Here is a 121,148-nt window from a genome sequence, read left to right as displayed (position 1 = left end):
AGGATGAAATGGAAAATTTGATCTGGACCACCCTGCTGCGTTTAAAGCCCACCGTTTTGGCTTTGTAATAATAATAATAATGATAATAATAATAATAATAGCCAATTTAAAAGTGGCCCCATTTATATGGGTTACGATACAATATCTTTATTGTCATTGTCTCATACAGAACAATGAAATCAAAAAATCTACATAAGACATTCAAAAACCCCTAAAAACTCTGAAACCCCATTTTAAAATACAATATACTCCTATAGAGTATACTGTGTTTAAAACCAGAATTGCATTTGGGTAGAAACTGTTTCTCAGGCGGCTAGTCCTGGTCTTTATAACCTTGTACCTTCTTCCAGAAGGCAGAAGCTGAAAGAGATCATTTCCGGGGTGCGCACTATCCTGCGCTATCTCTGCAGCTTTCTTATGGCACCTGGAAGCATAGATTTGATCCAAGGTGGGAAGAGTGCACCCAATTATTCTCTCTACAGTCTTTACAACCCTGGACAGCATTGTTTTTTCCCTGGCCGTGCAGCTCTCAAACCACACACACAGACCATAAGTTAATACACCCTCCACAGTACAATGGTAAAATGCCATCAACAGGTCCTTTGAGAGATTGTTTTTCTGGAGGATTCTCAGAAAATATAACCTCTGCTGTGTTCTCTTCATCAGGTCTTTGCTGTTTTCTCCCCAGGTTAGGTATGCAAATGAGAGGTAGATACATTTTTATTTGGGGGGTAGGTGTGTTTGCAACCTAAAATGTTCGAACCTGTTAAATTCTGGAGTGCAGGAGGTCTTCTTGACAGTCCTTGTCACCTCGGAAACTTCAAGTTGTAGTTGCTGATCCATTCTCTGACAGGGACTGGTAGGGTGCTGAGGAATGGGTGGCAGAGGCCATGGGGCCAGAGGCTGACCTGTGGGAAGGGGGCAGTGATTTATGGGTTTTTGTGCCTCCTGCAAGGCAGGAGCCAGGTTTGGAAGGAGGAGGTGAACCTGAGGAGGCGAAGCCAGGGGAGGCGGGGCAGGAGGCAGGGCAGGAACCAGGGCTGAAGGAAGGGCAGGATGTGCCAGGAGCAGAAGAAGTGATGGTTCCTGAGAGGAGGAGTGGTAGAACCCCCTGTTCTGTGGTCCCCAGGACCAGGAGACAGGACAGGCACAGGACAGGCAAAGCAGCAATTTCTGTGTAGGAGAAGTCATGGGTTGCTTGTGCAAGCAAGCGTACTTACGTGTGGGTGGAGACATGGTTATGTTGTTGTTCTAAGAGTCCAGCTCAGAGCACAAGCCTGGGGAGGGGATGCCTCTTACTTTGTTGCCAGAAGCATGTGTGTGTGTTCTGTGTGCTTTGCCAGTAGACCATTAAACTACTAGTCGTATGTCCTCCTTGGCCTGGGTGCACTCAGGACATTAGATTAGATAAATTTATTGTCATTGTCCGTATATACACAGTATACACAACAACGAAAATCAAACACCCACCCAAAGACCGGGTTCACATACACATTCTCTCTCTCTCTCTCTCTCTCTCTCTCTCTCTCTCTCTCTCTCCTCTCTCTCTCTCCCACACACACACCCAAGAACAGCAGTATATGGCATAATACCCAAATAGTTTACCGGGTATTAACTCTGTTGAATTCAGTGATACTTGCTTCAGATTGGCTGCTTATATTCCATTTGTAAAATGCATCGAGGTTCATAGCCTCATTCTCAGGCTATGTACACGCATAACTTTTGAAATACACAGGGGGCATTTTTTTGTAGCATGCTTTTGTGCACAGCAGTTTGCAATTGTGCACACTTTCAGGCAATAACATAATATAAAGTGGCAGCTACTAGCTGTGTGATCTGTACATACAGTTTTCAAGCTAGTGTGGGACAGGGATGACTTGGGGGATGACATGATGTGTACAGCACCCCCAAAAAGTGCCTGCACCCAGCACTGAATGCACATTATCATGTAATGCATACATGCCTACAGTGCACATTAAAGATATTTTAAGCATGGCAATATTTTACACAGAAGTGTGCCCTCATTTAGATCATCACATTTGTGATATCACAGATGATTATGCTGCATGCACATACATGCATGTCCAATTGTCGCGTGTCAATATACACATGTTTCCCACCTGTTTCCTAAGCATGTCCTTTCATTGGATGATATATTCATTGGTCACATATTCATTGGATGATATATTCATTGGTCACATATGAAGAACCTAGATTTATTTGCTCCAGTTTCAGTCACTTCTTTCCATTAAATTTCTGTTTGTATGCAAATGAATTCAATGGGAGAAGGAATGTGGGCCCTGTGGTGTCTTCTGTTTGTGGTGACTAAAAAAGCACTCAAGTCTCTCACTTGGAAAATTATAATAATGGTTTTTGCTGTCTTTTCTGAACATATGGTTCAGCCTCAGCCGTAATGGATGAGGCCCAACGGCTGGGAAAATTCACAAGCTACCCACCCGAGACCTAGAAAACACTGCAATGTATCTCCAAGCAGTTCATTCCAAAATCCTCAGGTCAAATACTAAATAAACATCTGATGTTTTGCCATGTAATCACCATTTGCCCAGATAACTTTATGAAGAAGCATACAATTGACATAAGCATTTAGCCGTGTTAAACTCAGTGGGGCTTACTTCTGAGTAAACATGCTGAGGATTGCACTGTAAACACGGTTATCCAGAAGTTTCAGGATTATGATATCTAAACAGCAATACTGAGATAAGGAAGAAATAGATAGCTTATGATGAAAATCAAATAAAAAATTACAGGGCACTTTGCTGTGCTTTCACTTCCTGCTTGTTCTTCTCACACCCCAAACCTGGATTTACAAAAATAAATAGAAAGAATTCATATTTCCTCCCACCTATTTCCCCACCAATAAAGCATTGCCTTTTAGCGAATCATCGTTATTAATTGGTCTAGTATGCAATATTTTACTTATACCCCTCTTCTTATCATCCACCAAAGCTGGGATAAGTTTGCTCCATCCAATTTCAAACATTTTAAGCCCTTAAAGGTCAAATCAAAATAGTCTTTCTCTTTAAGCATTTTCTCTAGCTTGCTATTAAAGAGTCTCATTTTGGAAAATAGATGGAATAGCTGTTAGCTATTTTCAGAATATTACATGGGTTATATTGGCACAAACTAGCAAGCTGATTGCAGGAGGGGGGAAATTGCCCCCTCCCCCACTTCTTTAACCATTGGTAAGAATTGGTGTTAGTTACATTTGTGCCTTACTTGCTAAACGGCCTTTGATAACTGCTGCTTACTCCCAGCTGCTGGTATTTCCTGATTGTACCGACAGTTTGTGTGTGTGTAGGTGGAAGGAAGGATATGACAGCTTTATGAACCCAAAGAAAGGGGGAATCAGCAATAAGATCCCAGGAAAGGCATTGGAAAGTAACAATTTGGCAGTTTTGAAGAGTAAATCAGTAGTACGGCTACAGAAAAAGAGGCTGCCGTGTTCTCTCCTCCTACTTCCCTGTTTACCTGCAGAACCCACAAACCACATGTCTTCTTCCTCTGTGCTGCACAAGAGCTACACTGTAATCTGTTTAGAACAATGGCTTCTTGCCTATTGTCATAAGGAGATAAATGGGATGGTGCTGCTTTCCTCTCAGCTAAAGGTGCCTAGAGATTACTGTAATTCAAAATCTTCACAATGAAGCCACACTCTCAGCGCAGGTAAGAGGCATAATACTGCTACAGCAAGCAGCTCCGTGCAAGTTGTGTGAGCCTTCCCCAAATAGCACCACTGACTTAGAAGTAACTCACAGTGTTGCAAAAGTGTGAATGACGGCTGCTCTCGGAGTGATACATTTTTAGACAGAGTCTTGAAAAGTACAGGCTTCAAACTTCTAGGTGTGGCTCTTCTCCCTAATACCTTTAAGAAAAAGAAAAAAGACTCTGTTGTTCCAACAATAAGTAAGCAGCACTCAAGTGAACCTGAAGCCGCAGCAACCTTCTTAAATATCAGCAGACTTGGGAGCGCATGCTAATTAAAATGCAGTTAAGGACACATGTATTAAATTGCAGCATAGCACAAAATCCTTGCACACATTGTTTGGGGAGGTTGGGTGTGCAATAACTGAACAACTGCTAATTTCACTGTGGGTGCCAGACTCAAGAGAGCGTGAAACTGAATTGCACTGGCATGAATAAAAATATCACTCTGTGTGTAGAATAATGATATGTTAACTGTGTGGCTCAGAGATTTGCTGAAAATCTGACTGGCTGAATTTGTTTTGTGTCCACTGTCACTTAGAACAGCAGTGTTTTATTTCTTAAAAAAGAGGTTCTGAGCCTCAGCATGACATCTAAGACTAGGTTGCATTTTCAATTTATCTAGCTCACTGCTCTTGAACATTTTTTGTCTGGAACTCACCTTTAACTCACCTGCTTGCATTATGAGACATACTTTTGTGTGTACAGTGGTACCTCGGGTTAAGAACTTAATTCATTCTGGAGGTCTGTTCTTAACCTGAAACTGTTCTTAACCTGAAGCACCACTTTAGCTAATGGGGCCTCCCACTGCCGCCGCACCGCCACTGCGCGATTTCTGTTCTCATCCTGAAGCAAAGTTCTTAACCTGAGGTACTATTTCTGGGTTAGCGGAGTCTGTAACCTGAAGCGTATGTAACCTGAAGCGTATGTAACCCGATGTACCACTGTACATATATCAATCCCATCTTTTTTCTTAAAAAATGGGTTATTCTTTAAATTTTCCTTTATAATATTATGGAAACTTGTATTCCCATACATAAACCACAGCTTATGGCACTATATATCTGTAAAGCACGTTCTTATTAAGTGATCCACCAGTTAGTATAAAGCTTTGTAATGGACAGTTAATTTTCTGGATAATTTGTAAACGAAATAAAGCTCCACCATTTCCCTCCATTCTGGGTTTTGACTTTCCTTCCCTGCATTTCCCCCTGCCCCCCCCATCCCTCTCCCATGCTGGTCACATGACTGAACATGCATACCAGAAATGTGCCTTGGGAGAAATGTGCATGTGTTCATTCATCATAGATAGCTAGATGGATTAGAAACAGCATATGCATAGCTCAAATAAAGCCAAATTATCCACCAATAATTCCTGAGGTTTTCCCAGACGTGCAAATGAATGTACATCAGAGTCCACACTCTTACATGTGTTTCCTATTTGTCATGTGCATTTTTTGGATGCCTCTTCAGTTCGGTGAACAATGTTCTCTTGCCTCTCTCTTAGCTTAACAATGACATAAAGAGAAAATTTATACTAACATGACCCACGTAAGGCTGGGCCAAGAGGAATCAGTTGTGCATTGTGTGGCCCACCAGTTTAAACCACTGCAGATGTTGAAGGCTTATACGGTTCAACATTATTGGGGAAAATCTTGAGCAGTACTGGAAAGTAAAAGGAAAACCAGTAAGTTGAGGGTTTTTTTAAATAAAAATAATAAAGAGGAGTGTTCATTTAAAAAATAAGAAATAATTCTTCCATACCTCTTTTCCTGTTGCTACCTCCCCAAAAAGCAACTGTTGAGGGTTGAACAGTATCAGACAGAAGGCAGGAGTGGCTACTACGGGAAGGGTGAAATGCCCGAAATTGGATCCTAAAATAAGCTCAGTGAAGAGACATTATTCCCTGCCCCACCTTCTGCCCTGGCTAGCACAAATGGACGTGTTGTAGCTGCCCAGAGTGGCTTGGGCAACCCAGTCAGATGAGTATGGTACAAGTAATATAGTAGTACCCTGTTTCCCCGAAAATAAGACATCCCCTGAAAATAAGACCTACTTCCAGTTTTGCCTCTCGCTGTAATATAAGGCATCCCCTGAAAATAAGACCTCCCCGAACATAAGGCCTCCCCCGAACATAAGGCCTCCCCGAAATATAAGGCCCCCGAAGCTACCATAAGGCGTCTGACTCCTTTGGACCGTAGCAGAGGGCGACACCGCGCAGCTCACTGATTGGCCGCAGCACAACTGCAGCTGTTCAGGCAGTGCGAGGTCTCTTTAAATCAGAGAGCCCGTGCCGCAGCCAGGACAAGCCTGCTGCTCGCTCTGCCCTGACGGAGTCTGGCTCACTCACAATTAGACAATAAATGTGTACCGTATTCTTCTTCATGGAAAAATAAGACATCCCCTGAAAATAAGACCTAGTGTATCTTTGGGAGCAAGAATTAATATAAGACACTGTCTTATTTTCAGGGAAACAGGGTAGTAGTAGTACCTACAAGCCCTGGCAGTGCTAGCCTTGCATCTGGATTAGTAACGATCAGTAAATCCTGCAGTCTTACTTAAGGAAATTCATGGAAAGGAAGTTTCCTGTGCCTCATCACAGATTGGAGATTAAGACAAATGGTCTCCATTGCTCAGTATCATCTACCCTGGCAGGCAGTGGCTCTCCAGGGTTTCAGGCAGGAATCTCTTCTCCAGGTCTACCTGGAGATACTGGGGCCTTCTATATGCAAGGCACATGCTCTACTACTGAGCTACAGCCCATCTACATTGTTATGGAGAGACCCTCTGGAGATTGTGTGGGGAAGTGCAGGTTGCTTCAAGGGGGACGCTGTGGGGAACATTCCATCTATGAGTTTTCTCGAGTTTGCTTACCTTAGTCAAAGAAAGCCTAGTCCTTTTATTGATGCTCAACACTTCAACTTCATAAAGCAGTAGAGAAAAATGATACCTCATCCTTGAGTATGCTTCAAAGCGTCTCCAAGCAGAAGAAAGGTTATAACAATTAGGTGGCGTGGACTACAACACCAGGGAGAGCTGATGTTTGGGCAAGGCTTCTACTACCTCATATAATGTCAAGATTTTGTGTAATTTTTCAGAGTTCTGACAGCTCATAGTTCTGTTGAATAGCTTTTATAAAATTAAAATGATAATTTACCAAAATGATTTCTTCACCCATCTTCCCTGAGGAAAAAATCCATACAGCAATATAATAACAGTTATTTCTACCTTTTTAAAGTTGCACGTAGGAGTTCAGCCATGTTTCCCTCAACTATGACACACAGGAGAAATGACAGCTCCACTATCTCTCAAATTCTGAAATGGTTGCATTGTAACCCTGTTCCTCCACCCTGGCCCCTCCAGATGTTGCTGCACTACCATTCTGACCATTTGGCACATATTCCAAACCAAGTAAATAGAACTTTCAGTGATATCACAGGATGCAGTTCACAGCTTCCAGGCAAATCACATTAATTTCAGTGGGACTTTTCTGAGACCAAGAATTGGGGAATAATTAAGTTCTCAGTGGCTGCATTTTAGGCCCTTTAAAAATAATCTGACCTTGCATGAGCACTGTAGAAGACTATTCGTATCAATGACAGTTGCACAGGGCTTTTGATGAATGGCTTTGGATAATAGAATAATTCCAGGTCATAGGAAGAATTTGCTTTGGACCATGATCCATGTGTGCAAGTATCTGCTAGACATAATGTAACTATTAGTACAACTGCAGCTGCAAATGATATATGCAGTCTTCTTTAAATTTCTCCTTTAAATATTTATCTGGTGATTCTCTGTTATTTTAATTTAGTTTCTTGGACATAGTTCTGCCAACCTGGGCATTCAAAGTCTAAAGGTCACATATAATATAAAGGTTAAATATGCAATTTAGCACTTCGTTTGGAAAATGTTACAATTCTATTAAAGTGTGTTTTGATGTGATTCGCAAAACGCAAAATAGGTTGTCCTGGAGCCTTTCAAATGTTAAATACTCAGAAATGGTGACCTTAAGGAAACCTTTCGTGATGTTTTTGCAATTTATCTTCCCCTCCCCACTCTCTACCTTTCTTTGGATTATGTACTTCATAGAATGTCAACAGATGAATTGAGGCACGTTTAAAATGTACCCCTGTAACACAGCAACTCTTCTTATTCCAAGTCAGACCAGTGGTCCAACAGTTCAAAATTGTCGACACCAGGGTTAACCAACCATTTTGGACAGTAGGCACGTTTCTAATTTTGAGAAAGTGCTGTGGGTAGCAATCACAAATGGCTGCCATGGCATATAACAAAATGGCTACTGTGGGAAAATGGCATAATTGCTGACTTATTTGAATGAGTGGGAAAAGAGGGAGAGGCACAAAATGGTATAGGCATTGCTTCTCCATAAATTGGGGGGCGGGCACTATCATCAGTCACTGTCACACAGTTAAAGGGAAACTATTTGCGATGGAATCCAATGTTTAAGGCCCATTTGGGTTTCTCTAAGAGGATATTTTGGTGAGACCTTTCATGGATGCTATAGGAAGTACTGGTAAACACTCCTTTCATGAGCAGGCATATTTCTATATGTATAGAAGGTTCATTCTATGAAACTTGTGCTTCTGTGATAGATTCTACAAAATTTCCTGTAATTCTCCCTTCTGCTCTCCCTCCTTACACTCGTCCATATGTTGAGTTACCAATTGCTTTTTTTCTTTGAACAATAGTTTCATATCTCAGGAACAGAAGAAGAATATAACTACCAGTCATAAATTGGTTTTGGACCTGTTGGTGAATATGTCACATTTTACTACTTCCAAGCCGTGTCAGCAGTAAAATATTAATGTAAAAAAATTGATGTACTGAAACACATGGCCACGATGTGGTAAGAAAATATAATTGAAGTGGGATTTTTGTCTTGCAACTTGCAGGCTGGACACTGTGTTAAAATAAAACTCTGATAGAACAAGATATAATATTGGTATTCAGGCAGGCCCGTATGGTTCTCAGTTATCCTTTTGCACATGCCTTTATTTATTTATATGAAAGTTTTTTTAATTAAATATTGAAAAACAAAGAAAAAATGATATGCAAAAGTTAACATCAAGTATCAAGCGTTTTTTGAAAGAAAAACTGAAAGAAAAAATAAAGAAGAAAAGAAATGTAAAAAACCAAAACCTTCTGATTCTCTATCAGCAAGTATACACAGGTGTGCAAAACACTTGCTCCAGAATAACATCCAGATCTTCTACTTTCCATAGCCTTTTGCATACGTTGACCAGTGTTATGTTTTTCAGAGCTCCTCTCCCCAATGTATGGAGATATAGTCCTATTATTTCTGATGGCGATGGCTATTATATAATTTCAGAAATCAATCATTGGAACGTATATCTTCAGAGTAAAGTTCATCACTCAGTGAAAGCTGAGTAAGACTAACCATTACAGTGCATTCCATCACCTCCAATAATTTTTCACAAATGAAAATAGAGATGTGCTCATTGCCTGAGCTTCATTCTCTATTATGCGTTGCTGAAGGTTCTTATTTTGTCTCTTGAATTCAGAATTCAATTACCTCTGCCATAGCCTGTCCTTCTCCAGTGGTGCTATCAAGGCAGGACTCTGGTGCAGAAGTCCAGGGCCCACTCAGTAGAATGACCACAAGGGGTGTGTGGGTAAATGCAACAGAGCTAACTAGGGATTGCAAGTGGGAGAGTGCTACTGTGCTGATATCTTGCCTGCAGGCTTCCCATAGGCTTTTGGTTGCCCCTGTGAGAACTCAATGCTTGACTAGATAGGCTTTCAGTCTGATCCAGCAGGGCTTTTCTTATGTTTTTATGTATGCCATTAAAAAGATGGAGGAGGAGTCCGATAGTTTCAGGACAGGTATGTGCTATTCTGGTTAAGAGCTGGCAGTTCCTAATTGGGTAAATAGAATTCTAGGACCACTGAATGAGAGAAATAGTGGCAGAGTAAAGACTTTTAAATTAATAAGGCCCACATAGCTGCTACTTTTTGGTTTTCAAGATGTAGTCTCAGTTGTTGTTGTTGCTGTTCTTTAGTCGTTTAGTCGTGTCCCACTCTTCGTGACCCCATGGACCAGAACACGCCAGGCACTCCTGTCTTCCACTGCATCCCGCAGTTTGGTCAAACTCATGCTGGTAGCTTCGGGAACACTGTCCAGCCATCTCGTCCTCTGTCGTCCCCTTCTACTTGTGCCCTCCATCTTTCCCAACATCAGGGTCTTTTCCAGGGAGTCTTCTCTTCTCATGAGGTGGCCAAAGTATTGGAGCCTCAGCTTCAGGATCTGTCCTTCCAGTGAGCACTCAGGGCTGATTTCCTTCAGAATGGATAGGTTTGATCTTCTTGCAGTCCATGGGACTCTCAAGAGTCTCCTCCAGCACCAAAATTCAAGAGCATCAATTTTTGTGATTTTGTGACATCTACTTTGTGATTTTCAAGATGTAGTCTCAATTATCACACCATTAAAAACAACCATATACATCACATGATATTATTATTATTAGTAGTAGTAGTGTTGCCCCTGCATGTAATCCACCCCATTCTGTTCTAAAGGCTTCCCGAGGCTGTGAGGAAAGCTTCTGTGGGCATGGATGGCTGCAGTTGGTAGGAAAATAGGGAGGGAAAATTAAAGTGCATCTTGCCTGAGTAGCAGTGCTTTCTCACATGCAACTTTGTTTTGGGATCAAATCAACCAACACTGAATTTTTATTAGGGATTATTAACAGATGTATAACTGACAAGATGGTTTTATTTGCCTTAGCAGCACAGTGAGCATGCCAAAAGTCCTCCCCCCCTGCATATATATGTAATGGCAGATTGTTTTAATAACTGACTGCAAGTATTATTTCAAAATTTTTACCTCGCTTATCTAATCAGGGTTCTTGTCATGATCAATGATTCAAACCAATCTGCAAATGAAGTATACATGTAAAGCACTGGTGATGGATTATATTGCAGATTTATATTTTATCTTTGTTTTGTCCTCTGTCCAAGTAGATAAAAATTACTGTTACTCGTAACTGTGTTCTTATTTTCTAATTTTATTTTTTGTTAGTTTTGATGCAAAGTGTCTTGAGCATAATATATGGAAAGGTGACATGTAAAGAGCATTGACATTGACTTTAGGCTTGTCTACACATTACTTTTGTTCACACAGCTTTAAGCTGTCTCTACACATGTACCAGTGTTTGTGTGAAAGAGTGTACACAGGTACACATATTGTACACTTACTGAATGTAACATGTGAAAACCACTATAGTTATGCTGTACTAAATAAAAGCTGGGGGGGGGGGGAGAGAGAGATTAACTGAAGTATAAACCAGATTTACAGCTCAAGCCTATGCATATTTTTCCAGGTGAGTAGGTCTTACTAATAGGGCTGCCATACGTCCGGATTTTCCCAGACATTACTGGGATGTCAAAGGCGGAATTGACGTCCTGGGGTAATTTCCAAAGGTGGCGCTTTGTCCTGGCAAGTCAATTGAAAAATCACGTTTTTTTAAGTGTTTTTGGAGAAAAAGCTCAACAACATCCAGGTTTTCCTGGTTTTTACTTTTGAAGCATGGCAACCCTACTTACTAAGCTCAGTGGGTGTCATTTCCACAAACACAAACTGTTCAGCCCATTGAAGTCAATGCCTTAGGTAAGCCTAAATTTGCATAGGACTGATTTGTTAGCTATATTAAAATGTTCAGTGATCTATTCCACATGCTGCAATCAGCCAATCACTCACAATTCACTATTAGAAGAAGAAGAAGAGTTTGGATTTGATATCCCGCCTTTCACTCCCCTTCAGGAGTCCCAAAGCGGCTAACAATCTCCTTTCCCTTCCTCCCCCGCAACAAACACTCTGTGAGATGAGTGGGGCTGAGAGACTTCAAAGAAGTGTGACTTGCCCAAGGTCACCCAGCAGCTGCATGTGGAGGAGCGGAGACGCGAACCCGGTTCCCCAGATTACGTGACTACCGCTCTTAACCACTACACCACACTGGCTATTAATGTTATCTATTACCACAGCATACTCATGAACACTCCTTTTAAGGTTATGGGTTGTAGTCCATGTTAGCCCTACTCATGATGGGCATGACTAACTTAGGTCTTTTAATTTAAATGCATCTACTCTGAGCAGAAGTTAGTTGGGATATAACCCAGTGCAGTCTGCCTGGCTATACTTTGTTTCGTTAGCTGTCAGGAAATAAGTTGAAATTGGATGAATCAGAGTATCCTTTTCAAATGTCATCTTTCACATTGTACTTGGTCTATCCTGAAAAAGCTATCAAAAGTTTTGAAATTTCGTTATTGGATATGCTCTACTCTCTGCTATAGTCTCATCTCTTAATTTTAATGATGGAAAGGTCACATGTTCTGTGTCATTCTGACCAGAATCATTGCATCTGCCCTTTTCTTAAGTAGGGTTTTAAAAAAAAATCAACTGCACTGTAGGTCAATGGAAAATAATTTTAAAAACCACACACACACACACACACAGAGAGAGAGAGAGAGAGAATCTCTATACCTCTCATACAGCTTTTGAAGAGAAAATCTGCATCTAAGATTTAAGTATGAGGTTTGCTGTCCTTGATGAAAATTACTTCTTTTTGCTCTGGCAATCTCCACAGACACTGTGGTGATTCACTCTGGTGATTTAATAATGTGCCTCCCATTCTTTCTCTCTGCGCCCCTCCCCCACCCCACTCTTGAGGCATAATAGCACAACTATTGCTTGAACGGCTATGAAAGTACTCATAACTTGATTCAATTTTCCTAGCCAATCCAAATATATAGTCATAATAATTCTGAAGGAATCAGATCATGAATGTTTATGCGTGAGCCAGAGGGGACAGTTCTATTTTTAAGTAGAACTATGGTATATTTAGCAAAATATAGCTGCAAGGCTCTTGGCTGGAAATGTCTTAAGTGAACTTTTGGCTGGAGATATATATACCAACTGCTTTACACAGCAGTCTATAGCTCAGCTAATCTAAAATATTTTTTGCACCAAGCTACAGTTGCCTGCTTGAGGTGTCCCCAAAAATGCAAGTGGATTTGATGGCTTGGTATTAAAATTTAAGGCTAGAGTTTGATGTCATTGTATTGATTTCCATTGTATTGCAATGATTACAGGGTGAATTGATTGGTAACTCCCAATATCCCTCACCCCCAGCTTCCTATCTATCTTAATCTCCCTATCTTCCTATTTTAATCACAGGTATTTGGGTAGAGCTCCTGGAATCCTACGGATCTTCTGCATAGTGAATTCCCATGGAAGGTGATGGGACAAGTCATGGGCCCATAAATAATCTAGCTATTTGCCATGCCATTACTTGAGTACTGAGTAATTTGAGCAATACTATGAACAGCAGCTGCCCAGAGACAGTACCATTTTCCATGCTCCCATACCCTAAGTTCATGGCAGCTGAAGCATTTTTCATCTCTTTACATGTATACATTTAAAGAACTAGAAATTACTGATGGCGGGGAGTGGGAACTTAAATATAGATGATGCAAGAATCCAAAGTGTTCTACGCTGATACAGAAGAAACACGGCTGTGGAAAAGGCAAATTCCATGCTAGGGATCATTACGAAAGGAAGATGAGGCCAATGAGTGTAATCCAGAAACAAAGATAAGCCATTGACTTCATGGTGCAAGCAAATATACACCACCAATGTTTAGTGCAGAGAACCAGCGTGGTGGAATGGTTGGAGTGTTGGATTGATGAGACCTAAGCAAATCTCCACTCATCCACAAAACTCATGGTCTCAGGCCAGTCACTCTCTTTCAGTCTAACTTACTCCATATGTGTCATGAACTGGCAGCACAACAGGGAGGAGTACGAGGATCCTGGCGAGGGGTACAGCCATGGATGGGACCCATGGATGGGACCCACCAGGGCAGGCAGGGGATGGGAAAGTAGAGGTTGGGGTTGCAGAAAGTACAAACAGGTTGACAGAGGACAGCAAGGTGGTGGGGGTCGGTATGCAAGGACCAAAAGAGCAGGACCCTATCACAGCCAGAGAGGCCCCTGTCTCCCCAAACAAGGTGGGCTCTGAAGTGGTAGGTATGTTTTGGGAAGCTGAGGTAAGATTGTGCCCACAACCCTGGTGGGGCTTGTTAGCTTGGGGAAGAGGGTGGTTTTTTGTTTTACATTTTATAATATTTTAATTGAAATAATTACAAGTGGGGGGGGGTGATTCCTCAGCTGGAGCAGACTCTGAGCAGATGAGGGTCACATGCCTCATCAAGCCCAGATAATGCAATCAACATGCAAGGTATAATAGGGAAACAGAGCTGAAGTGCTGTGTCTGCTCAACTGCCCATGTTAATGAACCTTGGGTTGGATGTTCCGGGACTTCTATAGGACTATACTTTGGGTTTGACTCCGGATTGTGTTTCCTGACTGCTGGACTTGGGTTGATCACAGACTATGTTTCCTGATTGTTGAACTTTGGACTTGACATACTGTATATGCCAGTGGGAATTGCTGCCACGTAGGCCAGGGATTCAGGACAATATGGTTGCTGCAATGATAAAATGGGGTGAGGGGAGAACCATGTACACCACCTAGCACTCCTTGGAGGAAAGATGTGATAAAAATGTAATAGATAAATATTACTACTGGGTGGGATATAAGACTAAGTTAAAAAAGAAGAATGCATCCAGCGGTTGAATATTCTTGCATCTTGTTGCTTCAGTAAAGAGGGTTAATGTAGTTGTAGGACAACAGAAACCACTCTTTTAGTTGTTAGTCTAAGCTATATTTGGTTTCTCACTATAGGCAGCAGCATTTATATATAGAAAAAAAGCCCAGTGCACTTTTTACCAGCTGTAATCCTATGCACACTTAGGAGGCAATCCTACGTTCTCCGATGCCCCTTTATAGAGCAGCAGGGAACCACCACGGCAAGATCAGCCAGGGCAGAAGGTGTGTGTGCCAAGATAGGCAGACTGATCCCACTCAAATTGGGTCCACTGTTGTCCTATAACAGCAGGTCCATCTTAGAATTCCACCTCCCCACACATGGAAATCCCTGTTTCACTGGCTGCTGCTGGTGAAGGTCCTTCTGGCAGCACTTCTGCCATCCAACCACCCACTTGGCAGTGGAATGGGAATCTCCACACCAGCAGAGTGACAGCAGCAGCACTTTGCTGATAGTGGATGGTGGAAAGTCAAGGGTGGCTGGTAGGCTCTGTCTATCCACACCCCACACCCCAAGCTGGACACGAAGGGAGTTTGGATTGCACTTCCAGTTGGGAATATGTCTCATTGAACACAGTATGTATGAATGAACCTGCTTAGAACTGGGGTCTCAATGAACTGAAAAGTCTACATTATACTCAATCATTTCCTAAGGGAGTTCTTTTAGCATTTTCTCATGTATTCCCAGTTCAAATGTCATTATTTTTCTTCCCCCCCCCCACAACCCCTTCAGAGGATTCCAAGATTTGTGTAAAGGTAAATAATAGGATTATAGTGTGTTTCTGCAGAACCTGTATTTGCTCTTCATGTGATTAATATATATTTATATCTTCATCTGTGGGAAGTGATAATCCTCTAGATGCATTTTGGGGTCAGGGTCATCTTTTTTTAAGTGTGGATTATAGGAGCATACTTTTCATGCCATCAGGTTTCTGAAGGTAAAAAAGGGTAATTAATTTTCAACCTAAGCATTTTTAGTTTTTTGTTTTTTTAAAATAATCTTTGCTGGCTTGTATCTTAACCATAATGAAGGGTCCCTGCTAGGGATAGGTGAATCTGTCAGTTTCAATTTCTCTTAGTTGCTCATTTTCTCAGTCCTAAATTCAGTTTCCCACATTTCTGTTTTTCATTTTGAACCCTCCCCCAGTCCTCATGAAAAATCAATAACATTTTAGTGCATTTTTTCCCGTTTTTGCATTCAGTTTTACCTAATATACACAACTCAGCCAGATGGGCAGAATATAAATAATAAAAGCAATTATTTATTATTATTTTGCAATGCAATAGCCCCTAATATATGATATTCTCCTTCCAATGTGATCCAAACTGGATTTTTTTTCCATACATCCCTACCCACTGCAACAACCAATATTGGAAATGCTTTTTTTTTTTTTTTTTAAAGAAGTTTCATGGTTTGTTAATCCACATTGACATTTAAAATGACAAAGCATCTTACCCTAGAGTTGTTACAAGTCTGGCATGTTGAGGGTGGGTGTTTGGATTCCCTCCCCCCACCAGATTTTCCAGCTGCCACTCTGTAAACTATTTTAATTTCTTGAGAATAATATATAATTACATATACATATAATATAATTAGCAGAGATATTTTTAGCAGTCAGGCTACAGCTCTCTTGATGCAGCTGTACCTGCATTAATTTTTAAATTAAACCTATTTTCTAGCCATGTTCCTGCTAAGGTATTTAATCAGAGTAGCATCGTGGATAGCTGTAGAACAAATATTTGTAGTTCTTTTTTTTTTTAATGATTTTTATTAAGATTTCAGTAAAAGATTAAACAGAAAAACATAAAAAAGAAATACACAAATACACAGTACATAATCCAAAGAAGAAAAAAACACAGAAAACAAAAAACAAAAAAAGAAACAGAACAATTAAAAACAATATCACCTTTTCATTTCCGTTTTTAAATTTACTTATTTTCTAGACCTCCTCATACCTCCCTCTTTTGTATTCCAGTCCAAATTGTTTGTCCAGCAATTTCTTTTCCACTTTTTTAATCCCAATCTTTAATCTTAATATAATATAGCATTAAAGTTTTACCTCTTAAATACCAAATTTCCATTTCCTTAAACTTCTTTAATCCTAATCTTTAATCTTAGTCTATATAACTTTAAATCCTGTACAGCTGGAAACCACTTATTTTCAATCCAACATCACTCTAGCATTCTTTAATTTTGCAGTGTTTCTGTAGATAATCTTTGAATTTCTTCCAATCTTCCTCCACCGACTCTTCTCCCTGGTCACGGATTCTACCAGTCATTTCCGCCAGTTCCATATAGTCCATCAGTTTCATCTGCCATTCTTCCAGAGTGGGTAGATCTTGTGTCTTCCAGTACTTTGCAATGAGTATTCTTGCTGCTGTTGTTGCATACATAAAGAAAGTTCTATCCTTTTTTATCACCATTTGGCCGACCATGCCCAGGAGAAAGGCCTCTGGTTTCTTAGGGAAGGTATATTTGAATACCTTTTTAAATTCATTATATATCATTTCCCAGAAAGCCTTAATCTTTGGGCACATCCACCAAAGGTGAAAAAATGTACCTTCAGTTTCTTTACATTTCCAACATTTATTATCGGGCAAATGATAGATTTTTGCAAGCTTGACTGGGGTTATGTACCACCTGTATATCATTTTCATAATATTCTCTCTTAAGGCATTACATGCCGTAAATTTCATACCTGTGGTCCACAACTGTTCCCAGTCAGCGAACATAATGTTATGTCCAACGTCTTGTGCCCATTTAATCATAGCCGATTTTACCGTTTCATCCTGAGTGTTCCATTTCAGCAGCAAGTTATACATTCTTGACAAATTCTTAGTTTTGGGTTCTAACAGTTCAGTTTCTAATTTTGATTTTTCCACCTGGAAGCCAATTTTCTTGTCCAATTTAAATGCCTCCATTATCTGAAAATAATGAAGCCAGTCTCGCACTTTGTTTTTTAGTTTTTCAAAACTCTGCAATTTCAGTCTATCTCCATCTTGTTCCAAAATTTCCCAATATTTCGGCCCAAACATTTGTAGTTCTTTACTGACTGATTGTCTAAACTAGTGTTTCCCAACCTTTTTCTGACCATGACCCCCTTCCAACCTTGTTTCCTTCTCTGGCCCCCCATGGGTGTATAATAGGCTATCCTGGTCTCATGAAATCAATGGAGTCTTTACCAGACACACAATTCAGAGAGTAGCCTTAGCGTATGCCAAATGTAGGAGAAGGGTTGAATTTAGTGGAGGATTCAATAAATTTACAGAGACTTCTATACAGATGAGTAAAAGAATAGGAAGATTCAGTGTTTCTGTGCCAATGGTGCAGCAGGAAAAGAAACAGATGGGTTGTTGTTGTTTTTTGTCATGGCTGTTAACAGAGGCGAGAGCAACAGCAAAGACAGGGAGCAAGTACCAGGATGTCGAAGGAGGCAGGGATTATAGATGAAAGCTGAACTTTAGTCTCATTGCCTTAGGTAAGCTATATATCTCTCTGCCTAAACCTCAAAACGGATATGACATTGGCCACAGGCAAAGCATTGACTTACGCAAATGTAAGCATGCACCCCTCTAAATTTAAATTTGCTTATCACATGACCAGCCGCATAACCAGCCGCATAACCACCGCCCTACCCACCCCCCTTCCTGGGCTAACAGTCACCAGTATGCTCCATGTAACTAGGCCATGGAGGATGCTTAACCATGTGGGATGCTTAATTTAAAGTGCATTTGAAATTGATGGGACGTATAACATTGGTATGTGCTTATCTCGTGGTTACCAACACATCTGTTTCAGCCCAGATTCTGGCCCCATCTGCAGCATGGAAATAATACTGCCTGGCCTTACAGTCAGGATATATAATTGCGTGTTGAGGTCCCCAATCCACCCCCCAAAATAACTCACAACGGACACGTAATTTTTTGTTTAAGATTTTTGGCATGATTTTGGCCACAACTTTATTAAAATACAAACCGTGAGTGGTTGTTTAGGCATTGGTTAAGACTATCTGTCCCCCCGCCTGGGGACAGAACTGACTTCCGGGCACCACCGAAAGCCAGTGTGTGAAAACAAGTTGGGGAAGAATTGGAGCTGAGTCACAGACCCTCAATTCTCACCCGCCTGCTCCCCGAAGGCTTGCCGGCCCTAGTCCCATTCCAGGGATTGGATGAAAAGATGGCAAGCCCCAGGATTCCTTTAACAGAATTCCCTTTCCACAGCAACCATGGAGGGGCAGGCCCAGCCTATCCTAACCCCTCCTCCACCAGATTTATAACCAATGCCTAACCACAACCTTACAAGTTGTGACGATTTGCTACGCAGTAAGCAAAAACCACCCAGCCAGCCAATTTGCCAGGTGGAAAAATTCCTACCAGGCCCCTGCTCAAAGGCAGACGACCCCATGACAGGCATAGCAAGGTCAACGCAACAACCCCTTACTCTAGGGCGGGTGGACGGGTGATCCGTTGCACGCAGCAAAAGAGAAAGTACAAGGCTGCGTGCAGAGTATTTAAACCTTTTACCCCTCCCACCAAAATTGCAACATAACTTTCCCCCCAGCAACTCAGCAATCCAATCACTGCCCCCTGGCCATCTTGGAGAACTTACCCAGCAACAAAGGGGGTGGCTCAGTAGACCCCACCGCAACACGTGCTCTCCCTGAAGGAGAACATGCTTTGTCATGAAGTATTGGGCAGAGCATCCAAACTGGGACTGAGGCGGCACAGAGCAACAGGTTCGCTGTTACGTCTGCAGCCTAACTCTCTGCTCATCCTTCCATCCTTCATCCAGGAAGCTTCTTTCCAGCCAGGAGGTAAGGAGCAGTAATTCACCACTGTTTGCTGCACCAGTTCCAGGTTAGGCAAGTGGAAATTGTAGTAGTATCCGATGGAAGCGAAGCTATTTGAAAAGGGAAAATGCAAACTTCCTAAGGGCCTTAATCGTAATTGAAATAATAGCCATTTTCCACACTTGATGGACTATCAACAGAGCAATAAATATGTGAAATTTTAAAAGGAAGTATCTCTTTCATCCTTTTATATTATTGTTTTTTTCTTTGAAAATTCCACTTTTCATTGTGGGAAGATTGCAGGCAATTGAAGATCTAATCCAAAATGTACAGCTCCTCAGGCAGAGATGTACTCACAATGTTTCTTTTACTTGAAGAATCTTGAGTTTCACACCATAATCAAATACAAGCAAAGTAAACGCCAAACATTCTCTTTGATCTGTGGAAATCATGCTGAAGGATAGAGAACACAAGTGGTTTGGCTTTTTTAAAAAAGAAATTACTAAACTTGCCAGGCGGGGGGGGAGGGGGTTGGGGGAGAGAGGGTCCACTAAAGCCTGTCTGAAACAGGGATGAGGCACAAAGATTCCTGAAAACAGGGCAACTCATAGGATCCCTTCCGACCTAAGTGACCAGGTACTGCTGGAGGCAGGGGTGAGGGAATACCTCATTTCTCTCACTTCTCCACCTTATGAGGAAACTATTGCTGAAGAAAACCCGAACCAAGTCCAGCACCTTCGCCCACAGCAACAAGAGACGACACTTCCCAGCAAATCCTCCCTGTTAGTCCAAAAGAAACCTTTCAGGCTTGTGGTTGTGGGCTGTTGGCAGCACTAGGCCTTTGAAGTTGTTCACTAAAGTGTGAAACGAATGGAAGTCATAATGAATTAATAAAACATTTGGCTTTGGCTCTGACAGCAGGGAACTTCAATTCTTCTTAATTACTGCGAATAATTACATATATAATGTTTCAGTGTTCACTTTGGCACCCTAACGTTTAATTTCTAGAAGTATTTTGAACACATCTAGGTCAAATGACAGGGCTCAGCTACCAGAGTAGGTGTCTGACAGCATAATACTAGCTCTTCACAACTGGATAGCTCAGTTGGTTAGAGCATGGTGCTGATAAGACCAAGGTCACAGATTTGATCCCCATACAGGACCGATGTATAGGCTGTACTAGGTTGTCCTAAGGGTTCCTTCTAACTCTACAATTCTATGATTCTGTGTTTTACTCAAAAGGAGGTCCCACCAAACTCAATAAGACAGACCTATAAGAAATTAACCTGGCCACATTTTGACACAAATTTGAGTCTCTTAAGTGCGGGTGGGGAATTATATATATATATATCCTTCACACCAGTTGTTGGGAGTGGCCAGAGGCAGCAGTGGGTGGAGCAATGGATGTGATTCTAATCTTATTCAGTAGGCAATGTTCTAGGCACACAAAAGCCAGAGGTTTCTAAACACATACATATACACACATTTCTCCAGGAAGCAGGAGGAACCCTCAGTGTTCAAGGACTCAGTCCAGCTGCTTGCACTGACCCGGCCTTGTCACTGCTCTGCACCCTCCCCCTCCCCCTCCCAGTAAGCAACAGTGATCCACCTGCCAGGAAGCTAGCACAGGTGCTCCGCTCCACCCAGAGAGCTGCATATTTACAAAGACAATTGAAAATACTGTCTTTGAGAATGAATTTGATGCTACTTCCAGTAGCACCTTTAAGACCAACTAAGTTAGTTCTTGGTATGAGCTTTCGTGTGCAAGCACACTTCTTCAGATACACACTTCTTCAGATACTTCCGTGTATCTGAAGAAGTGTGCTTGCACACGAAAGCTCATACCAAGAACTAACTTAGTTGGTCTTAAAGGTGCTACTGGAAGGATTTTTTTTATTTTGACTATGGCAGACCAACACGGCTACCTATCTGTAATTTGATGCTACTGTTTACTTGTCATGGCCCTGGACCCTGAATACTCAGACTTGGAGTCCCTGATGAGTAGTAGCTGCAAGAGGGAGATGGCTCACCCTGACCATACTTCCTAGCACTGGCTTCTGTACCAGACTCTGAGGATGTTCATTTGCCTACAGACGATAGGAAATAACTACCAACTCTTCCAAGGATCAATAACAGTCTTGAGGAGCTTCCACCAACAGAGAACCCACAGCCCCCAAGCTTGCCACCCAGAAAAAGCCAAAAGCAGCCCCAAAGGAAGAAGACCCTGTCACTGGCATGTGGCACCTCTGAGAAAGCAGGCTTCAGTCTTGATCTTCCAGTGCAGACTGTGAGGCTCTGGCAGTTGCAGGAAGTCCGTGCTGAGGCAACTTGTTCCTCTGGCTCTCCATTGCAGAATTGTTGACCGTGGTCCTGAATCTCATGTTCCAACCCAACATCCTTGTTCCTGCCCAGTGTCCTGACTTCACTCTAGCATGAAGCCAACTTTGCAGTCCTGGGCCTCTCCCACATCTTACTTGGTCCGTTGCCTCTTCCCAGAGTTGGACACAACTAACATCAAGCTGCTTATCTGAGTTAATGAGAACCTTTAATGATCTGGTAAACTGCAGAAGATTTTCTGCTGGGCACTGGAAAGATACAATTGGCCATTATTATAAAATTGGTTCAGCTTGGATGGCGACGTCTTTGAAAAGGAACAAAGGGACTCATTCGAGGATTTTAATAATTTGACAAAACGAACAGTTCAAACGCTGCATAGTCATGTGTAACATGAATTAAAAGGTCAAGATTATTTTTTTTGCAAACTATGTTTCTAAAATGACACTGCATTAGAATCTTTTTTTAGTAGCAATGCACTTGACTGGTATATCAGTTCTGTGATGAAAAATCAGGTTCATAATGCCTGAAGAATGTCAAGGTATGCAGCTATTCATAGAGTGATATAAATACTGCTGACAGCTATACCAGTTTTTTAAGGACTCTCACCTGATGTTCTCAGAATACTTATTGGAAGAACACATTTAAAACTGTGCCCTTCCAGCTAGAGGACCTATGCCTATTAAGCAGGCTTCCATATGTGTATCACTAACTGCATGGAAATGGCATGCAACCATGTGCAAACTCAATGCTGCCTGCACACCTTCCTTTTCTGCTGGGGCTGTGCAAACAGAAGATAACATTACAGTGATCATTTGGGAAGGGAATCCTGTTTCATAGGAACATAGGAACTGCTCCATGCTAAATTTGACCATAGGGTCATCGAGCTCAGCATTGTCTACACTGCCCATCAGTAGCTCTGCAGGATTTGACAGGGTTCTCTTCCAAACTTATTTGGAGATGCTGGGGATTAAATCCGGGACCTTTTGCATGCAAAGTAGATGCTCTACCACTGAGCTATGGTTCTCCTTCAGTCCCACTGGTGCTTGTGTAGCATTTAGAAAGGTGTCAAGCCCTGCCAACAATCAGAGCTATGTAAATCTGAATGAGATATCCTTTTCTGAGGAGAACCCCTGCATGAACCAAGACCAGGGGAAACAACACCCAGAAGGAGCTCCTGAGATTGCAACCCAGAACAATTCGCCACTGAAGAAAACTGGGAAAATGTGACCTAGCTGGTTGCATCTCTGACCAATGGGCCCCCACAGTCACTACCATGTCATCATGAATGGAGTCAGCAATGAGCCTGAAACAAAGCATTGCCCTGATACCACAGCACTCACTTGGTAGAACAAGGGCTCCCATGTCTGAGTCTCACTCTAAGTATGGGCATACCATAGTATTCCAGTAGGCAGAGTACTTAATAAGTAGCCTCAGCTGCTGCCCAGAAATTGCTGGTACGATAACCTCCATATACCCACTCCTAGTCTAGCTGCAATATGGACAGTGTCTGTCTCTTATATTTCACAAGAAGCAGAGATTTCTGGTCCACACTACAACTGAACAAGGTAGGACAATTTCACTTTGTTTTCTCTATGAAGGTTGGAACGGAAGCCTATAGAGAACTGCTACGTTCCTCAACATGTTAAACCCCACTGAATGTGCTTGTTATGTTCAGCATACACTATGTGCTGCATGTGTTAGTCCACAACCCACATTCCAAGTAGGCTTCTCTACAAAAGGCATCGCTAGATGATTGTTCACAGTGTTGCATCATAGATACATAGGAGGCTGCCCTGCACAAGTCCAGCCATTGATTTATCTAGTTCAATGTTGTCTGCACTGACTTGCAGCAGCTCTCCAGGGCTTCAGATAGGGGATGTTCTCTGCTTTTACCTGGAGATGTCAGAAATTGAATCTAGCACCATCTACAAACAAAGCAGATGCTCGACCACTGAACAAATCCATTCCCCAACTTCCTTACTTTACATTTCCACTGTCAAAAACCAGTGTAGTGTAGTGGTTAAGAGCGGTAGTCTCGTAATCTGGGGAACTGGGTTCGTGTCTCCGCTCCTCCACATGCAGCTGCTGGGTGACCTTGGGCCAGTCACACTTCTTTGAAGTCTCTCAGCCCCACTCACCTCACAGAGTGTTTGTTGTGGGGGAGGAAGGGAAAGGAGAATGTTAGCCACTTTGAGACTCCTTCGGGTAGCGATAAAACGGGATATCAAATCCAAACTCTTCTTCTTCTTCTAATTCAAAACTTTGATTTCCCCAATCAGCTAACAGTTTCACTGCTATGTTTTGAGTAAAAAGATCCTTCTGTCAAGAATTTTCCAGATAATTAATTAACAATTTGACATAAAGACTTAAATAATTCATGCATTATTTGTGTGCAGGGCATTGCCTTGTTGGTACTTTTAGACCAATACCCAACATCCAGAAAATACTCCTATCTCCAACAACTGCCTGTTGTGTGAGGTTGTTCGCGGTGAAAAACCCAAAGCCATCCCTTAATTAAAAGCCACCCATTTGAAACATTTTTAAAAACCCATTTAAGTCTTCATAATGGACTAGAGCACACAGAGAAACAGGGAAATCTTTTCTCCCATAATGAGTCTGGGCTGCATTTATCAAATTAATTATACGATCCTATCAAGGTTTAATGTGAATCCCAGACAGGAATCTATGTTCCCCTCTACTCTAGGAGACAAATTTTCTAACTTAATGAAAGCTGAACTTTTTTTATTAAAAGCAGCAAAACACAACATTTGGTTATTAATAACTAGAAAATTCAACTAGAAAATTCAAGCTTGCTCCTCACTTTGTGAGGTCAAAGTACTGCAATCTTCAAAGTAAGAAAACAACACCCCCCGACTGCCACAGGTCCAAAATTAAGAACTCTTTACCTCTGCGGAGCAGCTGCATGGATATGACATTGATTGAATTAGAAACAATTAACTACACATTTCACAAAGTCCTTAATCGTCTGGCACAGTGAGGTGAAGTGAAACGGATATGTTGTTGGTTGTTCAGCAAATGATATAATTGTGCAGATATGGGGAAAGCTGATTATTTTCAAAACGGATGAGTCTGAATCCATGCTAACAGTTATGCTTCTTAGCTTCGCATAATTACTACATGGTGCTGTGTATCATGTTGTGCCAGGAAAAAAGGTGGAGCCCGTAATACGCTAATGGCTTTCTTCCTGGGCAAAATGTAATTAGGTGCAGTCTGCATAATGCACTGATAAATTTGAGAGTGCAAGGAGGTAGAATTGTTGCATGGAGCAAGGGTGAAAGGATAACTGAGACTGTGTACGCACCATACAAGCCAAGCACATTTAAAGTGCACACATACACACCAAGAATCCTGGGAACTGTAGTTCATGCCTCATAGAGCTGTCATGAGTTCGGCCTACACTCAAGTAGGACCCTGGCAGAGACACATGCCCGACTGGCATGTTCCCTCCCTCCTGGTCGATCGTTCGGGAGCTTCAAAAGCTTCCTTCAGCCTGAACATCACAGCGACCAATGCCAACTGACACCGGCACACTTAGGGATCCGCAGAGTTTGCGCAGTTGCGTAACAGACCTCAGCAACTCAGCATTTTGGCTAATCTACTTTATTTACATATAAACACACACGGAGCACTGCAACATGGCTCCCTCTCTCTCTAACATCAGACAGCAAAGAGAAAAAGAACAAAGGACAATAGTCCCACTTTATGGAACACAGTAACACAAACATCCTGTCTATGTCACTTCCCACTCTGTGGAGTCAAAACATATACCGTCATGTGAAAGACAACAATCCCATGACTGCAATCATGGAGCAGGAATTCTAACAAGAGCTACAATTCAAAGCATCCTTAAACTTCTGTTCCCAGGATTATTTGGAAGGGAGTATGCTTTAAACGTATGGTGTGTATGCAGTTTATTTCTGTCAGTGACTTAATACGTTCAGAAAAACCTGTGCATGAAATAAACTGCATACACACCATACGTGTGCCCAGCCTGGTGATAACAGAATATATGATGCAAGGCAGGAGCTGCAGCCCATGACAGGAAAAAAGGTGAGAAGGGAAGACCTAGCTACTTTAAATGAATTCAAATCTCCAGGGCCTGATGAGCTGCATCCAAGGGTACTAAAGGAGCTTATAGATGTAATCTCAGAGCCTCTGTCTATAATCTTTGAGAATTCTTGGAGAACAGGTGAGGTCCCTGCAGAGTGAAGGGAGGACTGAAGAGAGGCAAATGTTGGCCCCACCTTCAAAAAGGGGAAAAAAGAATACCCAGATAACTACCGGCCGTTCAGCTTGACATTGATAACAGGAACAGGTAATTAAGTGGTCTTAAGAAAGGATGCTGTGACTACTAGGACCCAGCAAAGGTTTCTCCAAATTAACGAAGTTAATTTTATTCTACACTTAGAATATTCTATTTTTATTCTTCTGCACTTAGGCAGAAATAACCAGCTGCACCACCTGGCTTGTCAGTAGTACACGCGGAAAGGATCTAGAGTTCTTAGCAGACCACAAGCTTAACACGAGTCAACAGTGTGGTGCGGCAGCAAAATAGGCTAATGCTCTTCTAGGCTGCATCAACAGAAGTACAGCATCCCAATCAAGAAAAGTAATAGTCCTGATCTATTCTGCCTTGGTCAGACCCCACTTGGAGTATTGTGTCCAGTTGTGGGCCCCACCATTTAAGAAGGAGGTTTATAAGCAGAGTTTGGCTGCCCATCTGCCACTGACGTTTTAGCTGAGATTGCTGCATAGCACGGGGCTGTCCTAGATGACCATCAGTGTCCATTCCAACTCTACAATTCTACGATTCTATGGAAATGTTACAGAATTTCAGTCCTTAGTTCATTTACACTCAGTTCAGTATATTCCTCCTTAATAATATTTTAACAGCAATTAATATTTTTTTTAAAAAAAATCTGCATAAGTTAAAAAAACACAACCAAGCCCAGATATTACTACACTAATCATTGGCATGTGGTAGTGCTGTATCTCTTCTATAGCTCTAACAATTCTAGTTCCAGTTCAGGCAACTGTGATTCATTTGTATGTCCAAGAAGCAGCTTGAGCCTAATTTTCTTTGACTTTGCCCAACAGCTTTTCTCTGTTTCAATCATTTAACATAGCTGTATATTTTGTGATTTTTTTTTTAAAAAAAGAGCACAATGGTGTGTTATTCACAGACAGGTGCACATATTGGCAAAATCTCTAGTGTGTGCAGACTGCCAAAGTAATAATAGAACCCCAGCTATTTATAATAGCTATAAATCAGATAGAGGGGCTATAATATTCGTTCTCATCAAATTAGATGGAATCTGCAACATTCTGTACGATGGAAATATGTGGGCAGGAAGCATGGCAGCCATTCAAAGGCAAGAAATAAAACTATAATCAGATCACTTCAGGGGCCAGTATATATATAAAAAATGAAGATCAACAACCATAATCAAGACCGAGAAATCACATAATAATCTGTGTTGCTTTGAAGGGTCAAATTATCTCATAAATTCTCAGAACTTGTTTTGTTCTCTGCAATCAGTTATTAAGGATAGGGTTAACTGTATTTAATTTACCACTGCTTTAGCAAGCTAAACGCATGTGGAAGTGATATACTAGGAAGACCCAAAGCAATTTCTTTTCAGCTGATTCGGTGTCTCCCCGTGGCCTAATATAGTTTTCACTATTATAAAATGCAAGGAAAGATAAAGAGAAGGGAGCTCTATGGGTAGGCTGACAATTGGGGGATGCAGTCTACATTTTAGGAGTTATTAGGCCAGAAATATGAGGGGTGTGTGCAGTGCTCTTTTTATGGCAGTACTGGGGCAAATTTAAGCTCCTTAATTGTTGGGTAGTGTTTTTTGGGAGGAGGGAGGAGATGAGGGAAGGAGGAGAGAGCCTCATCGTTGGGGGGATATGAGAAAGGAAGAATTGAAGGCCAGCAGCAGTTAGAAAATGGGGGGCTTATTTTGAAACCTGGCTACCACTGCTGCTGCCACCTTCCAGTCAGTGCTGCAAGGAGTAAACAGATTGAGATGAACAGAAAAGAGGCGATCTCTCCTCCCCCTCCCCCCCCGCTGCTGCCACACTCAGTGGGAGGGGCTGGGCCAGCAGCCAGCCAATAATGCCACACGCCAATCACAGAAACTGGGCATTCCACCCCATGGACACCAAGTCGCCCCACCAGATTGGGTGAAAAATGACACTGCAGCCTCCTGATTGGCCAATGGACAAGGAGGGAGTTGACAGAGGCTCTCCTCCCTTGCCCCACCAAGCCCACACACTCTTCCATGCTCCCCCCCCCTGCACTCTGTGCAGCATTGCCGTCATAGTGAGTACAGTGGTACCTCGGGTTACATACGCTTCAGGTTACAGACTCCGCTAACCCAGAAATATTACCTCAGGTTGGTTTAGGATGAGAACAGAAATTGTGCTTCGGTGGCACGGCAGCAGCAGGAGGCCCCATTAGCTAAAGTGGTGCTTTAGGTTAAGAACAGTTTCAGGTTAAGAACGGACCTCCAGAATGGATTAAGTTCTTAACCCAAGGTACCACTGTACTGGCACCTTTTTTTCTAGATAACATGTGCTGGGTGTTTGTATTAAGTAGTCTGGGCAGAATGTGGATGGTTGGCTTTGTGAATGTGTCGCAGCAGCTGACTAGATAGCAGAAGAGATGCTGGGAGTTGTAGTCCAAAAACAGCTGGAGACCTGGAAGAAGAGCTTTGTTTGCCTCAAATTGCTTTTTATTCAGTGTAGCCTACTTTGCTGATGAAGTTCCCCAGAATTCGCTAATTTACTTACTGGAAAAGCTTTAATTACTGGTCTCCTTTATTTATTTTTCTTCCTTTCTTTGTTCAATAGTGAAATAGTAAAGGTAAAGGGACCCCTGACCGTTAGGTCCAGTCACAGACGACTCTGGGGTTGCGGCGTTCATCTCGCTTTACTGGCCGAGGGTTGGCAGGAGCTGAGACCGAGCAACGGAAGCTCACCCCGTCGCAGGGATTCAAACCACCGACCTTCTGATCGGCAAGTCCTAGGCTCAGTGGTTTAGACCACAGCGCCACCCACGTCCCTAGTGAAATACTAGCCTTAGGTAAAATATCATAGTCAGTACAAAGGGTATGTTAACAGTCCAGACTATATAACTTAGTTATCCTTGAGAAAAGAATAATTATAGAATTACGGGAAGACAGATGTTAGAGAGCTGTTAGTTTATCTAGAGAAATTCCATGGTTATTATATGATTTCATGCAAGCACAGAAAACTCAAAGAATGTGGTAATGGTATAGAATCCAGATCACAAGAACTTAGATCTGTTTTTCAAAAACCTTATTGCTGCAGAAATAGGTATGAGATGGCTTGTGAAACTCACTAGGCAGAATATATGCTGAGGGAGAGTTTCAGGAGTTGAAGATGTCTTTAGTGGCCTTGCACAGGTACTATAGTCCTATACTATGTGAGGAATAGAAGCAGAATAAATTTTGGAATGTTGTCAAGCACAGGCCAAGTGCTATAGAATTCTGGCTCTTGTGTGTTCTCTTTAAATTGATTTCATGGCTGATACCAGCCAATCAAGGACCAAGTAAGGATAATGGTATCATGATGCTAAATAGTCAAACTAAATAGTCAAAGCCTTACTGATAGCCAAGTGAGAGCATTGCTTCCTATGTAGATTAGTCACACTGTTGATCTTAGCCAATTAGAGAACACACTGTGAATGAGATGAAGTCACTATATGGCAGATTTACCTTATCAATGACATCCTTGAGGGCAAATTAAGTCAACTGGGAGAAAAAGCAATAGAAGACAATGTGAAAAATGCAAACAGATCTGCAAAAATGAATTGAAAGGGAGGACATTTTTCACACTATAAAAAATTCTGGAACATCATGAATAGTTTCAGTTTAGTATATATAAAACAATTCAAGCCTATGGCAGCACAAGGTGATTAAAAACCAAAGCAGACTCTAGCAATTTCCTCTTCAGTTAGCAAACTAAGTAGACAGCACTTTTTTAAAAAAAAGAAAAGAAAAATTCTTAGATGTAATGGGGTATTATAATTTACTTTGGCAGTCTGTGTCAATATTATACTAGATTTTCTATTTTCAGGTTCCTTATATAAAGTAAACTAGGCCAGTCAGCTAAGCATATTTATAGGAAAGAAAACTAGGAGATGTCACAGTTATCTTTGCTGAGAGAGACAGAAACTTCATTCTTGAGCAGGGACTCGGGAGGTTTTGAAAACTAGAATAAACTAAGGGAAGGAAGGGCACAGGAATCCTACTGGGTCAGGGGATGGAGAACTGAGCAGATGAGCGGCTGATTCAAAGCCCTGCCCAGCTCATGCGACAGGGTGGAAGGTGATGGAGTACAGTTTTCGTTTTCCCCTTCTCCCCCTAGGATTGTACCTCAAATAAGCTGTCAAAGCTAAAAGCTTTTTCTAAAACACAAGTGATAGAAAAATGACACATTTCAAGACCCTATCAAACTTGCTTCTAGAAAACTTCCTTTTGGCATTTGCCAGGAGAGTGAGGAGAGAATTCGACTAATAATAATAATAATAATAAAAATAATAATTTATTTGTACCCCGCCCTCCCCGGCCGGAGCCAGGCTCAGAGTGGCTGACATAATATAAATAATACAATATGCATAAAAACAAGCAAGCAATCGATTAAAACACACCCCAAAATTAATTCAAATAAATTAAAAATAAAAATAAAACTGAACAAATGACAATCCTCAGGTTAAAATTGAAAGCGGTTAATATTCGCCAGGTCCAACTGTTTCCACTGATATTATAAGGACCTGTGAGCGGGCTGGGAAACCTCCTTTGTGCTTGTTCTTATAAAAAGAGAAAATGAGTCAGACTAAAGTTTGCTACCATAAGAGAAGGCATCTACATAATTTTATGAAGAAAGTTAAATACTGGTGGCTTTTGCACCATCCACAAGAACACCCCAGGAAACATGTTCAGGGAAGCTGCTGTACAGGAAGATAACCAGTGTAACACATGTTCAGTAGGTTCACACAACTTTACTACTCTGTGGCACCCCAACACCCACAGCTCAGTGTATTATTTTGACAATCATCACCCGCACGAAAAGTCTTTGTACTCAACTGAGGCATCCTTTCACAGAATCCCCTTCCAAGGAAAGTGAACTATAATTTCCTTCATGGATGAGGGATGTGAAAGTATTTCTTTTAAGAGCAGTTCTACATCCCCACCCCCCACTCTGCCAAGCTGAGAAGACACTGAAGTCTGCCTTGAGAAGTTCCTTTCAACATAATATTCTTCCTAGAAATTCGAGGCTCTTATAGGCATCCAATCCATGGTGTCACAACTGAGTGTGAAACAAGACAACTTCCTGTCTGGAGTCTCTGTTACTCTCTCAATATGCACACATTCCTGCCACTTCATATTATCAAAGTCTGCAAATACATGCACATCTGGTCAAACTCATGATAGACTCACAAGAGAAGACTCGGGGTGATTGTCCCATGAAGTGATACATTGCCTGTGTAAATGAGCAACCACAGACCAGCTATCATAGATTTAATATTCTGACTGAGGCAGAGCAGCAAATGTCACCCACCTCCAAGTCTAGGTGCCCAGTGCCCAAGGCTAGCCAAGTACCAGTAATTTGGAACCTGGAGCAAAAAACAACAACAACCCCACATGCACCTCTCTCTGGACAGAAACAAAACCACAATAATAATGAACAACTTGTCAAAGCTAGTGAGCAAGAGAGAGAGCAGAGGCAGTTAGAGGTCTCAAAATGACACATTTCAAGACCCCATCAGAACCTCACTTCTGGAAAACACTTCTTTGGCACTTGCCAGGAGAATGCTGAGAGGTTTTTAAAGACTTAAGAGTATTAATGTCAGAGAAGGAACTTAAATGATTTTTAAAAAATAATAATAATGATACACTGAGGGCTTTTGCACCATCCACAAGACTACCCCAGGAAACATGATCTGGCTTTGCAAGAAGATAGCCCGCATGGAAGAAAACACAATCCACATTTGATTACTTGTACACCAGATACCTTCAACTCAGGGGTCAGCAAACTTCTTCAGCAGGGAGCCGGTCCAATGTCCCTCAGACCTTGTGGGAGGCCGGACTATATTTTGAAAAAAATAATGAATGAATTCCTATGCCCCACAAATAACCCAGAGATGTGTTTTAAATAAAAGCACACGTTCTACTCATGTAAAAACACCAGGCAGCCCCCACAAATAACCCAGAGATGCATTTTAAATAAAAGGACACATTCTACTCATGTAAAAACACGCTGAATCCTGGACCATCTGTGGGCTGGATTTAGAAGGCGATCCGGCTGGATCCGGCCCCTGAGCCTTAGTTTGGCTACCCATGCTTCAACAGGTCAGTGTGACATCATAATTCATCACCACTCTTGACCACCCCAAGACCCAGTACTAAATAAAATATCTAAACCAAAGGCTGCCATTTCATGAAACCCCAAATTAGCTGCCCAAGGCAGTTGTCTCACTACCTAATGGCAGGCCCCGTACATGTAAATGTGAACAAGCCCTAATAAACCCATCTCTTTTAGCTGTGGAATGTATCCTGTTGGTTCTTAGCTGCTAAATGGTGCACAGTCAATATATATTACACAGCTCCAAATAAAACAATGATGCTGGTTCCAGGTTTTGGGGTGCTCTTGGGCTATTGTGTTCTCCTTTCCCTGAGTAGGACCAGCTGTTCCCCCTCCTTGCTACCGTTGCTGGTGGCTGTTTGCTCTCCTCTCCCTCTGGGCTGAAGTAGCACCATAATTAAGAGTGAGAGGACAGAGCATGTAGAGGAAGCTGCTCTTTCTCCTTCTGTATCTTACCAGGGGCAAGCGAATCTGCAGCACAGAGGAAGAAACAGCACGGCCAGAAGGCTCCCAGCAGTGGGCCCCGAGCTGGGGTGTGAGCCATGGCAGCTGCCTGACAATTTCAACTCCTGATGCCAGCCCTGGAATGATGCCCTGCTATGCTACATTTCTGGACAAACTCAGCAACATAATATTCGAGGCTAAATTTAGCACCTCCGTCAATATTTTTTTGTCCACATTTCACTCATTTACATGGTGACCAGTATTATTTGGTGTTGATAGATCATATTTAGTTTTAGGGGAAATAATCCTTGAAAATAAGTGCAGGGGTGATGTTTTCCCCCATCTCTATATTTCTACTTAATAAAGAGCAAGATGGAACTGTATCTTTGAAGATTGCTTAAAATATGGATCGACTCACATCAAAGTGATGCCTGCTTTAAACGCACACACGCTTCTAGGTTGGTTCCCCTCCTTGACATTTTTAGATTCCTGTAGACTGGATTCTTTAGAGTAAAAATCCTCGTTGAATTGATCAAGGGCAATAACATTCATTTGTTTAGGAAGTAAGATTTGAATGTTTTGTTGTTGTTTTTCTTATAAATTGCTAATGAATATAAGAGCATAAAAAGATCCTTGCTGGGTTAGACTAAAGGTCCATCTCGTGTTGTGATTCCATCACAGCAAGCAGCACATGAGGACCACTTCAAAGAGGTTTAAAGGGAAGGTGCCTCTAAATGCCACTGAGACAGTGAGTGGCATTCCACTAAATTTTACTCAGATTAGACCCATTGAAATTAATGGACCGGTTCTATAATTTCTGTGGGTATACTCTGAATAAAAACATAGCTGACTACCACCCAGCACATATAACCACCATTAGCCATTAGTAACCTATTCTCCATGATTGTGTCTAATAAGTATTAAAAGTCATCTAAAGTGGTACCCAACCACTACATCTTGTGGCAGGAAATTCCATAGGACAGTATTTGCCAGCTTTCTGTATGTTTTAGATTACAACTCCCATCAGCCCCAGCCATGGTCATGTGTGTGTGTGTGTGCGCGCGTGTGTGCAAAGAGGTAGTTCCTGTTGTTCTGGAATAAACAGTGTTGATAATGAGTTCTACGCAAACAGTTTTGATGACTTGAACATAAGTGCTTTTCAAAGGAAATAAGACTTTGATGATTATAATTTCCATGCATGGTTTTAAATCCCCCCCCCCCCCCATTGTGTGATGTCTGAGTCAGTTGATAATGCTTTCGTTTCTGCTTTATGCCATGAGGCTCAGATCACTTAATGTCTAATTGCTCCCTGTGCTGAGTTATGCAGAGCTTATGCAGAAGCAAATGAAAGTTAATTTGTTCAACGTTTCCCCCCCAAAATGTCTTCTGACAATATTGTTAGTTGCCACTAAAAACTCTTACAGCACAATCCTAGGCACACTTACCTGGGAGTAAGTCTCTTTGAATATAGTGGGACTTGCATCCAAGTAAATATGCATAGAATGATGCCTATAGGCTTAAATTGGGTCCCAATTTCATAAGGCATTGTGGCATCTTAATGCTTTTGGCTGAAAACACTTAGGAGTCTCTATCTGGGACACTGTGCACACAAAGCAAGCCCTCTTCTCTTAAGTGGTCCCTCCCCAAGGAGCATTGCTTCTGTGTCTGTACCAGGCATACCTATTTTCTTGAAGTTCTCTGTAGTGAATTTAAGCTTGCTCCCAAAGGTTATGGGTGGTTGGAAGATGTTCTTATGGCTGCGTTCTTGGCCCTTCATGGCCTGAAGGTCGATTGGGATTTAATGGAAGATCTCTGGGTGTCCAGAAAGATTGTAGACTTCTACGTTATCACTCTTGCTTACTTACTAACTGAGATCACTAGAGTTTAAATCAGGCATGGGGAACCTAGTCTAGCTGGTGGGCCAGATGCTTATCTATCCTTCCCTTCATGGGCCAAATTTGGCAGGTGGGCAGGGCTGCTTGTCCCTTGATAGGTGGTGACTTCAAGTCTGCTTTCAGCTGCATGGTAAAGTTCTCCATGGGGAACTCGGTTGAGCAGGTGATCCAGCTGCATCTCTACCTGCCCCACACCTGATGCTACATATAATGCCATGGGTGGGCTGGTTGGTGTGGTTTGGAAGAATAATAGACATATCATGTAGCAGTGTTTGTCACTTCTTATACTTAAGTTCCTTTATTAGTGTGCACATATGCAGGCTAACTGGTGGGCGTAGATATAATATTGGTTAATATAAGGATTTAAGTGGAATGTATGATGTTGGTTTTGAGCAAGCCCACCCCACCTGACCATGACCAGAAAACATAGTCAATGGAAACAAATATTCCTAGCATCTTTATGGTACTGGTCTCTATGTATTATTAAGGCATGGAAGGAAGGTGTATTAGGCTGCAGGGGTGAAATTGTTCTTTTATATGGCCTATTAATTTATTTTCTCTCACATTTTTACCATTTGAAAAAAGAGAGTAAACAATGGCAATAGCTACTGCAACTTTCAGGAAGAGTACAATTTAATTTAAACATGTTTGGCTACCTTGAGGTAATATAGCAAACGCCAGCAAACTAGAACTTATTGGAAATCCAGTATTATTATGGTTTCTATCAATGCTATTTTCTACATCTCATTACGGTTGTATGAATGTGCACAATAACACTCATTTCTCAAGTAGTCATTTATGTGGATTTATATTATGGCAAATGTATATTAACCTCAGAAGAAATGGATGGTGGGAAGTCTGATTAGTTGGGTTAGTTGATTATTGATCTTGACCATTCTGGTTTTCTTACTATTGCATAACTAACTACTCAGTCTGAATTCAGGAAGGCCCTGTGCACACATAAGCAGGCTATTGCAGGCATATCTCTTGCTTGATAGGTAAACACATATATAATTTGGAGCTGTGTTAAAGGATTCCACTTAGGAGTGGGAAAATTTGTCAGTTTCGGTTTCTCTTGCTTTCACATTTTTCCAGTCTTAAATTCAACTCTCCTTTTTTAAAAAATTGTTATGAAAATTAATCAGCATTTAATGCGATTTCCTTCTAATATACACTTCTTCACTTGCAATTTTCCATAACATATACACTTTGGCAGAACAATTTTACCTAATATACTGCATTTTTGCATGACATTCTCACTAAAATAAGTATATTTTTATGCACACTTTACCCTAGTAGATGCACTTTTGTACACATTTCTTGCCTGGAGAACTGCATTGCAAAAATCAGAGAAATGTGAATTTTGAATGGTGGCTATGTTTCAGTTTGTGTATTGTTTTGGGAAGTGCAGATTTGGTAGGTTCACCTTTAAATGTGAACTGAATCAACTTTCTCCTCCATCCTTACCCTTCCCCATTGCAGAGTGACAGTCAGTTCCATAACATATGATGGTGGCACCACTGTCATTGTGATTAAACACAGCAGCTGTAACCACTGTCATGTTTCAGTGTGCGCGTACTTCTGTAAAGGTCCTGATGCTCCTTCTGGAAGTTCGGTTATAATTGGCATCAAAATGTGAATATTACAAAAGAGAGAGAAGAGACAACTAGCAAACAACAGGAAAGGGCTTGTTCTCAGTTCACCAATACATTTGTAAACAATTTTGAGGTTTTTCCCTTGTGGGACTAGTGCTTGTGCTAGCACCTTGTGTCCTGACCAGATCTTATTTCAGACATAAGGCTGCCTTGATTTGTCCAGTGTTACAAGAATTATTTAATTTATTCAGTTTCTGTTCCAAATGTATAGACCCATGCTTTGTCAAATTCAAACCTTAGGACTGAAATTTTTGGCTTCTAGAAAACATTTTGGGATGCTTTTGAAATTTATTTCTGCTTAGAATATATGAGTTGGAGGGGCTCTTCTAGGCCATGTAGTTTAAGCCCCCTGATCAATGCAGGGAATCCTCAAAGTAGAGCGTTGTCCAGCCTCTGCTTGAAAACTTCCATCAGGGCAGCGGCCACCAGCTTTTTACATTAGTGGTAGGCAACCTGGTACCCACCAGATGTTGTTGTGCTACAACTCCCACCATCCCTGACCACTGGCCAGGCTGCTGAGGCTGCTGGGAGCTGTAGTCCAACAACTTCGGGAGAGCACAATATTAGCTTCCCCTGCTCTGGGTGAAATAGAATTGTGCCTCTTCCTCCTGCTGCCATCTAGATTCCATGAAATTTTAGGAAATGCTGGATAGTGCCATTTGAGTGTGGCCATCTGTGGCGTTTACCTCCTAGGTGGGTCATAAGGAAAGGGTTAAAATGAGTGTGGTGTGATTGGCCAGTGGAAACTGATAGGAGGAGTTAGGGTTAGAGGGAGAGTTGTGTGAAAGTCAGTTGAGAGTTGAGAGTTGGGAGTTGAAGAAGGAAGAGGGAGGAATAGTCTGTGGGTTGGTCGAGTTGTGTCGTGAGAGGAAGTGTTAGGTGGAGTCAGATAGATAGTTAGTTGGGATAATCAGTTTGAAGTTGTTAGGAACGAATAGGACAGTTAAGCAACTAAGATTAAGAAACTGCCAAGAAAAATTAACTGTAACCATAAGCTTGTTCATGCCTATAAAAATAAACTTGATTATTTGTTAATGTTACCAACTGACTGGACTCTGTGTGTACCCGTGAGAAACGGGTTGGTGGCAGCGAAGAAAGCAATCACAGTGGTGGCACAGGGTCAATAGACCGTCAAACGTCCGGGGGCCCTGTGTGATCTCCACACCATCAACTACATGATCGTTTTATATAGACTCAGACAAAGTAATTGTGAAAAGCAGGAGGAGAAACTGTGTTCAGAATACTTACAATAAGTAGAAAGATACCTGGAAGGTTTCTCAAAGACAGCTTTGCTAGCCACCTGCTGTTTTCTTCCCACTTTGTGGAAGTAGGTCACAGCAGATCTAATGGACATAACATATGTGCTAGTCACTTCTTATTTTTAGTTGCATTTATCCTCTCTTGCTGAATGTGTTTGCATTTCAGCGGTGTTGAAAGGTGGTCAAAAGCTTTGCCTAAACTCCTTCATATGTGGTTGCTCCTGAAAGAAGAGTGCAAAGTTCAGAGTGAATAACCATTTGCTTATTTTGAAACCATTTTCTCTTTCAACAATTGTATAAAACCTGAAAACATGAAAATGAAAAGTCACAACAATAAGTAGTCATCTTTGTGGATTTATTATATTATGGCAAATGCATACTGACCTCAGAAGAACTGGGTGGTGGGACTAGGATCCAGCTAAACAGTGTTGCAAAAGAGAAATAAAAAGTTAATTATGAGGGAAAGGGGCATTGTGTTCATAGCGGGCATTCCAGCCACTAGGGGCAGGGAGGGAGAATGGCAGGGGAGAACAGGAGAATTTTGAGCAGTTGCAAGTGATCTAAGTGAGCTTGAGGAGTTAAAGGCATGGGCTTTAATAAAATGGGAAATACTGTAAGAACAAAAATGCAGGTGAGGCAGTCTGTGGAAAGCTTTAAAGCAGAATTATGACAGAAGCTCTGAAGTATATGGAAAATCAAAGCTGTTTTGAAGAATCACATGTTCTGGCAAAAAAAAGGAGAAGGAAGGTTTTCTCAGCTTGAACATGGCATTTTCACTAAGGAATTATGCCAGGTACATTTGTTTACTTCCTCTAGCCAGATGGCTTGATATCCTAGGTTGCACTACAGGCTGTCAAGGTAAGTATGTGTGATCTTTTGTGAGTAGAAAAACAATCTTTTGATGTCACATATTGCAGAAGTCACACTTAACAATGTATACAATAAGATCTTCAAATGAATTATAAATTCCTGACCTAACTGATCTATGCTATTAATTGATGTGTGAAACTCTGCCCAAGTTAAATCTAGTTGTTTACTGTGCATTTCTGTACAGTTTTCTCACACCGTTTTCTCACACCGTTTTCTCACAAGGCATTACAGTGAGAGGAGGACATCATTCCGAGGAGCAAACATACATTTAAGGTCTATTGCTCTTGCAGATGATGGCTGGACTGAACATTTATCTTGATTTGCTTGCACGAAGCTTACATGGAAGTTACACAATGTCCCCTCGTTACTTCATAATGTCCAGTCTTTGTTTCAAGGGATGACAGTGAGGACTCAATCAGATTTCATGAGTTGTTGTTGCTGTTAATTTTGTATACTACCGAATACCCATAGATCTCAGGACATTTCACAACACAAAATTACAATACAAAAAGCACAAAATACACAATAAAAATAAGAACAAAACCAATAATCCCCCTGCTACACCCCCTAAGAACAGTCCTAACAACATAAAATCATCCCATAAATCATTCATTGACATTTAAATAAAATCATGGCTTAACTGAATACAATCCCCCCTCCCCCAATTGCACTATGAGTTGCATGTATTTTATGGAAGTCTTTTTGCATAATTCTTTAAATTTTTCCATTTTCCCCATTCTGTCCAAGAAGCAGTACACAAACTATCCTAAACTTACATAATTTAATAAATAGAATTCACTAAATGCATAAGCAGGTAAACAACCAAAATGACTGGCATGATAACTTCCTTTTAGATGTGGTGTTTTTTTTTTTACTGCTGGTATAAATCTGAAATAATGTAAGATGAATTAGAGACACATATGGTCTAAGTGAAAGATGTTTTTAGATGACATGCTATTTCATTGTAAGTATGTAAATTATTTTGTTGCATTCATTTAAAAAAGAACAAAACATACTAGTTGGGATTAAATGTATTTAGATTCATTCCTTGCCTTTAAACTCAATCAATATCAGTAATAGTCTAAGTAGGAACAACCTGTCTTTTAAAGAAGGCTTACAGAAATTTTGCCAAATAACTTTTCATTTTTGAAAAGAAAGTTTGAATATGAATGAACTATTTGAAATGCACCACTTTTATGTGTGGTACTGTAGTGCATAAATGGTAACCTATCACTACAGAATGAGGGGCTGAAAATTATGTTTCTTTGGGGGAAACATGCTTCAAAAGGAGAACTAATAAACAGAATGCAGTCGCTACAAAGTAAGACTCACTGAAATAACCCCTCTCCCCTTTTCAAGATTTATCGATTTACGTGGGTGGGCAAAGCATATCAGGTAAGCTAGATGAAAGAAATCGATTTGTGCTCTATTAACTTGAATACTATCCATTTCACTCCAATACCTTATTATGTAACTGCAGAGATCATGTTGATAAATAGGATGACGGTACTACAGATACATGTATATATATATTTAAATTAAGCACAGGTTACCCTTCCATCTTCTTTATTCCCACTGTTAGAAGGTTTTGCAATGAGTTTTCTTCATATCAATAAAACTACCCTTGCCGCTTGCTCAAAGCACAGCAAGCTTAACAAATGGCTGCTTAGCAGGATCTATGCAACTGCAAATAAGGTTCAAATTAGACAGGACATTTGTCTTGCGGTTTGCTCTTGTGGATCTGGTTTTTCTTCAGCACATAGCCAGCCCAGAGAAGCCATCCTGAAAATTTCAGACTTTTCAGAACACACCTTTGTCACACGCAGAGTGCATCAGCATTATTGTTTATGGCATTTACCGTATTTTTCGCACCATTGGACGCACCGGACCATAGGACGCACCAGATCATAGGAGGGGGAGAACAGGGAAAAAAATTTTTTTCTTGTTCTCTCCCTCTAAAACAAGGTGCGTTCAAGGTACCTAATTTTTTTTGGGGGGGGGGGAATAAAGAAAAAGAAATTCCCTCCCCAGGCACGGGGCAGGCGCGGGGGAAGCCCGAGCTTCCCCCGACCCTAGCCCCCAGAACAGCCTGCTATCCGCAAGCCTAGGGACCCGAGCCGGTCTCCCCAGGCTTGTGGAGAGGTGCGCGAAGCCCGGGCGCGCTCTTCAGTGTGCACCAGGCTTCGGAATGCAGGCAGCTCCGTGCCACCCTCCCGAGCCCCGCGCGGCTTCGCGCCGGGACCGGGAGGGTGGCGCGGAGCTGCAGGAAGCCCTGGAGCACAGGCAGCTCCGCGCCACCCTCCGGAGCCCTGTGCAGCTTCGCGCCGGGATCGGGAGGGTGGCGCGGAGCTGCAAGAAGCCCTGGGGCGCAGGCAGCTCCGCGCCACCCTCCGGAGCCCCGCGCGGCTTCGCGCCGGGACCGGGAGGGTGGCGCGGAGCTGCAAGAAGCCCTGGGGCGCAGGCAGCTCCGCGCCACCCTCCGGAGCCCCGCGCGGCTTCGCGCGGGGGTCTGGAGAGTGGCGCGGAGCTGCAAGAAGCCCTGGAGCGCAGGCAGCTCCGCGCCACCCTCCGGAGCCCCGCGCAGCTTCGCGCCGGGATCGGGAGGGTGGCGCGGAGCTGCAAGAAGCCCTGGGGCGCAGGCAGCTCCGCGCCACCCTCCGGAGCCCCGCGCGGCTTCGCGCCGGGACCGGGAGGGTGGCGCGGAGCTGCAAGAAGCCCTGGGGCGCAGGCAGCTCCGCGCCACCCTCCGGAGCCCCGCGCGGCTTCGCGCGGGGGTCTGGAGGGTGGCGCGGAGCTGCAAGAAGCCCTGGAGCGCAGGCAGCTCCGCGCCACCCTCCGGAGCCCCGCGCAGCTTCGTGCCGGGATCGGGAGGGTGGCGCGGAGCTGCAAGAAGCCCTGGGGCGCAGGCAGCTCCGCGCCACCCTCCGGAGCCCCGCGCGGCTTCGCGCCGGGACCGGGAGGGTGGCGCGGAGCTGCAAGAAGCCCTGGGGCGCAGGCAGCTCCGCGCCACCCTCCGGAGCCCCGCGCAACTTTGCGCCGGGACCGGGAGGGTGGCGCGGAGCTGCAGGAAGCCCTGGGGCGCAGGCAGCTCCGCGCCACACTCCGGAGCCCCGCGCGGCTTCGCGCCGGGACCGGGAGGGTGGCGCGGAGCTGCAGGAAGCCCTGGGGCGCAGGCAGCTCCGCGCCACCCTCCGGAGCCCCGCGCGGCTTCGCGCCGGGACCGGGAGGGTGGCGCGGAGCTGCAGGAAGCCCTGGGGCGCAGGCAGCTCCGCGCCACCCTCCGGAGCCCCGCGCGGCTTCGCGCCGGGACCGGGAGGGTGGCGTGGAGCTGCAGGAAGCCCTGGGGCGCAGGCAGCTCCGCGCCACCCTCCGGAGCCCCGCGCGGCTTCGCGCCGGGACCGGGAGGGTGGCGCGGAGCTGCAGGAAGCCCTGGGGCGCAGGCAGCTCCGCGCCACCCTCTGGAGCCCCGCGCGGCTTCGCGCCGGGACCGGGAGGGTGGCGCGGAGCTGCAGGAAGCCCTGGGGCGCAGGCAGCTCCGCGCCACCCTCCGGAGCCCCGCGCGGCTTCGCGCCGGGACCGGGAGGGTGGCGCGGAGCTGCAAGAAGCCCTGGGGCGCAGGCAGCTCCGCGCCACCCTCCGGAGCCCCGCGCGGCTTCGCGCGGGGGTCTGGAGGGTGGCGCGGAGCTGCAAGAAGCCCTGGGGCGCAGGCAGCTCCGCGCCACCCTCCGGAGCCCCGCGCGGCTTCGCGCCGGGACCGGGAGGGTGGCGCGGAGCTGCAAGAAGCCCTGGGGCGCAGGCAGCTCCGCGCCACCCTCCGGAGCCCCGCGCAACTTTGTGCCGGGACCGGGAGGGTGGCGCGGAGCTGCAGGAAGCCCTGGGGCGCAGGCAGCTCCGCGCCACCCTCCGGAGCCCCGCGCGGCTTCGCGCCGGGACCGGGAGGGTGGCGCGGAGCTGCAGGAAGCCCTGGGGCGCAGGCAGCTCCGCGCCACCCTCCGGAGCCCCGCGCGGCTTCGCGCCGGGACCGGGAGGGTGGCGCGGAGCTGCAGGAAGCCCTGGGGCGCAGGCAGCTCCGCGCCACCCTCCGGAGCCCCGCGCGGCTTCGCGCCGGGACCGGGAGGGTGGCGCGGAGCTGCAGGAAGCCCTGGGGCGCAGGCAGCTCCGCGCCACCCTCCGGAGCCCCGCGCGGGGGTCTGGAGGGTGGCGTGGAGCTGCAAGAAGCCCTGGAGCTCAGGCAGCTCCGCGCTACCCTCCGGAGCCCCGCGCGGCTTCGCGCCGGGATCCGGAGGGTGGCGCGGAGCTGCAGGAAGCCCGGGAAAGCCTGCATTCGCTCCATAGGACGCACACACATTTCCCCTTCATTTTTGGAGGGGAAAAAGTGCGTCCTATAGAGCGAAAAATACGGTATTTGTAGCTTACTATGTAAATTGTCTCAAGGCAACTTAGAATTGCAAAAAAAAAATACAATTGCAAATATTTAAAACACCAGAAGAATAAAGCCAAATCTTCATTGCTCATCCTGTTATATTATAAAAGGAGAAATCCTATCCCACTCTACTTCAAGATCACAGTGTGCTCTGCATGAGATTACCTTTGCAGAGTCTTTGGAAGCTTCAACTGGTCCAGAATGTGGCAGGGAGGATCTTAGTGGGCTTGTTAAATCTATTCTGCAACTTATTTCTGAGCATAATTCAAAGCACTGACTATTATCTTTACAATTCTGAAATGGCTTGGATCTGGGATACTGGAGAACTCTCCCTAAAATGCCTGCTCCCTAAAATCTGGTATAGATTCCTTTTTCTGTGTCCCAGCTGTAGAGTGGCTTCTGAGAGGACACTTTTCTGTTTGAATGAATCCTCTATTACAATCCGGTCCATGGTCAGTTCAAATACACAGAACCAGAATGGAGAGCAGAGGCCTTGAAGTTGTTCCTCACAAGTTTGAACCTGTGCAGCAGACTGAGCAACACAGGCCACCTGGTCATAGTCTTCCCCAATATGGTGTGATGTATTGCATTTCAGTTTAAATTATAGTCAAAATATATTGTATTTCTATTTTAATTATAGCCATTATTTCGAAATTTGCTTCTATAAATATCAATAAATATGAATTAGCATTTGAAAATGCTGTGACGAGCTGACAGCAGCCCAAACGCTGTGCATGGGGAAGTCAAGATTGACTAACTACCACATTTCATGAGACTAGAAGAACAAAGACAAGATAATTTCATGGTTAATTGGATTAGGTTTACTGAAGAGTGTAAGAAAAATTACCACCAAGTGTAAACCATGGGTTTGCAATATTTTGTTAATGCATCTCAGGATGGCCATCAACGTACAAAAATAAACTTGTTAGTAGCTGTAAGAAAGTAAATGAACTGCAGCTATATTAGCATAGGTACTGATGTTTTTATGGCTGATATGTGCATTAATCAGAATACTTACAGGAGTTAGCCTTCACGGTTTTCTCATTGCAAGCCATGTAAAATGAGAAGTGATTCTTCTACATTCCATGTATGTAATTTTAAGAGCTATGCGTTTTCTCATTTACTGCACACAGGAAATGGAACGTCTTTATCCCTTGAGGTTTGTTTGGCTCATCTGCTTTCTGATGTTTAGTCCTAATTGTGGAATGATCTCCACAAAGGGGTTTGCATGAAGCCGACGTTATGAGTATTTTGATGCTGGGTCAGGACATTTTGTTCTCCAGTCTTCTTAAACTGATGTGATGTTTAGTCTCTCTTAGTGTTCATCTTTTAGTAGGGTAGGGAGGCCTACTAGATTAGGCCAAAAGCCATGTAGTTCAGCATTCTGTACTCACATAAGCCAAAGAGATTCACAGCAATTAGTATTCAGAGGCATACTGTGTTTAACAATGGAGGAAAAACACAACCATCATGAACAGTAGCCATTGCTTTATCAATGGACTCATCCTCCATGAATTTGCTTATTCTTCTTTTAAAGCCACTTTTTAAACCATGGGTAGGCAAACTAAGACCTGGGGGCCGGTTCTGGCCCAATCGCCTTCTAAATCCGGCCCGCGGACAGTCCAGGAAACAGCGTGTTTTTACATGAGTAGAATGTGTGCTTTTATTTTATTATTATTTTTTAAAATAAATTTTATTCAAAATTATAACAAAACATATTTTCCAAAAACATATCCTTATTTTACCCCCGCGTTCCGAACGGAAATAGAGTACGCTTTGGAACTGCAGCAGAAGGATTTTGCTGATGATGGGGAGAGGGTGGCCTATATTGTCGGGCATCTACAGGATGGGGCCAGGGAATGGATCAGGCCCCTAATAGCAACGCAAAATGCCGCCTTGAAAGACCTTAGGAAATTCTTCCAGGCGATGGATGTGATGTATTCCAGTGATGTGCAGCAAAGTGTGACTCGGCGGGAACTGATGGGATGTAAACAGGGGAACCAGTCAGTGAGAGACTACTGGTCGCGCTTTGCGATGTTAATCCACCGGCTTGGGTGGGAATTGGACTCTGAACCCATTCAAATGTTGTTTGAGGAGGGGTTGAGGAGGGGGTGAAGGACGAGCTTTCCTGCGCACCATGCCCGCAGTCGATGGATCAGCTGACCAAGGCTGTGATTGTGATTGGCGTAAGGCAGGAAGCGCGGGCTCAGGAGAAGCGGGAAGGGAGAGGGGAATGTTGCCATGACTACCGCATTCCTGAAATACCGAGGCAGCCTTCCCCTCCGGCTGAGCCAATGGAAATAGGTGGCGCGCGCACGCGCGCGAGGTTTCAAACTCCAGTGAAGGTCGCAAGAGGGAGGGAAAGGATTGGAAAACCACCAAGAAGTGTTTCCTCTGCCAACGGCCAGGACATTTTGCCAGGGTCTGCCCTCAAAGAAAGGCCTGGCAAGGGACGGTGGGAGCTGCTGGCGGTGAGGAGGAGGGGGAAAAGGGGCAGGAGCAGGGAAACGCCAACGCTTGGCTGCCGATCAGTGGGCACAGCAGCCAGGCCAGCAACCAATAGAAGTGCCCCAGCCAGACCCCCCCAGGGCGGCTATAGCCATAGAAGTGGTGCTAGAACTCCCGAATGGGCACCCAGTCATGGTGAAGGGGCTGCTGGATTCAGGCAGCTCCTGCAATTTCTTCAGCAAGGACTTCGCCCTAGAGCACCAGCTCCACCTGCTGCCCCTGGATTTTCCCTTGCAAGTGACCACCATTGATGGCAGGGAGCTTCTGGGAGGGGAGGTGATGCACCAGACCCCGCCAATGAGAATGAGGGTTTCCAGGCACACAGAGACCAATGCCTTTCACGTAGCCACACTGGCAGGACCCCCAATAATATTAGGGATGAGCTGGCTTGCACTACATGATCCAGTAGTGGCATGGCATCAGCGGACGGTCACCTTTGGGTCAGCTTACTGCTTGGAACACTGTCTAGGGGGGGAAACCCCAAGGATGACCGTGGCCAGGGTGGCTGGGATAGCGGTGGAGCCAAAAGGGGAGGTGCCGCCACAATATGCTGACCTGCAGGAGGTCTTCAGTGAGAAGGAGGCGGATAGACTACCCCCCCATAGACCCTTTGACTGCCAAATCAACTTACTCCCAGGGGCTCAGCTGCCGGTGGGTAAACTGTATGCCATGTCCGACAGGGAGATGAAGGAGTTGCGGGAGTTTATTGACAAGAACCTGAAGAGGGGGCTCATAAGGGAATCAAAGGCGGTGGGGGGCAGTCCGGTTTTCTTTGTGGACAAAAAAGGGACTAACCAGCCCAGATTAATCGTAGATTATAGGGCGTTAAATTTGGTATCAGAACCCGTGACCTTCCCAATGCCCAGGATTGATGACATTTTAACACGGGTGAGGCAGGGGAAAATTTTTACCAAGCTGGACCTCAGGGGAGCATACAATTTGATTAGGATGAGGGAGGGGGACGAATGGAAGACCACAATGTTCATCCCCCTGGGGGCCTTTGAGTACTTAGTTATGCCATTTGGATTACAGTCGGGCTCCGCCTGTTTTCAAGCTTTCATGCACCACGTGTTGGGGTCCCTGCTGTACAAGAACTGTGTAGCCTTCTTGGACGATGTCTTAATCTATTCGGACAATGAGAAGCAACATGTCAGAGACATCAGGGAAGTGCTAAAGAGACTGCAGAAGCACCAGTTGTGGGTCAAGCTGGAAAAATGTCAGTTTCACGCCAGAGAAGTCGAGTTTCTGGGGTACAAGTTGTCAGACAAAGGCCTAGCTATGGACCCAAGCAAGGTGCAGGCGGTGCTGGAATGGAAGGCCCCCCAAACCCGGAAGGACATGCAGAGGTTCATAGGGTTCAGCAACTTCTACAGGAAGTTCATCAAGAACTTTGCCCACTTGACAGCGCCCATCACAGATTGTCTCAGTAGCAAAAAGAAGTTTGTCTGGACAGAAAGTGCCCAGCAGTCCTTTGAAAGACTGAAGAAGGCGTTCGCTTCGGAAGAGCAGCTCCTACACGTGGATTTGCAGAAGCCAATGAGACTGGAGACCGATGCGTCAGACCGAGCCATCGGAGCGGTACTGTTGCAGCCAGGGCCCAGCAGCACTGGAGGCCGTGCGCATTTTTCTCGAGGAAGCTAAGCAAGTCGGAGCAAAACTACACGGTGTATGACCGCGAATTGCTAGCAATTTATGCAGCATTTCGACGATGGAGACATCTGCTGATAGGGGCGCAGCACAAGATCCAGGTGTGTACGGATCATAAGAACTTGGAATACTGGAGGACTGCACGAGTACTCAACCAGAGACAGATTCGATGGGCACAGGAGTTCTCCAAGTTTTCCTTCGAGATCCGGTACGTACCGGGAGAGGAAAACGTAAGAGCAGATGCTCTCTCCCGGAAGCCGGAGTACATGGAAGGAGAGGGACCGCCGGAAGTTAGACACGTGTTCCCCGAGAAACGATGGGTGTTGGTGGAGTGTTGGTTGGGAAACGAGAACTGGCCGGGCTTACTAGAAACGACGAATTCGCTCAAACTAAAATCAGGGAGATCCGGGACGGAAGGGAAAACCATGGAGGGTTTGAGGAAAAGGAAGGGCTCCTGTACTACAAGGGGGGGCTGTACGTACCAGGGGAGACCTTGAGGGGAAGGGTACTCAAACAACTCCACGACAGCCCAACAGCGGGGCACTTTGGTCAACACAAAACCATGTTGCTTGTCACCCGGCAGTTCTGGTGGCCAAGGGTAAGGGAAGATGTACGGGAGTATGTACGGGGGTGCGACCACTGCCAGAGGGCAAAGGGGGAGAGGGCTGCCCCCGCAGGGTTACTAGAACCCTTACCCACGCCGGGAAGACCCTGGGAGGTGGTATCCATCGATTTTATGACAGATTTGCCCAAATCAAGGGGGAAGACAGCAGTCATGGTAGTGGTCGATCTACTGACAAAAATGTGCTATTTTATAGCTTGCTCACATGCGGTCACGGCAGAGGAAACAGCCAGGTTGTTTGTGGATCACATCTTCAGGCTGCATGGGGCTCCCTCGAGGGTTATCTCCGACCGCGGGAAACAATTTACTTCCCGGTTCTGGAGGAAGCTCATGAGCTTGCTGCAGGTCGAAGTGGGCTTCTCGACGGCGAGACACCCGGAAACGAACGGGCAAGCAGAAAGAGCGAACAGTATACTCCAGCAATACTTACGCTGCTACGTCAGCGAGAGGCAGAACGATTGGATAGAGAAACTAGCGCTGGCTGAATTTGCGTACAATAACGCTGAACATGTGTCCACGGGAATGAGCCCGTTCATGGCCAATTATGGGTGTCACCCCAGGGCCTTCCCGGGGAGTGGGGAGGAAGGGTGGAGCGTACCTGCGGCAGAGCAGTTTGTGGAAGAAATGGAGGCTCTGCACCAGCAACTTAAGATGAACTTAGAATGGGCCAAGGAAATTTACAAGAGGCAGGCAGACAAGCACCGTAGGGAAGGGGAGACCATACGGGTGGGGGACCGGGTGTGGTTGTCGACCCAAGGGTTACCCTTTAAGGGGGGGTGCAAGAAGTTGCAGCCAAGGCGGCTGGGACCGTTTGAGGTAACACAGCAGGTTAACCCCGTGGCATTCAAGCTCAAGTTGCCTGACAGCATGAAAATACACCCAGTGTTCCATAGGTCCCTACTCTCACCGTACAGGGAGGGGCGGGAATTCCCGGGGTGAGAGGGAGAAGTCACCACACACCCGCAGATAGAGGAGAGGGAACACCACAACTGGGCCACGGAAATACTCGATTCAAGGTGGCGAGGACGCCAGGTCGAGTACTTGGTAGCTTGGGAGGGAGAACCCGGGTCGGAAAATACGTGGGTTCCCACAGAGGCAATCAATGACGGGTATCTTGTGGAGGAATTCCACAGCCTGTTCCCGGACAAACCCAAACCACTAGCGAGATTCTGGGAGGAGCAATTTGGAACCACAGACGATGAAGAGGATTTTGTGGGTTTTTCTGCCTCCGAAGAGGAGGGAGGAGAGGCTTCGGAGGAAGAAGAATCAGACTGGGAGGCCCACCCCGCGGGAAGGGATCGGAGCGGGTGGGAAGCGGGTTTTGAATCCTCAGAGGATGGTGACACCTCCTTCCGGGGGTTCCCCGCATCGTCGGCTGAGGAAAGGGACGAAGTTGGATCAAAAGGTCGGGCGGAGGGGGTCCTGGGGGGGAGGTGGATGTCAGGGAACTGACATCGGAGCCAGAGGCGGAGGCTAGGCTCCCAAGTGATGCTGGAGAAGGGCCCAGCAGGGAGAGAGGCAGCTCATCAGCTGGGGAAGGAAATCAGCGTAACACCAGGGATAAAGGGGGGGCAGATGGGGGAATCGGCGAGGGGGCTCCAGGACTCCTCGCCGGAGACCAGCGGGGAGAGCACGGGTCCTCCGCTACCCACACCCTCCCTGCGCAGAAGACTTCCGCGCAGGGAGAGTAGGAGGAGAATTGGCGTCAAACAGCTTTTATGCTGGAAAAGGTTTAAGAGACGCCCACTGACGGATTCTGCTAGCGACTGAAACAGCCACGAAGTGAAGGGCTGTCCAGACAGGAAAGGTCTAACCAGGCAACCTAGCCAGGAGTGGCGGCAACTTACGCACGAGCAACCCCTATTATTATTACAGTATGCTATATGCTTTTATTTAAAGTGCATCTCTGGGTTATTTGTGGGGCCTGCCTGGTGTTTTTACATGAGTAGAATGTGTGCTTTTATTTAAAATGTATCTCTGGGTTATTTGTAGGGCATAGGAATTCGTTCATTATTTTTTTCTAAACATAGTCCGGCCCCCCCGACAAGGTCTGAGGGACAGTAGACCGGCCCCCTGCTGAAAAAGTTTGCTGACCCCTGCAAAATTTAAACTTGTTTAAAGGTTAGTGGCCATCACTACATCTCGTAGAAATGTCGCCTTGTGCCAGAAAAACTTGACCACATAATCCACCCAAATCTCATTACAGCGAAAGGAACTACACACAGAAATATTTAGCACAATGGTGCATTAGATCTTATTTTGAAGTGTGGACCATTAATTTTTCATCTTCCTGCAGGGAAGATATTCAGTATAAGATTTTATTATTTATTTATTTCAACAGTTTGCACTTCACTTAATTGCAGTCATCTCAGTACAATAAGACTAAAAACAAACCTGAGTTAAAGCTATAAAATTCAGAATTCAGTTAAAAAGCCTGCTGCAATAATAATTTTAAAAGTCCCACAAAACTGGGCTCAAAATACTGAAGGCTATTTGTTGTTAATCTGTCAAGGGAGATGTTTTTGCAGCTTCAAAGCAATGATAGGAATGGACAAAACTGAAAACCTCATATGGGAAGGATTAAAATAATGACAACTCATCTCAAGCATCTGGTGATATCGGCGATGAGTCACGAGTCAATGAGGTGCACTACCTTGGGTCAACAGCAGAACTACCATCTCTGCAGATTTTAAAGTTCAGGTTATAAAGGCGTATATAGTGATGTGTATGAGTGAGGTGTATAGTGGGTGTATAGTGAGGTGTATGAGGAGTCCTTAAAGTTATTTATTTACACCAGTGGCACCAAATACAGATTTAGATGATCCTTGGGAAACCTGAAAATGAGGAATGGGGTCATTCTGCCTGCGGTTGTTAAAGCAGAAGTATCAGTGTGGGGCTGCCTTTGAAAAGTGTTCAGAAACTTCAAAAAGCTTTTGGTTAAATCTACACAAGCATCTTTGCCATGCCTTTTAGCTACTTTGGGTTCATATTTAACAGTCAATGAGGTTTTTTTTAATAGGTTCCTCTCCTTTCCTTTCTACAGGATAAGTTACTTGTGCCAAAAATAAAATAAAAAATTCCAAGTAATGTTTATTATTATGATATGCAGCATGTATGTAGATTTTTGATCACTGTCCAAAGGCACACAATACCACTGCCCCAGATGAAAGATCCCATGACGATCCTGTGTCTGCCAACTTGAATTTCATGTGTGGTATAAATTAAATAAATAAATAAATGGTCATGTTGAATTTTTGCCAGTTTAAAACAGAACACAGGATGCTGCAATTTGCCATACAAAGATGTCAAGGACTAAGTCTCCAGTTGAAGAAAGGAAGGAGTATATTACACACACACACACACACACACACACACACACACGATCTCTCTCTTCACTCAACACCTTATCATATCAGGGAGAACCTAATACCTTTTCAAGGGCAGTGCAAAGTCTTTAAAGAGCAGATGGCCCCAGAAAAAATTATCTTTGTAAACACGGAAGCAGGTTGAGAGAGAGAGAGAGAGAGAGAGAGAGAGAGAGAGAGAGGAATCACATCAGCCCAGAGATACAGTTGAGCATTCTGAAAGGTTGTTAAACAAATTATCACAAGCTGAGAGCATAACCAAGAAACAGATGCAACCACTAATTGCTCATTTGAACTTTGCCTATAGGACTATTCCTGTAGGAACATAATTCCCCCCCCCCCTGTAAATTAAACTGATGCTGAGCTCTCAACAAGTTACATGAGGACGTCAAAGGCAATTATGTCTGATGCTACTGATACTGTGCACTGGCAGAGCAAATGCACAACTCTGTTATATTATGGATCAATTTGAGTTTGAATGAGGTACAAATAAAATCGCTGATTTATGTTAAAATGGACACACAAGCAAAGCAAATTAACCCCACATGCTTTGTTTATTCTAATGGCATTTCTCTGGTTTAGTCTAAGGCCAGTCCCAGTAGAGGCAAGGGGAGTGGTGTGAGGATGCCCATACATTTCTTGAACATCAAATGCAAATCCTGCAAAACTTCCAAAAAGTTGGAAATTAGGAGTAAAATTTAACTAATCACTCACCACATCTACTGTATTCCCAATTCCATCAATTATAAAGGAACAACCTTCCGCAATCAACTGGTATATAGAATCTCTTAAAAGACTTTTTCCTGTTATCACTACCAAGCTGTCATCCACAGCTTTGCCAGTTGTATTAATGTTAGAAAGATCTAAGACATATACAGTGATAAAATATAAAGAAATACACACCAACAGAGAAGTAACATGGCATCTAAACATACAATGCCTTGGACAGCATTATCACAAGTAAAAGTTAATAGTCCTGGAAAGGGGAGGAATGTACAATGTTTTTAATGTTTGATGTTTTGCCGCTTTTTTATTATTATTAATAATATTCTGTTGGGAACTGCCCAGAGTGGCTGGGAAATGAGATACGTATCTTTGCTCTCCCACTAATGTTACGCCAACCATTAATGAGCTCCATCTATTAACGATAGGCATTTCAATACCTTAATCTTACCATAATTTTCTTAATGTTCTTGATGGAGTTAGCATTGGTCTGCTGGAACACTCTGTGACAGGAGTGAAATGCCACATAAGAGTTGTCATGTGCTGCTGTTGACAGATACAGTGATCTCCAAAAAGATAATATTAATGATAAACACCACAAGGCAGGGTGAATAATTGTACTTTATGCTATTTCTTTATTGCCTTCAACTGTCTGTAAATGTGAGCGTAGAGCCTGATAATGGCTGGCAACCGTGACTCATAATGGTTCATAAATTCAAGTACCTCTGAGGATTAGTCAAGAGAAGAAATCATATTTAGGACTAAGAAGTAGAGCTAGGCAAACTCTGTCAGTTCTGGTATGAAAATAATCTGGACCTACCAGATTATGTTGCCAGATGTCAAGTGGATGTTCCAGAAGAATCTAGGAGTGTCTTGATTATTCTGATTGATCTTGGGTTACTTGGGAGATGTGAAAATCCCCTCTTCACATATTACTCAGATGGGCAGTTCATACATTCAAATGAATTTTACTGGCCTGTATGTCTTTCGGCCAAAGGTGGATAATCACAGGCAATGAATAAAACCGAACACTCTCAGTTTAGATATAGCAGGGGGAGAAGTGGAGGGGAAGTCCCACTGAGGTAGCAGGAATCCTTATGATGGGTTCTGCTAGTGCAACAGGGTAGTTGAATATGGCCCTGCATATTTTGTTCATTTCATTCTGCTGCCCTTCTGTTTTCTCCATCATTTCTTTATCCTTTATTGTTAATTTTAGTAATGCTTCCAAAATGGAGTCAGAGGTTTGACTGCTCGCTTTAGATATGTCTCAGAGCACCAGTTCATGCTACATGCCTTGTGATTCAAGGACCTGCCACCCACTTGGGGATAAGAAAGACACATGGACACAGTATATTAGGTTAATGGGCTAAAAAAGGCCACAACTTTAATTGATGTGAGAGGTATTGGCTTAGGCACTGGATAAAACAACAGAGCATGACTCCACCCCCTCAGGTTGGGGTGAGTCTACCAAGGGTTAACCACCAGTGGGAGGAGCCTGTTGATGCAAATACAACTGAAAGCTCCCCCTGATGTCACCGGGGGTCGTGCCATTGCCCTAGCCACCAGCAACGGCGTCAGAGAGAATCCACGACCGCTGGATTCCTTTACCGAAATACCCATAAAATGGAGGGATTGGCGATGGCCACACCCTGCCCTCCAATACACAAACATATTCCAGTGCCTAACCGCCAATACCTAAAAGTTGTGACGATTTGCTACGAGGTAGGCGAAAAACAGGGGAAACTGGCTGAACTGCCCAGTGGTCACGGGGGATTTTGGTTGATAATTTCCCTTTCCCAGATTAAAAGAAAACCCAGAATAGCCTTCCCTTGCTTAAATTCTGAAGAGGGCAGAGAGCTGGTGGCAGCTGTCAGTGAGGGCAAAGCACTGCAGTGAATCCTACCCTGGAGGGTTGGTGAACATTTTGTTTCCCCACGGAGATCTCTGACTGAAATCTTGAAGAACCACTTCCAGCATCCTGGAGAAGATGGACCAAACACCTGGCAGAACAAGGCAGGTCCATATGCTTATTCATTACAATTTAACCCTATATTGCCTCTAAGAAACACAAAATGGGCATACATGGCTCTCTTCTCTCCCATCTTTACCTCACAATAAACCTGTGAGGGAAACTGAACTGAACATATTCCATTGGGCTAGTGTGAGGCCAAAATGGTGCCTAGTCGCAGGTTACCCAGTGACCTTCTCAGATTACCTACTGAGCTTCATTTGAATCTTCATCTCCCTTATCCTGGTCTGATACTTTAGATACCACACTGGGTGATATGCACATTTCTAAGCAGCAGCCCCCATCCCCAACATCAAGCAAAAAGGCACCCAATTTTTATTTGCATTTGCTTTTCACCATCTTTTAACTGAAGGACAATTTTTATGTAAAGATGAATTTAAAAGAAAGCATCATCAAACCCCACATTCCTGCTTTGAACAAATGCAGCTTCAAGCTCCAACAAGAGACCAAAACCAATTATGTGCTAAAGACAGCATAATTCTTTGATTTTTCTCAGCATTTTGTATATCCAGGTGGAAGGAAAATCAATAGTTTTTCCTTTGTAATTCCCACAGTCAGAAATCCACTGAGGTAATGCACTTCTAATTTAAATTTAACATTATGGGTTTGTGAAAAATCACTGCAAATAGATGTCTGCCTATGATAATTGCTCTCTCCCTTCTATCTGAAAGTAATGAAAATGCCTACGATGACAATCTCCACCAAGGTGAAATCCCTTTTATTAGTTTTGATTGGCCTTGGTAGGCTCTGATTAGGGGATTCAGAAGATTGAAATAAGGGAACTATTGCTTGGATGGCAATCTGTGTTTGAATTCCAGTAGCTGGGAATGGTCTCAAATTTCATGTGACAAAACACTGCATTTTCCAATAGACGTTTATGGATCTGGTATGAGGGAAATGTCAAGGTGAGTCATTTATAAATCTTGGATGATTCTTTTTAAACTATAAATATAAAAACTATTTAAAACAACAACACATCCATAATCTGTTTTATCTGTTTTAAATTATTAATTCTAAATTGTTGCAACCCACCCTGGGAAGACAGCTTGCAAAAATGTACACATTAAACAATTTTGCATACACAATATGTATATTAGGAGAAGTGTGCACTAAAATGCTGATTAAGGCTTTTAAAAAAAATCACAAATTAATGTGGAAATCTGGAGAACTGACCTTAAGAGTGAAAAAATGAGAAACAGAGAGAAACTAGAATGGACAGATTTTCCCATCCCTGCCTGCCCAGCTTTTGTGACCAAGTCTGCATCCCAAAGAGGGCAATAATATTGAATAATTTCCCACCTACTTAACAGCTTTACACGGGGCTCAAAGAAGCCTCCTTTTGGAGGAACAAAGTGTTTCGAAATGTAATTTAGTTTCTTAAAAGGTTTCCAAAACTTACGGAGGTTGCACAGCAAGCCAATATCACAGTCTGTAATTTGTTAGGGTTTGAGTTGCCCCTTTGTTGCGTTAATGGATTTTGACCTGTGTGACAATTGATTGTTGTGGGAATTGAAGAACAACAGATAACCCGTTCATAAAAGTCCTAGCACACAAACTCAAATTTAAAAACTTAAAAGCCTGTCATCACAGGAGGCTTTAAGAATGAAACCTTCATTTCTGATGTTTATTTTAAATTATAACAATTGGCCCAGGTGCAGCAATAAAAGTTGTGTTTCGAAAATATTTTTTAAAGGGCAGAAAGAGAAACATCCTAATACAACCAATCCAAGAGCAGTAATGCAAAGAGCATTAAAAAATAATAATCATAATTTCTACTTACCAGAACCTCTTAAAGGCCATAGACCAACATAACTTCCTTATTGCTTTATTAGTTACATGCATGGAAAAACACCCATCAGACTTTCATGCTCCAATGTGCAAAGGTCTGAGAGAAGCCTCCATATACCTGGGCATTGTGTGAGTATTCACAGCTCCTCCAAGTGTCCCTCTTTTTCCAGGACATCCCTGCTTTAGAGAAGCCATTCCAGTTTATGATTTGATCCCAGAATGCCCCATTTTTTGTTAAGGTGTCCCTATTTTCATCAGGGAAATGTTGGAGGGTATGGAGTTATCCAACCCCCAAGACATCTGAAGGCAATCCTGTATAGCAAAATATTTTTAATGTTTAATGTTTTATTATGTTTTATATATGTTGGAAGCTGTCCAGAGTGGCTGGGGGAACCCAGTAAAATGTGTGGGGTATAAACAGTACAATTATCATTATGGAATAGGATGTCCTGATTTTCTTCGGAGAAATGTTGGAGGGTTTATATTCAGGTGAGCATATGAAGATAGTTTAGGTGGCAGCCTGAGAATATTAACCCTACTCCATTCCTTCAGCATTTTGCTTTCCTCACCCTGGTCGTTGGAGCCTGAAGCTCAGCATCAGAAATCAATTAATAAAATTGCAAGTGATGTCAGCCTCCAATTGGCCATAATGGATATACCTTAAGAAGCCTGAGCTTCAAAAAGGTGTGGTTATCCCCACTTGTTTACCCCAAACCTTCTAAACCGAGCAATATTGCCTGAGCCACCTGCCCCTAAAACTGTCCCTGGCTAGGTGGATACAACTTACATTCAGCCAGAATTGTAAAATGCTGTGATACATTTTGAGAATTTGGGCACATGTTCATAGCTGTCAAGTGTCCCTTATTTGAAGGGACAGTCCCTTATTCCAGCGCCATGTCCCGCTGCTGTCCCTTATTGATAGATGTCCCTTAAATGTCCCTTAAATAATGTCCCTTAAATTTCAAAGGAAGCAGCTCCTCTCCCTCCCTCCCTGCCGGCCACGGAGGAGGGAGGTTCCAACTATGTTGCTTGGCTGTGTTGCTCACCCAATAAGAAGTCTAAGAATGACTGGGGGGGTGGAGCTTGCATGCCTTGTGTGTTAATGCAAGCTGAGGGGGGTTTTGAATGCTGGACGCCATTTTGTTGCACGTGCTGCTGCAAACTTTGCAGTGCAAAGCCAGACCGGGGAGCCATCTTAAGTTGAGGCTGCATAGGCCTTGTGGTGCATGTGATTCAGATTCTATTCAGTTGAACCTCTGGTTACAAAGTTGGTTGGACAGTGTTCTCGAAGCTACCAGCATGAGTTTGACCAGACTGCAGGAGGACAGGAAGACTAGAGTGCCTGGAGCAGGTGAGGCTGCAGGTCCCTTATTTTGGCTGCTGGTCCCTTATTTTCAAGGCTGCTGGTCCCTTATTTTCAAATCTGTAAGTTGACAGCTATGCATGTTTTGCAAGGGCATGCGCCATGAGTAAAGACTTCCCAGGAATCCTCTTGCATTATTGCTGTTTCACTGTCAATTTTACATCGAATGTTCTAGTGTCTTGCCACACCTTCTGGAAGTACTGGACAACTGAAGGAATGACACATGACACGAATGTCACCAAAACTTACCTTAAGTGACTGAGAAGCAGTTTTGAATGAAAGACGAGAACAGATACATAAACGAGCTAGTAACATCTTCACTACTGTTAAGGGAGGCTGAAGCTGCTGTGTTCAGCAGAATAATTAAGAGCGTACATCCTGTGCTGGCTACATTAAACAGATGTTTTATTCAGAATGTAGCTGGATTCTGGTTCTTTGGATGCCTCTCAGTAGACTTGATTTGGAAGGAAGTTCAAAGCTTTTACAGGAACTCAAAGCACCGGAAGGAAAGATGAGAATTGCTATGAGTCTTATGGTTTATTGCCTCTCAGATCCAAATCAAGTTCTGCCTCTCATTATACTATGCTGTTTATAAATACAAAAGGCAGTACCACAAGGACATTTCAATTAAATTATATATTAGAATAGGTGGACATTTGGTTTTGTTGATTGCTGCTGTTCTCTACTTTTTTATTGATATTATTATTTTAAAATTGAATTTGTAAGATGCCTTGAATGCTTTTAAAGTGAAAAACTAAATTAAAAAGAGAGAGAGAGATGAATAATCCAGAGTATCAAATTAATGTATAGGACATGTTGATTTCTAGGAAAATAGGGAGGTTGCTTTTTTCAATAAGACGCTGAAACTAAAGGAAAGGCCTGTGGCATGCATGCCGCAGTGCTGAAAGTATTCTAGCCATTGGCAGAATAGCAGAAGTCTGGATGTCAAGGCTAATTACGGTGTTGAAATGAACCCATAGCCATTGGTTGAGCTGTTGTGATGTCATGGAATATTCACAACCATTTGAATTTTTCAAGAAGTAATCTAATGCCTGGGGGGGGGGGACTTAAGTAAACATCTATTCTCCACACCCTTCCTTTGCAATGTTGGATTAAGGTGAGTGGATAGTTCGTTACCATCTTGCCTGAGACAGAGGAGGAGCTGGACTTCCGGGTTGGCGCCGTCGGCAATGGCGGAATTCCTCTGACCGGGAGGAATTTGCCCCGTGGGAAATTGGGTCTGGCCGCCATGGCGAAGGCGGAGACCCGTAAAAATCACAGGCGGGAGAAGCCTGTGAACATGGGATTCGGCGGGCACCTTCTGCGCCTCCCCTACTCGCGGGGAAACCCGTTTCCGGGGCTCCGGAGCGACGTGGGGTGAGTGGCGTGGTGCTTCGAATCGTCTGCTTCTTCCACGGAGCAAAGCCACACAGCCGTTGCCGGAGAGCGCTGACTTTTTCCTGTGGACAATTTGATTTTAAAGTAATTACCCGTGAGTAGAGCTGAAACGGGAGAATTGGATTTCTAAAAGTATAATTTGGTATCGAAGCGGGGAGGTTCAAAACAGGAAGTCCGCCTTCCCCTTTTGTAAATAGACTGAGGCAATGAAGTTGCAAGCTGGAGTCCTGGAAAGTCTTTTGTAAAAGATTAAATTTCCATCAGCAAAGAACAAAACCCCCCTTTGGAGGCAGGAGAAGGGGGGGGAGTTGTGGACTGAATATGCCTGTAGGAGAGAGCGAAGAGATCTAAAACACCGCCGCTCTGACCCTGGAAACGGGCTGCTAGTAGGACTGACGTATTTTGGAATGTTCATTGACAGCGTTTAGAACGTTCATTGACAGCTAGTTAAACAAGAGAAATACATTGTTTCTACTGTTTCCGGCGGCTTCAAAAAGGAGTAAAAGTAACTGAAAATGGAAACTAACTTGAAACTAATTTTCGGATTGTTTAAAAGAGGATACTATTGACTATTACAAATAGAAACTGTTTCCCCCTAGTGGAAGCCTTTGAAACCGGTTGCTTTACAAGAGTTGGGTTAGGGAAATTTCCAGCTGCAAGTTAAAAGCCGTGAGACTCTGGGACTGACCTTGAATCTTTTAAGTGTTATGGTTAATGGAAGAGGAAAAACAGACCAGTCAACTGCTGACAAAACATTAAGGTCTGGGAGGACTTGGCAACAATCCAGGAGAGGTCCACCATCAGGCCCCCCTGCTTTTTTTTGTTGCAGCCTTTGTACCAGTATATGTAAAACCAAGAGAAATGTTGACAGAAGAGGCTCTAGTGGCGGCATTATTTAAGATAAACGATTCATTGGATCAGCTTCATAGGAAAATGGACACGATAAATGCGAAAGTGGATGTTTCAATCATTAAAACTAACTTAAATATAGAAAGTATAAATAATACTAATATAGAAACTACCCAGAAATTGACACAGGAACCTATTTTGATACGGCAAACTGCGGAGGAGGCCAGGGAAAAAGCTGTTGTTGCTGAATGTAAAGAAACACAACTGGAGAGAAAGAGCAAGAGAGCCCCAGCCCTACAGAAGCAACTTGATGAATATAAGTTGACGCTTGCTATGACTGAACTTAAAGAAAAACAGACGAATTTGAGGATTAGAGTTCACCTTTGGTGGACATGCCCAAGGATTAAGACACTGTGGGAGATCATAGAATCATAGAATCATAGAGTTGGAAGAGACCACAAGGGCCATCGAGTCCAACCCCCTGCCAAGCAGGAAACACCATCAGAGCACTCCTGACATATGGTTGTCAAGCCTCTGCTTAAAGACCTCCAAAGAAGGAGACTCCACCACACTCCTTGGCAGCAAATTCCACTGTCGAACAGCTCTTACTGTCAGGAAGTTCTTCCTAATGTTTAGGTGGAATCTTCTTTCTTGTAGTTTGGATCCATTGCTCTGTGTCCGCTTCTCTGGAGCAGCAGAAAAAAACCTTTCTCCTTCCTGTATGTGACATCCTTTTATATATTTGAACATGGCTATCATATCACCCCTTAACCTCCTCTTCTCCAGGCTAAACATGCCCAGCTCCCTTAGCCGTTCCTCATAAGGCATCGTTTCCAGGCCTTTGACCATTTTGGTTGCCCTCCTCTGGGCACGTTCCAGTTTGTCAGTGTCCTTCTTGAACTGTGGTGCCCAGAACTGGACACAGTACTCCAGGTGAGGTCTGACCAGAGCAGAATACAGTGGCACTATTACTTCCCTTGATCTAGATGCTATACTCCTATTGATGCAGCCCAGAATTGCATTGGCTTTTTTAGCTGCCGCGTCACACTGTTGGCTCATGTCAAGTTTGTGGTCAACCAAGACTCCTAGATCCTTTTCACATGTACTGCTCTCAAGCCAGATGATTCATAATGAAATGAAAAAGGTATTTAAATATACCTTTTTGAAGAAACCAGAGGCCTTTCTCCTGGGCATGGTCGACCAATTGGTGTTAAAGAAGGACAGAACTCTTTTCACGTATGTAACAATAGCAGCAAGAATACTCATTGTGAAGTACTGGAAGACACAAGATTTATCTATCTGGGAAGAATGGCAGATGAAGTTGATGGACTATATGGAATTGGCGGAAACGACTGGCAGAAATCCGAGACCAGGGAGAAGAGTCGGTGGAAGAAGACTGAAAAAAGTTTAAGACTACTTATAGAAATATTGTAAAAATAATGAATGTTAGAAAAATGTTGGAATGAAGTTACATGGCTTTAGTAGAAATGCTATAAAGAATTAAGTATAAATAGACTAATAGAGTATTAAAGGGAAAAATAAGATTAGAATATGTTAAGATAATTATAGGATAGAAAACAGAGGAAGAGGGAAAGGAATTGCTGAAACAATTAATAGAAGTGGAATACAAAAAGGGAGGTGTGAGGAGGTCGTGGAAATAAGGGAATGAAAGTTAAGATATTGAAATTGTTTTGTGTTTTAAATGGTTTGCGTCTTGTTTTGTTAATCTTATGTTTTTTCTTTTCTTTTTTTTGCTTTTTCTTTTCTTTTTTTCTGTTTTATTGTGTTTAAATTGTTGGAAAATCAATAAATATTTTTTTTTTTAAAAAAAAAGAGAGACAGAGGAGGAGCCATTTCCCCCCAAATATCTTCTTCTGCACATAGCAAATAAGACGAGTTGGGGCACAACACAAGAGCTATGAATGTACCACAGGCACCCACTTTCTATTCCAATGTAATGTTCCTATTCTGTGGCCTATTCTGCAGTTCTCCATTAATCTTTCCAGCATTATAGTAAATTGTCTGTTGGAGATTAAAATCATGCATCATAGGAATACAGCTTTTCAAATATGTTATTGTAGAACAATAGCAAGTGTAATTATGAAACTATTTGCTGAATGTTTAAGATGATTTTTAAAGCAATCATACTCCATATCTAGTCTATATTTTGCTGCAAAAGTGCTTACCTCAACAATGCTACTAGGAGTCAAAGGATACAAATGGAATGAGATTCTAGAAGAAGCTGTGGGTTTTTATTTATTTATGTATTGAAAATATTTTTCTGTCATTCGGGGGGAGAAGGTAAAAATTCTCTAAAGGTGGCTTACATACAACACCGTCCTCAATAAAAATACAATATTCCATTCCAGTAAAATGGGATCTAGCAACATATTCTGTATGTAACTAGTTTAAGAAATCTAAACAATCCCAAGGCAGCAGCAAAACAAACTATTAAAACTCAACTTAGCATATCAGTTAAAAACACTTTGTTATAAATGGTCAGTGCTTAAGTTTTGTTCCATCCCTCCTGGCTTTTAATCACACGGAGGGAAAATTCACAGATATGGGAGCACTACTGAAAAAGGATGGCTTTGAGATAGCCTCTTTTATCGTACAAGACTTGACATTAAAATGTGTTATGCAAGCTTTAAGGAACATGTTATTCTTTAAGCATAGGTATCCAGAACAAAAATATAATGAAAGTACCTGCTATCACAAGCTGTTCTTAAAGTGGTTGTCTTGGTGAGCTATATTAAAAAAACCCCAAAGTGAACAATAAACCTGCAGCAGACAGTGCTAATAAATTTACAAGTAGGCATAACCCAGAGCTTTATAAGTGAGGCTTCTGCCCCCTAACCAAGCATTCAGAAGAATGTATGAAAAGAGCTGTAAGCATATTCACCAATACATACATTTGATTAGGATTCCTGTGTGATCGTGGTCTCCGTTTACATCTTCCAACGAATATTCATAGGGGTGGGGCAGAATTCATTTCGTGAAAATATTTTGAAGATGTGAATGAGCTATGGGGTCACCCTACATGGCTATGCGGCTGGACAGGAATTTAAACCTGAATCTCCTAGATCCATGTCCAATATTCTAACCACTACAGAACATGGAATCTCTGTTTGATTTTGCCTAAGTCGAAATTCTGGTTACTAGGTGTCAGGGAACTGACATCGGAGCGAGAGGCAAAGGGGAGGCTCCTAGATGATGCTGGCGAAGGACCCAGCAGGGGGAGAAACAGCTCAGTAGAGGGGGAAGCATTTAAGCGCAACACCAGGGATAAAGGGGGGCAGATGGGGGAATCGGAGAGAGGGCTCCAGGACTCTTCACTGGACCTCAGTGAGGAGGGCACAGGTCCTCCGCTACCCACGCCCTCCCTGCGCAGAAGACTCCCGCGCAGTGAGAGGAGGAGGAGACTGGGTGTCAAACAACTTTTATGTTGGAAGAGGTTCAAGAAACACCCACTGACGGATTCTGCCAGCGACTGAGGCAGCCACGATGAGAAAGGGCTGTGCAGTCAGAAAGGTTTAACAAGGCTAATTAGCCTAGAGAGGCACCAGTTTACGCACGAGTAACTCATACCCATTACACTAGGTGAAGCTATTTGTAGGGTTTGTCCATGCTACATTTTCCCAGATGGATGGTTCTGCTGTAACTTTCAAGAGCAGGAAACAGTATCACGAAAATACCACAGGGATTTTCTGGAAGAGTCAGTTTTCTGTGCCACAGAGCCTCGGTGCCTTCTTGAATCTTGAAAAGATCGGGATTCACATAGACGTTTCAAAGGGATTCCAGAGACTACAGGGTTAAAGACTTATGGTAAAGAGCAGTCGTACCCTCTCCCACATCTTTCCTGGTGGAGGGGCTTAGCCTCCTTTACTTGGGGAGGGGGCATCATTGTAGAGGCTCTTGTTGTACCTACGTGGTTGGGAGATTACTGCCAACAGTTTGCCTGCTGGTGGTAACCTCTAGAAACACCCAAAAATGAGTGTTATGGAATTAGGTGCCTGGAGCTTTGGATCTGCTGGACCCAAAGCCCCTCTGTGTCCAGACTGGAGCTGGTACAGCTTTAGTTAAAAAGCTTTAAAGCCTCTAAATTTCAGAAAATCATGTGAATTATAATGAATTTTTTAAAAAATCACTCTTTAAATTATAGTGCTGGACCTTGAAAAGCACACTATTATAATTATTTATATTAAAAAATACATTAAAACAAGCATTTACATGTAGATTGGCTTGCTGGTGCAGAACCAGTGAATTGAAAACCAAGTTAATCACCTATTATAGTCATAAAAATTGCCGTTGGTAAGAGGTTTGATTAACAACAAAAAGGGTTCTCTGGTTAACCTTTACTGACAATTTATTGGCTTGAAAAGTGCTAAAGAATTTAGTGAATAACTTTCAGGTCTGTTTTGATGTGCAACACTCCTTTTGCCTTTTTCATCTTCTGATTAAAGGCATCCTTCTAGGTATACAGTGCTGGAGAGCAAAACAGTAATGACAGGAGGCAAAATGGAGCTAGCAACCTCTGTTACACATGCTAGATGCCAGAATCATAGGAAGCTGCTTTATACTGGATCAGTCATTCGGACCTCCAAGTTCAGCTTCTGTCATTCTCACTGGCTCAACAAGGAATCTTTGCAGTCCAGCCTGAAGATATCAAGGATTGAACCTTGAGGCAATAGTGAAAAATGCCCATTTTGGGGGTCATCGCCCTACAATGTTCTGTAGGGTGTTGTACCATGAATAGAATTTCCTCAAATGATCTAAATGATCTTACAGGTCTACATAGGGGCAAAAAATAGAGAAAACCACAACCATGAACTGATGCAAGTCTCCCTTTGTTCTAATTTAATCATCACACTTATTGGGGACTAACATTCTAATTAAAAATGCCAGTCCCCCCCCCCCCCCATGTTACACATATAAGTAAACCATATTTACAAATTAATTCTGCACCTCAGTTAAGAAAGCAGGATTCTGTTCTCCACCCCTGTTTCGCAAACCAGATTCAAACAAATTGCCCTCTTGTTTCCTAGCTGTTATCCATGGCTGTTTGTCTTATATATGAACAGGTAGCATTATTTATAGTTGTGCTTTGCCCAGAATGTCAGTCTACATAACATTAAAGGGAATCTATGATCAACCTCAGGTTATTCTCTAGCACACAGCAGAGAGACTTGACAGTGCTGTGATAACGATAAATAAGGGTGAACCTGGGAGGAAACCCCCAGTGATGATAACATAGTTCTACCTGAAATCCCACCATAAAAATGACAGAGGGAGATATTCCTCTATCAAAACAGGTTTCCGATATGCCAGTCAAACATGGCTCTACAACCAATGCGATTTTAAAGTCTCTCCATAATATCTGAATCTGGTGTGGCTGTTCAGGAACTCGACTGGTGTCTGGTCACAGTGGTGGGCTGAGTGAAGGCCAACAAACTGAGGTTGAATCCTAGTAAGATGGAGGTGCTGTTGGTGAGTGGTTCCTGGGTGTAGGAAATTATTGTTGTTCTTGCAATTATTATTTATTAAATGTATATATTGCCCTTCATTCAAAGATCACAAGGTGGTTTACAGCATAAAAACACAAAATGCATAGCACAATCATCATCATCATCATCATCATCATCATCATAAAAGACAATATCCCGCTTACGCAAACATTTAGCAGGCCACAGATTGTTTAGCAGCCAAACAGGTCAATTGATTGCTTGGGATGGGGTTAGAGCAGGTATCCTGGATAAGGATAACTTAGCTACTGTGGTTCCAGCAGTAGTAACTTCTGACTGGATTGGTGCATTGTGAGGCTTTCCTAAAGGTTGATCTGGGAGCTGCAACTTGTGTAGAATGCTGCAGTGAGGCTTGTGAAAGGGGTGCCCCACTAACAGCACATGGCACTTGGGCTGAAAGAACTGCGCTGGCTTCTTTCCTACCAGGTCAAGTTTAAGGTCTTACTATTAGCTTATGAAGCCCTGCACAACTTGAGAACAGATTATCTTTGAAATGCCTTATCTTGTAAACTCCTGCTCGATTACTTCAGTCCTTGACAGATATACACTCTTGGTAAAAGGTAAAGGACCCCTGGACGGTTAAGTCCAGTCGAGGGGCGACTATGGGGTTGTGGCACTCATCTCACTTTCAGGCCCAGGGAGCTGGTGTTTGTCCACAGACAGCTTTCTGAGTCATGTGGCCAGCATGACTAAATTGCTTCTGGTGCAAAGGAAGCCAGAGTGCACGGAAACGCTGTTTACCTTCCCACTGCAGCAGTACCTATTTATCTACTTGCACTGGCATGCTTTTGAACTGCTAGGTTGGCAGGAGCTGGGACAGAGCAACGGGAGCTCACCCTGTTGCAGGGATTCAAACCGCCGACCTTCTGATCAGCAAACCCAAGAGGCTAGGTGGTTTAGACCACAGCGCCACCCGCATCCCCTTTACACTCCTAGTAGTGCTGTATGCTCCTGAGGGTTGTCTAACATACACTAAAACCAGGGCCTTGAGTGTGGTGGCACCTGCTCTAGGGAGCAGGCTCCAAATGAACATAAGGAAGCACCTACAGAACTGGTGTTTAGATGTCTTCTTAAAACTCCCCTGTTCACCCAGTTCTTCCTGGATGGGTGGTGCAGCTGTGTTGAATTATCAGTCTGATCTATCTGTGATGTATTTGCTTCATTGAATAAATTTTGTTGTCGGTTTTATATTGTTCAGTGCCATGATGTCTTTCTTAATGTCGGAGACCTAGAAATGTTTGCAAATAAATAAAGGAAACCAGCGTTGGCATGCCTGTCCTCTGCACCCCTCCAGCCTTGTGTTGCCTGCAACAGGTCTTTTTAATTAGAAGTGATGCTGTGAGGTTCATCAATGCCACACACGTTCAAGGGATAAGTGACAAAGCTACCCAATAATTTGCTTTGTGTCTTCTGCTAAATGAATGTAGGCACCCTTTTTCTGAGTCCCGTTTTGTGTCTTCTGCTAAATAAATGTGGACATTCTTTTCTAATCAATCTTTGCTGATTGATTGCTGCGCGGCATATTTGTACACTTGTGAAAAAATCCTTTAAACAAACTGCCATTGGTTTTGTTGTGGCTCTCGTTTTGAAACAGTCAAAATAGCATTTAAGCAGAGCACAATAAGGATTGCTGAGCGTATTTTTGTCACTTGTTTTAAGAAAAAGAGATCAGGCTAGTCAACAGCTTTGGTGTGCTTCAAAGGAGGATGGAGATAAGGGCAAAGTGATCCTTGTGGCAATCCTGTCCATTTTTACCTGGGAATAAGTCCCCTTAATCACAGTGGGACCCTCGGAGATCAGGGTGCTAAATGATAGAGGGAGCCTCCACAAATATAGGAGATTCCCAGTTAAAAAAATTCACAATTCAAGTCATGGTGGGCAAAAGGGATGGGGATAGGCAAAACGGATTAAGATTGCTTCACAGTTTTCAATCTTAAATTCAGTCACTAGATTTCTACATCAATATTCTATATATATATATATATATATATATATATATATATATATATCTCGAGAGAGAGAGAGTCCTCATGAAAATTCATCAGCATGTAGTGCACATTTCTTCTAATGCACACATTTTGTATGCAGTGTTGTCTAATCTTGCAGGCAATTTACCCTAATGCAATGCATTTGTTTACAGCATCCCCCCCCCATATTTGCATTTTAATGCACACTCCCTCCTTTTGTACATTTTTTAAGAAATAAATTTGAGAACTGCACCGCAAAATTCAGAGAAGTGTGAATCCAAAATATATCTCTGTTTCAGTTTGCATATGATTTTGGAAAGTGGAAATCGGGTAGATGCAGATTGAAATCTGGGCTCCTTTTGAGGATGGTGTGGGGTGTAAATTTAATAAATAAATAATAAAGGCAAAGGCAAGCTGTATTTCTCCACATCTCTAATGCACTTGCCCCTGCTCTCCCCACATGATGCTACTTTTGTAGAAGATTATAATGCCTGAAGTCGGGTCTGCAGTTCACCCCAGTTAGCCATCTGGGCATCACATTATGTAGTATCAGATGGAGTTTTCAAACACTCTTCAATGACAGCACTGCTTGCAATTTGTTACCATAGGAACACGCTTACTATATTGGACAGGTTAGCAATCTTTGCTAGCAGTTTTGAACATGTCGTTTGTAACCTAGCCGAGTTGGGTTGTACACAATAACCGGCTGGACATGTCCATTATCCACATTGACCGTGAATGGCAGTACAAGTGAAATCAGTTAGAAAGCCACAAAAACAGTACCGTGGTACCTCAGTTTTCGAATGCCTCTGTAGTCGAACGTTTCAGAACTCAAACACCAAAAACCCAGAAGTAAATGCCTCAGTTTTCGAATGCACCTCGGAAGTCAAACAGGAAACACAGCTTCTGTTTTGAGTTTTTCATATTGAGGCTTCCGTTTTGAGGCTTCCGCTTTCGGTTTTCAGTTTATGAACATTTCAGAACTCGAATAGACTTCCGGAATGGATTACATTCAAGAACCAAGGTACCACTGTATATGTAAAATGCATGGCTTATTATTTTGTCAGTGTGTGTGTTGTTGTTTACATGAACTGTTTTGCTTAAATAATCTTTCAATTTTTGGGTGCGTAAGCCTGCAAAATGTGCTTGATTTATTTGTATGCAAAACACATCTACCTCAAATAGGTTTTAGGAATTTACTTAAGAGTAACAACGAACACTTTCTAGTTGAAAGAGAATTTTTGGGTTTGGGGGGTAGAATTCAACAAATTTCTCAAGAAGATAAATCTCCAGCTGCTTATTTAAGGTGGAGCTGGCCATTAGCAGTGGGGCATAGCTCAGATTTTCCCCTCTGGTTTTATTTTATTTTTGCTACAGTTGCTGTTTCAAGCAGCAACTATGCTGGCAGCCTAGCTACCATTTTACACCCACCCCCAGAGATTGTATCTTCCTGGACCATTGTGGAGGGCAAATGGCTGTCACTACAAAACACGATGGAGAAAATTCTGCAAAGTGTCCTTTTTTGCTTACGGATGTGGTGCGGGGGCTGGTGAAAAGAAAAACCCTAACAGTTTTCTTAGGAAAAAAATGTCTTCTCAGAAATTTTGGCTCGCCTCTACTTTTAAATACATGGAGGACAAGCTGTATCAGGATAGGTTGATGCAGCATCCAGCCAGGCACTAAACAACATCCAACAACGTGTGCTAGTGGAGACAGTTTGGCTCACAAAGCAATCCTTGGGACAAAAATAGCTGTGTTAGGTACGTGTCCCTGTTTTGTTCTGTGAAATGTTGCAGCCCAGCTTGTGAAATCCCAGTTTTAAAGTGGGATACACGTCTGCTCAGAAGTAGGCTCCTTGGGGGAAGAAGGGTGGGATGTGAATTCAATAAATAAAAATTCTTCTTCTTCTTCTTCTTCTTCTTCTTCTTCTTCTTCTTCTTCTTCTTCTTCTTCTTCCCATTGAGTTCAATAGTAAAGATAAAGGTAAAGGGACCCCTGACCATTAGGTCCAGTCGTGGCTGACTCTGGGGTTGCGGCGCTCATCTCGCTTTATTGGCCAAGGGAGCCAGCGTACAGCTTCCGGGTCATGTGGCCAGCATAACTAAGCTGCTTCTGGCGAACCAGAGCAGTGCACGGAAACGCCGTTTACCTTCCCGCCGGAGCAGTACTTATTTATCTACTTACACTTTGACGTGCTTTTGAACTGCTAGGTTGGCAGGAGCAGGGACCAATCAACGGGAGCTCACCCCGTCGCGGGGATTCAAACCGCCGACCTTTTGATTGGCATAGTCCTAGGCTCTGTGGTTTAACCCACAGTGCCACCCGTGTCCCATTGAGTTGAGTTCAATAGGGCCTATTTCATTCCAGATAAGTACAGTCTTACCTTGGTAGTCAAACAGCTTAGTTCCTGAATGTTTTGGCTCCTGAACGTCGCAAACCAGGAAGTGACTGTTCTGGTTTGCAAACTATTTTTGGAAGGCGAACATCCAATGGGACTTCCATGGCTTCTGATTGGTTGCAGGAGCTTCCAAGGTACGACTGTAATATAGAACTGGAGCCAAGATGTTCTTTTCTCCATACATCAACTCTGAAGTGATCGCCTTTGAGTTCAATGGGATTTACACCAAGGGAAGTACATACAGGATGTGATGTGCAGTTTCAAACTGGCTTATGAATGGAGATGAAATTTTAAAAGGATAACTCCTGTTTTCTTAGGTTCTTTCATCATAGTTTCTGCTGCGACAGGTGCAGATGTTCACAATGAGGAAAAAATGTCATTTAAAAGACTGCATTAGTCAGGCCCAGAATATCTTGCATAATGTTACTGCTAAAACAATTTGCATTTTATTCCTTCAATAAAAAGGCGGATACCACTGTGTTATGGCAAGGCATTTACAACACACTTTGTCGTTTTCACATCTTATTGCCTGCTTGTCTCAACGGAGGCCTTTATACCACGTCAGGGCAGCAACAGAAAATGCTATATTGATATCTAGAGGGCAGCCTCCTCTGACATGTTCTCCATCAGCCCCATATTTGTACCATCCTTAGGCCGACATCAATATTTATCTGCTACATTGGGTCAAAATTAAATAGATGTTGTCCCTGCACTAGCAAGATGAATTCAACAAACAGAACAGAATGTGACAGTTTGGGGTGGCACTTCAGTTTTATTTCTTGTATTCATAAGGACAGTAAAAGGCAGTACCTTGACCACTGTAATTTTCCACAGAGAACACCAAGCTATCAAGATGTTTAGCAGCCTAGTCAAGCAAAAAACATTATGCCAGTGCTGCCCAGTTTTATTTTTCTCTTCTCTCTTTAACTCCACCACCCCACCCCCTGTTATTTCCTTCCAGCCTATCCCACCATCTTAAAAATTATACAACAAAGAGAGTGGACTGGAAGCAGATGTTGCTAGAGCAGACCCGGTGAGACTCAAGTTAGTCATATCCAGGTTGACCTATTAATTTCAAGGGGACAGATTCAACTAACCTGGTGCACTAACTGAACCTGGTGCACTAACAGGAACTCCTGTCAGCTCAGTGGGGCTTCCCCCAGTCTCCACCCCCTGTGCACCTCCTGATCTGCTCTGAGGGAAGGTCAGGAAACTCTACAAGCAGGGCATGCTGGGAGGGGGGAGATTGTTCTGTTTTGAAAGCAGAAATGCTTGTACAGTCATACATCGTGTTGCGTTCCGCTCTTGTTACGGACTTTCAGCTTATGAATGTGGCAAATCCGGAAGAGTTTACTTCCGGGTTCGCTGCCCGCGCATGGGCAGAAGTGATCTGTGCGCTTCACGCACGCGCAGAAACGATCTGCGCACTTCGTGCATGCGCAGAAGCGCTCGATCACACCGCACACATGCACAGAAGAGGCGCTCTAGTTACAGACTTTTTGGGGTGCAAACAGCACCCCGAAACGGATTAAGTCTGCAACTTAATTCTTTCCAGAGGTCCGTTCTTAACCTGAAACTGTTCTTAAGCTGAAGCACCACTTTAGCTAATGGGGCCTCCCGCTGCTGCCACGATTTCTGTTCTCATCCTGAAGCAAAGTTCTTAACCCGAGGTACTATTTCTGGGTTAGCGGAGTCTGTAACCTGAAGTGTCTGTAACCCGAGGTACCACTGTATGGGGAAATCAGCAGAAATGGTAGACCTCATCTGAGCAAATGAAAGCACCTTCCACTCATACAAAAAGAGATAATCTCTCTGGATCCCAGCCTATACCCAAGATAATACGTACCGTAATACATTTCTAGAAGGAGTAAATCCTTAGGGTACAATTATCTAGTGTTGCCTGAACCAAATTGCATTTGTTTAAATGGAAGCTCTCTGTCAATTAAAATGCAAGGAGGGAGATGCTTCACTGTGACACATGTATTTGTTCAGAGCAAGCACACAAAATGAGGTGTTATATACTGATAGTCTCCCAGTGGTCTTTCATCAATATCTGTGATGGCTCTAATCCCTTTGTTAAATGGACTCAATTACCATCAGCTGTGGGGGGGTTGGCGGTTGGGGTGGGGAAACAAACCTTGCCGATGAGGAAAGTTCTCATGCTGCAACTCACCCACCCCACTTCTTCCATTGTTTGCATTTTGGCAGGAACATCTTATACATAAGATCAATTTGCTAAGCTGGAGGAGCATTATTTGCTTGCAGAAGACTTTACATCTTCCTCTGGGAATGAAATTCAGATGAGTTAAATTGCTCAGGGGAGACATAATATAGCAGCAACGTCAGGTGTTTCTGCACGGCATGTATACTCCTAATGTGTGCATGTGAGTGTCAATTTTTTATATCGGTGACTTTAAAATAAGTCAAAGTATTGTTAAAATCTCCTAGCCAAAAAGAATATTTTGGGATAGATTTTATTAACAAAATAAAAAAGTGAAAGCACTAATCTCATCCACATTTGAGTCAGGCTTGGTAATGAATATGACAAACTGACAAAAAGGCACAGATGCAATTAAGGATTGGCAGATCTGTTTGTTTCTGGTCCATACACCAAAGAAAATCCCGTGTTGCAAAACAGAACACTCTGAACAACAACAAGCAACACGTCGGCTAATAATATGCTGACAATATTTTTATAACACTATACTGTTATAACTTACATACTGTGCCTGCATGACTTGATTCCTAATGTGGGATTAGCCTCTCACTTTCTGCAAGGGACTAATCCTGCATGAGGAATCAAGTCATGGAGGCACCTCTAGTTGAGCACTTTGTAGAACACCATTATGCAGACACAGATCTACTCTACACAGTCATGGGTTAATCAGAAAAAAGTTGGGATGAGGAGAGATTATGTCAAATTACTGCACCAACAAGAAACCAGACTAATCTATCTGTTTAAATCTCTGCACCCCAGGGATCTAAATACTGAATTAGGTTTTAATTGTTTAAGTTTTCTGTCAAGATGGCTACTGTTTGTATGTTCTTTGCTATATTTTGGATACTGTACCTTTTAATTTCCTGTAATTCTATGTGATTCATTGTACCTGTTGAGAGCCTTTATAATGCCACTAGGGTTTTGCCAACAGCATTAGCTTACTACACTTTTTAGTGATAGCTGATCCATGGCCATTTGATGTACCTTTGGGGACTATTAATTTGGTATGTATTTACTATTGGTTGGTTAACATGCAGGCCTGTCATTTCTTTCACTGGACTGTATTTGAATGTAATGGTTTTCATTTCATATTATTGCTAGCTGATGAAGATTTATCATTGAAACAGTTCATTATCCTGGAAGAACTGTACTGTCTGCTGTGCTCGGAGCACAATATTGCGACGTTTGGAGCACCCATCATCTCATGCTTGTAGGATATTGTCTGTGGAAAGGCATTCTGCCTCCATTTCAGTGATCTTTGACAGTGTCTTACCACTCCTACCATTCCTGTTCATGGAACATTTATTTGATTCTTATTAGTTTGTGACTCCATGCACATATTATATGTCTTCTGTTTATGAATTTTGAAACAGTGTACAGTGGTACCTCGGGATGCGAACGGGATCCGTCCCAGAGCCCCATTCGCATCCCGAATGGAACGCAAGACGCGGTGGCGGTGAAATGCGACCCGCGCATGCGCGTGACATCATTTTGAGCATCTGCGCATGCACGAGCGGTGAGCAGCGAAACCCAGAAGTAACGTTCTCCGTTACTTCTGGGTTGCCGCGGAGCACAACTCGAACGCGCTCAACCCAAAGTGCATTCAACTCGAGGTATGACTGTAGTGTTATAAAAATATTGTCAGTATATTATTAGCCAACGTGTTGCTTGTTATTTCTGGTCCGTGGCATTTTTCATGTCCATTCTGTGACATTTCCATAGTAATATGTGAATCTAAAAACCCCAAACAAGAATCCATATTAATATTTGTTATGCATTAGTAATACATTGATAATGTATTATTTAATAAAAATCATATGGATTTTTGTATTGATTTTGTATGAACTTTTGTACAGAGTTTGTAGGCTTCCACAGGCATCTGGTTGGCTGCTGTGAGAGCAGGATGCTGGATTAGATTTGCCATTGGTCTGATCCTGCAGGGTTCTCATATTTAAAATGTGTTTATTACAAAATAAATATTCAATAGTAAAAGGTAAAGGACCCCTGAACGGTTAAGTCCAGTCAAAGGCGACTATGGGGTTGCGGCGTTCATCTCACTTTCAGGCCGAGGAAGCCGGTGTTTGTCCACAGACAGCTTTCCAGGTCATGTGGCCAACATGACTAAACCGCTTCTGGTGCAACGGAACACCATGACGGAAACCAGAGCGCACGGAAACACTGTTTACCTTCCTGCCACAGCAGTACCTATTTATCTACTTGCACTGGCATGCTTTCGAACTGCTAGGTTGGCAGGAGCTGGGACAGAGAAACAGGAGCTCACTCCATGGCGGGGATTCAACCGCCGACCTTCCGATCGTCAAGCCCAAGAGGCTTAGTGGTTTAGACCACAGCACCACCTGCGTCCCTATCCAAATAGTAGTTTACCTCAGTGTACGCATTTCTAAACATAGCTTATCCTTAAATGCACATTTAAAGAAGTGCAAAATCTGAAGGATAATAGCATTCTAATCTGCCTATTGGTCTGAAAAGCCAATTTGCTTTTAAAAAAGCATAACAAAAATGCATATCAAATACCTCCATCCGTAGGTTTCATTTCACCATGTCCCCACTGAAGAAGGGGCTGGTGTGACAGGATCAAACTATGGAGCTGTCCTCCCAACATCTGTACTGCAGTTTACCTGGCTGGGGCAAGGCAGCATTAAGGTCAGATGCACCATTGAATGTATGGGTTTGTTCTGCAGACCTGACCTCACTGCCCCTGCTCCAGCCAGGTAAGCTGCTCAACTCCGTATCTCCTCCTAGACTGCCACTCTCCATGCCATTACACATGTGCTGTGCGCTTTTGACCATCTAGCCAACTGATAAGACAATTCCAGGATCTGTTGGGGCTATGTAGTCTGTCCTGCTAGCATCTCACTTTCTACAAGGGACTGCCTCAGGGGTGAAGTACAAGCCTTTGGAAGAGACTGTTTTTGCACTCACAACAGCATCTGTCAGCACTGGACCAGGAACACTGGAAGCTGTGCCCTTGGCCCTTGCAACTGATATCATCAGCTGAAACAAGTTGATCACACAAATCAGCTCACAGGAGTAATTATTTCCAGTGGTGATGTTGTCATAGTTCACAGTTATCAGCTTTGCAATACAACTTTGCCTAGCTCAAATTTATTAAACATCAAATATCATTTACCTGAGAAATTCAGCAGCACAAAATGTGAGATGGGATCCTTCACATGGGTCAAATGCACATTGCTTTTAAAAATTTTTAACATCCAATTTCATCCAAGTCCTTGATACTAATCACAGCTCAGTAGAGCTTGTGGAACCAGTTTCATGGTACTTTGGATCCTGGCCAATGCCTTTATTTTCCAGATTGCTGATTAAAATCTAAATAAGCTCATTCAGTTGTAAGGTAGCTAATGAGGTGCAAATTGTCACTGTTTTATCGAGCTCCAAAGAATGAATTTGACAGATCATTGCGTATCATTAGCTAAATATTCACAATGGTAATAAGAGTAACGTGAATTTTTCAAATGGCATTTTAAAATATTTATGCAATACTGCAATCTAAATCATCCTCAGATGGCAGATTTAGTGCCTGACGGATTTACTGTCTACTTTCCATATTTGGAAGAGCTTTTCCCTTCTCTTCTTTATGATTCAAAATTGGCTTATTAATTGCACCATGTGGATTTTCCTTCCAGTTGCCTATATGAGTGATCTGTTTATATATTTTTTAATTAAGCAGCATTCTCAATGGGAATTGTATTTAATTTTGGGATAATAGTGTCCCACAGAAAGGTAGGCAATGAAATGTTAGCGAAGCCTTTAATTAAGATTAAATGCTGAGATAGCCCAAGCAATTAGAATGATCTCCAACACAATTATTTCTGAATAAATTATCTCATGTCAACAGGAAAGATATAGCAACTCTTGTGAAATGCGAGGGGAAATAAATTTGTCTGCCTATACATAATTCAGAAATTACTACTTCTCCACACTGATGGCTATTTCTGATTTTCAACAATGATCAAATAGGAAAGCATTGAATTAGCACTGAAATGCTTTAAGAGAGGGCTTTAAGATCAAACTTTGTTGCTCATCTATGGTAACTCGGTTCCTTTAGTGCCAAACTCCATGTCTGAGCATGTTTACTACTTGTGGGTGATAGAACGTTCTCATTTAGAAAAAACTTCTAAATATGCAAATTGTAGCCCTTGTCTCTTTCATCCTTCCTCAGCAGGGAGTTCCAGAGTCAAGGAACAGCCAACGTTCCAGCGATCAACCAGCTGGCAGGTACAGATGTCTTTTTCTGGAGAGCACAAAGTTGGGAAAGGCTGTCCTAGAACATTCTGAAACCCAAAAGATGCTAAATATCTCAAGTTCTTTCAGCCTTTTATCATATGACTTCCTAACTTATATTGAGTACTGCTCAATGCTCAAAGCCTGCCACAAATGATTACAGAGTTAACTTAATTTTGGCATTGAGCTGTCCAAACTGGATAATGTTAGTAGTAGTACACGGAGAGTGGCCTAAAAACATTATTTGCTATTCACAGCACTGTTACGGACTGAACACCTTCTAGTTTTCTGCTTTCTCAGATCATGTGTACCTTGTGCACATGCTCATAATTAATCACTATTATAAACTGAAGTGTAGTAGATGAAACCAACACCCCTTGGAACTTGACTTACTCCGACTAGGCAGAGAATAATAATTTCAGTTCTAAAAAGCACAGAAATTCACTAAACATAAAGGAACGATTGATTTTTACTGAGGTGAGAATGAAGATTTATTGAGCAGAATCTGTGAGACCAAATAGATGTCAGTGCCCTTGAGGAACAAAAAGGTATTAATTCAAAACAAGGAAGAGAGATGGGAAGTTTGAAAACAAAATTACTCCCCACTGACTAAATTGTATTAGCTTATTAGTGGCACAATTCAGTAAAACAAAATAGAAAATTAAAATTATTTCTTCATGAGCAGCTACATCTCTTCTCCACTGATGTGGATAGGACTCCATGAGGAAGCTAGGGACATGTCTTAGGCTTTGGGCTCCTCTAGGGTAAATATTAGAGTGACACTCTTTCTCAGAGTTCCCACATTTCCAAACCCTCATCTTAGGGGCAGTTTGTCTTCCAAAATTCCAGCTGGGCTTCTGTATAGAATCAGTGGTGTCCAAACTATTTTCAAAGAGGGCCAGATTTGATGAGGTGAAGGAGCCGTGAGCTTTTTTTAGGATTGACGTTGTTGGGCTTTTTTTAGGATTTTACCCAGGAAATAAACTGCCACAGGGGCCAGATTAAACCAACCAGCAGGCCGGATTAGGCCCCCGAAACGGACTTTGGACATGCCTGGTATAGATGATCACTTCTGCAGTTATGTCACACTGCCAGCTAGACGCCAAGAAGGGACCAAATTCAAAGTGGTGTACAGCACCTGCTGAGATATCACAGTTGCCTTCCCCTGTAAGTGGTGGTGGAGGACCTCATCCATTTCCCAGTAGGCTACTGCTACAAATCTCTCAGTCTAGGACAGGTGTGAGGAACCTTTGGTCATCTAGATCATAGCTGTCAACTTTTCCCTTTTCTTGCGAAGAATCCTGTTCAGAATAAGGGAATTTCCCTTTTAAAAAGGGAAACGTTGACAACTATGATCTAGATATTGGTGAACTACAACTCCTATCAGCCCCAGCAAGCAGGGTCCAAGGCCAGGAGTGAAGTGAATGGTAATTTAGCAACATCTGGAGAGTCATAGTTTCCCCCTACCTGGTCTAGAGGATTCCTTGTCTACAAATAACTGATGCCTATGAGACTTCTTGCTTACCCACGTACTGCCTGGACAACAGGAGCAGGCACCCGTTTACAAGGAAAGGGGGTATCTCACTTAAGTGCAAATTATTTGAATGCTCTTCCCCATGTCACAAAGCACAGATGAAGCAGCTACCTAGAATTAGCAAGCAGCCATGTAATAAATGGCTTTTCTTTTTCATTGCTCTTTTCATTATGAATAGTCTGCTTACATGGATGGGTAACTCTGTACTCCCCCCCCCAACCAATAAATGTTAATGCAGAAATGCAGAATCAGTACTGATTCCTCCTACTGATTTATGTATCTCCTCTGCCTCATTTCAATACATTTGAGTTTTGTAAGACACCTGCTAAAAGAATTAAAATTTTAAGAGGTAGATTTGGTTTTGGTGCCCATGATGACCTGATTATATATTTAAACATATTTGTCATCTTAATTAAAAATGGCCAACTTTCAATTTAATGTGACTCTGATTTCATCTGTGGTCAAGCCTCTTGACACAGCCTCTTGAATTGCAGGCATTCCTCTTCAAATTAAATGATGAACTTTCTTTTCAATTATTTTGTGCATGGTACACATGCACAATGCAAGGTCAGTGTTTTTTTTCTGAACTAACATCTTTTGCAGATGACAGTTTCTATATGGACAACTAATATGTGAAATATGTATTATCTCAGGCTACTCTGAGGTCATTTACATTACATTTACATATTAACCCATGACACCAGAATGGAAACATTTTAAAAAGCTACTGGGAATCAAAATTAATTTTCTTTATTGACACATCAATGTACATATCAGTGAAAAATATTCAGAAAAGCAGGTAACTTACTTATACTGGCATATATATCTTGGGCTAAAGATCTATCTGGTACAGCATCATACAAGAGGCTTAATTTAATTTCTGTTGCCACAGAAACTGATTGTTGGGTATTCAGAAGAATGCAGCAGCTATGAAGGATCACATAATGAACCTTTGCAGTGCAGCTGGAGCACAGTCATAGAACTACATAGTTGAAGCTGCTTTTCACGGAGTCACCAACCGAATGCCCTTAAGAGATATATAGATATAGATATAGATATAGATATAGATATAGATATAGATATAGATATAGATATAGATATAGATATAAATGCACACTATATCACCCCTTACCATCTGCCAGCCTGTCTGTGATGACACCTCTAGCTACTAGGCCTTCAATGGCAGAGGGAATGTTTAGGGAAGCTTTTAATGTTTACTAGACTATTGTATTTTAATATTCTGTTGAAAGCCGCCCAGAGTGGCTGGGGTTGTTTTTGTTTAGTCGTTTAGTCGTGTCCGACTCTTCGTGACCCCATGGACCAGAGCATGCCTGGCACTCCTGTCTTCCACTGCCTCCCGCAGTTTGGTCAAACTCATGTTCGCAGCTTCGAGAACACTGTCCAACCATCTCGTCCTCTGTCGTCCCCTTCTCCTTGTGCCCTCGATCTTTCCCAACATCAGGGTCTTATCCAGGGAGTCTTCTCTTCTCATGAGGTGGCCAAAGTATTGGAGCCTCAGCTTCATGATCTGTCCTTCCAGTGAGCACTCAGGGCTGATAAATTATTATTATTATTATTATTATTATTATTATTATTATTAATTTATAGCTAGATCCAGAAGAACTCCAAAACTGCATACCTGCTCTCTCAAGGAGAGTACAACCCTGTCCAAGGCAGGCCATTGGCCAATTTCTTGGACCTGGGAACTCCTCACACACAGTGCCTCTGTCTTGCCAAGATTCAAGCTCAGCTATTTTCTCTCATCAGTCCCACTACTGCATCCAGGCACCAGTCCAGGGCTCGCATGGCCTCTCTTGATTCAGATGTTATGGAGAAATAGAGCTGAGTATCGTATGCTGGCTGTTTGGCCATAATAATAAACATTCATTCATTCATTCATTCATTCAGAGTTGAGTGTCATTCATGTACTGATGGCATCCCCCCCATGACAGTTTCCACTGGCTTCATGTAGCCATTGCATTGGGAATAGAATAATACTCTGCAGCACCCCATAGCATAACTGTTCAGAGCTGGAAAGCACTCCACCAGTGCTGTTTTGCGGACTCTTGTAGGCAGGACCAGAATAACTGTAACAAAGTGTACCCAATACTCATTCCATGAGGATATCAGGGTCAATGGTATTGAAAATCATAAAAAGATTATAGGGCTTCCATATGTCTGTAATTTCCTGGACATAGCTGAGATTTGTCCGTTGAAAATGGCGTCTGGGTGGGATTATTGGAAAGTGGCAAAAATGGCAGCCCATATCAGTGTTGGAGATTCCATTCTACCTTTTGGTTCAGACATGGAACTGTTGCGTGTCACATGTCTGTTTACATTCCAGCACAGTTTGCTGGAGCAAGCGGAACTTCCACTGTATTGCTTTTGCTTTTCTGTCTCTCTTGGATGAGACATGACAAGGAGAGACAACATGTTTTTTTGTCTTGATTTATGTTTAATAAATCCGTAGTATAAAGTATGTCTCCACATGCCTCAAGCCTCTTTCATTGCACGGTTTTGCTCTGCTAAAGTGTGCCCATGTCAGCAGACTTGGGTCACTGATTTATGTCGCACCAGAGATTGGAGGATCTTCACAGCATGACAGCTGGAAGGAGATGATCCAGCTGGGGGCTAGCCAGCTGGCCGTTCAACCCCCGGATGCTGACAGTCAGAAGCATTGATTTGGGGCAATTTCCCTTAAAATTAAGTAAAGAACTTTTTTAAAAAAAAATGGGAGATTTTGCAAAAGAAGCTAAACAACTTTGGCCACACACACAAAAAAAGCTCCACAACTTTTGTGTCCGGATTTTCACTTTTTGAAATATGGCAACCCTAACTGAGAAGCAGGAGCGATGTCACATTCCCCTTGTTCCACTCTCTGTAAAGGTCATCCATCAGGTATGTTGGCATATTTAAGGCTACAAAGACCTTCAAGAAGAAAAGAAAATTATAACCACAAATGATAAATCAGGGAGTATGTGGAGTCCATTGAGACAGTCTTAATATTGCAATTACAAAGTTATTCAAACCACAGCAGGATGAGTCTTCTGAAAGCTGGGTCAGAAAGCCTGTTTCCAGAAAAGTTGCAGATTCCAGGTACAAGGTTTAAGATGAGGGTGACACGTAAGATCAAGGTGGTTCAGGGCTTTTCTTTGTTGTACATTCCATTCTTTATACTTGGCAACTGTCCTTGGCAACTATTTTGCTGTTTATATATTACCAAATCCAAACAGATGGGGCAACGAGTGGTTTCATTTCTGGATATCAATAAGAACCTGGTTTTAATTGAATTGGGGTTTTTTTTTGCAGTTGTTTTGCTACAGTCGGTCACAAGCTTTAGTATGCTTCAGGCTTCAACATGGGGGTAAGCACTGGGTTTAATATGCAACACAAATTATTTAGCTAGAGGAACTTAAAGAAATTGAATGAGAGCAAGTCTTAACATTGGGATCCTGTTTTCTGCACCTACCAAGATGGCAGTGGATCAAATATTAGTGTTTTCCTATGCCCCATTTTACTGAGATTCATTGGCTTTTCAATGCACATTTTAATGCACGCACAGGAATTTGCAACATAGTTGCGTGGCAAGACCCTCAAGCCAACCCCCCATTAGCATAAAGAAATTCACACAGACACAGAATTTTTGTTTAAGGTTATTGGGCAAATTTTTTGGCCACAACTTTATTGATTACAGGAAATGAGAGTGGTAATGGCTTAGGCATTGGCAAAAGACTACATCTGACTACTGCCCCCTTTGCAGGAAGTCTGTAAGGGTAAACCACCCAAAGGGAAACTGCCTCGAGGGAACCCGCCTGCATCTTCCCTGGTGTTCCCAGAGGCCTGGCGTGGCCCTAGCCCCTCAAGCGGACTTCGGACAAGATCCAGGTCCTGGATTCCTTTAACGGAATACCCTTGAACAATGGAGGGGCAGGCGATGGCCGACCTCCCCTCCCCCACTCAAGAATAAGCCAATGCCTAACCGCCAAACCTTACAAAGTTATGATGATTGCTAAGAGGTAGGCAAAACCAAGTGGCCCGTGCCAATTCGCCAAATGGAAAAATTCCTATCCGGTCCCCAACCCAAGCCGGGCAACGAACCAAAGTCCAAAGCAAGGCCAAAGGACACTTAAAGTAAAGGGAGGGTGGGTGGGTGTTCGGCAGCGCAAAGCAAGTGCTTGGCCAACGTCGCGCTGCCGCTTTTATACATTCCCCCATGATCACCCATTCAAATTGATTGGGCAATAGCCCTGGGTGATCATGGTGCCACCCTGGTGTGAGTGTGATGGCTCCACCCATGCCAGGGTGGGGGGGACCGGGTTGAGGGCCTACCCGCAACCAGGACCATCTATTAAGACCATCCCATGAAGCTGCATTACACTGAGTCAGGCCATTGGCCCATCTAGGTTCAGTATTGCCTTCACTGACTGACAACAGCTCTCTGAGGTTTCAGATGGGACATTCTCAGTCCTACCTAGAGATGATACTGTAGTAGCCAACACCATGGCTCATGTTAGCAGATCCCATAAATGATTTATGCCTTGTGTGACCAAGTACTTTTGTCCGATCTCAATTTGCTTTAAATATGCGGCAGAAAGCTTGAGTGTTAAAGTGAGAGAGAAATTACTTGATTACGCTACGTACATAATTGTATGAACAGCTACCATGTGTTTTCCCACCGCCTCTGGTTTCCTTGTCTCTAAACTTAGAAGCTCTCTTGTGCCATGACTATCAAGTTTATTCAAGAGTCCTTCAGGAGTGGTCAGTACTGTGTTCTCACAGACTCCACCATTGCTGCAGGGGGTGTGGTGGAAGGAGCTGAGGTGGGTAGGGTTGGGCTCAGTGCCTGCAGTTTACTCTTGTTGCTAAACTACAATTCCCATCAGCCCAAGTAAGCATGGCCAATGGCCAGGGATAACAGGAATTGTAGTTCAGCAGCAGTTGGAGGGTCAAAGGTTCCCCACACCTCTTTTACAATTTGCATGTTAGGAACTTCTGTAGATCTCCCATTTCATATATTTCTATGCTTATTTGAATACTTTCTTTTGCATAGTGTGTTCTCAAATACATAAAAGGAAAGGAAAACGTGAGTCAAAAAGAAAAGCAGGCTTTTTGTTTGCTGTGAATTGCAAAGCACTTGAAAATCAGTTTAACAATGACAATTTTCTTCAGATACACTGGATCAAGTTTATCCCTGGTGCAGTTCTTTTCTTTCTACCAATTTACCAAAGTGAGGAATTTATCCCCTTATTTTCTGTTATATTCCGTAGATTGCTATGTTTAGTAAAATTAGTGCAAATTTCTCTTACAGAGTAATCCAGGAGAAAATAAAAAAATACTATTTAAACCTCTTAGTCACAAACTCCATTGGCTTATGAACCTAACACCTTTTGTCATAAATACAAATTTGCAAGGGAGTTAGAGCCTTCATTCTGATAACTGAATTTTGAAGGTGCACCAAATCCCACAAAGGCACACAGCTATCTGTCAAAAAAGAAAAGATGGAAAGAACAGTTAATTTCTTCTCGTATTTAAGAATACTTAATGACTTTTCACTCCCATGTTTAATAATTACAATAAACAACCTGAAGTTTCTTGTCAGGGTTTTTTCCTTGCCTTCCCTGGAGCAAGTACCAAGCTCCAACACATTCAGCCAAATCCAGCAAGAACTTTCAAGGCCTATATGGAAAGAAATAGATTCTAGAGATGTAATTTCTATTCAGTCAGTGTGTAATACAGTTTTAAGATTCACTGAGGTTGATAGCATGTTTTTTTACTTAGTTGTTCATGAATTATATAACAGAACTAATACCTGTAAATCTAGAGGTACAATTTTGACGTGAGCATAAAATCAATTATTTTTCCTCCATGTAGAATGTACCTAGGAGATGAGAAGAAATTACATAATATATAATTCAGGCATTATGACAGGAAACATATGCTTCAGCTGAGTACCTCTAAATCAAGGCTGTGTTATTTGAAATCTAGTATTTTTTTATTATTTCATTGTTTGGGACCATTTGCCATTTGAGGTATGTACAATAATTAGTAAGCTGCAGTAAATTATGACTCCAAGGGAGGGTAATAAATCATGAAAATGGAATGATAAATTGGGCTCTTCTTTTTTAAAAAACCACCTGTTCAGTTTTAAAGTTTCAGTCTAACTTTTTTCCCCCAGCTGATGGAACAAGCTGCAAATTAAAGAAGGAACATTTTGACTCTCCCCACTAATCAGCCGCCCACTTTAAGTTATTGATGTTCTCAGTCCATTTCAACACACATTTCCAAGGTAATAAAGGAGACTAGTAATGCATTTATGTGACTGAATAGCAAATTATTTTTAAAGTTTCTTGATGTAGATAGGGAAGTACTACATGCTACACAGCTTCACTATGGCAGAATATATTTCTAATAACTAGATCCAGAATATTTGAACATAAACTATAATAGGGTCTCAGACTTGCAGATGAAGATGACAAACCCTTCAAGTGTCCCTGTCTTCCAGAGATGTCACAGATTTAGAGAAACCATCCTGGTTTTTGATTTGATCCTGGAATGTCCTGCTTTTCCTTAGGACATCCCTATTTTCATTGGAGAAATGTAGGAGTTATCCGACCCCCGAGCTATCTGAAGGCAATCCTGTATAGGGAAGGTTTTTTTAAATATTTTATTATGTTGTTAAGCTGCCCAGAGTGGCTTGGGCAACCCATTAAGATGTGTGGGGTATAAATAGTAAAATTATCATTATGGAATGGGATGTCCCTATTTTCATTGGAGAAATATTGGAGGGTATGAAATGGTCCGTATAGTTAAAGCTATGGTTTTTCCAGTAGTGATGTATGGAAGTGAGAGCTGGACCATAAAAAAGGCTGATCACAGAATTGATGCTTTTGAATTATGGTGCTGGAGGAGACTCTTGAGAGTCCCATGGACTGCAAGAAGATCAAACCTGTCAGGGCTGCCTCAAGTCTCAGCTCACAAAAGACCAACGCCTATCTCTTCTTATATACAAAAGTGTTTATTGCAGTTCATTGTTTGCTTCACATCCGAGGCGCGCAGCCCTACGTCTACTACGCTTAGACCGCTGAAGTCCCCTCTGAATCAGTCCCTCCCCTGCACCAGTTTAAGAGGCTTGCGCTGCTCCACCTCTTTCTCTCTTTCCTTTTCCGCGGGGTCTTCCTGCCCGCTGGGGTTTCGCCCCTCCTGGATTCCTCTGACGCGGAATCCCCAGACTGCTCTTGCCCCCTCCTGCGGGCTTTGGGACCTGGCCCCTCCTCCGGGCTCCCTGTACTTCCGCGCGCCTCTACATTTGAACTTGGCACGCGCCCCCAACCTCTAACCTTCCTTTTAACAGCTACACTACTCCCTTCACTACTCCCCTCCCCTTCCAGGAGGGTGGCTTGCTCCGACCTCCCTCCCTTCTCTGCTGCCGGAGCTGCTTCCCCTGATACACTGAAACCTCCACCCCCTTCGCTGCACTCTGGCGGGGAGGCTGGTCCTGACGCCCAGCTGCCACTTTGGGATCCCCCGCTGGCCCCCTGCTCCTGACACGTCCCCCCTGGGGCTCCCCTGGCCTTGACCACCGACGCCCCCTTCTGGGAATCCTCTGATTCGCTGGAAAGACTCATGGAATCTCTTGAGTCATTGTCATCCTCTTCCTCGCTGTCCTGGGATTCATCCCCATCGCTCTCCATCTCCTGCCTACCCTGTGCCTCCGTCCCTGAACCCCTGACATCCATCCCCCCCTCGAAGCCCCCCCTTCCCCCCTCCCGCTGCTCGGGCGCAGGTTCCGGGAGCTCCGTTGTAGCGGGGGTAGATGCTGGATACAGTTCGTCGACGTCGATCTCCTCTGCTTCCAGTTCAGTGTATGAGTGCTCGAAACCGGGGTCCTCCCCAACACATCCAAACCCTTCCCTCCCCCTGTTACTTCAGGCGATGCTGCTTGCCAAGGCCCCCTTCGCCACCCCACTTCTGGTTGATCGTCCCACCAATAAGAGCGGTCCGTGTCCACCCCCGAGCACGATCCCCTTGGAGGGCTCGATTCCGGCGTGGTCTCCTCTGCGGAGAACCCCCGGAAGGTGCTGCCTGAAAGCGTGGGCGTAAAAAGCCAGTCGTCAAAATACTCCGCTGGCATGGGCCTGTGTGGGAAGAGTGCATGGAACTCGTCTTTAAGAAGAGGTTGCTCCAGAGCATAATCTGGCACCCAACTGTTGGCGCTGGCCGGGGTACCTTCCCTGGCGAGGAGGTATTCCACTCCCTCCTCCCCCCATCTCGAGTCCAGAATTTCCGTGACCTCGTTGAGTGTCGGGGTCCTCGGTGACTCCCCCCCCCCGGTGACTTTCTACGTGGGTCTGGTGCCGTCCCTGGCTCCTGAAATCTGTGTGGGGCCTTGTAGGGTGTAAGCACCGACCTATGAAAGACCGGGTGCATTCTGGAACCTTCTGGGAGGGTCAACCGAAAAGCTACGGGATTGATCCTGCCCTCAACTTGGTATGGCCCTAGCTGTTTGTGTCCTAGCTTCTTCTTAGCTAACGACTTGGCCGGCACCGCCTGGGCTGCTAACCATACCCAGTCCCCCACCTGGATGTCTTCTCCTGCCCTCCTGTGCCTGTCTGCCTGCACTTTGTAGGCGTGTTTAGCTAGTTCCAAGTGCCGTCGTAGCTCCTCGTGGACCTCCTGCAATTCTGCTGCTAAATGCTCAGCTCCCTGCGACTCCCCCTGCGTCGTTGTCTCCAACGCCGGGAAGGTTCTGGGATGTCGCCCATTGTTGGCGAAGAACGGTGTCACCCCCGTTGACGCGTGCTTCGTGTTGTTGTAGGCAAACTCGGCCATCGGTAAGTAGTCCACCCAAGTTGCAGGCTTTTGATTGGCGTAACATCGCAGGTACTGCTGCATGATGGCGTTGACCCTCTCCGCTTGGCCATTGGTTTGCGGGTGTCTCGCCGACGCTAAGTTGATCTTGACATTCAGGATGCCCAGGAGCTTCTGCCAGAAACTGGAAATGAATTGGCGACCCCGGTCGGACAGGATGGACCGCGGTAAGCCGTGCACCCGGAACACGTGATCTATGAACAGCTTGGCGGTCTGTTCCGCTGTTGCCACCTTCGCGCAAGGAATGAAGTGCGCCATCTTGGTGAACAGATCTACCACCACAAGCACCGCCGTCTTGCCCCGCGAACTGGGCAGATCAGTAACAAAGTCCAGCGCCACCCTTTCCCACGGCTGCAGTGGCGTCTCCAGCGGTTCCAGCAATCCCGCTGGCTTCTTGTGCACTGGCTTGGACCTCTGACAAGTGTCACACCTGGCGACGTAATCCGCGACCTCTCCCCGCATCTGGGGCCACCAAAAGTCTCTGGCTACTAAGTCCGCCGTCTTTTCTTTGCCGAAGTGACCCGCGCTGGGTGCGTCGTGTAACTGCTGTAAAACCTTCGTGCGGAGATCGTCTCCCGGCACGTAGAGAGCACCTTTGCGGGTCAGCAGGCCGTCGCGTATCTGGAATTCGCCGTCCTTTGCTGTCCCGCTTCGCACCTCCTCCATCTTGGATTGTGCGAACGGATCCGTCTGTAGCGCGCGTCGTACCGCGTCCAGGTCCACGGCGGCGGAAGCGCACGCCCACGCTTGCGGTGCGAAAATGTGCCTGGCTGCCACTGGTGCCGCTTCCTCGAGATACTGCGGTTTCCTGGAGAGCGCATCCGCTATGACGTTGTTGTCTCCCGGGATATACTCTATCCGGAAATCGAAATCCGCAAAGAACTCCGCCCATCGCATGTGCCTCTGGCTCTGGAGCTTCGCCGTGCGCCAATACTCTAGGTTCTTGTGGTCCATGCGGACCTGCACGGTGTGCTTGGCTCCGATGAGGAAGTGCCGCCACGCCTTGAAAGCCACGTGGATGGCCAACAACTCCCTGTCCCAGATGGTGTAGTTCTGTTCCGACTTGCTGAGCTGCCGGGAATAGAAAGCGCAGGGCCTCCAGTTCCCTTGCGGATCTTCCTGCAAGAGGACGGCCCCCACTGCTCTGTCAGATGCGTCAGTCTCAACCCGCATGGGCCTGCCGGGATTCACGTGTAGCAGCTGTTCTTCGGACGCGAAGAGGCTCTTAAGTCTCCTGAAGGACTGCTCCGCCTGGTCCGTCCAGGTGAACTTTTTCTTCTTGGAACTGAGGGTGTCCGTGATAGCTGCCGTCTCTTTCGCAAAACCCCTGATGAACTTGCGGTAAAAGTTGGCAAAGCCGACGAACCTCTGGACCTCCTTCCGATTGCGCGGGCTATTCCAGTCCAACACCGCGCGGACTTTGGCGCTGTCCATGGCTAGTCCCTTGTCGGACAGCCGGTAGCCCAGGAAATCCACCTCCGTCACGTCGAACTGGCACTTTTCCAGTTTGGCGTAGAGTCTGTGCTCCCGTAGCCTCTGCAGGACCTCCTTTACGTCTCTCTCGTGAGTCTCCTGCGATTCTGAGAAGATCAGAATGTCGTTGAGGAAGCATATGCACTTCTTGTAGAGGAGTCCTGCTAGCACGTGGTGCATGAATGCTTGGAAACAGTGGGAGCCATTTTGGAGACCAAACGGCATAACTCTGTATTCATAGGTGCCCAGCGGCGTGAACATGGCCGTCTTCCACTCGTCACCTTCCCTCATGCGTATTAGATTGTATGCTCCGCGTAGATCCAACTTGGTGAAGATCCTCCCCTTCCTCACCGTCGCGAGCAGGTCGTCAATCTTGGGCATGGGGAAGGCCTTGGGCTTTGTCATCGAGTTTATGGCCCTATAGTCCACAATGAGCCGTTTTTGGGGCGTGTCCTTCTTCTTCACGAAAAACACAGGACTGCCCCCCACTGCCTTGGATTCTCGGATGAATCCCCGCTTCAAATTGTGATCTATGAACTCCCTGAGTTCCTGCATCTCATCTTCAGACATGGAATACAGCTTCGCAGTCGGTAGCGTCGCCCCTGGTAAGAGGTCAATTGCACAGTCGTAGGGCCGGTGGGGTGGTAATTGGTCAGCTTCCTTTTTGCAGAAGACCTCCAAAAACCCCTTGTACTTGTGGGGCACTGCCTGCACCATGCCTAGATGCAACTGTTGCCCTTCCTCCTGGCCCTCCTCTTCCTGGCCGGTCTGGATGCAATGTTGTGCGCAGTAGGACGAGCCAAAGGTGAGCTGCCGCTGGTACCACGCTAATGATGGGCTGTGTCTATCCAGCCAACTCATGCCTAACACTATAGGCGTGTCTGACAGTTGGGTGACATTGAAACTGATGACCTCGCGATGATTCCCAATTTTCAGCAGCATGGGTGGCGTCTGTTGTACCACTTGCCCACCCAGCAACTTCCTGCCATCTACCGTGACGACGTTCAGAGGCAGCGTGGCTGGTAGTAGCGCTATGCGATGCTGCTTGATGAACCGCATCCCCACGAAGTCTGCGTTGCTCCCTGAGTCAATCGTAATGGGGACTTCCAGGGTGAGTCCATTAGGTAGCTGGAGAGTAGCAGTGAGCTGCACCACTGGCTTGGGTGGTAAGGGGTCTGTAGGCTGCAAAAGCGCTGGGGACTGCTTCACTGACTTGCCTGGCGGAGCCCCAGCATCTCTGCTTCCAGCCAGGCATTCTCGTTTCCCTGAAACTGTTCTCCTTGGAACGCTTCCCCTGTTACTGTTGCTAAGGCTGCAGTGTGCTTCTGGAGCCTCTGGGGACACTCTTTAGCCATGTGCTGTGCACTGTCACAGATGTAACACTTCCTGGTCCCTCTAGGAGGCTTCGCCTTGACTGCTCCGGACGCTGAGGCTCCGGCAGCTGTCTGAGCCTTTGCACCACCCAGTTCCATTGGTTCCTCCCCCCCCTTCAGCATAGGCGAGGGATTTGTACGTCCCAGGTCCCTGGGAAGAAAAGGAGGCGCTCTAGCTGGTGGGCGGACGTGACGCCCCTCCTCACTGTGCCAAGGGCGTTCTTCGTGGCGCACCCCTATCGTGAGTGCCCTCTGCACAACGTCTGCTAGGGTTTGAGGTCTGTCTCCCCTAGCCAGCTCATCTTTTACTGAGCCATGAAGCCCCTCCCAGAACAAGTCTCTCACTGCCAGGGAGTCCTTTTCCCAGCCCAGCACATTCAGCAATGCAAAAAAGCGAGAATGGTACTGACGTACTGTAGCCTTGCCCTGCCGCAATCCATGCATCTCCTGGCGCGCCACATCAACGTCAACGGTAGATTGGAAGCAAGCGTCCATGGCTTTGATAAATTCGTCAGAGTCCCTGCGGGCAAGACCATCTTCGCGCCACAAATTGCGTAACCAGGTTCTAGCTTCCCCATGCAAATGGGACACAATAAAGCCTACTTTCTCCTCCTCATCTTTGAAGTCTTTTCGAAGCAAATGCAGCGTGTATACGACGTCTGCTCTGAAATTGGGATAATGCTTCAGGTTCCCATCGAAGTGGGCTACTAAATTGCCCCCCCTCCGTCCGAGTCCGATTCCCTCTGATCTGGACCCCGGGAACCCCTCTTTGCACGCCTGATCCCACCTGGCTTGCAGATCCTGGCATCGCGGTTCTGCTTCGGCAACTGTCTTCTGAGAGACCCGTACTGCAACGGAGAGTTCAGCGACTGCGTTTTGCAGGGTCGTTATCTGCTCCTCAGTAGTCATGTTTGCCAAACTTCGTGAGCTTTGCAAAAAAAAATTTTGCGGTTTCAGTGAGAGGGGACTTACTGTCAGGGCTGCCTCAAGTCTCAGCTCACAAAAGACCAACGCCTATCTCTTCTTATATACAAAAGTGTTTATTGCAGTTCATTGTTTGCTTCACATCCGAGGCGCGCAGCCCTACGTCTACTACGCTTAGACCGCTGAAGTCCCCTCTGAATCAGTCCCTCCCCTGCACCAGTTTAAGAGGCTTGCGCTGCTCCACCTCTTTCTCTCTTTCCTTTTCCGCAGGGTCTTCCTGCCCGCTGGGGTTTCGCCCCTCCTGGATTCCTCTGACGCGGAATCCCCAGACTGCTCTTGCCCCCTCCTGCGGGCTTTGGGACCTGGCCCCTCCTCCGGGCTCCCTGTACTTCCGCGCGCCTCTACATTTGAACTTGGCGCGCGCCCCCAACCTCTAACCTTCCTTTTAACAGCTACACTACTCCCTTCACTACTCCCCTCCCCTTCCGGGAGGGTGGCTTGCTCCGACCTCCCTCCCTTCTCTGCTGCCGGAGCTGCTTCCCCTGATACACTGAAACCTCCACCCCCTTCGCTGCACTCTGGCGGGGAGGCTGGTCCTGACGCCCAGCTGCCACTTTGGGATCCCCCGCTGGCCCCCTGCTCCTGACAAAACCTATCCATCTGAAGGAAATCAGCCCTGAGTGCTCACTGGAAGGACAGATCCTGAAGCTTAGGCTCCAATACTTTGGCCATCTTATGAGAAGAGAAGACTTCCTGGAAAAGCCCCTGATGTTGGGAAAGATTGAGGGCACAAGGAGAAGGGGACGACAGAGGACGAGATGGTTGGACAGTGTTCTCGAAGCTACTCACATGAGTTTGACAAATCTGCAGGAGGCAGTGGTAGATAGGAGTGCCTGGGGTGCTCTGGTCCATGGGGTCACGAAGAGTCGGACACGACTAAACGACTAAACAACCAGAACAACAACATGAAATGGAAAGAGGAAGGAGGGAAAGAGGGTGAGAAGGCACCCTTTTCCAGGACAGGGAAAAGGGTAAAGATGGGAATGGAAGGAAAATGTGTATGGAAACCCTGGCCCTTCCTCATATACTTACAGGAAGACAAAAAGCTGCCCTGTACTGATTAAGATTATAAATCTATCTAATTCAGTATTCTCTCTATTGACTGGCAGTGGCTCTTATCAGACAGGGTATCAGACAGGGGTCTCCCTCAGCCTTACCTAAAGATGCTGTGGATTGAAGGTGGGCCCTTTTAGATACAAAGCAGTTGCTCTGCCACTGAGGCATGTCCCCTTTCCCTTTCCAGGGAGAAGGCAAACCCTTTTATGGAAGCTGGAAACCGACATACTATGTATCACGAACTGGGTGGACGCAGAGGAATGGTAGGAGGAACCAGCTAAGGAACCCCCAAGGGACAAAGGCTCAGAGCCTGGGAATTGGTGGTGGGATAACAATGAGTGGGCACAGCCAGAAGACTGGGAAGAGGTGTCGGAAACTGAAGGGGTGACAGGGCTTAGTGAGCTGGGAGAGTCTGTGGCAGAGAGAAGGGAAAAATCAGAAGCTGAAGCTGGTGAGTAGGAGAAGGGAGGTCAAGAGGCAGAGATGAGTCAGGCTGGTGAAGAGTCATGGGTGTCTCCCTCTCCTGCTGCAACAAGCTCCCTCCCCTCCGTCTCCCAGAACCAAAAGAGGCATGAAAAGGGTAGAGGAGAGATTGGTGGCACACAGGCATAGTCTCTGATTGCTTGGGGAAAGCCCTGGAGAAAAGGAGACATAGACAGCTGTGGGAAGGTGAGGACCATCAGTCTTGGCAGCTGATTTCATCGAGTAAGAGCCACCGGGAATGAGCTGCTGTGCTCATTAGGCTTGACACTCAACCAAGTCTGTGGAGATTGTGTTTGTGCTAATAAAAAGTTAACTCCAACTTTGGACTGTATGATTACTGATCGAACGCTATGCTTCCTTCATGGACTTTCCATTCATGGCTTCTCTTAAAGCTCCTGTTGGGGTCCTCAGACTGAAGAACTTTGTGGCCCTCAACCAAAACTTACCATTTGCCCTGGTTCAGATGTAGTTCACCCTCCCCTCCACACATAAAACTCAGACATGAATGAGTGTTCCACACAAATGTCCAATGACACCAATTTGCGCATCTTGCAACCCAGTAATGTGTCATGCCTGAATTCTTTGGGAGCCATTACAGCTGAAAAGCAGTCTATAAATATAGAAAAGTAAATAGAATATACACAATAAAAGAAGCTTATCCGAACAGCAAATATGTCAGGAGTGCGTGCAGGAGCCAGGCCCTATGACCAGTAGGGCTTCGCAGGACTGGGGCTTTCCTAAGTTTGTTCTGAAGAGACAAGGTGCGGCCGCACAGGTGAGGCCAATTGGTAACTCATAGCACCTGGTGACAAGAGCCGGGAAGGGATATAAGGTCAGTATTTCCCTTTGGCTCTTTGCCACAGCAACACACTTCCTGCCTTGCTGCGTTTGGCTTCTTGACTCCTTGCTTCCTGATCCTCAGCCCCTTGGCTCCTAGTTCCTGACCCTCGGACACTTGCCTTCCGGACTCCTGGCTTCCGGACTCCCATTGCTGCTCCCACCCCGCCGTCTTGCCCACGTCCTCAGCTGGGACTTTGATCACCCGTACACTGGACCGTGACAAAATATTTGCTACATTGTGTGATTTGGGGGGTGTGTGTGCTTAAAATCATGTTTTAAAACAAACAGGGTTTCCTGATGATGCCTCCTGTGACCACATGGATTGCGTAGCTTGCAGTGTGACAAGTCAACCCCTCTTTCTTGTTAATTTCACCACTGCCACCAAGTGGAAATTTTTATTTTTCTCTGATTTCATCTACTAAAAAGACTTTTAATCTTCTGGACTTTAACTGGCCCAAGCTTATGGAGTGGCAACTAATACAGAAATGTCTGTATTAGGTAGCATTGTATACAAAAAAGTGCATGTTAGAAAAAATTCACAACTTAATGAATTTTCACAAGGGTTTTATATCTGCACCACTTAGCCAATCTCAGTTCAAAAGTATTGCTATGTGATAGGAAATCCGTGTGTTAATGAAGTTACTCATTCTTAAGCCTGCCTGTGCAGACCCAGGAATCAACCTCCAGTTCAGACTCCATGAGTGTATATGTGGAATTAATATTTTTTGTCCCAGCCTCAGTGCTAGCAATACGTATTTAATTATTATTATTTAGGGAAGTCCGTATCTTGAGCAAAGTCTCACACCATCCCTAGATGCAACATGGTTCCTGCTTTCATTAGTACTACTTCCTGATTTGGAGAAGTTACTGTGTCCTAATTTTCACCAGCTACTGTGGATACAACATGATCACTTAATTATCAATGTCTGTAATGAAATTCAGTCACTTTGGTTGCTGAAAGATGAAAGTGATAAAGTAACTATTGAAAGGGATAGAGCACCATCTTATGTATCCAGTTGTGCTACAATTCTTTAAGAACTTGTTCCAGTAATGGAAACAAGAAAATGGGATATCATACTTTGCAGAAGAATAGGGCATAATTTTGCTATTTTAATGAAGAACATAGAAACTTGGCTTCGTTAGTGTTCTGCCACTTGAAACAAATTTGATTGCATGGAGCATGCAGGATAAAATTAGGATAATTTCCAAAGATTTCAGCCATCATAATAGCAGAGGAAATTTTGAAAACAAGTCCATAGACTCAAAACCCTAAAATATGTAATCAGTACAATAGATATCTTACCAAGGCACTCAGCAGGACCATTAAAGTATATTCTATTTGTAAGAACACAATAACAGCTATGCTGGATTCAGACAGGGCCCACCTTTCTAGTGGTCTCTAGTGATCAACCAGATGCCTATGGGAAGCCAGCAAGGAAAATATGAGTGGAACAACACTCTCCCCACCTGTGATTCCCAAAAACTGGTATTCAGAGACAAACTGTGGAGGTAGGACATAACAGTTGTGGCTAGTGGCCACTGAGAGCCTTAATGTCCATGAATCTGTCTTATTCATTGTGTCCCACTTCTTATGAAATGCCACATTTTTTCAACATGAGGGACAAAACATGTCTGAAACAATGAAAAGTGGAGTGTGATGTAACCAGCAAAACATGTGGGACTCAAGCTACTTAAATCTCTAAAGTCTTTAGACCTGAGCCAGTAGTACATGAGAACAGGATCTAGGGGTCTTAGTAGACCACAAACTTAACATGAGCCAACACTGCGATGCAGCTGCAAAAATGGCTAATGTTATTCTAGGCTGCATCAACAGAAGTATATCGTTTAGATCAAGGGGAGTAATAGTACTGTTCTATTTTTGGCCTCTTGGTAGTGGGCCAGAGTACCTGGAGCTTGGTACACAAGAAGTTTCTGCTGCCCAGTGTCATCTGGGATGACGAGCAGAAGACCCACTTCTTCGAGGAGCACCCACTCCACAAGGGAATCCTGCAGGGCCATTATCCCATCCCCAGCAAAAAAATGTGAACTGGCTCAGGCCACCAGATTCAACGCCATGCAAGTGGGCAACTGGTTCAAAATTCCATGGCAAAGGGACAGGGCCACTGCCAAGAATAGGTTGGTAGCACAGATCAGAGGAGGAAGAAGATCTTGAAGGAGTGTAACTGGGGGGAGGTTTCTGCCAGTATAGATACACATTAGGAAAGTGCAATGTTCCTCCTGTCCCTTTGTTTTATCTGATTGCAGCAATGGGTACTATGCCCCCCTTCTATTGCAAAAGTAAAATACAATACAGTGGTATCTTGGTTCTCGAATGGCTTAGTTGTCAAACAAATCAGCTTCTGAACTCCGCAAACCCAGAAGTAAGTATTTCGGTTTGCAAATATTTTTCAGAAGCCGAACATCCAACGCGGCTTATGCATGAGTGCAGGAAGTTCCTGCAGCCAATTGGAAGCTGTGCCTTGGTTTTCAAATGGTTTTGGGAGTCAAAAGGACTCCTGGAATGGATTAAGTTTGAGAACCAAGGTACCACTGTATTAAAGAAAGCCATTATTGCAGGTCCTGTTGTTCAGATATCTGAATCATACGTTTCTATAGCGAGATACGGGTACAAATTACTAATGTTTGGATAAGTGGAATTCTGTATAATGAGTGTTCAGATAGTGGGACCTGGGTGTATACCCATTTTTGTATGCAATGTTGCCTAATGTATTGCACATATTCATGTCATCTTTACTAGCATATGCATTTTTATGCATACTTTAGCATATACATTATTTGTACAGATTACTTGGCTGGAGAACTGCATTGAAAAATTCAGAGAAGTGTGAATTTCAAAGCATAGCCATGTTTCAATTCATCTATTGTTTCAGAAAGTGGAATTAAGTAGGTTTGCCTTTAAATGTGAACTTGGATCCCTAGACATGGAAGCGTACTTTAACCAGAAAGTTATTTCCTATTTTACTCTGCCACTGTGTGGACAGAGTGAGAAATGCATAACTGAGTAAGAAATGTTCCCCCACCCAGATGTTCCATCCCAATTCTGCCTCTGATCTTAGATGGTAAGTATGGAGTGATCATCATCACCTGTTGTGATGGCTTCATGCTGCCCCCAGGTAGTATATGGTCACTTGAGACTATACTAGTCATTGTGGAACAACAGCAGAAGAGTGAAATGGTCATTATGGCCTGCTTGTGGATTTTTCCTTAGGCATCTGATTGGTCCCAGTGGGATACAGGATGCTGAACTAGATATGCCTTTGGTCTGATCCAACAACAGGGTCTTGTTTTTTTACCTAGCTGCACAGATATTGATGGACTGGGACTCTGAAAGAATCCATTAACAAATGGATAATTGGTGGAATCACTGCTTGTGAAAATGAATAATATACAATCATGGCAGCTTTTAGGACCTAATTAGGCATAGTGCTACATTTGTAGACATTAGCCATACCTATTTTACCATAAGCCTCGTCCACCTGTTGAAGAAATATTAATAATAATAATAATAATAATAATAATATAACATTGTTTTTTCTGAAGTTACATGTAAGCCAATGTGATTTGTCCAATATTTTATGATGCTGAGATATTTCCCTCTCCTCTTTAATCAATAATGCAGACCTTTTACATCACTGGACTGTGTCCTGGTTTTGCTCTGTCTGCTGATTTGTCTGAGGTTGAGAAAAAACATGGATTTGTAATAAATCAACTGCAAGTAATGAAAGGCAGTAATATATGAGATTTTATAAATGGAAGTAAAAGCAACTCAGATAAGTAGAAGTACTTTATATTTAAATCAGACTAGAAGGCAAAATACAGTAACCCATTAAAGAAATAAAAATGAAAAATGCAATGCAGTTCTTCATTTGTGTGCAAGTATAGTTCAAGGCAGACTAGTCTGATACCCTTGTACCAGCTTTTCCAGACAAGGAAAGCAAGCAGAGTATTAATGTCGAGTATGAAATGCTTCCCCAGTTTGCTGACAAGTGGTGAACTGGGAGGCAGGAGCAGCCAATTGGACACTGCCAGTGGTGGCCAAAGAAAAAAATTAGGGGGGGCACAGAAGAGCAAAGTATATTTCTAGGTGGCTGAGCTGTGCATCTCACATGTTAAGATCTCTGAAAGAAAAATGACAGTGTATGTTAAGGACAAGAGTCCAGGATGAGTGTGGGGTGTGTGTATGCTTGTCTCTGGGGTAGTTCATATGACCAGCTTTTTCCATGCTAATGAAATATGAACTTTGCAGCTTACTGCAAGCAATAACTGGACAACTACCACGTTTTGAAACAGATGATTAAGGGCAGGCTCATCCAAAGGACTTCTCTGCTCCTGTTCAAGTTCAATTCAACCTTACCAAAGAATGGGTAACTATTAAAACAAGATACCACTATTTTGTATATGAATATCATGGTGCTACTTGACCATGTGGGGCTGTCCTTGAAAAGTAAGAGGAAATTTGAACTGGTGCCAAATGCTAGATTCCTGAGTGGACATGGACAAATTTAACATATTTCTGCAATCTTGGATGGTCTATCTTGGCTCAGTTCCAAGCTTGAATGATCTACCTGATTTCCGGGCTTAATTCACAATGCCGGCTCTTTAAAGTCCCAAATGTAATCTGATACTCGAGCACATTAGGACAGTCTGTTCCCATGTGTACCCACCTTCATACACACTGCTCAACATTTGATGCGCCAGTCTGTGTACCCCCATTGGTTGAAACTTGGCAGGTTTCTACTGGTTGCAATAGTTTCTTATTTATGGTCCAAAGCTTATGGAATCCTCTACCAGCAAGGCTCCCATCATCCTAGGCCAGGGTGATCCGGCATGTGGCCGAAGGACTGCATGTAGTCCTCAAGGCCATTTCTGGCAGCCCTCAGCAACATTTGATGCCCCCCACCCCGAGGCCTTGCATCACCTTCCCAAAACCAGGTAATGAGAAGGAGGCATGAAGGCTCTGACAGGGTCCTCCTTCATCCTTCCCAAAGCCTAGTTAGTGCTTTCCTAGCTTTTGGAAGGAGGTGGGAGGGCAGTAGGACCCCACCAGAACCTCTCACCTCCTTCCCAAAGCCCAGCGCCTTGCTTACCCGGCTTTGGGAAGACAGTGTGAAGGCTGGGGGGCAGTGTCAAATTTTGGCTTCTCTCCTGCCCCTCATTGCTACAAGGCAGTGTGTAGCCAGTGGGTTCTATGTTGAAATACACTGGCAGTCCACTTGGTTTGAAAAGTTGGACTGCTCTGATCTAGGCTGTGAGGTGTGAGTTAAAGCCTGGGTTTTAAGGGAGGCTTTCTGGTTCTGTCAGAGTCCTTGATTTTGGTTTCCTGTATCTTTTTTTTTTTACATTTGGGCCAAGAAGATGTAAAGTAATAGGATTTATTGGTGAGTTGTTTATCCTTATTAAGGGAATGGTTGTGAATGATTTGTTTATTTGTGAGTGATTTATCTGCATGACATACTGATTGATTTGGTTAAATTATGAATGAGAAATATTTCAACCCATGCAGAATTTATACATTTGAGATTTAAAGGTAGATTTAATTCAATTAGAAAATTAAGGAGAGAGAGAGAGAGCTTCCTGCTCTTAAGGATTTCTAGTAGTCAGTAGCATAATTCAGACTGTCTGCCAGTAATTAAACACATTCTTTTAGCAGTCAAAATGAACCTATCATTTTCCTATGTCATTTCCACTGCCATTTTTGCAAAGTGGTTTGCAAGCCCCTTGATAGTAGAGGTTTGCATATAAAGAGCACTCAGGACTCCAAGATCTGAGTGCTCTTTATATGCAAACCTCCTACCTCTTTCCACAAGGGCCGACATTGATGCCAAAATCCAGCCTCGCCTGAGCTCTGCAAGTGCAGCTTTCTCCCGATTGAAGTGCAGAGTGTTTGAGGACTGGGATATTTGCAGGGAAACAAAAAGGCTTGTTTACAAAACTATTGTACTACCAACCTTACTGTATGCTTGTGAAACATGGACCACTTATCAATGCCATCTCCAACTCCTCGAAAGATTCTATCAGTGGTGTCTCCAGAAAATTTTACACATCACTTGGGAAGACAGGCGAACTAATACCAGTGTACTGGAAGAAGCAAAGATCACCAGTGTTGAAGCAATGATTCTTCAACATCAACTTTGTTGGACTGGTCATGTTGTGCGGATGCCTGATGATCGTCTTCCAAAGCAACTACTCTATTGTGAACTTAAAAATGGAAAGCGTAATGCTGGTGGTCAACAAAAGAGGTTTAAAGACTGTCTCAAGGCAAATCTTTAAAAATGTGGTATAAACACCAACAATTGGGAAACACTTGCCTGTGAGTGCTCCAATTGGAGAACTACCTTTACCAAAGGTGTCATGGGCTTTGAAGACACTTGAACTCAGGACGCAAGGGAGAAACGTGCTAAGAGGAAGGCCCACTTGGCAAATTCACACCGTGTCCAACTCCCGCCCGGAAACCAATGTCCCCACTGTGGAAGGACGTGCGGATCCAGAATTGGCCTTCACAGTCACTTACGGATTCATTGTTAAACCACATTTATGGAAAACAATCTTATTCAGCTACGAGTAATCACCAAAGAAGAAGCAGCAGCAGCATATAAAGAGCATTCAGGCCTCCAAGATCTATGAATGGTAGGCCTTAATTTGTGTAAAACAAAACTAAAAGGAGGGACTTTGCTAAATGAGGCAAAGGTTCTGGGACACATACACACACCCAGCTATGCCACTGCATGAAGAGCACTCTGGGGCCGCAAAAAATCCATGAATGGCAGCTGGAATAGCATCCATAAATGGTACTCCAGAATCTGTGTTCCTTAGAGTATTTGAAGTACTGAAAGAAGGAACATGATTTATCTCTTATGATCAACTGTATAGGAAAGGGAATAAAAACTGCATTACTAGTATTTCAATTATGGTTTTATGTCTCCAAATAAACAGCAAAAGTATTGGAACATTATCAAGATTTAGAAAGGAAGACAAGTTACAGAAAGCTTATATTGAATGGGTTGTATTTTAATAAGGATGGCGGAGGAAATTCTCAAAAATAAAACATACAAAATGAAGCAGGAAGAAGCCTTACAAACTGACACAAAAGAGGGATTTTCAAAAATAATATATATTAAAGGACCAAGAATATGCCTTTATGGTATCTAATAGCAAAGTAAAGTAAAGGACCCCTGGATGGCTAAGTCCAGTCAAAGGTGACTATGGGGTGCAGCACTCATCTGGCTTCAGGCCAAGAGAACCGGCGTTTGTAAAAGGCAAAAGATTTATACGATCTGAAGAGAAACCAGCATTTGGACTTCCGGGGTGGCGCCATCGGCAATGGCGGACTCCCTCTGAACTGGAGGGACTAGCTCCGCGCGAAACGGGTCTTTTCCGCTACGGCGAAGCGGGGACCCTTTTAAAAATCACAGGCGGATGAAGCCTGTGACCATGGGACTCAGCGGGCACCCTTAGCGCCCCCCAACCCGCAAAGGAACTCACTAACAGGCTCCGAAGCGAAGAGGGGGAAGTGGCGCGGTGCTGTGAGTCAACTGCTATTTCCGTGGAGCGAAGCCGCACAGCTGTTGCCGGAGAGCGCTGCCTTTTTCCTGGGACAATTTGGCTTCTAAAATAAGCACCCGTGAGTACTTAAACTTTGAACAATTGGACTTTAAATAAGGACTTGCGACCAGAAAGGAATTGGACTTAAAAATTTTATTTCAATTTGGTACTGAAACGGGAAGGTCTAAACAGGAAGTCAGCCTTCCGTTTCTTTGTAGACAGAATAAAGCAAAGACAACGTAAACTAGAGCTCAGAAAATCGCTTTTAAAGGATTGGCTTTCATCATTTAAAACTGTTGAACCCCCCTTTGGTAGCAGGAGAAGAAGGGGGATCTTTTCTGGACTGTTTAAACCTGCAGAAGTGAGTTTAAAGTAAAGTAACTTTCCATCGTCCTGACCCTGGAGCGGGGTGTCAGGACTGACATTTGAAGCTCATTGACCAGAGACAAATGCTTTTGACAGATAGCTAAAAGAAGAGAAACATAGTGATTCCATTGTTTCCTTTCGCACCTTAAAGGAACAAATATTGACAAAATATCTGAAAAAAGGAACTCTGTTGCTAGACTTGTCTTTAAAAGAAAGATTAAATAGAAGTTTTCCCCCTAGAGGGAGACTGTGAAACTGTAACCAACTCCTGGGAGCTGGCAGCTGTTACAGATTACAATTGTGGGAATAGACATCTGAACTTGCAGGACAATGTATTCAGAAGCTCTGTTTTGTGCTTTCTATAAAACAAATGCCCTACTGGAACAGCTACATGAGAAGACGAATTTGATGGCTGATTCGATTAGAAATTTTGAACAGACAGTGGGAAATTTTGAACAGGCAGTGGGAAAATATTTGGAGCCCACCCAGGAATTAAAGCAGGAGTGTGCCCTGACAGAACAGGCCCAACATGAATATGAACTTTCGGATTTGACAAATGAACTTGGAAAAAGCCAGATTTGGAAAGGAAAAGTTTGGTTTGGTTTGGAAATGGGGGGTTGGATAGACCCTCCTATGCAGGGATGTTTGGACTTTTCAAGTCTGGCAATGGGCCGTGAGATGTTTGGGATTGTGGGGGCTCTTAATTTTGGAGGGATTTTGAAACATGTTTTTAAATACCACATGGAAATTAGTGTCGATTATGGAAAAGGGACTGATCTGTCGAGAAGGGTCAAAAATATTGCTAAGCTGGAGTTCCCACGAGTGAAACGAGCAGGAGACAAGGGAAAATACAGTTACAAATATGAAGAAGAGCTGCGGAAGGGACATGGAAGAGACTTAAGGGCCTCGGATATTAGGATGCCAGGTTAATGTGCCAGATCGATGGGATAACAAGGACTGACAAAACCCGGAACCAGGAGGAAGGGATGCTGGATGAAGATTGGATTTGTTTTTATTTCTCTTTTTCACTACTAGGACTGTTTTACAAAATTGATGAATGTTAGAAAAATGTTGGAATGAAGTTACTTGGCTTTAGTAAAAATGTTTAAAGAATTATGCAAGAATATTATGGTTATGAGAAATTGGTAAAAATAAGATTTAAGTTTTAAGTTTCAAGGTTTTTTATAGTAAGATAAGATTAAAATAGTTTAAGGTAATGTAATGACAGAATATTATGAAATATGGAAAGGATTTGCTGTGACAATTAACAACCAGGATACAAGGAAGGGGAGGAGGAAGAGGTCAAGGAAAGAGGGTAACGATAGTTGAGGAGTTGAGAATAATGGATTTGTTTTTAAATGTTTTTAAATGTTTGTGGTGTATTTTTTTTTCTTCTCTCTTATTTTGAATTTGTATATGTATGGTTGGAAGTGGCTTGTTTTTCTCTTTTTCTACTTTGTTTTTCTTTTGCAACTTTAAAAAAAAATCCCCCCCCCCAATAAATATCATTTTTTTTTTTTTTTTTTTTTTTTAAAGAGAACCGGCGTTTGTCCACAGACAGCTTTCCGGATTATATGGCCAGCATGACTGAACCGCTTCTGGTGCAATGGAACACCGTGACGGAAACCAGAGCGCACGGAAACACTGTTTACCTTCCTGCCACAGCAGTACCTATTTATCTACTTGCACTAATGTGCTTTCAAACTGCTAGATTGGCAGAAGCTGGAACAGAGCAACAGGAGCTAATCCCATTGTGCGGATTCGAATTGCCGACCTTCCGATCAGCAAGCCCAAGAGGCTCAGTGGTTTAGACCACAGCACCACTCGCTCGTTACTGTACTCTGAAGTAACTCTGAGTTCAATGAGACTTGCTCTCATGTATGTGGGTATAAGACTGCAGTCTAAGTCTGCTAAAAATTGTCATAGAACAGATGAAGGAATTACAGGTGGAAAATAGAAACCATCGGAGTTCATTCGTAAGAGTCTGTTGTCAATATGAACTTTCACACAAAGAGGTAAAAGGTAAAGGGACCCCTGACCATTAGGTCCAGTCATGGCCGACTCTGGGGTTGCGGCGCTCATCTCGCTTTATTGGCCAAGGGAGCCGGCGTACAGCTTCCGGGTCATGTGGCCAGCATGACTAAGCCGCTTCTGGCAAACCAGAGCAGCGCACAGAAACGCCGTTTACCTTCCCACTGGAGCGGTACCTATTTACCTACTTGCACTTTGAGGTGCTTTCGAACTGCTAGGTTGGAAGGAGCTGGGACCGAGCAACGGGAGCTCACCCCGTTGCGGGGATTCGAACCGGCGACCTTCTGATCAGCAAGTCCTAGGCTCTGTGGTTTAACCCACAGCGCCACTCACGTCCCTTCACACACAGAGAGAGACCCAAAAAACATGTCTCTTTAAAAAGCATGCATATGGGTTGCAACTGATCTCCTACCATCTCACGTTTCACTGCAAGGCAACTTGAAAATGTGTATTTTTTTTAACAGAGGCTGTAAGCATTTTCTGCAGCATCCTAACTATTTCCACTGGAATATCTAGCCACAGCACAGCATGATTTTTTTGTACTGCTGTCTCAGCTAGAACAGGATCCAAGGACTTGAGCCAAGAACAAGAGAAAGGGTCCTGCCAAGTATTCAGATGTGGGTCAGAGGAGAATTCTTGAAATTTTCTTAAGGGCCAGTTCACACTAGTGCAGTTTGAATCACAGAACATGAAAGTTACCTGCAAATGGTGGGCTACCTGTATGTTTTGCAAATATCAATTTGACTTGGGTGCAAGGCAGTGTTTTGATAATGAAAAATCATGGCATGGAGGAAAGTACTAATTTTCTTTTCCCCAGTGTCATAGCTCCAGCCAGAACTGGGGCAGAGGGGCAGGGGGCTCTCTACTACTGCATTTGCTCTGAATAGAAGAAAGTCTGGTTTGGTCCTCACTCACGATATACTCTAATGAACAGTCAAACTGGCAGAGACATTTTGATAGATACTGACGCTATTTCCTTAGAAAGTGATCAATCATCAGGTTTGATTCAGGAATATATTCAGGATTTTCCTTCAGGGTCCTTCAGTCCCTGGGATTTTGGCTTTCCAAACAGCAGTAAAACTCTCAAGATAACATGTAGAACGTAGGCAGAAATTGCTCGCACAAATTCTTGCAGAGAGAGAGAGAGAAGCTGGATGTTTTCGTTAGCCATCATGAGGTTTTAGGGAAAATAAACAACTTAAGAGGAGCTGCCTCCAGATCAAACTATTTCAGTGCAGTATATATATATTTTTAATTCCAGAAAATCTTTGCACCTGTCCTAGCTTTTGAATCTGATGAAAGACACTAACGTATCTTGATTAAAACTTTCAAAGGTTAAATATTGAGCAATGATGGGCAGGTGTTGTTGTTTCTTAACACTTAGAATGAAATAGTTCTGAGGCCAGGAAATTCTTCTGAGTCCCAGAAGGGAACCAAAGCCCCCACAAAAAAAATCCATTTCTGCATATCCCAAACTCATCATTTCAGCAGTTTAATGGGGGGGGGGGTTGCCATTGTACTGCTGCTATCATTAAACATTTGGGCCTCAGAAATCTGTACTTGCCACCACCCAGAGATATAATATGAGATCAAGATTTACATTATTCCCCACCCCTCGCCGTGTGAAGTGCACAAATACATGCTGCTGCTTAAATTGTAGCAGAGATATTGGCTTTCTGCAAAGTTTGTAGCAACATAACACATTTTAAAGATTAACTTTTCACTTTTCAATCCCACCCACCTCCCTCCCCAAGAACATGGGATTTTTGTTTGGTGTGTGTTTGTTTGCTTCTATTAAACACCTTTTGCTGTGACAAAGAGCCACTAGGTGTCAGTCGACTGCAGCAGATCATGGCAGCCCAGGCCTGGTGAGCTATATGTACATCTTCATTACTCCAATGAATACAATTAAAGTTCCCTTCTGGCAAGTAATGGAAATTTCTAATTGCTTTCAGAAATTCAGGATGGGTCACACCTCATTATTACCTGAATTATTTAATCAATAGGAGCTTCTAACGTCCTAACAGGCAGGAGGAAATTAGTATAAATGACTAATATAAAATTTTTGACAGGCTAAAGTAAGGAATTTTAGAACCTGGTGAACTTTAGAAGGGTCGGACGGCATGTAGGATGTTGGAACTACCTGTGTGAATTAAATTGTGTCAAAACATGAAGAGTTCTCATAAGGACATGTCACTAAAGTATCAGTATATATTAGCCATTCAAAGGCAGGAATCTAATTATTAACTGAAACATTTTTGGGGTGTGTGGGTGTGTTTTTATTTTAGCTTAAGGGCTCTGCATTAAGGGTCTAATGGCTGGCGGCGAAATAGAAGATGAATGCTGCTGGATTTGGTTTGATCTGTTTTATAGACGGTTCTGGATATCATTACCAAGGAGGTGAGACAATTTATAAGAGGGCCCAATCCTAATCTATAATTCTAATGCTTTGTTGCCTGTGAAGCAAAAAAAAATTTAAAAAGAAAGAAATCTGAGCATTTAAAATTTATTTGGACTATATTATGCTTTGTAGGTTCAGAGAACCCATTGTTCTGCTAAGGCATAAAACAGATTTCCCCCCTGCTCCCAAAAAGGGTTGTACCCAACTTAGTTTGTCTATGTGACGGTCACCTCCAGGCTTGATTATTGCAACTTGCTCTACGCGGGGCTGCCCTTGAAGCTGACCCATAAACTCCAGTGGGTGCAGAATGCCGCGGCGAGGCTCCTTACGGGGTCCTTGCCGCGGGATCACATTCATCCAGTGCTTTACGAGCTGCACTGGCTCCTGGTGGAGTACAGGGTCAGGTTTAAGGTGCTGGTTTTGACCTTTAAAGCCCTATGCGGCCTAGGACCCTCATACCTACAGGACTGCCTCTCCTGGTATGCCCCGCGGAGGACCTTAAGGTCCACAAATAACAACACTTTGGAGGTCCCGAGCCACAAGGTGGGTAGATTGGTCTCAACTAGGGTCAGGGCCTTTTCAGTATTGGCCCCGACTTGGTGGAACGCTCTGTCACAAGAGACCAGGGCCCTGCGGGACTTGACATCTTTCCGCAGGGCCTGCAAGACCCAGCTGTTCTGCCTGGCCTTTGGTTGGGACTCAGTCTGACCCTTATGTTTCCCTCCCCTTATGGTTTTGATTTATGGGCTACTTTTAAAATGAGGCTGCATTTTAAATTGTATTTCAACCTGTGTTTTAACCCGTGTTTTAATTAACTGTCTTACCCCCCCTTTCCTATTATGTTTTATTGTAATTTTATTGGTGTTAGCCGCCCTGAACCCGGTTCTGGCCGGGGAGGGTGGAGTATAAATAAAAATTTATTATTATTATTAATTATTATTTATATAACATTTTTCCTCCAAAGAACTCAAGGTGGTGTACATGCTTCTCCTTCTCTCCATTTTATCCTCACAACAACCCTGTGAGGTAGGTGTGGCTGAGGGGTAGGAACTCGTCAAAGCCCACCCAGTAAGCTTCATGCCTGAGTGGGGACCTGACCCCAGGTCTCGCAGGTTGCAGTCCAACATTCTAACCACTATGCCACAGTTGGTCTCTCAGGATAATTCCACATAAGAAGAATGATAACTGGCAATGTTGTGCAAGCTTTTTGCACTGGGCAATTGGTGGCAACTGGAAGTTGGGGGAATAAAAATAGGAATAAAAATCAGTAAATACTACAGTAAAATTGCACAACACTTTCACCAATCCAAAGGCACCCATTAGATTTGGCTGGGAACAGGGTTCCCTCTCATGCTGTTGTGCCAGTGGGCTTCCATAACTGGCTCACACCCATTGAAACGAATGGACCTTAGCTAGTTATGCCCATTAATTTCAGTCTGTCTGCTCTGAGTGACTAGTGTTGGATACTGCCCATTTTCAAAACTTTCTTCTGCAGATGACAGTGGTAAATATTCCCTGCACACTCACATCTCTGGCAAATAATCTATATCCTGTATGAAGTGGAACATCAATTGACATCTCCACCCTCAAATCAAGTTGGGTAGTAACTGTCAGGAGCTCAGCCTACACTCAGGTAGGACCCTGGCAGAGACACATGCTTGACTGGCATGTTCCCTCCCTCCTGGTCGATCGTTCGGGAGCTTCAAAAGCTTTCTTCTGCCCAAACATCACAGCGACCGATGCCAGCAGGCATTGGCACGCCTAGGGATCTGCAGAGTCTTCGCAGCTTTGCTGCAACTCAGGCAACTCAGCATTTTGGCTAATCTACTTTATTTACATATAAATACACACGGAGCACTGCAACATGGCTCCCTCTCTCTCTAGCATCAGACAGCAAAGAGAAAAGAACAAAGTCCCACTTCACAGAACACAGTAACACAAACATCCTGTGGAGTCAAAACATATACTGTCATGTGATAGACAACAATCCCATGACTGCAATCTCAGAGCAGGAATTCTAACATCCTCCCCCAATTCACGATCTGTATTGCTGTCATTAGTGTAACTGCAACAACTGTTAGGAATTCTAACAGTAAGCAAGGCTGGCCAGGTAATTTTGGCACCTGAGGCAGAAAATCCCGCTGAAAGTAAATAGATGGGTGAGACAGATTGGCAGCCTCTGCCAGCAACAAGCAAGCTGGCATGCAACGTTGGCTCAGGGACATGAGAAGGGCTGGAGAGACAGTTGCTGCTGCCCTCCAACATCCACCGCTTAAGGCATCCACCTCACCCTGCCAATTAGTAGGGCTGGCCTTTAGGACGGCAGCTGGTTAGGTGCAGAGAACAGATCAAAATACATCAACAAGAACCCTATGCTCAGATCGTCATCTCTTCCTCCCTCCTTCTGCTTCTTAAATTTTGTGTCCAAAAATTTAAAACAATTGCACCCATCCGTTTATATGAATTCAGTATCAATTCTTACTATCCTTTTAAAAGGAAATAATTACTTGAAAATTGCACCAAGATTAGAGGGGGAAAGGGGAGGCTACAGTGCTGGAATGGACAACGTTGTGCATTTAAGCCTTTAAAGATTAGCCCACATTGAGGATGACCAGACTGCAGGAAATTCCACCAATTGGAGGCTCATTCTTTTATCTGCTCCTTTAGATCTGAAAAATGCCTCAGAGCCACAGCATTCCCAGCATTGCATCTCCTCATTGTTTACAGATGTACCCAACCATAGAGATGAAAATCCCAAGACTTGTGACATCAAGGCTGTCTGTGCTTACATGTTGTGTATGCATTTGTGTTTGTGTGTGGGCATATGGTAGATAGTAAACATCGCATGCAGTCCTTTTGGTGGGGGGAGGGGGGAGTGTAATACTTTTGGTTAAAATTCCAAGACAAAAATCCTCAATGGATTATGTCAGGGATGGGAAATCAGTGGCCGCCCCAATGTTGTGAAACAGCATTCCTCTTGAGATGCGACAGACACCCACTGTCTCTAGTTTCCGGACTCAGTTGAAGGCATTTTTGTATTTACCAGCTGGATGAAAAGATCTCTGCCTTAGGTGTTCATTTTGTATTGTTTTAAAATCTATTTTCAGTTACCTTCTGTACTGTTTTAAAAAACCACCATTTTAGTTGTTTTTATTTGTAAATCACCTTTACACACATGTAAAATGCAATTCATAAAGAACAGCTACTCCCATCTGGCTCAGTTTATTGATTACAGATGTCAGAAGGTTATGGCGTAGGCATTGGGTGTGTACCCTGAATCGACCAACCCGACTGCTGATTGATTTTGAGGGTTAAGGATCAATAAACTTGTGGCCTGTTTAAATCCCAGTTGGTTGCTTTGTGTTTATTTCAGCTATATCATGTCCTGGCCCCACTGCCTATGGCTCCATTGTGCCTGGGCCCATAATGCCTTTCTGCTGCTTTGCTTGAGTCAAATTTGATTTCCCTCCCCTTTCTCTCTATGTATCTTTACTAGACACACTGTTTACAACAGAAAAAGTCTGTTTTTGATTACCTTGTTCACAGCTTTAAAAATATTTGGGAAGTTCTGATTAAAACTGGTTAGCTGAAGACAGCAGCAATCAGAGATGAAAATGGAAGTTGCAGACTTGAACTTAAAATATTGCAACCAAAAATAGAATTCCCCAGTGCAATACAGTACAGGTTTTCAAGGGGGGGGGGGGACCAGACCAACAAACCCCAAATGTATTACAGCTCTCTTATGTAAGCTCTTCTGTTGCTTTTATGAATTAACCTGGAGTTGCGAAGGTTGCTATTGCCAAATCTTCAGAAACTTTCTCGCAACTATTCAGTGCAAGCTGGTCTATTAGGGCAAATGAGACACTGCCCAACCAACTTCAGTCTGCCCCAGGGCCAGATTTAGGTTTGATGAGGCCCTAAGCTACTGAAGGTAATGGGGCCCTTTATATGTCCAGTTGTCCTTTGTCAACAACAAATTGCTGCTGTTTTTTGTGTTGAATATATCCTATATGGTAATTTATGGACCTATACAACACAAAACACTGCTGCTGTATGTAGGTTTTATTTTATTTGTTTTTTATCTTATATTTTGGAAATGTACATCCAGGTGTTTTTTCCTTTAATTTTTTTGGGGGGCCCCCAAGAGAGTGAGGCCCTAAGCTATAGCTTGTTTAGCTTATATGTAAATCCGGCACTGGTCTGCTCACACAGCCATCCTGAGAACATTTCCTAATTTCACAGAAAGTAGGTTTCAGCTAAAATGGCTGTCCCCCAATTCCCCATGCTATATGTGGATGGTGAGATTGTGGCTGGCATTTCACTGAATACTCAGAAAACTCTCTTCTGAGAAATTTTGGCTCGGTTAATGCTGAGTGACCCTCTGGTTAGTTCATAGTACAGTGGTACCTCGGGTTACAGACGCTTCAAGTTACAGACGTTTCAGGTTACAGACTCCACTAACCCAGAAATAGTACCTTGGGTTAAGAACTTTGCAGTTGTGACTGACTCTGGGGTTGCAGCGCTCATCTCGCTTTATTGGCCGAGGGAGCCGGCGTACAGCTTCTGGGTCATGTGGCCAGCAAGACTAAGCCGCTTCTGGCAAACCAGAGCAGTGCACGGAAACGCTGTTTACCTTCCCACCGGAGTGGTACTTATTTATCTACTTGCACTTTGACGTGCTTTTGAACTGCTAGGTTGGCAGGAGCAGGGACCGAGCAACAGGAGCTCAAATTAGAAACTAGAAAGGTATTTTTGTGGACTCTTCAGCACTAAATATTTTCTGAAGGAGTAAGCAGGTAAGATTCTGGCTGGGAGCTGAGGTTCTTGATTTCTGCACATACATGAAGGTGCAGTGATGGAATGTGTTATTGTTGGAATCTATTTGAAAGCTAGCTTTGTTCCAGCTATATTAACATTCTACACCTCCACCATTATGCCACTGAACTGGTGTTTCATTTATTCTGCTGATAATTGGGGGGGGGGGGGGAGAGGATGCTGACAATCCTCATGCATTCAATACCAAATACATGAGAGCATGCACATAACCTTAAAAAACAACTTACCATAAATCCCATTGTCCTTGTTTCTGTGTGTCATTTTAAAGATGACATCATCAAATCGAATTTGAAAGCACAGCCACAGATAGGTGGAAATGATAGACAAATAAAGCTTTGCAATGATACAAGAGAAGGGAGGACTGGGGTGAGGTGTCACCAATAGTGTCTACTCTATTTATTTATTTTTTGAAAAATTCCAATTCAGGTACGGCAGTGATTGTGCCAAATCTATACACAGGTGCAGTAATAAATTGGATAAATGCCAATTAACTGAAGCTCAACGCAGACCTAAATGTTTTGTTATAGGGTGTGTTTTTTTGGGGGGGGTGGGGGTGTCAGTCTGAATGATAGCCATGAGTCTCTTCCAAACCTGCAATCCTATGTATGTGAGGTTAGACTCCATGAGAGGAAACCTGCTGAACCATTCAGACTACTCTCCTTGTAAGGTCATTGCCTTAGCTGTCCAGTTAAGTGCTCTCATAAGCATCTCAAAAGGTGAACTAGGATACTGTAGCAACAACACCACAATGATGCTGTTCTCCAGGTTGTGCTACGCATTTCCCCATCCCCCTTATCTGACTGGATGCTATGTCATCCTAGGATAGGGGGAGGGAGGCAAAGGGAGGCTGTGTGAGAGATGAAGAATTCTGGCAGACGCTGGAAGCTGGATACACAGAAATATGTCTGCTCTGTGCTGGGCCCAAACCCAGAAACCTAATGGGGAAGCAAGATCTGCTGGAGTGTTAAACCCTTCCATCCTGTTTTCAGGTTGTGTGTGTGTGTGTAGAAATAAATCCATATAAATGCACCACAGTCTTTTTTGACCTTCATTTGAAGAAAACCAAACCCTGGGAAAGAACAGGCAGCCCTGAGTCTCTCGCCACTTGGAGACTGGGATGCACACAACAATATATGAGAGCAACCACTGCTCTTATATACTTAATTAGTAATTGAAGAGGAAAATAAAAGAAATGATAGGAAAGCTATATAGAAATATGGGGAAAGGAAAGGCCATTAGCTACAAAGACCCCCAAAGTGCAAGTTCACTAGGCCTCAGAGAAGATGCAATAAAAGGTGCCTGAAGAATGAACTAAGGGAACGGTTGATAATAAGCTTTACATCAAGCGAGGACAGCTTGAAGGAGAGCTCTGGTGGTAAGGTGCAATTACAGTCAGTCAAGAGAGTAGAGATACACAAGGATAGAGAAGGCAGACATGAGCCGGATACAGAAGAGGCTGTTCAGCGAGAAAGCAGCAGAGGGGTCTCCTGCTGTGTAAACAGTTAAGAGGCCTTGTTGATCAGGTAATATACTTAGGAACATAGGAACTGTTCTATAATTTTAATAAAGAAGAAGAAGAAGAAGAAGAAGAAGAAGAAGAAGAAGAAGGGGAGTTTGGATATGATATCCCACTTTATCACTACCCTAAGGAGTCTCAAAGTGGCTAACAATCTCCTTTCCCTTCCTCCGCCACAACAAACACTATATGAGGTGAGTGGGGCTGAGAGACTTCAAAGAAGTGTGACCAGCCCAAGGTCACCCAGCAGCTGCATGTGGAGGAGCAGGGAAGCGAACTCGGTTCACCAGATTACGAGTCTACCACTCTTAACCACTACACCACACTGGCTCTGAACCACCCTGTGGTCTCTTGATGATAAATAAATAAATAATAGTAATAATAATACCAGGCCATATCATCTACCTCATTATTGTCTACACTGACTGGAAGCAGTTATCCAGAGTTTCAGACAAGGGTCTTTCCTCAGGGACCTTCTGCATGCAAAGTAAATGCTCTGCCACTAAGCTATGACCTTTGATTTTATGCAGTGAGTGTTCTCCTTATTGTTCTCATTCCACATCAAACCTTTTTGCTTATAGTTCCAAAATGGCCTGGTGGTAATTTCTACTTGTAAAGCAGAGAGCCAGTTCACTTTCCCAAAATGTCCAGCAGACATAATAGTATGCTTTTATCAAGGGAGGGGAAAGCTGTGACCCTTCAGATGCGGTCAGACTCCCATAAACCCTGGCAGCATGGCCAACTGTCAGAGATGATGGGAGTTGCAGTCCAACAGCATCTGAAGGTCCACAGGATCTTCATCCCTGCTTCATTCCATGCCTTATTTCTTCTGGATTTTCGTGCATCACTGTTGTTGGGAATTGACCTGCATAGGGCTTGAGGTAGTCTGAGGCACAATTGGGCTGGCCAAGTTCTAACTCCACCAATCTAAAATAGTCCTGACAACCATTAGCTCTTATGCTACAACACAGTTGTTACTCTTCAAGTTTCCACAAGACTCTGGTATGTTTTGCTGCAACAGACTAACCAAGGTGTCTCTGGGAATGTTGCATCTGTGTTATTTTCTGCTGATTCGGTTTTACATACCAAGATGCAGTTTTGAACCCAGATTTGCAACGTCCTTGCAGAGCTTCTACAAATGACATGTAGCACGCAGGAGCAGACATATGATTAGGATCTGTAAGGCAAGATGGAACAAGAAAAATGCCCCATTGGCAACCTTTTCTGCTCTGCAAAAATAAGCTAATTTCTTTCTGAAGAAATAACATAGGAGACACAGTGTTCATTCCATTTCCCTACAGATTTCAACAGGATTTGTTTAACTGCCTTGGAATTATTCTGTAGAGGATTCATATGTTCTGGGACTGTCAAACAAGTTTTTTCCAGAGGTCAATTTTCACTTTCTTCCTTGGGAGGAAAACAGAGCGAGATAAGGGAGGACTTTTGCAGGTGACTTGACAGGTTTGAGTTGTGCAGACAATGTGGTGTCAAAGTGGTGTCTTCAGCTAAAAGCAACTACATTTTCAATTCCCCCCTGTCCATATTCACTTCTGTAATAATGTTTTGATCAGAAAAGTGAGAAAAGACAAGTTAGAAACATGTTTCATGTTCTCAAAAGACACGAGCCAACCGGCAAAACTTTTCAAAGCCTTTGCTCGTTATTTCTTATTCATGCCACATCATAACAAAATAAAACATTGTCGAATGTCTAACCATTTTTGAAAACACCGGGTCAAAGAGGCATCTCTGCAATCTCCCAAGACTGCTCGTTAGTGGTTCTCACTCATGCTTTTTTGCTTTCTTTCCTGTTAAATATCAGCTTCTAAATTGTCATCCTTTTGTTTGGCTAGGATAAATTTCTCCCTGCTGTCAGCCTGTATACTTATTAGAGCTTATGAGAGTGCAGCAACCACGGGCAAGATTTTCAGGGTATTTCTCTCCATGTGGCCATGTCATATTCTGACAAGTTTGGTGTAGGGAACATGTTGCCTCCCCCCGATGCTGTTGGACCATTCTTCCCACATCCCCAACCATTGCCTATGGGGGCTGAAGGTGATGGGATTGGAGTCCCACAATATCTGGAGGGTAAGTGGTTCACCAACCCTTCTACAGGCTAATGCACTACAGCTGCAGAATCCTGATCTGGCTTCCTGCCTAATGCCCAGCATTGTTTCTGATCCCAATACTTCATTCACATAACAATATGGACCATATCTCAGCCACTTTCTCCCCAAGTTGATATATGGGCTAAATACACTTTATCTCACTTGCCTTAAACTGCTCAGGACCACAATATCTCAAGTATTGCCTTTCTCCATATGAACCTACCAAGACTCTGAGATCATCCTCTGAAGCCCTTCTTCGTGTGCCTATTCCACAGGAGGTCAGGAGGGTGGCAACATGAGAAAGGGCCTTTCCAGCAGTGGCTCCCCGTTTGTGGAATGCTCTCCCCAGGGAGGTTCGCCTGGCACCTTCATTATTCACCTTTAGGTACTGAGTGAAAATGTTCCTCTTCCACCAGGTCTTTGTAGGATTGACATCTGATACTCTTAAATGTGTTTGTGGGAGTGGGTAGAAGAGGGAGTTTTTATTGGTTTGTATTTTGTTGCTGCTGCTGCTCTTTTTTTATCAGGTATTATGTGTTCTGATCTTAAAAAGCAGAGACATCACCTTGCCGACAAAGGTCCGTATAGTTAAAGCTATGGTTTTCCCAGTAGTGATGTATGGAAGTGAGAGCTGGACCATAAAGAAGGCTGATCGCCGAAGAATTGATGCTTTTGAATTATGGTGCTGGAGGAGACTCTTGAGAGTCCCATGGACTGCAAGAAGATCAAACCTATCCATTCTTAAGAAAATCAGCCCTGAGTGCTCACTGGAAGGTCAGATCGTGAAGCTGAGGCTCCAATACTTTGGCCACCTCATGAGAAGAGAAGACTCCTTGGAAAAGACCCTGATGTTGGGAAAGATGGAGGGCACAAGGAGAAGGGGATGATACAGGACGAGATGGTTGGACAGTGTTCTTGAAGCTACCAGCATGAGTTTGACCAAACTGCGGGAGGCAGTGGAAGACAGGAGGGCCTGGTGTGCTCTGATCCATGGGGTCACGAAGAGTCGGACACGACTAAACGACTAAACAACAAAAATGTGTTCTGATCTTGTATTTTTATGTTGTGAACCACCCTGAGATCTACAGATGAAGGGCGGTATACAAATTTAAGTGATGTGTAAGATATTTCTGAGACACCGTTGGTGGAATCTTTCGAGAAGTTGGAGATGGCTTTTGGGAAGACAGGCGAACTAATATCAGTGTACTGGACGAAGCAAAGATCACCAGTGTTGAAGCAATGATTCTTCAACATCAACTTCGGTGGACTGGTCATGTTGTGCGGATGCCTGATGATCGTCTTCCAAAGCAACTACTCTATTGTGAACTTAAAAATGGAAAGTGTAATGCTGGTGGTCAACAAAAGAGGTTTGAAGACTGTCTCAAGGCAAATCTTAACAAATGTAGTATAAACACCGACAACTGGGAAACACTTGCCTGCGAGCACTCCAGTTGGAGAACAGCTTTTACCAAAGGTGTCATGGACTTTGAAGACATTCAAACTCAGAATGCAAGGGAGAAACGTGGTAAAAAGAAGGCACGCTTGGCAAATCCACGCCATGATCAACTCCCGCCCAGGAACTAATGTCCCCACTCTGGAAAGACGTGTGGGTCCAGAATTGGCCTCCAAAGTCACTTACAGACTCCTTGTTAAAAGTGTATTTATGGAAGACAATTTTACTCAGCTACAAGTGATCGCCAAAGAAAGAAGAAATCAAATATAATAATAATAATAATAATAATACCACTGATTTTAAAGAAAATACAAGGTATGCAAATAATCCCACCATGAGAAAAAGTCTACATGATTTGGCCACAGGTTTCTGCTGAGAATCCTGAATTTTGAGAAATTATCAGCTATTCTGCACCCATGTTAGGAAGCTCTTTGTTTGGAAGGTGCTTTTTCTGAAGGCACAAAAAGAGTCAAGTAATTCAAGTTAGCACCTGGGCCAATTAACTAGCATGCTATAAAAGTCTGTGATTAAAGCTTTATTTATTTTATTTTATTTTATTTTATTTTATTTTATTTTATTTTATTTTAATACAAATATTTTCTATACTTCTTTCCTGAGCAAAGCTTTGGCTGTTTTATTCCATCAATGAATAAATTAAGATTAAAGGATGGAGCCATAAAAAAAATAGTGGAAAGGAATTGACTTGCGAAAAAGAGTAGCCTGATGAAGGAAGCAGTGATTTGGAGGAAAGCACCAGTCACAGCTCTGTGCAGAAGATGTTCCCCAGTGTGTAGGTTATAGCACAGGAGTATTCCCAATTCTTGAGTAGTCAGCAGATCTGAGAAGAGAACCAGCAGGATGGTTCTTCTGAATGAAATATGCTGACTCTTTGGCAGCCAGTATTGCTCAAAACAGTGGAAATTAATTGAAAAATCATTCCTGCAGTCTGATTTCAAGAGAGGATTGTTTTAATTGTTGCTATTGGAAGAAGCGTATCAGCATACTCCATCTTAAATCATCTAGAAAGATGTGTTCCTTGGCTATTTTTCCACTGAGCAAAATGTTGTTTAAGGCAAAGAAACTAGTTCCATTTCCTTCTATGTTTTCAGTGTTTCCTCAGGGCATTGCTATTTATTTTGTAAGATCATCGTAACAGTCTGCCATTTGTTTCACTGGATTTCTGAAGCATGTCCCAGCAGCTATCAGATGAAGTGAATGATGCGTTTGTATTTTCTGTGGGCTGAATACACTGATATTTCATTCTCTCTTCAATTACACAACGTTTAAAACATATTGTCCAGGCTTATTATAGACCTGCATTTCAATCAAAAGGGGCGGAGGCAAATGATTTATTTAGCAATTTCAGTCATATTCAGAACAGCCCAAGAGCAGTCATTCTACAAGAATCTCTCTCTCTCTCTCTCTCTCTCTCTCTCTCTCTCTCTCTGTGTGTGTGTGTGTTAAATACACATCCTCATTTGCTTTGTATGCCAAGCAGTACAGAATAAATGGGGTTTTGCAACAGGAAATCTTGAAGCATATAGCTAGCTGGGTGTGGTTTTGCAGTCATACATATTATTGGAGAATTACACGTTTCTTTTGGCTACCCTATATTGCAAACTGAGCTGGATTCCTAATAACACTTTATGCCTGCAAACATTTGTATAGATGCTTACGTCAACTGCCATGATTCAGTGCAAATGTGAATGTTCAGAATTAATATTTGTTGATTTTCATGAGTTCACTAAATCATCTGAATGTTGGCACATGTTTAGCACATATTACATATTTAAACAAACAGAGAAATGGGGGGGGGGGGAATCAGTGAAAAAGAGACCTGATCTGCTTCTGAGATGAGAAATGAAAGAGTATGATTAAAATTCTCCAATATTTTCCTATTCCCTCTTTTAATGAAGTGCAGTTTTACTGGGGCAAGCATTGCCAGACTCAGAACTGTAGGGTGCTAAAAAAAACCTAAAACCCCAAACCATACTTATTCTTTATTGTATAACATGAGCCACAGTCTCCTGGGAATGTAATGGGGGATCTAAATCAGTGTCTGAATACAGTAATGGACTGGATCAGGGCCAATAAACTGAAGCTCAGTCCAAACAATGCAGAGGTACTATTAGTAGGTGGTTCATCATCTCCCTGTGCTAGTGGTTTAAAAATCTTCTAGTGTAGGTTGCACTGCCCCCAAGTAGTAGTTTACATACTACTACTCTACAACCCGAGAGTTAAGCGCTCTCGGGTTGCGCTCCACGGTGACCTGGAGGTAACGGAGTGCATTACTTCCAGGTTTTGCCACTCGCGCATGCGCAGACAGTCAAAATGACATCATGCGCGTAAGCGGCGAAATGCGACACTCGCAGACGTGTCCCGAGGTACCACTGTAGTTACATTAATACTGTAAGCAGTAAAATGGGACTTGAGTGGGTCAGAACCAAGAACACTGATGACCCTTTACTGCAGCTGAAACTGTTTCATATGAACACCCCAAATCAATCTCAGCTGACCTCCGGATACTATCACACCATCCAGTGTTATTCCAGGATAACTCATCCATATATAGACCAGATGCTGTTTGAATTACACACAACTAAAAGATTCCCAAATAGCTGGAGCATGTGGAATTCAGTATTCAGTGGCAGAGCCAAGAACTGTAAATTCCATATCCTAGTACTAATATAAGAAAATACAGACAGGGGGAAAGTAGAGTGATAAACACAGAGCAAGGTCTGGGAGCCAGCTGGAGCAGGAAAGGGGCAAAACTATGTACAAATCTCTGTTTTAAAAGACAGCAGGGCATTAGAGTATTCAGTATGAAAATGCAGATTGAATACATGGTTCTAGGCTTCTATTTTCCAATCATGTATTCTTCTCAGATGCAGCAAAAGGAGTTTGGGGTATAAGTTCTCTGCACTTTATTGGCAGAAAGGATTTTTGATTTAACAAGGATGGCCCAAACTAAATAACTATTCTAAATTTAAGCAAGCTAGTTCCCTATTGTGCATTCTCCTGCTCTCTTGTAATATAAATGCAAAGCAGCTGAAAAGAAAGCTTTAGAAATGTGCTAAGATTTCATAATGGTGTTTATTATGCATTTAATTACATGTGTACTGTATGAATAAACCTCCATTTTCATGCCAGATCTTTAGGAAGTCAGATAAATAGATGATTCTTCACAGAAAGATCATAGCAAATCATTATAGCTCATAAAACAACACATTTTTTATTTTAAAAATCAGTCATAAGACATAATAAGCATTATATCTCATTATATTCAAGGAGAATACCTGTGGGAATCTACCATGACAAAAGAGGTGGCTGTGGCTGTCACTACATTTCTACACATGTTTATTAAAAGAAAGATCCAGTTATTTCAGTTGGATTCCTTACCAAGTAAGCCTGCTTTGGATTACAACCCATATCACGTTAGAGGCAACATCCCACAAGGCTAGCTCAAGAAACTTTGCTACCTGAAGCAAAATACAAAATGGCGCTCCTTCCCCATTCCATGTGCAGATGCCAATCTTACTTCCTTCATCACTGGTGATAGGATAATGTCTTTAATCACACCTTAGGCAGCAGGCCAGAAGGGGTGGAGTGTTGGGTTTGGAACTTAACTGGTTAAGTTGTTCCCATGATGCCTCAGCATTCTGACGTCAGCTTTCGAAGCTGGGAGGAGCTGGGAGGAGTTACGTTCTGTTCCTCTCTGGTTCTTTGAGAGTGAAGGTCGCAGTTTGTCATGGCTGCGGTGAGCCCAGGAGTTTTCTGGGGAATGTCGGAAGAATAAAGGACTGTAAATAGACAAACCGGGCTCTGTGTGTTTGTCGGAAGCTAAGTGGAAGCTACGTGACAGCTTTGACGCTGTGCTAACTCTGCTGAGGCGTGACTGGAGCTACTGGAGACGGAGCAGAGTCTTCGCAGGGAAGTGTGCCGGACCGGCCATAAAGAGCTAATTGGGGACCGTAAATCAATTAGCGGGGTCACGCCAATAAATCAATTCCACAGGTTATGGGTGCTTAATCACCGATCGTAAAAACTGTCACAGGAACGCTTTGAAGTTGCGGTTCAGAGCAACGGAAGTGCCGGAATGCGTTTGAAGTTGCGGCAGGAGGTGGTGAGATTTTTGCCTGTTGCTAGGAGGCAAAGGAGTAGCTGCGGAGCTAAGAGAGCAGCTGGAAAATCGTTTCTCCACGGAGAAGGGAGAGCCGGAGAAGCTGAAACTGATTGTAAGTAAGCTTGGGCCCCTTGGGAGAACGGAAGACAATGGCAGGCAGCCAGGTCTTGGAGGACATTGCGTTTGAACAGCTCACTCTAAGAAGTTGAGCAAGGGCTGTCTGGGGATGTGCTGCGTTTGCTGTGAAGCTTCAGCAGGAGACCAGAGCCCTGGAGAAGTATTGAGAAAAGCCTAAAGATGGCTGGTGCCCCTGTTCCTGATGCTTTAGCCTCAAGGAGTGCTAGTGAGCAGATCGGGGGGGCGAAGGATTCCAAAGGCAAGTGTAAAGGCTTGTCCACTGTACGTGCTGGAATGAAACGGCGGTTCAAAGGGGGCGGAGCTGGCAAGGAGTGCTTTTCCGGAAGAAGGAGAAGGAGGCCAGCTGGGAGGAGCCCCGGGCAGTGTTTTTCCACTGGAGTTCGTGGTTGCTACGTGTGTAATGCAACGGGACACTTGCGTCGCTGCTGCCCATGGAGAGCGGAGACAGCTGGGCAGGAAGGAGGTCCCAAGGTCAACCAGCTGAGTTCTCATGGGAACCAGTCTCGGAGAGGAGGCCAGCGTGGGAACGCAAGGGAAAGACGTGGCTCAGACGCTGGGGAGGGTTGTTTTCTTATCACTGCTTCTATGGCAACTGTGAAGAACAACTCCAGCCAGGACACGGTGACACGCTGGGTTTTGAATACTGCTGTTGGTCGTCACCTGCTAAGCGAGCCTGCTGGCGAAATGCGGAACTGCAGGGCTGTTTCAACAGGAACAACTGTGATGTTAGCAGACGGAATGAGAAAGTCGGTTTCTGCTGTGGCTAACATGTCTTTTTCTCCTTTACAGGAGGAGCTAGAGGTCTACGTTGTGCCGGGTCTGAATTGTTGTTTGTTATCTGTATCAGCTCTAATGAAGCAGGGATACAAAATTTGCTTTGAAAATGACACCTGTTCCATTTTCAGAGGGGGGAAACAAGTGGTCAACGTGGAGTGCAGCAAGAACAATCTCTTTGTTCTGGAGTCACCTCTGGAGGGTGGTGGGAATGCTGGAAAAGCACAGGCGCAGTGTGCTAAGGTTCCCAGTCATGTGCAAAAGCTGCACAGGTGCACAAAAGGGTACAAACTCCGGAAATGTGGGAGGTCCCTAGGGTGCAGGGCATGCAAGGGTGCACAGGTACATGGTTTTCCCGGGTTTGGGAGGGTAGCCAAAGAGCCCTTTGAGCTCTTTGAGGCAGGTGGTCCAAAGGTTCAGGAAATGATCTTCTGTGGATATGATCCTGCAACCAATGGGTGGAAGTTTGCATACCCAGAGGGTGATCAAACCAAGCTGCTGGTCAGTAAGCAGGCTGAGTTCTGTGAACAGGATGGGTGTTCAAGACTCAGGGATGGTCCTGATTTTCTCTCAGAATGTCTGTCTGATTCTGAGGAGGAAAGGGAGCCAGAGGCTGATCCCGGTGATGGGGACCAGGTCCAGGATCAGGGTTCAGAGCAGGTCTGGGCATCTCCAAAGGTTGTGAAAGGAGTGTCCAGGTGTGAGGCTTCATCTCCGGTTAGCGTAATGGAGAAAGCTCACAAACAGGGTGTCAAGTCAGAGGGGAAGGATCTGACGGAGAAGACACAACTGCTGGCCCAAATGGGTCAGTAGGGTATCAGGTCACAAGTGCGTGGAAAAGTGTCGCACAGTGTGATTCTGGGAATGTTGAAGGGGTTCAACAGGTGCCTGGGAAAGATGCCGGGAAGGGGCACAAGGCAAAGGGGAAGGTGTTGAACTCAAAAAGGTCTTGTCAGAATTTTCGGCAAGAGGGGGTGTTGGGTTTGGAACTTAACTGGTTAAGTTGTTCCCATGATGCCTCAGCATTCTGACGTCAGCTTTCGAAGCTGGGAGGAGCTGGGAGGAGTTACGTTCTGTTCCTCTCTGGTTCTTTGAGAGTGAAGGTCGCAGTTTGTCATGGCTGCGGTGAGCCCAGGAGTTTTCTGGGGAATGTCGGAAGAATAAAGGACTGTAAATAGACAAACCGGGCTCTGTGTGTTTGTCGGAAGCTAAGTGGAAGCTACGTGACAGCTTTGACGCTGTGCTAACTCTGCTGAGGCGTGACTGGAGCTACTGGAGACGGAGCAGAGTCTTCGCAGGGAAGTGTGCCGGACCGGCCATAAAGAGCTAATTGGGGACCGTAAATCAATTAGCGGGGTCACGCCAATAAATCAATTCCACATGGAGAAGACTTGTGGCAACAGAGGGGAATAGTTGAGGGACTCAGGAGAAATAGCGGGAAACTATAGCTACGAACCAGAATCTATACAACCTTAGGTGGTTGTCACTGTTTAATAGTAGGGCTGACCCTGAGTTCATCAATTTTTTTGTTTGTCTGGATCACAGGGTGGTTTACAATATAAAAACACAAAAACAAACAAAAGCAATCATTCGTTGCTTGGGCCTACAGAATGCAAGTTTACTGCAAACCTAGAGTATGCTCAGCAGTCCACTTGCTTCAATGGTCTAAACAGGACCAAACCATTATATGGTAGCCATATAAACCCGACAGGTTTTTTTCTCAGTGAAAAAGAGTCATAGGAGAGACTGACTTGCAGCCGAGAATGAGTGGGGAGAGGAGTTTATTAATCCTTTCATCTCTGGCTGTTTTTAAGCTTAACCCTTCCTCAGCTGCCTTTTCTCACACAGGGAAACAGTCCCCCCCCCACACACACACAAGTGAAAAAACAGATGGGGATGATATTTTGAACTGAAAAATTGCTGGAGGGGCAAAGAGTCAACCATTCCTTTGGCCTTCTGCTCCTCTGCTCAACTGCATATCCTCCCACCACTGCTTTTCATCTTTTAAAGAAAAGGAATACGGCAATGCAATGTCTCATTTGGCTGCAAAGCAGTTTT

The 121,148-nt window shown here is 43.8% G+C and overlaps 1 protein-coding gene across 1 annotated transcript; it reads left to right on the top strand.

The window, feature by feature from the left end:
- Nucleotides 1-7,838: 7,838 nt before the first annotated feature.
- On the top strand, nt 7,839-120,137 carry LOC308477878 (uncharacterized protein). The gene is made up of 2 exons (XM_081006953.1): nt 7,839-7,846; nt 118,567-120,137. Exon 2 carries the CDS (start codon nt 118,590-118,592, stop codon nt 119,901-119,903), a length of 1,314 nt encoding a protein of 437 aa, XP_080863079.1. The 5' UTR covers nt 7,839-7,846; nt 118,567-118,589; the 3' UTR covers nt 119,904-120,137.
- The last annotated feature ends 1,011 nt before the right edge of the window (nt 120,138-121,148 follow it).

Source organism: Podarcis pityusensis, assembly GCF_964106645.2.
Source record: "Podarcis pityusensis genome assembly, chromosome: 5".
Lineage (NCBI taxonomy): Eukaryota > Metazoa > Chordata > Lepidosauria > Squamata > Lacertidae > Podarcis > Podarcis pityusensis.
Note: the sequence above shows the minus strand (reverse complement) of the source record. Positions and strands in the feature narration are given on the sequence as shown.

What these genes read in the sequence shown, in the direction of transcription:
- LOC308477878 (XM_081006953.1), top strand. Translation starts at nt 118,590, where the DNA reads ATGAAACGGCGGTTCAAAGGGGGCGGAGCTGGCAAGGAGTGCTTTTCC.